Source organism: Atractosteus spatula, chromosome 2 (assembly GCF_055471065.1).
Source record: "Atractosteus spatula isolate fAtrSpa1 chromosome 2, fAtrSpa1.hap1, whole genome shotgun sequence".
Taxonomy (NCBI): Eukaryota; Metazoa; Chordata; class Actinopteri; order Semionotiformes; family Lepisosteidae; genus Atractosteus; species Atractosteus spatula.
This window is the reverse complement of record NC_142707.1, coordinates 7,055,359-7,199,537: the sequence shown is the minus strand read 5'-3', so window position 1 is coordinate 7,199,537 and position 144,179 is coordinate 7,055,359. Positions and strand designations below refer to the sequence as shown.

General features: G+C 37.1%; 3 protein-coding genes across 3 annotated transcripts; 1 reads left to right on the top strand and 2 right to left on the bottom strand.

Annotated features, from left to right (window-relative positions):
• Positions 1 to 78,916: 78,916 nt before the first annotated feature.
• Positions 78,917 to 97,181, top strand: htra4 (HtrA serine peptidase 4). The gene is made up of 9 exons (XM_088908420.1): positions 78,917 to 79,449; positions 84,559 to 84,658; positions 85,669 to 85,873; positions 87,285 to 87,479; positions 88,631 to 88,663; positions 92,941 to 93,055; positions 93,939 to 93,996; positions 94,173 to 94,268; positions 95,972 to 97,181. The coding sequence occupies exons 1-9, from the start codon at positions 79,029 to 79,031 to the stop codon at positions 96,135 to 96,137; spliced, it is 1,389 nt and encodes a 462-aa protein (XP_088764546.1). The 5' UTR covers positions 78,917 to 79,028; the 3' UTR covers positions 96,138 to 97,181.
• Positions 97,182 to 98,908: 1,727 nt separating this feature from the next.
• Positions 98,909 to 103,366, bottom strand: tm2d2 (TM2 domain containing 2). The gene is made up of 4 exons (XM_088908421.1): positions 102,847 to 103,366; positions 102,525 to 102,612; positions 101,723 to 101,838; positions 98,909 to 100,047 (listed from the first exon to the last, which is right to left on the bottom strand). Exons 1-4 carry the CDS (start codon positions 103,056 to 103,058, stop codon positions 99,834 to 99,836), a joined length of 630 nt encoding a protein of 209 aa, XP_088764547.1. The 5' UTR covers positions 103,059 to 103,366; the 3' UTR covers positions 98,909 to 99,833.
• A 565-nt stretch (positions 103,367 to 103,931) lies between these two features.
• On the bottom strand, positions 103,932 to 143,835 carry plekha2 (pleckstrin homology domain containing A2). The gene is made up of 12 exons (XM_088935341.1): positions 143,410 to 143,835; positions 132,074 to 132,237; positions 130,635 to 130,691; positions 130,053 to 130,101; positions 129,548 to 129,645; positions 115,994 to 116,125; positions 114,615 to 114,743; positions 113,787 to 113,855; positions 111,410 to 111,480; positions 110,777 to 110,840; positions 107,350 to 107,427; positions 103,932 to 106,739 (listed from the first exon to the last, which is right to left on the bottom strand). The coding sequence occupies exons 2-12, from the start codon at positions 132,212 to 132,214 to the stop codon at positions 106,386 to 106,388; spliced, it is 1,242 nt and encodes a 413-aa protein (XP_088791467.1). The 5' UTR covers positions 132,215 to 132,237; positions 143,410 to 143,835; the 3' UTR covers positions 103,932 to 106,385.
• Between the last annotated feature and the right edge of the window lie 344 nt (positions 143,836 to 144,179).

The following is a 144,179-nucleotide window of genomic DNA, read 5'->3' as shown; positions in this document are numbered from 1 at the left end:
ACCATAATTGTTAAGCAATGTCTTAGGCATTCTTAAAACAGATGATTCTGAAGAGCTTCAAACCCGTGCTAGTTGTCTTTACAGCCTTATTTGCATTTTTCAGTCCTCAAAATTTCAGTTACTGTACAGTATATGAGTTAGACAAACATACTACTGCCTGTTTGGTAGACTATGAAAACGGATGTTACTGTAAGAAGAAACTAAGAATTTTTCTGACAATTTTGAGAAAACCATCTGGACTAAAACTGACAATTAGAGACACTACAGTGTCTCTGGTATTCATTTTAAATTGGTATAAGAAGTCTTTAATTTTTCATTCATGTGCAGTTCTGCCTAACCTCCTACGGTCTTTGAGAAGCTCATTATTTGAGACATATTGTGTCATTTTTTAAAGACAAAAGCATGCGTTACATTTCATACTTTAAAGTTAGAGCTAAAAGTGTTAGCTGATGCATGCATTATACAATTTATCATCTTAGTCATTAATTGCTTTTGTAAAGATGAGTTTCAATTATCTCATTTATTCTATTTGATTTATAATAATTTATAATAATACAGTATGTGTGTTTACATAGACGAAATACATATTGTACTAGAGCACCTAATTGTACTAGAGCACCTAACTAATAAAGTGCTTGGAGTTACAACAGTGTGTAACTTCATGAATTAGTCTAAAAATAAATGTCATTTCATGTACATTTCTTTTTAAGCCTTAGAATTTGACCATTCTTCTCTTCAGCTTCAATTCACTGGTAAAAAGTTTGTTAGTCTTAAAAAATACAGAGGTTGTGATGAATAAGACATGTTCTACAGAATTTTCAGAAAATATTAAAAACACATCAGGTTTGCTATTACATTTCTTTACCCATCTCTGTGCAGCAAGAGGAGAGCATTCATTTAATTAATGTGCTCTGACATTACATGAGACCTTGACAGTATACAACGTGCTGGTCACCATTTGTCCATATTTTTTAGAAAATGACCTTTTTCATTTCTCAAAATGAACCACATTCTATAGATTTTTTGTGTTGTCAGCTAATCTAGGTTCTCAGAATTGTAAGTGGTTACTGCATATTATTGCAAGTTAAAAACCCGACAGAATCAACTGATATTATAATCTGACAGAAACTAAAAAGCTGTATTTTAAAATAATATCTTTCAGTTCTTCACAGGGCATATTTCAGAATAGCATAGAGGGATTTTAAGAGTAATAATTCTTAAAAATCAGATGCTTTTTGTTAGCTTTATACTGTACCATTGTAATTAACCTTGCCTTGGTTGTTCTCCAGAGCAGAAATGGGTCTATTCAAGGTAAAGCTCAATAAGTTTTTTTCATGCTGTGTGTTCACATTACACCACACCCGACCAGCTACATTAAAACAAGCTCATTTCAAATTTAATCTTTTTTGCTGCATTATAAACAGGCATGTATTTTGTCAGACCATTTGATGGAGAAGAACTGAGGAAAGTAATTCAATAACAAATTAGAAAGCACTGTACCATTGCAGTGTTGAGAAGACATGTCTTTTATTCTGAAGCTACAGTACTGGTCTTTCGTGTTAGATATGTTTTAATGCATTTACATTCTAATGAGTTCTCAGAGATCTAATGTGTGCTTACATTTAAATTGTCTTGAAAAAAGGGCTTTTCACTGGTTACATCATGGAAATTGTTGTTTTTTTTTCTTTTTGACTGAATAGGTTTTCATTTATGTAAATTTATCAAAAACTTTTCTGGAAATGTTAATGAAGTACGACATCACACAGAATCCTCCAATGTTTATTATGTTTTGCATCTTTTTAAGGTTTTTCCCAGCTATGGTCATGCACCCTCACAATTAACAAATCATTTGAGCCACAAATCTGGTCATTTACCAGTTGTAGTCTGTTAAGCTCTCTCACTAGAAAAACCTCCTCCACATTCCCCAGCAACTGACAACTGACAGGCATCAGTATCAGTCTTGCTGATGTAAATCACGGCACATGTACTGTACTACATCCTCAGCTCTTCCAGCTGGGGTTTGTTCACAGTGTTTCAGAAGTCTCCCAGGCCAGACGTCATATGCTTATAATAAGTATCAGATCTGCTGAACCAAAAGACCAGTTAGGTGGGCCAGTGGGATCAGACAGCCTTTCCTGCAGCAGAGGTTTACATTACCGTTACAGGCTATTATACTCATAAGCCTTGTTATACATAAATGTCTGTTGTTTTAAATAGGGACCAGGAGTGGGGCAGGGAAAAAACATATGCAACCCAGACAGAGTAAGGAAGCTTAAGGCAAGTCTAATTTTATATTGGATTTAATCCAAAGCAGTTAGCACTCAGCACTCAGCCCTCCTGTTCTTGCAAAAAAAAAAGTATCACAGATTTTTTTTTAATACTGTATAACAAATACTAACAACTCGCAATATATTCTCTCTTTATTACTGAGCACATGACTGTGGTTAGGATTGACCTGCTCACTAGATCAATAATTTGTTCATGAATGGACACACGTGTCTGTGGTAGGGGGTGCATGGCAAAAAGAAATTTTTCTGCAATTGCAGGTTGCTGGCAGAAAAAAAATTCTTAATATGTTGTATTTTAAACCTGAAGCAAAGTGAAAACACCCCTGTCCCTACAGTACATCCCTAAATCCTCCCAGAAGTGAAAAGGCTCTGGTTGATTTCTCAGTGGCAAAACTGTTTTTTTTTTTAACAAATGTCCACTTGTGTTTGGAATGCTGCCAATCCCTGCAGCTCACCCTTAGGGTCTGCCTGAGAAAATGCTGCTTCAAGTCATTGGCATCAGTATTCAGCAATAAAAGTGACCCTGGCTTTGGGAATGTCAGGAAAGGGGACTTGATCAGAGTTATTTTTAGCTCCACAGGACCATTAACAGGCCTCAGATTGCCCTGTGTCTTTGAGTCCGTGCTATTGTACACAGTATACCCCACAGGAGCTAAAACACAGCAGGAGCATCATAAGGGTCCAACAGTGTAATTCAGAATTGCTACAGCCTTTTAACTGATAAACAACAGATTTCTGGTCCATCTTTAGGAGCACGTTCCACATGGCAATATCAATTTATCAAACCAAAAGAACTAGAAGATTGCAGTCTCCATACCTACATAATGCTGCACATGACAAGTGTGACTTCAAACCTCTTCCCAGGCAACAACAATATCCTAAAATTTTAACAGTAACCATTTAAGATTTGATTTTACTTTGTCATACGTGGTTACTACATCGCAACATATCTGTGTTACAACCGACTCCCAACCAGTTTTGGAGCACCCATCCAGCACTCCACTGGTACAGTACAGTATGTACTGTAACTCTGTTGAAATGGTTGGAAGAAATGCAACGTTTAATCTGTGTGGTGTGCAAGATAGCAAAAATATCCTGGTTTCCATCAACAGGGACTGCGTGTATCCAATCTGGATACCCTGGTAGTTAGCGCTAACATTTTGGTTAGAGTATATGCTTCACCCTTATGATCTTTCGACTGACCCTGGGTTTGTTAAGACCTTTGGCCACCAACCTACTGAGAACCATGCCTGCCACTTCTTCTGCCCTATACTGTAATACAATGCCCACAGATTTGTGCTGCTCACCTGTAGCTACTGTCTCTTTGCCCCTCTGTCTCTCATCAAATACTGTACATCCAGTCCTCTGACTTTGACTTTGCACTAACTAGCAAATATGTTTGGTTCCTTTATCCTGATCAACAAAACAGCCCATTCTCTGAGATGCAACTTCACTGTTCTCAGGTACAGTTGTGCCCCCATCATACAGAAAAATTAATCAGACACATTGATGCCTCTTGTCTAATCTGGGTAAACTGTCCACTTTAAGGAAGGTGAATTACAGTTACAGTAAGTAGGCTACTTGTCCAGCATATGACCCCCACTTTCTACAGGGATGTTTAAACCAGTTGGTAAAATGTTGATACCGGTTCTTGTAACAATCCTGTTAGGAGATTTTTGAGAAATAACTGCTGTCTTGTAAACACTTCATAAACTCTATACTGTATATACACAAGGGCAATGACTTAATATATTGTAGAAATAAGACAGACAAAATGCATTCATATACTGAGCTTTTTAACTTTAAGGTTGATACATAAATTATTTATATCAATAAAGTAAAACATTAAAAGAGAGCTGGATCTTTAACTGCATTATACAGGATGTGTTATATTGTATATTAATACTCAAGTAACATATGGTACACAACCCAGGGGATGTCACATGCAGGTTGATGGGCTGCTTCGTTTTTCTTTAAAACAGATTTAGAATAAACCAAGGTTTTGCCCTATTATTCTTCTCTTCAAGGTCAGTTCAATCTCAGAGTTATCTCTGAGCTCTGCTTTATTTATAGATTACAAGGTTTATGTAATCTATTCTTTGTATTTCTTTGGCACAATAAGCATCCTACTTCTAATCTGAAGACCAGCCATTAGGTGTTCCACAACTAGGTTTTATGTGATTGTTTTTCAAGGTAAGCTATAATCTATTAAAAAGAAAGTATGAATTGATATAACCTAGAACTATTTATATACAGTACACTTAGACTGGTATACTGGTAAGTAACAGAAATATATGTAAAGGAATAAATAGAGAATCTGATTTATTAAAAAGTCTGTTGATAAAATAGGACTAGCTGCTTACAAAAAATAGAATATCCAAGTGTTGTTTAGAAAAGTCATTGCATATTACACTATAAACATTTGTAAAATTAATTTCAAGCAACAGAGATCAGAATTGCTTTTAGCCACTGAACAATGACTGCAGTGTTCATTCTATAGCTGAGCAGTGTGGGTAGATGAATGCAATTACCTAAAGTAAACCACTTACCTCCTCTATAATTACTAGTACAAGTAAATAATCACAGCTTACTGGAAATAATTATAGAACTCTTCATTGACCAAACACATGACTAATTCTGGCAGAATTATTTTATTCTCATTCACTTAGATAAATGTTCTTAATATTTTTTTACATAATTACATAAATTTAATTGACTAAAACAGTCGTTATAAATTTATTTCAACTAGTTAGGCTGTAGGGTGAGTAAGAATTTTTTTTTCTTGTACAAAATTCTGTCAATTCTATAATCAATTCCATTAGTGCCCTTCACCTCTGAAGGTCTTGCTTTGAATCAAATATAAACCTCACAGAAAACAAATGAGCACATTTTCTGCATTGTAAAACTGTTTAGAATTGCTGCACCTTGAGATACCTTCACACTAAATGTTGCTTCACAAAAAAAAAAGATGCTTCACAAAGAGAGGTTGTGGATGAAGACCTGAACTGCAGAGAATTTCCATTGTAATGGCAAGAATTACAGCAAGCCTCTGAAAATATCACTGGGGGTCAATCACATTTCTGTCAGCCACCTGGGCATCTTTGAAGTACCATGACATCTGGTGCACAGAGAAGAACAAAACACCAACAGGAGTTTGAGCTAATTCACTGTTGACTAGAGGAGACAAATGTGAAAGTCTTGTGGAATCAACACTGAGAGGCATTCTTTGCCATAAATTGTAATGTATGGATGAGCTTGCAGAAGCTGTGTTCACTGTACCATGTATCGTAATGATCATGGTACAATATCTAAAACGCAAAAACAACAGATACAGCAAAAACAAAAGCGTGTTAGCAGTTTAAGCCATTTTATTGACTTTCCTTATTTCAAGTTAAATATCTGTCTGAAATCTTAAAAATGACATGATTATACACTTTGCTAGTCTTCAGGCCTCATACTAGTACATATGGAAGTCCGTTTCCGGACAGGGAATAAAAAAAACACGCAATGCGCTATGGTATCTCGCAATTGCAACATTGTATCATAGAATTACGAGATATAAAGTTTTAAATACGAGAAATAAAGTTGTTATTCTGAGATTATGAGTCGTAATTCTGAGATTTTATGTCGCAATTGCGAGACATAAAGTTGTAATTATGAGAAATAAAGTCGGAATTCTGAGATTTTAAGTCGCAATTGCGACATTGTATCTCAGAATTACGAGATATAAAGTTTTAAATACGAGAAATAAAGTTGTTATTCTGAGATTATAAATCGTAATTCTGAGATTTTATGTCGCAATTGCGAGACATAAAGTTGTAATTATGAGAAATAAAGTCGGAATTCTGACATTGTATCTCAGAATTACAAGTTTCTATCTCACAGTTGCGAGATACCATAGCGTGTTTTTTTTTACTCCCTGGCAGAAATGGGCTTCCATAAGTACAATGCCATAAAACATGGTAATATCTGATTATACAATTTGTTACATAAACATTGTGCAATTCTGTAACGATTATTTGCAATGTTGAGTTTAACAGCTCAAAAATCAAATGTATTCATTCAACATCATCAACATCTGCTAATGTGAGTGATGTCAGGTGAACAGGAGAACAGTTCAATTGCACTTTTGGAATGAGTTTCAGATTTAATTAACTTTTAACCAGTAAAAGACAAGCCTTTAAATAGAAAACACTCTAAAAAGTGGGGGGGGGAATGGTTTGGAGAAGAAGCTCATCTGCAATATCTCGTTTCAATTAAAATTGTGAAAACTTCAAATGACGTACTGTATGGACAATGGATTTTAAAACCTTAGCTGCTGCTCCTTTAAACAATGTAAGTTTTTGTTAGCAAATTCTGACCTCTTAAGTATTCTGTATTGTTGAAATACAAAGAAAATAATTTTAAAGAAACAAAACATATTTTCAATATTTCAAATATTTGTTTTGTGCTTGAGGAAGGCTGGGAATTCTGAATGTAGCTTATATTAAGCTCTGAACAAACAGGTACCACACTACACAAGTTTGAGATTATGTAATTTTGCAAAAGGTAATCATATTAAGGTCTTCACCTACTGTATGAATCCAGATTCAAACAAATTAAAATACATACAGTATATAAATACTGAGTCTGTAGTTTGGTTGGTTTAGGGAGTTTTGCTCCATATTTCATGAGGTTGAAAGGCAGAATTAAATAAAAATTCTGGTCTGGGGGTAAGGTTAATGCAAAATGTATTACCTGTAGGCTGTTGGCTCATATTGGTCCAATATTTGCTTGCACTGGAGATTGAAATAAAATAGGTTTATGCTGGATCTATTTCTGCACAGTATATTGAACTTCCACTTCGTGAATAAGTCAAGGGATATGATATGTAACCCTTGGCCTAATCAGATTGAATTAAGACAGACTTAAGGAGTTGTGTTATGAAGAGCACCACAGATGCATTGCTTAGATCTTTTCTCATTTCTTTAACAAAGCAGACAACAAGCTCGATGCAGAAGGGAAAAATATTATTTTCATTCCTTTGTGATAGCCTGTTTGCTACAATGGGAAGACCTTTGGATGAATGTTATCATTCAGTTTTAAAAAAATGTGATGGGAGAAATGAAAATTTTATTATTCAGTTGGGTTTTCTGAAATTCAATTCTCAAACAGAAAAACTGTAGTATTGCTGTGCACAAGCACCTCAGAATAACTGGTGAGAAATGTGGAGTCAGGGCTCTCTAAAAGCTGTTCCTGAAGCAGAAGACATCGCTATGAAATGTGAGTTAAAAAACCTTTTTAAAGGTCCAGAAAATGAACCTGCAGGTTTTGTAAGGTGAGGTCTAGTAAAGACAATGTGGCAGATACAAGTTCTAACAAATGTTACAAGATTAAATAAAGAAGTGGCCTTAATATCTTAACTTATTATTAATATAAGTTACAAATATAATAATTTGTTATTAATAAGTTAGAAAACCACAAGGGAATACAATGGAGGTAAGCTGGAAAAACACAAGGAAAAAGACTGTTGGAATGCAAGAAGTGATAAAAGAAATAGGGGATATTTAGAATTACTGGGATTTCGTAAATGTAGGAAACATTATCACTCCTACTTATTTGCATTCTGGAACAATAAATACTTTATTGGAAAGCGACTTATTCCTAATAAGGGTTAATGGTGACCCAGAGCTTATGCCAAAAAAATAGGGTACAAGGTGATACCCTAAATTGAACACCCATCCATTGTACAGTATGTTATACTGTATGTACACATGCACAGGATCCACACAGATACAAATTAACCTACCTAATGTCTGAAAGTGAAATCTGGAGCACCCATAGGCTAAAATAAAACCCAACAGTTGTGAGGGTAAAGTCCTAAATATTTGGCACAAAACACTGAGTTTCCAAAACTTAGAACTGGAATAACTGACTGTCACAAGTTACCGGCTGTGACAAATCACAGGCTGTGCATAAAAACTAAATAAATGTAATTTTGTGATTTAGCTGTAAGCATTTAGTGTTCCTGGTACTTCATCTCTTTTGAAAAGACTTTCCTGGGGGGGGGGGCAAGCTTTGAAGACCCTGAGTCTGTAGAAGGAATGAATGTTATGCTGACCTAAGCAAGGTCATTCAAGAATATATCCATGTCTGCATGAGATGAGATGAGATGATGAGGAATAGAATTATATACAGCCACAGCCAGTGAATTGTAATAAATTAAACAGGATTTATAACAACACACTTTATATTGAGATGTTATCCAAAGGGATCATTGTTTCAGGATATGAAAGGACTGTCCTTGTGAAAGTGGAGAGACCATTCTCTGACTGTGTTTCCTTGAAAAAGCACTCGGCTGTTTCGAGAATTTGAAGGCGGCCTTCACACATCACAGTGGATGTTATGAAAGCAAATGGAGAAAGGGGGGCTGAAAGGTGAACTTCATTAATGCCCAATGCCTTGGTTCACCATGTGAAAATAAAATAAATTTGCATGCACACAATTTACTACTACCCTCTCACACTGCATTTAAACATACAGTATTTCCAAATCAAATCAACCCAAGAGACCACAATTAAAAACAACATGATGTAGGATTTATTTAGCTCGATTTGTACTGTGTAATTTTGGAAACTATAAAAGTGGTCATTAACCAGCAGTATGAAAAGGCTTGGGGTCAGATTTTCTTTCTGGTATTACATTAGGCTTGCTTGTGTCGGTGGTTTATGTAGTGTCACCTTGTGCCTCATGCATTCAGAAACAGATTGTGCTGCATAACACTGAAGAACACAGCAGTTACTGATGTTTTTAGTCATTCTGTTTTTCTACATATTGATGCAGCCGGTTAAATTTCTGTGAGACACATACAAATATCCAGCAAATAAAAATCTGAAATCACAACCTGTTATACAGTAACTAATTTCAAGTGTGACTTAAATTGCTAAAAAAACAATTTTAAGAAAAATAATGTAATCTTTTACAGTATAATTTGAGCATCATATTGCATTTATCCCATTAAACACAACTCACGTTTTGTACAAGACTTATTTTTATAGTTAATATGAACAAAATAATACAGTAAATGAGCATGCTGTTAGAGTTTTTGTGGTGATAATGAATAGAATAGAACTGCTAGAGACACTAAAGACACTAAAAATGCAACAAATGTTATTGGTTCCAATTTTCAATTCTTATGTTTTTCATAAAGCTCAGTATATTAGATCCACTCACAGAGTGTTATACAGGAGCATCCCTATGTACTGTACTTCACTAATTCTATGGCCATCAACAAGATTTCCTTTTTCATCTACAGGAGTTCAGTTTGCAGAGGATCCAGTACCAGATCTAAGAGACAGTTAGAAAGGGTGGGCATCCTACTTGGTTCAAAGCCATTTTATGTCTTTGACTATGCAGGTGGCCAGAAAGTAGACATACTACAACAGAGACTAGGCAAACCTTCAGAATGGAGGAGACTTCCCGTCCCCTCCAAAATGTAGCACAGTTGCAATGGGATATGTGACCCAGTTGTAGTCCTCCACCTGGCACTATGGTTCTTAAAATTGTAATGTAAGGTGCATGTAAATACTATCCCATAGGATGCGTCTAATAACTAGAAGTCATTAGCACAATCACATGTGTCTTGTTGCCAGTATTTGCATGCTTTTTCCTCATTCACCCCCTCTCATCTCAGTAACTCTATCCTTTGTACATTAATGTGTCTTTATCAGATGAGTTAAAAAAGCTACATATTTCAAAAACAGCATACATGAACAGACTCCTGACATCAAGATGAACTTTTAAGACAACAGAAAAACATAAGAAATAAAAACAATTCATACAGAAAATGGAACAGGATCCGGTACAGGGACAGGGAATAAAAACAGGTTAACGAGGCCAGGCGTTCCGAGCCCCAGACTCAGATGGTCAGGATGCCATGATGAAGCCTATGCCGTCGAGTCACTCCAGAATCTGCTGGTAGTCCAGGCATCCATCTCCTAATGCTGAGCCCGGAATAGTGAGAGCACCAGGCTTAAATAAGAAGGGGCAGAACAGGGGGCAGGTGCATATTGTCAGGGAACCAACTGGTAGAATAGGAGGATCCTAATGTATAACCTTGAATCCCTCAGAATGCGGAGTAGCACAGTGACAATCCTAAAGACGAAATCCAGGGGCTAGGTTGATTAGGGAGGCAATGAGTCCAGTAACAAGAGAAATCCAAAAGACAATCCAAAAACGAAATCCAAAAGGCATGGTCAAGGGGCAGGAGCAAAGATTTGGTACCAGGAGATCAGTCAAAAAGGCTCACTCGCGCACACACACATACACACAAGGGATGTGGTTGGATAATTGGTTCGGGAGTGAGAATTTGTGGGATCTGGTGCATGTGGGAATGTGATGGCTTCAATTAGGAATGAGATTGTGAAACAGTGGGTTTGGGAATGCAATGCTGTTTGCGAGGAAGAGTGTGAGGAGTGACACATATAATCAGCTAAAATATGAAAGAGCTGGAGCGCCATTAAGAGGAGGGATTCTGATCATGAATAAAGCATGGGTAAGTTAATCTGATTTTACCTTAATCATTATAATACCCCACAGTTGATAGCTGCACATGAATACAAATGTTTTTTATACACATGCCTTTGACTGAGCCAATGACAAAATACCCTAATGTAGTGCTAATTCAGAACCCTGAAGCAATTAAGAACCATATGGGCTGTCTTTTGCTGTCCATGCCATTGGAAATGGGATAAATGCCAATGTGTTCTTCAGGCCAGCAGTGTCTTAAACCCTGTGGCCTGCCTTTCCTAGACTCTGTATGTTTGTCTCTCATTGCAATGCCTGTTGCACATTGTGTTGGCTTGCAAGCTAAAGAGTCACTTAGGTACAGAAACACCACAGGCAGTGAGTGCTCTACTTGTTCCAGCCAAGAATGGCATCTGTTTCCTGTTAAATTGTGGTTGTTATCATTGGTATGACTATTACATTTGTCCTTCTTGCAGCGCAGATATCCTGCCACACTGTCCATGAATACAACACAGATTAATTTCTACAGTCAAGCTGCACCTCAGCTGTTCCAAGCATAAAATTTCCAGGTAATTTCAATCTTATTTTTCACATTAATTGTTATTTACATTAAAATATGTCAGGCTACTCATTATTCCAGTCAACACTATAAAAAGGGGGATTCACAACAAATTATAAAGATACATTTATATTTATATATACATTTATAATCGTTTTCAACTTAAGAGCTAATAAAAAACTTTCAGATATTTCTAAAGAGATAAAAAAAACTATTTTGAGGTAAAAGTGGCACATTAAAAATAACAGCCTTTATAAAAAACAAATTCATACAGTAGATAGTAAAAGCCTTTTTCATACTACAAAGAAGAATTTCACTATAAAAAGTTAAATGATATTTGATTATAGTACAATTCTAATTTTCACATGATGCAGGATAGCAGATATTAAAAGTGTCATTAGGACATCAGTTGTATGAACCATGAACAGGCCATGAATACAAAATCCCACAAAAGTTATTTGGAATCTCAATAAAATAACTCCCATACCTAACACATTTTCTATTGCGTTAAATCCTTAACTTTAAAGAAGCATTTCTCTTATGGCCTTGATTGTTTGTTTAAAAAGATCTGGAGCTGACATGTGCTTTTAATTTATCTTTTTGTTGGAGGGATATTTTTTGATTATTATCTTTGTATTACCACAATGACTTTTTTACATACAGTATACAGTACCAGTCATCTATTTATCCACTGCCCTACAATAACAAAATCTGTTTTGTAATTTAAGAATAGCTATAACAGCAGAGTCCTATGCATTCAACCTTGTCCGGATCTGCTAGTTGTTTTTTTTATGCTGATCCTTTTGTCTGTGAATCCTCAATGACAGTTGCTCCTTGCAACGTTTCCACTTCAAAAGACAAAGAACTGCAGGGACTAGCCATATGGCTCAGCAGAAACTACAGGTGTTCTGAGAGGACATAATCAGGGTACTGTGATTTCCAAAGGTAACAAAAAAAGTATATTTAGTTTATGCTTGTGCATAATTCTAAATATTCTACTTGTTTGATTTTCAGCTCACTATTTATTATACACTCATACATGCATGACAAAATATTTGCAAATGAGACTAATCATAAAAAACTTAAATGAACAAGAACTTAAAATTCAAAGCAGAGCTCACCAAAGCACTGTGATAAGCAGAAGGCATTTATACACAAAAAAAAAGATGTACTAAGGGCAATAACATTACAAGACAACTACTGCTAGATTTTCAGAAAACCAGTCATGATTTTTATAAAATGTCTATTTTGTTTGGTTTCAGATGCAAAAATAAGAGAGTTTAGCATATAGAAAGCTTTCAAACATCTGATTTTTGACCATACAGGATTTTAGAAAATAGACACATCTGGGCCAACAACGCACCAAAAAACAGCTATAAGGTTTCAAAACAAGTGCAGTTTACTTGTAGTGCACAGAAAACAAATTCCCAGAACCAAGCCAATACAACAAAAGTCTAGGCTTCCCTTGAGACTCCTGCCTAAACGTCTTGCAGGTACTAACTATATTGTCGTGGCAGCCAGACTCAAAACAAACCATTATGTTCTATCCCAAAACAGTCTCTCAGACTCTTCTCTAATTTTCAAACTACTACAAAGACTATTCATAAAAACTTCAAAACTCATACAGTATGTTTCTTGATTCGTACTCAGTCCTTCTCCAATGACTAGTGGTGCAAACATAGGTTCTACTTCCAGTTCCTCTCCAGCAGAAGGCATCTACTCCCCCAGACTGGTAACACAAAGATGTTTTCAAGCTTTTTTGAAAAGATGCTACAGCTTGGAATTAAGTTGTGAGTGTACAATAATTACACCAATTAAAACTTTAGAGAACTGTTTACCAATACATTTTTTCAAACTTTAATCACCAGAACTCCTTATATAAAATCAAATGAGAGAAAAATAGACATTCTCAGGATGATGCAGCATTTATCCCTGTTCCACCTTCATGAAACAATACCCTCTCCCTTTCACATAGCTCATTGAAAAATCTAAGTAACTCTCCAGGTGGAGATCAAAATGCTGCTTACAGCATCTTAAGAGTGAAGTCATTCAGACTCCTGGAGATGTACAATTCTTAAAGGGGAACTGGAGTCCCAGTCCCAGTACCTGTTATTAAATCTCATGAGCAAAATACATTCCTTTGATGTTATAGAAAAACGTTACAAATTTTGAATGAAACACAAAATTGTGAACTTTGTGAAAGTACTGTAAGTTACAGTTGCCATGTTGTCGCAAACCCCTGATCTTGACATGGTCCAGAGTAAGTTTCCACCAATTGTGACATGATGTGGCGCTTCCTGGTCGCTAGTCATTGTAAGGACTAATGTAGTGCGATGTACACAAGCGAAGAGAAATGTTTCAACGTGATCTGCATGCAGAGTTAACAAGTAAGTAGTATTTCTCGGCAAAACCGTCTCGAGATCGAGAGCAATATTCTATGACATTAAAAATGATGTTTTCACAAGCCTTCTTGTTTACAATGTAAAATGTCACATTATGTTGCCAGAAGTTGTGCTGGGGCTGTGCATAAAGTACCCGGAAATTTGGTCTATTTTGTAATGTAAATTGAAGGTCTTGCAAGTTACTGTTTACATTTTACTTTTATTGTGGTTTGAAATACAATGCTGATTCTTTCTAACCCCGAAATATAAAAATAGCATTACAGTTTAACATCCGGACTCTCGTCTTCAGCCATTTTAATATTTGATCATTTATTTTTTCAAAAAATAAAGCAAAACAATAGCACGGAATTTAATAAAAATGAAGTGAATAGTGTTAATATTTAAACTTTATGATATAGTGCTCTGTAACCCTTTAAAGTAATAAAAAGTAGTTCTTTTGTTTTTTGTAAGTCTAAACCACAGAATGTTTTAATAAATTGGTGTATAGCATTCTGTCAGTACTTTTATGAAAAGTATACATATTGTAACACAACAGGGGTTCAGGTGGGCACCCTTGCCTTCTGCCTTCACAGGTCAGCCCTACACTGTGGGGGGACACGAACCCGGGCCTCCGGCGTCACTCAACAGGGACCCAGCTTGTTGAGCTTAGGAGAGATCTCTCTACAGCCTGGTGGCTGTAATCCTGCTATTACTGGGAAGGGCGTTGACATCACCACTCTGGTAAGCCAGCTCTTACACACCACTGACAGCCATAAGCGTTACATTCTCCCCTGCTTAACTCGCCGTCCTCAGCAAAGGGCTATCCCACCCCGCTCCTGACACCAATGTACTGTAACACAACAGGGGCTCAGGTGGGCACCCTTGCCTTCTGACTTCACAGGTCAGCCCCACACCATGGGGGACACGAACCCAGGCCTCCAGCATCACTCAACAGGGACCCAGCTTGTTGAGCTAAGGAGAGATCTCTCCACAACCCACTGGCTGTAGTCCTGCTATTGCAGGGAAGGGTGGTGACGTCACCGCTCTGGTAAGCCGGCTCTTACACACCACTGACGGCCATAAGTGTTACAATATTTTCTGCATTATAATTGTTAATCTTCACAAGCTCCATAGCATCTGTCTTTTACAACCTAAAATAAGCCTGGAAGTAGATTGCAGTACAGTCAGTTGTACTTACAATGGAATCTGGTTTAGGGAAAATATTAAGGTAGTATTATTTTTAAGCATCATGTACAGTATTTGCATTAGCAAGCAGCATGGTGGCACATTGGTTAGCTTTCTAATCTCATGGTGCTGGGGCCCTGGGTTTAATTCCAGACCTGGGGTGCTGTCTTTGTGGAGGTTGAATGTTCTCTGCATAATCGAGTGCTCCGGTTCTATCCGACAGGCCAAAAACATATTGGCAGGTTAATTGTCTAGGGAATTATCAAGGGAAAATGGGCCCTAGGTGTGATTGAGTTTGTCTGCCCTGCAATGGACTGACATGCCTGTGGACTCCAGCTCGATTGTGAGCCTGAAATAAAAGAAGTGATGAGAAAATGGACGGATGTATTTGCATTAAATGCATAAATACATATGATTTTATTGTAGTTACTTTAAAATATAAGTTATTATCAATATAAAGTTATTGAACTGTAAAATATTTGTGTATTTGTTTTAGAACATTTTCACTGGTCTAGAAAATATACAGGTATTTGCTGTAACATATCATAATAATGTGCTCAATTAAAATATCCATTTTAGGAATATGGAGGGAAATTAGCTGCTACTAAATGCATACATCTACTGTACATAATTGATAAAAACATCAGTAAGGCAATATTTCCAATTTAGGTAAGCAATTTTAATTTACAGTGTGCAATTATCATTGATCTCTGAAGAAAATCAAAAATTAATCTTTTGATTGTCAGTAGTTTCTCTTCAAAACAGAAGTATCTAGAAAATTAATTCCACATTCAAAGCAATTTTAATGTAATAATTATAGAGGTCATTTAATTAACCACAATCACATTCCTTTTCAGATTAAATTATTAACCTCTAATCTCTGTTTCAGTATGTGATTAATTTCTTTTAAGAGACTGTCAAATTAGGTTCATCATTAACTCAATCAAGGTCTGAAAGCTACTCATCACAAAAATCAGACACATTTGAATACTTTCCAATTTTTGACAGAATTAATGACACCTGATTGTTCACCATTAGTTTTTGTCCCACATGATGTCAAAGAAAAGGAATCACTGCAACAGTAATGGAAACATATATAATGAAACTGTAAACACCTTTGGCAGGTAATAACAAAAATATTTACAGTAAACATGTCTGGCCTGACAGATAGTTACAGACATCCTAAAGGAAACAGGATAAAACTTTTCACTCTGTCTATTGTCTGCAAATGCAAATGCCTTTTGAAATACATGTTCATTGTTTTCCTAATTGTTAACTTATAGATAAGTTATTTAATATTAGGGGTATGCATGTTGTTCTCATCTAGATTTTTATATGTCATGACATACTTCGATATTTATTTCACTGAACAACAATTCTAGAAATACTTGCAAGCACAAACATCTCAAGAGACTTCTAGTTCTACTTTTATATTAAGGAAGCATCTATAGACCCTTCACCCTGCATTCTTATTAGGCTCATCAGATCCCAATACCAGACCTGGGCTTCTTCATGTAGGTCCTTATGGCTTCTATATCTGCCAGTTTTTGTTTAAATTGAGACCCTGATGATTTAACAAATTTTAATAATAAATTACTATATAATTGTTTTGATCTTTGCAAGTACAAATGATTTTGCATTACCTGTTTGCAGTGACATGAAAACTGCAGCACATTATGAATTCACAGCAGAGGTCCCCAATCAACATAGCCAAGGTGGAAAATGAGGCAACAGGTTTCCAACCAGCTAGTTTCTTAATGACTTGGATCTTAAAAATCTTGACTTGGATACTTAAAAATAAACAGAGTTTAACGACAGGAAATTGATTCCAGTTGTCAGATCACGTATACGCATACCTTAGCTTTGTGCAACAACCTGAAACTTTCAGGTACCATAAATAATATTATTGCTAAACATATGCCATTAATTGGACAATTTGGACAGTTTTGTTAGACCAGGATTTGAGACCTAAAGGTTGAATGATCAAACTAAACTTTCAATTAAACAACCAAGAGTCCGGCTGAAAAGACCAACAGCAAACATCTGGGACAGAAGGACTGTGAAACATACTGTACCAGAACTGGAAGTCCCTGCTTCAGATATTTTGACTTTCTGGCATTGTGAAAAGGTCAAAGATAAGTAACATTACCCATGATTTACAGCTACTCCTGCTAGCTCTTAAACATCATAACCCTGAAAGATGTTCATTGGAATTATATATGAGAATATAAGTGTTTTATACAGAGTACTTCCACCCATTTTCTAACCTGTACAGGGTTGGGGAGATGGCAAAGCCTAACCAGGCAAGCAATGGGCATAAGGCAGGACACACCTGGACAAGACACCAGTGCATCACAGAGCACATACAGACTCACACTCATACTCACAGCAGAGTCAGTTTTCCCCACAAGCCAATTCACCTATGGGTACACTGTACTTTTGGACTGTGGGAGGAAGCCCACTTGAACATGTGGAGAACATACAAACTTCACACAGATACCTGTAGCAGCCCCAGAATTGAACTCAGGGACCCAGCCCTTAGAGGTAGCAGAGCTAACCACTGCTCCACCATAGAGCCCTATATATACAGTAGTTAGAAAGTATATATTAATTAGTAACAGATATAGAATGGTTACTTTAATTTGTTAGTGTATGAAACTTTTAAATATCTTGCAATTTACTATTGGCTGGATTGGGTGAATCTATTTTCGTTAACTGGTGCTTTGGTGACTAACACCTACAGTAATTGTAGATATTAAAATAAAGCATGACTTTTTTGCATCTGAACCAGATTCCCTCTCAGTTGGCACTTAGACTGACAAAGTCTTTGTTACAGATACAGGTACCTTCCTTAAATAGGATACCGCTTTTAAGGATGCATTCTGTGTTTCTGCAGGAGTGAGTCAGGTTTGATCCCTGAGCCCCCTAGTGCTTACTCCAGATCTCTCTTCACCAAACTGTGAAGCTTAGATTATTTTAGCTGAGAATGAGCTGCTGAGCCCATCCCACCCATGACTTCAGGTGACAAAGAGTGCTGGAATCACATGCTGAGGGATAGATGTTATAATCACTGCACACTGACAATTGTTTTACAACAGAATGTGAACACAGACTGGTAACTGCTGAGCACAGAGTACACCCCATTTTTAGATATGATTAAGTAAAGCAGCCTGAAAAACATACAGTATTATAGAAATATCCTGGAGCTGCTTAACTGTCACACTTGTAGGAGGTTTTGATATAGGATGTTCTTTATCTTCATGTATAACACAGAACTTACAGCCCGTAGGAAGAAAAGCAATGTAAGTGCAAGTAATTACAGGACGGAGGACACCTAATGTTTTGTAAGAACAGTGTCCTCATTTCGGAAAACAGTGAGGAAATTAAAATAGGCACCATGAAGAAAAACCTGAATAATGTTGGATTTTAAAAAAAGTCAAAAGAAATAGAATGTATTCTGAGGTGCTTTTGCTGTAATGGATTTATTTACAAAATATTTACAAGTATTAAGAAATGATTTTAAAACTCAGCAGTTGCTTATTGATGTTGGGGAGATTATTAAGGGGACTTGTGGTTACTGTCTCTAATGCATGTTGTATTATTTTATTGCTCTCTGTTTCCCCAGTAGGTGACGATTCATACATCCCTCTCAGTCTTTCACATGACTGATCTTAGTACAGTATAATGAAAGCAGACATACAGATTCTAACAAACTCCTACAGGAATTTGTTCAAGACTGAAATGGATATCACCTTTATATTTTATCTCACTAACATACATCAGAGCTGTGAAAGTCATTATTCCGCTGTCACATTTGCAGTAATTAAAGCCGTTTTCAATGCACTCTTTATTAAGGTTTTATTTTTAGCATTTAATAACCTAAAGAACTGACTTATAAAATGGCTTATGAGTTAAAATTATATTAGCTCCCTCCCAACAATAATGAAGCTTTTAAATGATTCTTGATCATTTCCTTAATAGCTGGTGTTTTACTTAATATATGGGAAAAAATAATGCATGTTTCAGCATAATTGCTTTTTTATACAAATTTACATTGTGACAGATTATTCCCAAATGGCACTTTGGGGAAATAAAGAAAAAGTTTTTGCATTGTTAACAAAACCATGCTTTTATGACTTGTGAAGTCATTAAACTCTGTAGCACTAATTAGCTTGCTATAATAAATCTCACTCCCTGTCTGATTTCTAATTAGTTCAGAAGTTGTATTTAAAATATTGTTTGACAATTTGAATCTGCGACTCAATACTCTGATTGACTTAATTTACTCAGATTAAGTAACTAATCAAATAACATTACTACACCCCTTTTAACCAGTTTGAGTAACAAGATTTTGCAGCTTGGATGTTCTTTTGTCTTTAAAAACCATTAGACTACAAGTGGCATTGATGTTTTAAGAGAGTATGCATTGAATGCTTTTTAAAAATGCAATTTTAAATGATATGAAGTAATAACTGATCTGTGCTCCTTATGTTTCACAGTTTTTTTTATTAGTCATAGATAGGCCAAATATGACAGCTGTGAAACCTACTCAGTTTCTGTGCTTTTTTTGTTTCATTATGAATTGTTAGAATCAACACTGAAAATAATAATAGTAATACAGTACATACTATTTTCCAATTTAAAACTAATAATTTCAAAGCACTTAAAATCAGCATTATTTCTTAGATCAAGGCCTTTGCTATAACTGCATATCTCCAAACACTAGGAACCAAACAGAGAAACAAACGTCTCACACTGCAAACAGATGAATCATGTAATGTTTTGTGAGTTTCAAGGCTCTCAGAAAAGTACAGTACCTAACAAAAATGTTTTTATGAAGCTGTTTCTATAACTGACAAGCCTGTGCGCTATGGTTTCATGATACAGAAGTTACAACAAATTAGTTTTCTCGAATCAGGCATTTCTTCAACAGGTATTCCTTAAGTAAAGTGAAATTCACAGCATAAAATACATTAATGTGAAACTGCAAATAAAAAATAGCATCCAGCAGTATATTCATGTTAGCAATAATCTGATTTCTAAAGGTGCCTTAGAAACTCTATCAATCCAAAACAACAATCCAAAAAAGTCATGAACAGTGATCACCAAAATATTTTTTCAGACCCAATAAACATACTGTACTGTATATCTGAACCTCTCTGAGCATCGGATTTTGACATGATTCCCAAACCAAAAAGTATGAGTGTGAAAAAATCTCAATCATTAATCAAAGCTCTTGCAAGTGAAAGAGATTAAAAAATGCTTGTTTACAACGGTTGATCAGACCGACTCAGTTTTGGGATACAATTACCACACAGTGCACCGTGCTATCCAGAGCCCAGAGAGTTTCCCAAAAAAACAAATTCAGATACTGTAAAAGCAAGAAATCACTTGTCCTAAGCTTGACCTGGGCCCCACAATCCAGTGCTGACCTTAAAAATTGTCTTAGTAGTGTGTGAATGCTAACCCTAACCCTACCTGGGCAGTCAACTGACCCTTTCCACGATCTACAAATGAACCTGTCTGGGCATCATACTTGGACATGTTCCCCAAATCTATAAATATGAGTGGGAAACAATCAAAACCATTCATCAAAGCTCTTGCGAATGTATTAGATTCTATAAAGTATGGTTACAACTTTTGATCCGACCAACTCAGTTTTCGATACATTTACCACGCAGTGCATGGCGCCATGCAGGCCCCAGAGAGTTTACGAAAATAAAAATTTCAGATAGGAGCGAAAACTCGTCCTAAACTTGACTTGGGCCACAAAATCCAGCGCCAACCTTTAAAATTGTCTTAGTAGTGTGTGAATGCTAACCCTAACCCTACCTGGGGTATCAACTGAGCATTTCCGTGATCTACAGTAGGTTTTTGATTCATTAACCTTTTACTTTACAGTGCTTGCTTTTCAGCTGAAAAAGTAATCAAAGCTGTAAAAAAAACTCCATTTTGAAATAGCAGTATTGATTTGAGGAAAAGTTGCTAGAGTATGGCCTTGAAAATATCATGATATGCTGTTGCATGTGTGTGGGACTGGCCTGCATTCCCAAAGAAGGTACCCATTCTTTTAGCAGTGATTCTGTAAGTGAGTGTATATGTACTGCAGATGATTTATAAGAAAACTCAATTCCTCATTGCTATTTTAGAACAAAGTAAAAATAATCACATATTTGACTGTTTGGACAGACTAATTGGATGCAGAATACTGTCTTAGGCTAACTCATGCAGTTCAACCTTAGATTTTATCCAATGTCACATACAGTATGTATGTAGCAGATAAGGTCATTCTGCTAAAACTTCAAATTACCTGTGTACCAGGTCGGAACACTCTTAGAAGCCCTGTGGATTGATGTCAATCATAATGACATCATGACATCACAATGATGTCATCTTACACGATGATTACCTGTTACACAAGACCATAGTCACAACATAGGTTGTTCAGTTTTAATTGGCAACAGCTTCAAAGTCAAGCAATTTCATGCTGCATGTGAAATTCAAAAAATGAATACACATCTTGCATAACTTCATGCATTTTATTATTATGCAATATGAATACACAAACCTATCCATACAGTTCTCTAATGTGTTAAAAGATTCTCGATCGAGAAAAAAAAGAGAAAGACAAATTTGATCATTCTACTCTCTCCTTGTGCTTTGGACAAACATACAGTAGGTTTCAAGTGGAATCTGTTCAGTTCTATAAAAAAAACAACCACTGAGAAAAACATTATTACAAATTTCTCTGTTTTGCTCTCTAGAGACTTAATCTACCTTGAACATTTGGTGGAATTTGTTCTGAGAAGAATAAGAATAACTAATGAAAAGTGTGAGGGCTTTCTGTACAATCCAGTAGACATCATCAAAATACAGACATTAGGGTATGTAATTTAAATAACATGCTTTAATAATTAAATCTTTCTTCTTTTCTCTTTTTATTTTCCGCGACCAGCAGAGTAGAGACCAGCCAGGGCATAGCTAATTTATGACTCTGGCTCATGTAAATGCATGTGAGGAGAGCAGGAGACTTTTTTCATGCATTTTTCTCTCTTTATAAAAACCAGTACGAACAAAAAAAGGGTCGACCCCTTTGAATTCATTTCTAGCCACAGAGTAATAGCCTGAGAATTATCAACCAACATGACACTTGGTCTAGATGTTTAATTTACAGGGAGAAAATCAAACATATTCCATAGATATTGGGCTTTTGGAAGCTTCAAAAATATTCTCTTTTCAGTCACATGCTAAAATTATTATTTTTATTTCTTTGGTTATTGTTTGTTCAATTGATTTTTGTTGAGTCTATTTACAATCACCAGGGTTGGCATAGTATGTAGGACCTTACTCAAACGCCTTTTGTAATCTATTATTGCCTTTATTTTTGTTTTATCATTTACACAGTGAAGAACAGATGGCATGAGATGCCTTGGTTTTCAGTCTACGTCTATAACATACCTGAAAAGCTAAAAAAAACTATCAGATACTTTGTGGTGATTTCATAAAGTGGTGCAAGTATGCCAATGGACCAAATATTTAATAAAAACTAACCTGTGAACAAAAATGATGGTACCACAGTCACAAAGGGATACATTTTTGAACACACCCCTAATTTAGCATTGATTCCAACAAAACCATAATTTTCTACACAAGATCTAGAAGCAAGTTCATGATTAGTACTTACAGTATCTGTTTCCCCATTTGTAAAAACACAGCTAATGACAAATACAAAGTACAAAGTAAATTTTATTCCGTTATAAGTGTCTGGCAATAAATTTTTAGATCAATATAAAGATTTTTTCAAAGTTTTAAATGTCATTACAAATACTGCAATACAGCAGTATGTTATTAGGGGTCATTTAGCTAGCATACAAATGTCAACCAAATAAATTCACAATATTAATAACGTGCTGCTGAAATGGGAGAGCTCCAAGCAACAGTCATATTACACAACCCTTATTAAGTTGATTTTCTACACTCTCCCACAGATAAAGCTGAGCACCCTAGTTAAAAAGTTTTTAAAAATTGTGATACTGCAGAATACTATCACATTTTTTTTTATTTAATTTGTTTTTGCCATGCTCAGTATTCATCATAAATGCTCTCACATGAGAACATGTATCTGGACCTCAGCTTTGCACTCTGAGGTCAAGTGTTACACATTACTGTTGTCTCCAGTTGTCTTATCACCCCTTGAGGGCACTGCTACTAGCACGTCTCCCCTCAGAGGGGCACTCCTGATAGATCTTTCCAAATGAATTAATCATGAGAAACACTGACAGTAAACACAAGATGTAGATCTCACTCTTTGTTTATTCATTTATGTAAAGTGGAGGTGTTGCTGTTCCTATAAGCAGCAGTAACATAATTCTTTGAAAGGGATTTATAGTACTCTGACCTGCTGTCTTTTAAATTATAACAGCTACTAAGAAATGTTTTTATGGATTATGTCAATCTAATCCAACATCAACAAACCCTAAAAATAATCTGTGATTTATAAGCCTTTTATATTGTATCTTTACAAGGATCTCACTGTTAAATAGCAATGAATGCACATGAACCACATCAACTTCTTTTTTAGGCTCCAGAGCACTAGCTTAGCTCAGTCATCAAGATGTGAGCTGTTGTCTATCTATTGTCACTTCAATAGATGATTATTTCCAAATTGAGATAGATTCATTTTAAAACTGTGATTTCTACAACTTCCTGGAATTCCTGGAAGTGCTACAAATGACTTAAAAAATAATAATAATATTGTAACGCTTACGGCCGACAGGTACTGTGTAAGAGCCGGCGTACCAGAGCAGGTGACGTCACCGCCCTTCCCTGTGATAGCAGGACCACAGCTACTGGGCTGTAGAGAGATCTCTCTTTGGCTCACCAGGCTGGGTCCCTGCAGAGTGACGCGGGAGTCCTGGGTTCGAGCCCCCGACAGTGGGGTCCGACCTGATGCGGCAAGGGCGCCCTCCAGAGCCCCTGTTGTGTTACAATATCATTACACTTACAGTATATAGTGCTTTTCTGGACACTCCACTCAAAGCACTTTACAGGTAATGGGGACTCTCCTCTACCACCACCAATGTCTATCCCCACGTGGATGATGTGACAGCAGCCATAGTGTGCCAGTACAGAGTGATGAAGCCAATTCACAGATGGAGATTATTAGGAGGTCATGATTGGAAACGTTCCAGGGAGAAATTTGGCCAGGAAACTGGAGTAATACCCCCACTCTTTTTGGAATGACTACGGAGAATCAGGACCTCGGTTTTATATCTCATCCAAAGGATGGTGCCATTTTACAGTATAGTGTCTCTGTCACTATACTGGGGCATGAGGACCCACACAGACTACAGGGTGAGCGTGACGTGTTTGTAATGTGTAACAAAACATTATTTTTAAGAGGTAGAAAACTTCTAGAAAAATGCCAAAAATACCTACAGTAAGTTATATCTTTTACTGTATGCTCTGTGTCTCCAGCCTTTGAAATGAATATTCTGGCTATTTCGCATTGGCTTGACAGACAATACACAGTCTCTTCTTTTCATTCTTAATATTTAAGTATTACCAATGCCAACAGTAAGGTGAGATAGTTAAATTATCTCATTAAATTAGCTTTGGGGACTTCAGTTGAAATAATCCACATTTTGTTAGTTTGTTTCCCATAACTTTCTGCTCCCTGGAAATTCTTAGTGGCATCAATGAACCACCAATGTGTCTGATTATTAAGAGAGCTGTTTGGTAGCCTACAAAAGTCACTGTGTGGATTTTGCAGTTTCTTTAACACTGTGTTAATTCATAAAATACCTGTAATATTTTCTCTAACAAAAACAGTAATATGAAGTCTCAACATTTTTTAAATTATATTCTGTTCTGCCCAAAAATGACTCTTCGTATGGCACCAAAACAACATCATAAGTGTCGAATCTGACTAAAAGTGCATGTCTTTGTTACAATTTCCACTGGTTATAAGGAGAAGAAATTGTCAATGACATTGAACAGATACATAATTATAGACCTGTTTCTAACAGTGGGATACCAAGATTCATTTCAGAAAACAAAAGTCAGGAAAAAAGACTTGTGAACACTGAACAGATTATGTGGCAATCTTCTGCAAAAGCTCCTAAAGTCTTTGCACACGCTTATTAATTTTAAATAGATCTAGTCACAGATAAAAACATTAACCCTCTTCTTTTAAACTTAATTTTGTATAATAAATATGATTTATTAAACTACTGAACACTGAATTGTCTTCCTGGCAAATTAATTTAATTCAAGGGGGATAGTTATCTCTGTGGCTATGCACACATGAAAATGTATATATTGTATATATAGAAATGTAGATTGTATTGTAACATACAGTATAGTGTATAAATACTTTATACAGTATACGGTATGTTTATCCTTTCAGATTTCACAATTCGATGTCAATCTATTGATATTGTAGATGTTTTTGGTAATTGTTAATCCTGATTTTTTTTCTTTTAGCTTTATTGATTTACCTGTATAGTGAGGGTGGGGGGGGGTTAATGATGAGAAACACCTTACTTGTCCCAGTTTGGAAATTAAGATCACTTTATTAGCCATATACAATTTTTTGCATTATGAATTTGTCTTTTCGCATACCCCAGCTTGCTCTCCATGAGACACACAGATGGGGAGAGAGAAGGGCCTTGTTTAGGGGCCCAACAGAGTAGGATTCCTCTGCTGGCTGCGGGATTTGAAAAACAGGTGCAGATCCTTAGCCACAGTGCAACCGCTCTGCCCAAACTAATGACAATAGCTAGGTTTGAACCCCCAACTTCCAGCACACAAAGCACATGCCTAACCCATTATGCCACAGACGTAATCACACATTATGCTACAGATGTAAAATGTGCTTTACAGGCAGTTAAAATGGATACTTATAACACAATACCCAACACATTTAACATAGCATGAACACATTAACAAATAAGAAAAATACATGCAGGATGAGAAAAATAAAAATATATACAGTATATACATAATGTAAAATATACAATCAGTTGTCCAAATTAAGCTGGTAAATAGCCATGGGAAAAAAAGGATAAATTAGCTCTTGAATTAGCACTTGAAGAGACACTCAAATTTAACCTAAAAACTAATCCACTGAAACACAAGTCTTTCCCAATAACGCTGTGACACCAGCTAAACTTTCTTCCAAATTCTCCTTCTTCCACTTGTAGCGGCGAGGCTTAATAATAAGGCAGAATTAAGTGTTTCTGAGCTTCCCAAATGAGGCCCCATTTCTCTGTTCATCTCTGTGGTGCAGCCACAGAGAGACCATTAGTGCAGGGTGATTTAAGGTCCTAGGACAGCTCCCAAAGGGGGATGCACTTAGCTAAGTCTGGCTATCATGATCAATGGTCATCCATTGGCGCCTATCTGTCTAGGGAGTGCCAGATGGACATCTGGACTGCATTCCTAAGTGTCAGGAGTAAGTGACTCATATCTCACCGTGATCAACCAATCAGGGACTGGTAGGGCCGAGTAACCCACGTGGGACTCTGATGCCCGTGGAACTTTCAGCCAATCAGCGAGCTGAAGTTCCTCCAGGTAAAAACAGGCAACACAGAGGGCCTGGAGATTCAGGGGAGATTCAGTAAGATTCTGGAGAGGATTCTGTGGACTGTTCTAAAGGGAATTCAAAGGAGAATTCCAGGGCAGGACGGCCCAGGAGCAGAAGGCTCCCAAGGGCAGGACATTCTCGCAGCGCGCCTCCTGACCATCCTGAGACTCAGCCCGGACAACCACGGAACGGCCAGTGTGTCCAAGTGCCAGAACTTTCCTTTGTTCTAAGAGTCTAGAGTGGAGGTTGCCAGAGAGTAACCAGCAGCAGGCCTCGTGAACAGGTCAGAACTGTGGACAGCTGAATCACTATTCAGAACTAGCTCTTCATCAGGAACGAACCGGTCCTCTTCCTGACTTGCTGGGACCCACAGTCATCTTTTCTCCTGTGCACAAACTTTGCTAGTTAAAACCAACACTAACTAGCCGGTCAGTGAGCATCAGCAGCGCACCGTCGCAAGCCGCACAGCACAGCCTGGCATGGAGCCAGAGAGCGCGGATTGGACAGCAACAGCCTGCAACTGTTTCTTTGTGCCCGCAGGAGATCTGAATCCCCAAAGATTGGATGAGTATTCAACTTCAATGCATTACAGCTCGAGAATTCAATTGTTATCCCAACCAGTTGATATCAATTTAATTCCTAAGAGTTATGTACTTGTTTTGAGTATCTAATGTAGAAGTTATAACCAAATTCATTTATGAAACGGTCTAAATGAATGATATACTGAACGTATGTCCTCTTGATATGTGTAACACTTCGTAACTGATTGAATATATATCTTTTGTATTCTGATAACCCTCTCGATAAGATCTGTTAGGTTTAAGGCATATTCTATGTATTAATAAATGTATCCTCGTGTATTAGTACCTGTGTGTGTGCGTTGTTTGAGTTATGTCGCATGGTTGGATTCTAAAGCCATCAAAAGAATCAACTTTGTGATTTACTGCTACAATTAATAATTGTCACAGTAAATGCCCAAACCCTACAGAACTGGTGCCTTCAGAGAGCCACTACATTACATTTTGGCTATGAAACACTACACACTCATCTCAACCCTAGGCATAGGTGGTGGGACCGATTGCTCATTTCCCCCCCACCCCCAGGAAATACTTTGAATTTCTGAACGTACCCATCACTCTGTCTATAAGACTTTACTAGACATTGTTTTCTACTGCCCTCCAGGGAGCTTCTTGGATGAACTAGATATCTTATTAAGCACCTCTTCAGAAGATAGCACAGCACTGATTCTAAATGGGAGTATCAACATTCATCTTGACAGTCCATTGGTAAATGTGGGTGTTAGATAACCTACTGTACTACAATACTTCCCATTGCCCACTCATTTATGGTTGACCTTGAATTATTGTGATAAAGTTTTTGAAGATTCGGATCAAAATGAATTGATTAATTAATAGTGCCAAGTGACACCCTGGTTCCTTGTCACCCTAACATAGCTTTAGTAATAACATATAAAACTGAGGAAAAACTAGTGGAGGTCTGAGCAAAAGGTTGTGCCCCACAACACAGCCAGTCAAATGGTCACACTATTCTTGTGCTTCACCAGGTTACCTTAACCAAGGAACCTCATTTATCTAGCAGGGTCCTCGATGGTGACAGCTAGTACAGAGAGATTTATGGCCCTCAGCTTAAAATGGGCCTTTGAGCTGCAAAGTGCAAAACCTTTCCGGAGCAAAGAGTCTGTGGTTTTCACACAATTACCACCCCCATCAGAATCCCTCCTGGACCTACACATCTAGAAGAATGTATCAGATAACCATGCAGACACTCTGGTTTATCTACATTTAACAACCCCCAACACCTATGGAAAAAGGAGAATGGCCAAACAATAAACTTGCTATTTGGAAAGCAATTATGCCTGCCTGGATGGATGTCCTGCAAGATAGCAACATGATAGAAACTAAAATAGGCTGCTTTTTTATTTTATCCCATATGACCCTTTACTCTAGGCTTGTGATGTCCCATTACTTCTCAGGTCCTGTGTCATTTTCAGATGTTTTTTTTTTAGAATTGCACCATTTACATTACAGTCTAATCATCCATAAAAAGACTACTCAGAGACAATCATCCAAAAATGAGAGAGATAGACTGAAGCCTTTCTACTTAAAAGAAGGTTGTTAGGATGCAAACACTGCAGAGGGAAAGTGCAGTAGCAATTCGTGAATAGAAACATTTAGGGAAGTCCAATGCTTCATCTTTCAGAATGTTGTTAAACTATTCTTTCAGAAAGTTATACAGCAGGATCCAATTATAAGCAAAGGTAGAGTAACTAATTTTATGCTTTTAATGTATTCTTTTTCTTTTCAGAAGACAGACAAATAATTTTCAGAATAACGGGGAACTGTATAGTATGTGCTCTCTGTGTTTACATGAGTGCTTGTGTTTCCTCCTACCTTCCAAATACTAGCTAGCTACTGTAGGTTAATCACCATCTCTAAGTTGTCCCTATGTGCATGTGTGTTGTGTGCCCTGTGATTGACTGCCATCTGATTCTGAGTGTAGTCCCGTCCTTCGATATGTGCTTCCTGGATAGGAGCTGTGAGTCTGCAACTCATGCCAGGCATAAGGAACCTTCAGATAAAAATCACAGCACAGCACTTCTTGGATAAAGTCTGAGCATCTAAGCATGTAATTTGCTCATATACAGTACACTGTAGGAAAACAGACACAATCCAACAGTCAAATCCCAAATACTATGCAGAGACAAAGAACCAAAGGATTTATTTTCTTACTTAAATGCATATTATACTTAAAGTTGAGAAGGGAGTCAGTGCTGCTTATTTATAATATGTATCCTACTCATCTGCTATTAGTGGAGCTCCTAGAATAGATCATTAGAATGCCACTGAATACACTGCAAAGAGAAAAAAACACTTCTCAGGACCTATTAGTTAACGTCTGTCTCATTCTTCTAACCTTTCCATTGAAAGTAGTGAATGTCGACTCTGTTACAAACCTGGTTGCTGTGAGACCAGGTTGCTGTTACAAGAAGCCTTTCAGAGTCAGAATAGCTGCTAATGAAAATCATGGAGAGTCATGAGCTGCACTTAGAGTAGCAGTCCTCTTCATGTAGATAAATCTGAAGTGAAATCCATACTCCATAAAACTCTTTACTGAAAAGACCACAGATCCTCCATTAATGTTTACAGAAGAAAGGTGCATTCAGTTGTTGAAAAAAATAAAAGCATTTACTAACCAAGAATAAACAGCATGGAAACCTAATGAAATCCTTTCATATAGTAAGACAGGTGCAGTCATTCAAATCTCATTCACATATTTTTATGAGAACATTATACTGTGACAAACTAGTTTCACATGTATTGTTTAACTGTTTCTACTTTGAAATTAATAATTATAAAGTGTCTTATATTAGTTTTCACCTGGAAAAAACACATTTTCTATATTAAAAACTATGTAGATGGGAAAATTATGAGCTGTGAGATATGATTTTTTACATACCATGCAAACAAATGTGATTTTTGATCATTTAAATAAAGATTCATATGTCCACAGAATAATTCTGAAATTACTTATTTTCTAGCAGAACTGAACTACAATGTAAATGTATCCAGCAGAACACAGAATAGATACTTAAAATGTTAACAGAAATATCCATTACAGATTTTTTTTTTTGCTTCCAAAGCAGATCTCAGTTATCATTTTCATTGAAAAGTCACAGATGCAATAAAATTAAACTGCAAATTTTTGAAGAAATAGAAAATTAAATTTGTGTCTCACGGAACATATACTGTATGCCTAAAAACATATGGAACCTCATTTTACACTTGCCCGCAATGTAGCAAAATTAAACATCTGTACATCTTGAAGAAGACAGCAAATCTCAGCCCAAAAAGCATAGAATATAGGGAAGGGAGTGAACCATTTCAGCACTATAAAATCTGCATATGGTGTGCAGATGCTCGAAAAAAGAGTTAAATTGTCTAGTGCAATGGTTTTCTAAACCAAATCATTTAAATCAACACACGTCTCATAATGGATGTTAATGGCATCACATTCAACATTTTTATGAAAAACCTTGATAAAGATTGCTGATCTCATTTGCATAAAAATTTTAAAACAGTTATTTTATAGTTCTTTGTGCACAATTTATACTTCTCTGTAGCTCAGTGCATGCCAGGCTACTGAAATAAATGTGGCTTTTGGATAGGGCAATTAAATATTTTCAGTTGAGACAGAGCTTGTCCTTTGAAACAGATGAGTGTGGCTGGGAGCTACACATTATTAGTGTGGGAGAACTGATCAGGGTTCCCTGATATTTATTAGCTGAAGGTTTGGCAGCTGTGTATAATTTATTACAGAGCATTCATGGTGATGATTGTGTAGCCTTGTAATAAAACGAATTGAGCATTGGCATTCTAATAAACTGAAAAAATATTGGGGGTGATAAATTATGGAAGAAATTGTAAATAATGGATTATACTGACTCCTCACAGGTCAATAAAATCATAAAGATTTTATACTGACTGGGGTGTTTCTGATTCCCTTTTTGTGCTTAGTCCATCTGAAGAGAAAATGGTGTTGTGGTACAGTTTTGTCTTCAAAACACCGCTGCATGTATGAGCTGTCAAATTACGGAACATTACAAAATTGCATTTTTGGCACTCATCTGGCTTAAATTAAAAGAAAAAAATAGATTGTACACATCACAATGAGTTCAAAAGATTTAATTATTTTCACATAAAACTGACAATTCACTTTTACAAGACAACACCCAAGCACAGTCTGTTTGAAATGAGAATTCACTACCTCTTCCTTTCCATACTTTTCTCTATTTGTCTTCTCACTCTTGTACAAAGGCTACTGTTGTTCTTTCTTTGTCTATCTCTAAGTGTGTTCCAGTAAAAACACCAATCAATAAATTGCTTCTGGAAAAGTCTTTCTTCCAAAGAAAGCCAGTGAAGTGAGCAAGTGTGTCCGTGTTGTGTCAGCCCTTGAGAACAAAGTTAAAACATCTGACCACTCATCTTTACAGGAGAGTTTTGAGAAATCTTTGAAGATGCTGTTCAAACAATTTTAGGTACAACAGAGAGAGAACAAATAGGACTGAAAAAATAGATTCATCGGTTTATTTCATTAAGCACATTTATTTGTCTTACATCTTTTTAAATGGGATATTTAATGTTCTTCATCATGCTTTAAATTGGCAAAAGTGCTACAAAGCGTGTGAAGAAATTTGCTTTTTCTGATTAGTCTCTATTCCTAGTTTTCTGAGTAGAAGCAAGTCTCACAAAAAAGCCATAATAAAGCGGATGCTCTCCACCCGGAGATATAACCTGAAAAAAAAAACAGAAATGAAAAAAGGGGGTTATTAAAAACTCCCCAAAGATATGTCATTGAACCCTAATCAGCTCTTTTTCATGAGGCTTTCTTTACCCTCCCCAAAGCTTAAAGTGATTGTTTTCTCTAAGGGCTGTGCACTGTTCTAAAATCATAATTCCCTCCCTCTGTCCTTACAGTATATTGTCTAATGGGCTATTATACATAGTAAGTGATGATTTACCAATTGCGCTTTATGCTACAATGCTACTTTATGGTATTGAATTGCAACAAACAATGGTTGCTTTAATTAAACTGTTTGTTTTTTTTTGTGTGTGTAAAGCACATTTGTGGAATGAAGCAATAAAGAGCAGGTCCGTGGTGCTCTTTAACTGTTATCTATTAAAATGTCTCCTGCAAAATAGAACATCCATTTTTGTCAGGCAAAAAACTCTTTGTATTTATTATGATCTATATAAATATGAAGCTGTTGAATTATGTTCTTTACAGCACACTCAATTGTTTATTGTGAACTTTGGTTAATTCTATTTATTAGGATACCTTTAAAGTTGTTTAGAATACCATGAGTGAAATTTCATACTGATTTTCTAACTGCATTAACTGCTTGTCACCAACTGTCTTGTAGGTGACCAGTTTTCACAAGTTCACATGAAATTCTAAAAAAGGATGATTCTGAAGTAGCTAGGGTTTTCTACATTTATTTCAGGTGTAAGAATCCCTCCAGTGGCATTTTCTGTGTAAATGCAAAGTAAAGGACATCCATAATTTGAGTGAGCATGTTGCTTGGCAATAGGATTCCATTTATTAAACAATTTCTTGTGATAGATTGAGCCTTTGCTATGTTTTTCTTTAACATAACTTAGCTGTTGAGAACATGTTCTCCCATTGGAGTCCTGACTTGTTGATGTTCTTTAACAGGAGGATTTATTACCTGCCTCAGTGAAATAGTACCTGGAGGGCAGAATCTCTCACCAAGCAAGCTGTCTCCCTGCATTAAAAAGTCTCAGAAATTGCCATTTAGAATACATAACATAAGACTTATGGCTATCACTGTTCCTGTGAGAAGATTTGGCTTTTTGTGAACTTCTGCTACCAAGAGTCTTGAAATATCATACATTTAACAAAGCACAGCAGTTTTCAGATATTGCATGAAAAATGACCTTGCATGAATTGAAAGCTTTGAATATTTTTTATATAGCCAGAATAGGCAAGTAACTTTAATTTACATTTAGTAGTCTATTTGATTTGAAATGCCCAATTCAAAAGATTTAAAAGGCAAAGTAACAAGAGTGTAACAGGTATTGAACATGAAATAGAGCTGTCATGCTAGTTTTTGTATATGTTACTGTATATGTTAAGATAATGTAGCTATTCAGGGGTCATATTTTTCATTACCTTAGGATTCTTATATTTTGTCATGTCCAGTAGGTCATTCACAAAACAAATTTAAAGTCAGTAGTGTATAACTCCACCACACTGATTTGAATTATATTAAAAAGGTTTTTTTGTGGTTTAACCTTGATTCTTCTGTGTCCTGGTGTCTAAAGAAAATAGTCTGCCTTACAGTATAAACTGTGGTATAGTGGCTAGCATTGTTGCCTCACAGTGTTGGGGAGGAACTGTGTGGAGTTTGCATGTTTGCATTTCTTCCCACATTCAAAACACATACTGGTAGGTTAATTGACTTCTGGGAAAATGAATTAATTTCGTTAAATTAAAAATGTGTGTGTGTGTGTGCATGTCATTGTGTGTTGGCAATTGGCTGCCATCCTGTCCAGGCTGTATCCTGCCTTGCACCTGCCACTTGCTGAGATCTGACTCCCCCATGACTCTGAATTTGATGAAGCAGTTAGAAAATGGATGGATATACCTCTCAGACAGCTTGCACTTTAGCCCTATAATTACACAATTAATTCAGATCTAGTCTTTGACAGAGAGATTCATGAACTCACAGCATAACATGCCCATTCTCCCATTTAGCATAACCATAAACTGCTTACAGATAATCTTCCCTTTTCAAATTTATAATGGAGAAAAAAATTCAAATTCCACACATGATGGTGTTAGTTACCTCCATAGCTTGTAAACACAGTACAAGCTTCCTGGTTCTTCTTTTTACTCATGTCTGTGTGCAGTGCATGTCTCTGGAGTCCCTTAAGGAGCTGGGCTGTCTATGCACCTAATGAATAATCTGTTTGACCTCAGGGGCAAAACAAAAGGGACTGACTTCTTCTATTTATGTATTAATATGGTACAGTATCGCAGTGGTTACTATCTGGGACCTGGATGTCATGGATGAAACCATTTCCTGGGCACAATATGTGAGAAAATACCATTTCCGACTCAAAAATTCTAACCATTTAATGATCCACTTACTGTACATTTCCTTCACAGAGAGTAGCTGACTTCTCATAGACGGTATCATACAAAGCTAGTTCCTAATCTTTGTGTATGCTCTGTCCAGGGAATTTTTTTCGAAAGTGCCTGGTCTCTTCTTGTTTCTTTATTGTCCTAAATAGGTGCACTTCCTGTTCACAGTTGATTCTTTTGCTAGGTGAGGAATCTTATCTAGGCTTCCAGCAGTAGCAGATGCTGTAGCTGATGTAGCATTGATGTAGTTGACTAATCAGAAAGCATCAAAAAGGAACTTGTGCTGTGTGGAAACAACCATACTACCTAAGAAACCAAGTATCAAAAGTTTATTACAATAGGGCTGTTCTGTAACAGATTTACCTTAAATGACAAAAAAAATTACACTTAACATAGACAGCATCAAAGGTTAATGCATCAGTTGTGGGGCTCAGTACATACAGTATATAGGATTTGCTAATGTTTGATAGACAAAAGTATAATTATATGACAGTATAGTTAAGGAACAATATTTAATTATTACATAACAAAAAACAAAAGACAAGGAGTTTTAATTACATCTCACTGACACATAAAATGTTTCAAAGTCTCTGAAACGTGTAATAAAAGTCATTAATTGTGACCCCACCTGCTTTTGCTGGCAGTCCATGACTGTAGGATGCAACCTGAATTTTTCAGCCCACAACAATCAAGTTATTGCTGAGATAACCTTGTTCAGAGCTCTGAACTCCCTATCATTCAATCTGTATTTGACATGTTTTCCCAACTTTTCAATGTCTGATTTTAGAAGACAGGTGCAGAACCATTTGTCTGAGGTTTCAGAGGACATTCAATACAAAGTTATAGGCACTGCTTGATCAAAAAATATTGGGATGCCATCCACCTTGTTCATCTTTAATAGGACAGAGATAATGTTAGACACATGCTGAAAACATTTGTAGTCGAGTTCAAAGCACACTAAACTCTAGGAGCATTGTATTTTGACAGCTCCAGCAAAGCAAAGATGAAACATTAGACACATGGTTTCTATTTCAATAAAATTCAATTCAGGCTTTATTATCCCCTGGAGGAAATTTGTTTTAAGACCAACACAACAACACACAAAACAAACAAACATCACCAACAAAGAGTTCAGGATAACAATATTTCAGGAGATAAAAAAAATATTTTACATTAAGATTGAGATTGTAGAGGGGAGGCACAATTTCCTACAGTAAGTCCTCGGATGGGAAAAGTGTAAATTCAAATGGAGGGGGTGTGCCACACACTCACTTCTTGTTTGCTTTTTCAGAATTGTTTGTTGACTGTAGAGCAGATTTAGGTTGAGTCCAATGATTTGTTTGCTCATGCTCACTATTCATTCCAATTTATTATAATGTTACCAAGCCAACATGCAAGACCATATGTTAAGACACTTTCAATACATACTTTGTAGAAAAGTTCTAAAAGTTTCTAGAGCTGATCTTCCTCAGAAAAAAAGTGTCTCTTCTTTTTTTTATAAATGATGTCACAACACTAGATTTCTAACCCACCTTAGATTTGTATCTATAAAAACAATTGTCAGTGCAAAAAACATTAAGAGGTATGAATGGGTTAATATGCATTGATTTTTTTTTTCATTGAATCATGAGAATTTCAATTATCACTCTGACTGTGCTGACAAGTGTTAAGATTTTTTATTAAAAGGTGTTTTGTACAGTATGTTGGGCAGACAGAAGTATTGACAAAGCATGTCAGAAGTACTGTAAAAACTCCTGAAATGACATGTAGCACCTTGGAATTTAAAGAAACCATCAACAGACCTGGCAGTCACAAGTCATAAGCTTAATCTGCATTTTTCTATGGGTAAATCAGACAGAGGCAAGCAGGTGTGTACAATGGTGAGAAGTGCACAATCTATCACATTCCTAATAGCTTACCATGTGATACTTCTTTAATTTTTTATTTTAATCTCTCAGCCAGGCTGCAGTATGGCCAGGTGGTGCTGCAGTTACTGCTGCCTTATACAGTAGCTCTAGAGTCCTAAGTTTAGTTCCAGACTGGAATGCCTGTCAATGTGGAGTCTGCATCTTCTCTCCATGTTTGAATTTGCTTTCTCCAAATGCAACAGTTTCCTTCTACATTCCAAAGACATGCAGGTTAGGTTATATTTTGTACTCTAAATCATCCCACTTGTGTATTCTCCCTGGTCTCCATTAGCCACTCAAATACAGCTTTAAAATGCTGTATTCCAGACACATATGATCAGCATACAATATGTACTCCACCACAGATCTAATCCAGCAAAACATAATATGGGTTCTCTCTAGAAAACAGGTCGTCGCTGTTCAGAATGCCCAATTTCAATGCCTTCCTCTAAACGCCTTTTGTTAATTGTGAATTATAATGTCTGAATTAAAAAGAAGCTTTCTCTGTGGACCCCACAACCTACAGTAATTTTGCTTTACTACTGTTGCTAATGAAACAAAGGTGCCATACAAAATATTGTGAATGGCACATCTCTATGAATAAAACAAAAGGAAAAAATGAACACTGCAGTGGAATTCAAAAGCCTCACGGAAATAAATTAAACATCCACTGTCAAGCCAATGAATACTGCCTTATGAAATGTTCATTTTCTCTCTCCTTTCTCTTAAATGGGGCTCCATCCCAGTAATTCAAGTTAAAGCAGCAAAAATGAGATTAGATACAAATTCTCCAGGGAACTGCAAGGTAGGCAATAGAGCATCAGAGATTTGTCTTAACCATTTTTACGGTACATATTTACAGTATGCTTTGTTTACCTTTTTTCTTCCATTGTTTGCACACCCTGCAGTCCCGCAAACCCCTGCAAAATTTACCAAAAAACACAATTTTGAAATAAATACTGAAGGAAACTTGCATGCAAGAAAACATACCCTTTCACTGTTTCTGTGAGTGGCTGTGGATTTGCCTGCTGTGCTTCTCCTCAAGTCTGCTTTTAAGATACAGTACAGTCTACTGCAATGCGTGAGCAAATGACAGAATGTTCTCTATCACATTAGTTGCTACTGAGGAGAAAGATGGTACTGTATATTGAACTTTCTGTCACCTCCACTACAGGAATAATGTTTACCCTCTAACAGAATGCTATTTCCAAAGCGTTGTGACACTGCAGTATCACAGTAACTGTGAACTGGAATAATGGTTCAAAGTGATGCTTTCAAATTCATGGCACCAGTGCAAACTCTATTCATACTACTGACCTTTCTATGGTTTCATATTTTTAGGGTTTCTTTGACCATTTTTTTCTTTACATTTCTGCTTCTTCATCAGAAATGGTGACAATATTTCTGAGGGCTAATGGTCAAACCTTCCCCTGAGTATAAAGGTTTTCCAAAGCTACAGTACAGTGAAGGACAGAAGAGCAGAGTGTTTTTTTCTCAAATTCCAGCATGACAGATGGGCTAGGACTTTAATGGAGACAACAGTTTAAATGTAAAATCTTGAGCACAAAAAGGCAACACAGCACATTTAGCCATTCAGCCATATTATTAATTCCTGTCCTTTGTGGTACTCTTGGTTTAGCAGCAATATGGAGTGGTGGATAGGGGATCTAGACTTGTACCAAGGAAGGTTATGACTTCAAATATTGGGCAGAGTGCTGCCTCTGAGCAAGACACAGTACTCCAACTGCTCAAGTAAACTGGCCAACTGTATAGACAGACACTCTCCAGCCTGCCAATGACATATCAGACTTAGCTAGTTAAAAGTTTTAAATGAAATATCCCAGACTTTTCAGTGAAAATGAAAACTTTTTAATGGGGCTGAAAACACTAAACAAAAATCTGTTACTTTATATAATTTACTGCTTACCAATAACAGCAACAGGTCTCTAGATCTGAGGTTGGAAAGAAGTTGAACACTATTGAACACATTCTACTTGGGTTCATTTAGAATACATGAACTTCAACGGAGCAGGATCAGTACATCTACAGTATATTGCCAAAATTTTAATGAGTGCAATGAGGGTTCTTTCAGTGCCTTGGGGGAATGGTACAGAGCATAGCTTGTGTTTAATTAGTGTGCACAGACGCTTCCATCTCATCTACACCACATCATTGCTATCACAATCACCTTTGTCTAAAAACAGATATGTGACAAGCTTTCCAATGACTGCTGTCTCTCTAAAAGTCAATTGATCTTGAAGCACAACAGGAAAAGCAGTATTTTAGACCAATCTGAATACCAATTCAGATTTTCAATAGACCCACAAGCTGTAACCTGCTCTCCATAAACTGTATCAGAATCAATTGAGGTTATTTCTGCAGGCTGTGCCTTGAGCATTCTTTCCACTAGCACTGATTGTCAAACATAATTGCAGAAATTGAACACCACCATCTGCATGGGTATCTGCGGCTGCCATCACTGCCACACGTAACTCCTTTTTAACCTCCCTTTCCACGCTGTTGTACCACTGAGAAAGAGAGAGACCCATGTAAAAATCTGGAAACTTCAATTATTCATTTTTACACAAACTATCCAGTTCACTTTTAATTGGTGGCTTTTAACTAATGTCTTCTGACATCTGGACAGGTCCCTATTGTGTGTGTCTATTGAGATTGAATAGTTTTATGAGTCTGTGTTTTACTTCCTTTATCTGCCAGCAACAGAACAAACAGACTTCAATGCTTAGGAGAGATTAACATTACCTCACTAGGGACAACAACGTCCAAAAATGAGCTGATTTGTGATTTGTTTTATTATTTGGCGGGATAGGTTTGGCTTAACCCACTTGGTTACTGGGCAGCCTTCTGGCCACAGGACAAGAAGGCTTGAAACTGCACTCAAAGAGGAGTTAATCAAGGGGTAGCCGCAAGGTGGAGATGGGATGGAGGAGAGATGCTGGAGACGAATGTGAAGAGAGGTGTTTGTGTTCGATATACAGGCTGCATAGCTAATTTCCATAATGACTGTGATTAGGAACAGCTGTGTGAGATTGACTTGCCATTGTTATCCCTCCCAAACTTCAGTTAATAACTTCCATATACTGCACTTACTCCTAGCATTAAGAGAGTCAAAATAAAACTGAGATTGTTATTTTTTTACATGGCAAGTAAAGTGGGTAATAATTTCTTAGAAGTTAGAAGAAAAAAAAGCTTTAATGTCTTAGAAAAACACCTTAAGAGAAATGTGTCAAAAAACATTGCAAATAAAAGCCTTTTTAATGGCAGAGCGTAGGAGTTATCTACTGCATTTTTACAGCTGATATCAGCTCCAAAGAATACAGATGTGACTGAAAACACTTTTAATACATAACCTAAGTTTATGTATTCCTGCATCGTAGATAATAATCCAGCAAAGAAATAATGAGCTGACTCTTTAAGAGTCAATTGGATATCATTGTAGTGCACCATTATTGTTAGTGGAACAACGGTGCCGGAATGGAACATTTTATTCCTTTTTTGTCTTCCATTACAAATTTCAAAGTAACTTAAGAATGGGTTACGGCAACCAACTATTTGTGTTCTGACAAAGTTGCCTGGGCTTGCAGTTGTAAATGAAGAAAAAAAAACACAGAAAAAAACAGTGTTGAAGTAAAAAAACAGAATATAAGTTCTGCCAATCTAAAGGTTGGCCTTCCCTAAGGTGAGATGGCAACTGATATATGTTCACATTCCTAGGTTTAAGGGCTGCAATGCATTTTAAGCAGGCAAGGCAATGAAATTCATTATATTCAGGCATCACCTATCTTAATATCTGAAGCACTACAAACTCTAGGAAGCTGATGAATACTCCCTTCAAAACTGCCCAGTTATTGCTTTTTCTTATTGAAAAAGAAAGATGAACATTTCATATGCTTTATCTCATTCAGGATATCATGGAAGGATCTGTCTTTAACAGAACTATTAGGGTGGCCATCTTTTCCACAGTTAGCTCTGTGTGTCTGAGGTGTAGTGGTTTCTCCTTGGGTATTTTACACACTGGTGGTATAGCCATTTCACATGTCTTTTGATGTTTCTCTAGCCATTTCACATCACCAAGAATAAGGGTACTGTTTCAGACATTGCCAAAGTTTCACCTGGACATTTAGGTGAAAACCAGACTGGTAGCAGCCCAAAAAAACTATTCTTCAAGGAATCGAAAAATTGATGCTGATGCATCTCTTTGAAGAGTGAAATTCCAAACATGTTCATTCAGCTGGGAGTACGAATTTCTGTCCATGAAGAAAACCTTGTTAAAGGTTATTAAATTAATGGCAACCAAACAGGAAATGTACAGTATGTTTCCATGAGCCATGCAAATACTGAAGACTGAGATCTTTCTTTTACAATACATATATAGAATATTTTGTAGTTTTAGAAATTATTTAGGTTATTATGGTTCAAAAAGTCCTTTTTGAAAGACCCTGTATTATGTGAAAAGAAACTCTGGTCTAAGAAAATGAAACCAGTTTAATTGAATTAATATATACAGTAGTAAGAGTCTTGTGTGAAGATGTGCAGAGCTATTTTGATCAGGAGCTCCTAGCATATGCAATGTAACTATTGGGTTTACTGCTTCCATATGATACAATCGTCAACCCAGGAAACTCAAAACTCTGCTGTGAATTTCCATTTCTCAAAGAATTAAAATAAGCCCATAGAATACCAAGGACACTCCTCACAATATGAATACAGGACCAATTCAAATGTTAGAGTGCAGATGATTCAAACTATTACAGTACATTCAAAGATGGAATCAGTTGGAATCACTATGAAGACAAAAGCCAAGGTTTTCTTTATAGGTTGTTTAAATATTTTAACATTTCAGAAATGACCAAAGGAAAATGACCGATCAGGGTTTAAAGTCATCTTGTAACTAAATTAATCTCAAATGAATTTAAAAGTCTCTATTTGTGATGATTACTTGAAACTGACCAAAGCATAACAACATCGTAATCATATTTTTCTTATTTCTCTATGAGCTTGCATTCTTAAGTCTCTGAATGATTTGTGCATTGAAAATGAATTTGGGATTAAATAATCGATCAGAATATATAATCAATTCAAAAGTAATAAGTAAAAAGTAATAATACAGAGATGACTCATCAGGTACCGTGTGAGCAAAGAGTAGTGCTCACTCTGTAAAATGCAGGCAGTTGGTGCACTTTAAGAATAAATTGCTCACCTACTTGACAGAAAGCAAGTTCTACAAATTAATAACTTGAACTGTGTCCAGAAGAATATATGAGTTTAGGATCGTGTTGATAAGAGTGAAGGGAATATACAGCTCAGGGAGATTTAAAAGGGACGAGACAGGTACCTTCAAGATATTTACTGCATGACCTGAAGAGGAAAAAAAAGTCCAGTTCAAGCAAAGGAGACAAGAAACCTCTCCATCTCTCACAAGACAAAAATGAGACCTGTCATTTTTCAGTGATGGAAAATAAATCCTCAGGTATGACGTGATCTTTTTGTTATGAATCTAATCTTCTTCAGACCAGGGCTGTGACTAATCTCCTTTACTCGAAACATCTTTTTTTTTTTGCTTGAAATGATGGTATTTTAAATCAACCTGTGGAGCATGAAGTGGAAAATTCATTTGGTTTGGAGTCACCCCGACAGTCCACTAGTGCTTGATTGGTGAATTTGCTCTGGACCGGGCTGACTCAACAGCTCTGGATTAAGTAGTCAGCTCACATCTCGCGCAACAGGACCAAGAAGACCTAATGCTCTTAGGTACGAAAAGAGCTCATAAAAAACAAAAGATGAATTCCTGTGAGAACTTAGCGTGAATAACCAAACCAAGTGAGACTTCTATTCTTTCTGAATGGACCCTTCACAAAAACTCATATGACAAATTGTTCGGGAAAAGACAATCAGAAGCGTTTGCAAGTTTGTTTTTGCTGTGGTTAGGATACTGAATAGTGTATGAAAGACATTGCCATAAATATGCTTCACAGTGAAAAACGACAGTACATCCAAGAATCAAATGGTTTGTGGATATTTGAATATGCACTTTCGGTTTTGGTTAAGAACTAGCCTGGCCATGGGATGAGGAGGCTGGGACCCCCCATTCAGAGAAAGGACTTAACCAAGTAGTAGCTGCAAAGGCGGAGTTGGGTTGGAAGCAGGATGAATGTGAAGAAATGTGAGAAGGCTGTGTGTAGGAGTTATATATAGTGGGGTTATTTTACTGGTTATACTGGGTGAAATTGGCTTGTCTGTTGTTATCTCTCCCAATTTAGCTGAGAACTGCCGTATAATGTGATAAAATCAACATTGATAAAAAAAAGAACCACTTAATAATTTATATTTCCAAGCAGGAAACATTGACTGAAAAACTCTGCTTTATACCTTACTGTATGTCATATTTGTAATAGAAAAAAGAATTGATACACTACTGTTTCCACTGATCTTAGACAAAAAAAAACTGGTGCAGGTGTTTAGTCTGTACAGTATATACATAAAATGTATCTTCAGTTAGGACATAAACTATAAAATAAAAAGCAGTTGATCCAAAACCGGTCCAAGTGTTTGAACTGGATAACTCAGGATAATACCCAGTTCCCCTCTGGCCACCTAAAAGTTGCTTGGTTTAAAGGGAGCTAGGAAATTAACCTGATTAAGTGCCCCCATTAACCAAACTACAACAGATTATTTAAACTCTGGGCAACAAAGCAGTGTGGAGTAATGATTGGGGAATCTCAGAACTAGACAGTTTCACATTCCAACTGTGGCCCTGCTGTTTTTTTGTTGCAAAAGTCAGGTAATGCAGTAACTACTGGGAGGCAAGAAAAATATATAAGATAGAGCATCTACTGTATACTGTATCTACATGATATAACACACCAGGGAACAACAGAAGAGGAGAAAGAACAGTGAAAAATAACACAGTAAAAAAGCCAAGGCATGCACAACACAACAGTCATGCAACAACAAAAATCTGCATCAGATAAAAAATAACCTAAATTAGTCGTGTACAACTCAGCTTATATAATATTAACTAAGAAGTACTTAAAATAGCACAATAACTAAGGTCACTAGCTAAAGTAAGTGGTCATTGGATTGGATTGTACCCAGTTCTCCAAAAGTTGTGTCAAGTCTTCCTATGAATCTTATAAGAATTCCAAGCAGTCTCTCTTTTGTAGTCTCTCTTGGTGTGCTGGACAGAATCTGGGTTGGCATGACTTTTACCAGTAATAAGCAACTTTCTTTAAATGGATCAATGAGATTTTTAGGAATGAAAAGTAAATGTATCTTTTGTCAGTACTGTAAATGCAGCCTTCATGTGATATCAGCAGCCCCTTATCCATGATCTGATGGCATTTTCATATGAAGAGTATCCCCTTCTTAAAAATCAAAATCATTCCTGCAACTTACAGTATATCTTTCAGTATAAACTCCACAGAGGAAGGCTTACATTCCACATCTGAGAACTTTAGGGGTTTTAAGTATTCTAAAAACTAATCCTTAATGAACTGTATGGTATTTAAGCAGACTAGGCCAGAGTTGGATCTGTGGAATCCCATTAGATTTACTTTAATATCCTAGATGGTGGCTCTTTAAAGATGCGTATGTTTGTTTTGAAATCCCTTGAGACTCCAAATAGAATATCCATTAAATACTTTCTTTTTTCTGTACAGACTGCTCTCTTAACATCTATTTCCTAATCCTTATTGTAAATAAATCAAAGTTAAAACTGTGTGGAACTGGGTCATGAAACCAACTCTTCCTTCCACATAAAAATATACACTACAATATCTTTGATGTGGCTGTGGCTTTCCTTTTGTCACAAGCTGTGCATCTCAAATAAACATTTATTTTATCAAGCCCATTACCTCTGTTACCAGATTTACTATAAAGCCTGGTAGCATTCAAATGGCTCCATTAACTTCGGGCGAGCTTTCTGCTGTTGCAATGTGACCAAGGTATTCACACATTTCAATTTCAAGAGAAGCAATAGGCACATCTGTGGATTTGAAATAATGACAGTTTAACAACTCAAAATGATAATGTTGTAAACAAGGCACTTTTGTGAAAGGCCCTTTACAGATAAACAATAAAGTTTCAAAGACATGTCTGTACTGCTGACTTTTTTCAGTTACCTTATAAATAGGGACATCATTTACTTTTGAAATTTTACTGTTTATTCTCATATATTTTTCATGTCACAACACAGTGCAATACATTTAATAATGTAAGGAACATTTCCCATATTTCAGCATGGTAAATAATTTTTAGATTTAATAATAATATGCTGCAATATTTACACCTATTTCAAATACTTAAATACTTGAATATATTATAGTGAAATTAGTATATTGATACACAGTTTTGCATTACATACAGTAGACTATAATAGTTTTACCTTTCCTTTTGGACTTAACATTTTGCTTTGCTGACTTTTAAATAATAATCCATAACATGACTTTTAAAATTAATATCAAACAATGTATTGAGCATCAAAAGAAGTAGAACACTTTTTACACTGTGGTTAGTTGAAACAGACAGCCATGGTTACCGACAGGCAGGAATGCATTTGCAGGGGCTATTCCGACAGGTTGCAGAGGAAGATGATGGTACTCAGAACTCGTTGGAATCAGCCAAAAATGAGCGGGGTTGTAGTTGGGTCATGGTGGACAGAGGGAAGGAATTAGAAGGAGAGGGAAGGACAGAGGGAAGGAGGGAAGGAATCTGTAGACTGGCAGGTGGTTGCATGAAAGACGCCAGTCTTTCACAGACGTAGTTGTCAGGAATTCAGGCGGGTTTCGGGTTTCAGGTACCAAGTTCAGGTTTCAGGTCTCAGAATCTTTTGGGTTTTCCGGTCTTCAGACTGATGCATCTCACAGAGCAGAATGGAGTGCAGTACTTTCTGCGAAAGCTCAATGACAGAGCACAGATCAAGTGGTGTTTTCGATATTTGGGAAAATTACATTGGATGAGAATTAAGTGGATAGATTGGAAGATCAAGGGGTGAACTGGCAAAGGGCCCGAACATGTTCTGATGCGATTGCTCATGGGAATGCTACCGTGTCCCAGGATAAACCTGGACTGCATGCTGCTGCTAACTGGGGCATGACAAATCTGCAATAGATGCACACATCCTGAATCAGGAAAATACGTGTTTTGTTCTAATCTATTGAAATGTTATTGAATGGACATGCCATACTGTAAGTAGTAATCATACTGATAAATAATTGTCGACAAGGGTGATTCATTTTATCCACTGACCCGAGCTCTTCACAGTGCACTTCCAGCTGTACTTCACATACTGTATGTTGCACACCAAACTATATTTTTTTATCTGTGAACTTTGGAATCATTTCTCATTTTGGGTGACATTTCAAAGCCAATTTCTCTTAAGTCCAGAGATCAAGCATCAACCACAATGTTGATAGAGAGAAATGATTAAATTAGTTAAAAATGTCAGCTGACTGCTGACAAGTGACTGCATGCAGCCTGTCTCAACTGTATTTATAACATAAACTTCTATTCAAATGCTGTTGCCATCAAACACAACACAGATTCACTGTAAATCATCTTCCTTCAAAGAATACCACAAGAAACCAATATTTGTAGCGTCTGATTGAACATTAAATGTCTAGAATCTCATGAACATACAATGATTTTGTTCCTGGGCCACAAAAACAGGAAGCCTGTATCTTCAAAAATATTTTAAAACCTTTTGTTAACCCCAAATATTCAACATACAGGGTAAGAATGCTTTAGAAAATGTATAACAGTTCCTGTCACCAGCTGACTAAATCTATAAGTTTTTCATTCTAAAATGGGAATGGTTTCAAAGCTCCTGAAGGTTTAAAAACTCATAATGTCTAGCTCCCGGCTAATGGACTGTCTACCCTACATTGTCACTTGATGTACCTTAGTACAGGATATTACCATATTATCCCAGCACTAAAGGGAGCAATCAGATATGTACAGAGTTGACAGGGAGATCCTTCTACAGTTAAATGTTAAAATATTATTCCTTTGTTCTGTCTATGCTTATTTCCAAAAATCTCTTCACTAAAGTGATCAGTAGCTCTTACTGTATGTCACATCTATATTTTAAACTTTTTTTATTCTTTTCTTAGAATCATCACCCATTACTGAGGTAGCTGCAGGCACAATCAAATCTCAACAGCATCTTAAAGAGCAGCCCCATATTAGAACATCCCTGCAAATTCTTTTTTATCTTTTGACTTGTGCACCCTGTCGTGGAATAAAGAGGTTTTTGGCTCCAGGTTATTTAAGAAGCCAAAACCCCCACACATTGCCCAGACAAAAACAGCAGTGAGATTAACACAATTCACATGGCCGGTGCCTTCGAAGTCAACAGACAGCTCTTTTTTTCCCAGGAGGTGGAGAGGAGTTATTAATATTAACCACAGATTTTAAGACATTCTTAAGTTATTCAGTACAGTCTCCTATAAAATCATCTCCATGCTGGTCAGTAGTGTTAAACGAACACTAGGAACACAGGGAACATTAATAGCCAGGCATGTTTTCAACAATACATACATCATTTTGAGTTTGCAATTCAACTCTACAATGGTAACCAGGAGGTAATTATTAAGTTTTATTACCTCAGACTGCAGAATATTGCAAAACTGCACTGGAGGGCCTAAAGCCATAATGCCATAGATAGTGTTTCCTCACATCAATATTACATCGATATTCCATTGATAAAGTGTTTCCTCACAATAACAAATATTTTTCTGAAATTAATATTGATATGACTAATATAACATTTGTTAACAAAATTGTAGTGTCCATTAATTATGATTTAAGCAACTATAATCAGCTAGTCTGTACTGTATGTTGGTTTATTTGATATTTAGCTATATTCAACTGAATATTTATTTAAATGTAATGTACTGGACATTTTGTAGGTTTGATTAAACTAAAGTTCACCCCTGACCTATTCTGAGCTAAGAACATCGGACATTCTGTACATTTAATGTTTTTTGGGAATGCAAAAAAATGGAAAACTGGAAAAGCAATTCAGTTATTCAAAACGTCTTAGCTGAGAAGAGGAAACGTTTTATGTATACTTGAGTGCAGTGGTACTTGATTTGACCTTTTGATTTAATGAGAATTTTGTGGTCTGCTCTAAAGTTTTATAATCTTATACATCATAACCGACAAGCATAAAAATATCATATTTTATTCAGTAATGAATGGTGGAGGGTGTGAATGTTTGCATCTTTATCGCAAAATGACAGTCCCTAAGATCATAAGCTGCACAGTTTCATTTTCCTAAGCTGCTCTGATTCTCTGGTATGTACTGCGTAGTATGTATTGCTATACTTTTATCTATTCACTTTCCTTATAATAACTTTTGAGAGCACAGGCTTCAGTGGAGGCAGAGCTTCATACATTTCAGTAATTCCCTTTGAATACCTAAAAGGTTCTTAAGAAGAATAGTCTCCCTTTAATAAAAACTAAATGCCTTATTCCATGACCTGGGTTAATGTTACCTTGTTGCTGAATAATAGAAAGATTGTGACATAGCAATGGGGTACCTCTTCTGCACTTCGATAAGCAAGCCCAAAGGTACAGTATGCGCTATATCTTTAGTTGTGTTGTAAAGCAAAGGTTCTGCTTTTTTTCTCTGGGAGAACATTGTCATGACCATGCTTTCCATTTCCTTTCACAGAATTCATCCTACTGAATGTAGCTTGCTCTTGCAGTTTATACACACAATATAAAAACAGACCACAGAAGGATACCTTTGCTGGATGCTAAGTCAGCTCACATATAAGATGCTAACAATGCAACATTGGCACTGTATTCACATGGGCCCATAAGTAGCCTATGGCAAAAATTAAATGTACTGTGGACAGTTTTAAGTGAATCTGTGGTGATGATAAGAGGACCTATAAATAAATAACAAATCACACTGCTAAAAAGGAAACATAAGCTATGAGCTTTTTAGTAAAATGGATATTAATTACTGTGTATGTGTAGTGTATATGTGCGGCCCATATGCAAGTCTTAAGCAATAATCAGATGTTTTTTATTTTAAAATCAAAGGCACTAATGTTCTCCAGATTTCATAAAATTAATTTTAGAACTTATAAGAACAAAATAATATAAAAAAAAGATTACAAATGAGAAGAGACCATTTAGTCCTTTTTGTCTTTTTGGTAGTTATTACCTAAATAATGCAAGGATTTCATGTGGCAACAGCACTTCTTAAAAGAAGCCAGAGTATCAGCTTCAACACCATGGCTTAGTAGTTTGTTTTACTCCTACAACATTTTGGATAAAGAACTGCCAATTGTTCTCAGTTATAAATGCACTTCCCCTTATCAAAGAGAATTATCCCCTTATCTCATATCAAAGAGAATGGATTCTGAGCTCCAATACAGGTGAACCATTTTATTTTTACAAATATCTCTTGTGTTTCTTGAAAGTGATCATATTCATTCACATTTTGGTGACCAAAGGTGCCAGGTAACAGACAGGACAGCTGAGAATTGACTAGCCTGTAATCTATGCAGCCCTCCCCATAGAGTCTGTGGGACAGTAACTGGAATTACAGCACAGCATTTCTTCTTTGTTGTGAAGTTCTGATTCTTTTAAATATTTAGTTAAATTTGTTTCTCTGTATGCTTGTGACTCCATTGTGAGTGTGACTTACAGCCCCCTCCCCCCCCACCAAGTAGATCTGGACTCTGGAATTTGGGTAGGGCTGGCAAGCAAGTGGACATTTTAATGTAATGTAATTTAGTGTGTGCAACTGTACAACTGCAGGGACTCCTGTTTGCTCCTGTTAATGGTATTGCCAAAATTTGCAATAAACAGGGCATTGCGCCCCCTTGTGGGAACTGCAACGCACTTCAATAAAGCCATTTTCCGTCATCCTGAAGAAACCACACTTGTAAGTACTACAGTATTTTAGGCCTATTCATTAAAAATGACTATGAGCAAAACACAAAACACAACAATACAGTTATTCTTGCTACTTTAAACCAAATGAATTTGTGAAATTTCACTGAGTAAAACATGTAATCTCACAGTGTTATGCTAACACTTCACTCACTAGTTAAGAAAAGTATTAGGCCAGAGCACTCCACAAAAGCACCTGACACAAAATAGAAACACACAACAAGTAAACGTGAAACAAGCAGAACTGCTTACAAGCAGAGGTCATAATTGTTATTCACCATTTCTGAGACATGGAAAGAGATTTAAGAATGACTGTATACTCAGTTAAAATCCTTGTGAACACCACAATTGACCTCTCTGAGGCAGAACTGTACAGTAGCTTAAAAATACTTACTAAAGAAAAAAGAAGACACTTTGAAAAAAACTGAATGATTACTGATACAGAGTAAAAGTGGACGATGCCATTTACTCCCTCATTGGCAAGTATAAGAGGGCATTTAAGGACAAAATATATTAAAACAAAAATCTATGAAGTGAATGAAGAAAAGAACTTCCATGTATTCATGTTTTACAATCAGAGCATGTTGTAACTGCCAAGTAAACTGTGTATACATTGAAATTAATTATGCAACAGAGAAATAATGGGATACCAATGGAAGGCAACTCCATGTGACAGATTGCAGCCTGTCTCCATGTTTTAGCAAGACTGGTAGGTTTTTGCTATTGATTTACAGAATGAGCACTACTATTACTTCCAAAACAGAAAGATATGCATTAGAGATCTCAATGGATGTATGTGTACAGTAGGTCCCCAAACCGTTTTGCTGTAGAGAGATTAAAACAAATTAAATCAGCACCAAAATAAATTAAATGTATCAATTGAGAACACTTTGGATGGGGATTCTATCACATTTATCAGTGTATTTTTCTTCCAATTCTTCTGTTTCCATAGTTAATGTCAGTACTGTATACACATATTGTACATATACACAGTACATATTTCCAGTCTGAATGCTGTGTCAAATTTAAGCCTGAAATGAATTGCATCCTGCCAATCTGAGAACAGCCATTACTCTATCCAGCTATGCACCAGATATGCTATTAGTACAGCAAAGATATAGAAAGACTGACCTTCTCACCCTGGTCTACCTTGCATAACTTCAGAATACCAGCAATCAGCAAATGACATAAATTGAGCCTGGCTAAAAAGAAACATTCTCAACATTTAAGTCATCAGCATTCCGTCAGTCTTTAAATGGACGTTTTTTTAAAAAGCTCTTTTCGATTTGCTCATTACAGTGTTCTTCTTTTTGAAAATGACAGAATTGTTATTTTGTGAGAATGGAGACTGGAATTCATTAGGTTAGGAAGAGAGAATCTTGCTCATTTGTGATGGCGGTGTCTGATCCAGGCCTGTTGCTCAAGGGCACACAGATCTGTGATTACAGCAAACAAATATGTATTAGGTCATGTTTTTTTTTTCAGATTAATGAAACTAAAATACCTAAATTTCTTCACTCTCAAAATGAAAGTAAAGTGCTAAATTAGTCCAGCATGCTTTTGACCATTTTGAAAACCAAACACAGGAGTATGCTTCTTCTCTTATACAGTATGTTGCGCACAATACATCGCTTAAAGTGTGTGAAAATGATTTAGATGGGGTTTAATTGTGTAAATCCATATTCATAAATTATTTTAAAAGCAAAGAGTGATTTATTTGAAATTCAGGAGGTGATAGTCATCTATCAAGGGAAAAAAAACCTCAGCTTTTCAAGGAATGGTTGGAGGAGGGAGTTCACTCCCTTGTCCTTGTCATGGAACTTGGGCAATGAATAATGTAAAAGTCAGTATCAACACGGTGACGTACAGAGCAAATCCTTCAGATCTGGAATAAGTTTGGGTACAGTGAGGACCAGATACTCAGCAGAACAAGCTAAAGAAGTACCAACTGGAATATTTCAATGGCTGTCCTGGTGGATCAAGACTTTGGAAAAAGAGCCTGCACATAATCTTGGTATCTTTGGGTGAAACATTCTAAATGTTTTTGCTTTTAGACATACAGTAACATGGTTAATATATGCATAATAGAATGTCACTAAAATCTCTTCTGTGTAGTTGTGTAGTTGTTGTTGTTGGATTAGAACCTACCTACAGTACCTGCATTTTCATACAAGGAGTACTAAAAGCCCAAATGGTAGTGTCTGAGAATCTTAGCCTGGTAACAAGAGCAATTCTACTGTTGAAAGGGTATTTTATATCTAACATGGCTTTCTAAACAAGAAATTAATCATCATGGTTTAATTGGTCAGTTTAAAACATCAACATCACATCATTTATCTTTAAACACTTTGAACACATTTTAAACAAACAACTTTTAATATTAATTAATATGTATCACTTTAGAGTGAAACTTAAGGCACATCAAAACTTCAAATGCTAAACCACAATGGCCAAACAGAATTTTGCACTGGGTTCAACACCCTATTACGCTAGTGTTTATTCAGATGTAACTTCAGGTGTGTGGCAAGAACAGAAAGGGGAATGCATTTCTCATTAAGTGATACTACAAAGAACCGAAAAAACACAGGTTTTTGTTTGTTGTAGAAAATCACAATCATTACCTCAAGGTGTTCAGCAAACCTTTATTTCAGTTTGTAAAGTAGTAGTTGCTTGAGTGCGAGTTTTCAACAGAAGGAGTCTAATTTTTTTTTAACATAAAATATATCACAGAAGCCCTTAAGAGTTTGTGCCGCTTGTTCTCTTGTACACCAATGACTATATAACCTTTCATCGCTGAAGCAAATCAGAACAGAGCTGCATGGCGATGATGGGGTGTTCCTTGCTTTGATATGGTGCTCACAAGACCCCGCCAATTTGAACTTGGTGCACAGTCAATCAATAGAAAGAGGGACAGAGAGGGGGTCCAGTTATATTAAACATTTATTCAATCAACTTTCGTCAGGCTCCAGGGTCATATTACAGAAATCTATTTTTATTTTGCCACCCATGTCACAATAAGCCTACTAATTTGACAATTTATATCTGACTAAACAAAGAGTAAATGGGGAATACACAAGCAGGTGAGCTCCCCAAACTGAAAGCAATATAAAAACATAACCATTTGCTGACAGCTGCACGTTTGCAATCAGAGCCCATCAAGTGGAGAAAGCACCGTTGGAGGTGATGCATAGTCAAAGAATAAAATGATCTAATTCCCCCAACAGGATTTCAATCCAATCTGGTCTTTTAAAGGAAGATTTTTTTGTTTTTTTCACTGTCAAATGCCAACATTTCCAAATCTAAATATTGATTAATGCCTCAGGTGAACAGGTTAATTAAATGTGAATTGTAAGCCAGGAACAAAATATTGAATAACAGGACAGGAGAGACGAGTCAGTCTTTTAGATGTTTAAAACACCAATCAATATGGCATAACTGGGGAATATCTGTCAACATGGTTTGAACTGATGAGATTCTGAGTAATCTACAGAAGGATTAAGTATCTCGCCTCAGACACCCTTGGTCAATTGGAATTTGTTTGGCATTTGTAATGAGACAAAAAAATGCCATATGAACTTGGGAATTTTGTCTTTAAAAGACTTTGTATTCTGGATATATTGTGTCATCTACAACATACAACACTTCCAAGATATATCTAGCCAAAGGGGTTAATGGTTTATTTGATCTTTTCTGTTGTTTTTACCTATCTGACCTCTCTCTCATGACTCCCAGTAGTTCCAAATGGAGGAAACTATAGAATTTAATGAGATTCCTGCTAATTGCAACTACTAAAAATTCCATGAAACTGCAGGATGCTGTCTTTTATTGGACCAATTTACATGGCAAGTCAAGAACGCACACTAGGCAGCTGATGCCCCAACCTTACAACAGTAAGGTTGAAAAACATAGAAAAAATACTGAAGTGTTTTTGCAGAGAAAAGTTCATACTTGCTTCTTATAAGGGGTTTATAAGAATACGGGAGTTTTTAAACCAAAAGTTTCACAGGCAAACCCTCCCAAATAAGAAGTGTCAGAACAACATTAGATTTGACATTAAGTAGCCTGAAAAGCTGGAAAAAAACAATATTTCACAATTTAAAAGGGATGCGTGGAAACGTCTCTTTGATACTGGAAGTGTCTGGTCGGTTGGCAAAACCTAACTACATAAAGATAAGTAAAACTGTTTTTAAAAAATGTGCAACAGCAGTCAGGAGCAATTACTGTAAATTTGCTGAAACTAAAACCCCTGACAGCTCATTCAGAACAAAACAGAGTAAGTACGCAATTAAAGCACAGAAAACAAACAGCAGGACATTTATTATTGTTCTAGGGAAGTACAAGTAAGGAACCCATTGAACCAAATTATTATGGATTCCTATGGGGCTGTTTTTCATCACACACTATCGAATAAATAGATCTCTTTCTGTCACCTTGACTTAAAAATACATTCACATTCATGGGGATTGGCATGAAACATTTGCAAATCTCTTTAAAGCCGCTTGCTTTTCATCTCAATGGGTGTTTTTGCTTTTTTTGTATCCCTACACAATGCAAAGAAATGCATAAACGAAACTGTTCTTCAGGGTTACTCAAATAGTAACATAGATGTGAAGTACCAGCTCCTGACCTGTAGGCAGGGAGAAGGCTTCTGCATGCATGGCTGAGAACTGTGCCTCACATGACCATGTAATTCATCATCAGTAAATGCACCACATTGAGTGGTAATGCTTCCTGAAGTGATACTGATTCACCTTAAAAGATTCACTGGCAGTTGTATTGATCTATTGATGAGTCCTGTGCCTAAGAACATTACTTCTATTATATGCCACAAGAGAGGACTGGGGTTTTGTTATCAAATGGAGTACTTCCATTTGGAGTAACAGACATGCTGTGAAAACTGATGATGGAAAGGGGAAAAAACATTTTGCAAATGCAAAAGCTTCTTTTTCAGCTAACATTGCATAAAAATATAGCTTTATCAATTATAATTATAATATGTTGTTGTTGGACATACTGCTAAAAGAGGCTAGTTCTGAATCATTATTCACATCTTCAGTTGTCAAATTAGAGAACAAAATGGCAATCAGGCATTTTGCTTTCAATTGGGAATTGAAGGCCTACAGTACAATAAGACTACAATGTTTGACCAAAGCCAGGTTGATATTTAGAAAGTAACAAAAATAAGATGGGAAAAAGGGAAAAGCCTTTCAGTCATTAGAGCTTCCCTAATGAAAACTAGATCTCTTAACTTGCAGTGATACAGTATGTCATTTGTCCTCCTAAAGTGAAAGCAATGCTACTTAGAAAGGAGACTTCTTTTATCTATCACCGACGTACAGTGCACTATCACCATTAAATTCTCCCTGGTGCTCAGGTTTCCATTTGATAATTAACAGTTCCTGGAGAAAAGTCCTTCTGAAGAGATTGCCTGTACCTGAATAGGAGGAAGTCAGGATAAAGTTCATAATGCATCACTTACTGTATGCTCAAACGGCAGTTTTTGCTCCCAATGCTTTTTTCATTTTACAACGGACTGCTGTGCATAGAAGGGCAAGCAATGGGATCTTAGGAGCAGAAAAATCAGAAGGAAGTCCCACTGATCACAAACAGCAGCACATAACAGAAGAAGTGAGATCAACAATAACATGAGCACACAGTTTGTCACGGCTGCCCTGTCCTACTAGTGGAAAAGGTGCAGTTTAATTTTGAAAGCTCTAAAAGGCAGAAGTATAACAACACAAGAATTCTATTTAAATAATACAACAGAAACTTTTTTGGGAATAAAACGGCACCTGTGGCACAGTGCTTTAATTATTGAGCATAGCTACAAGACAGACCTTTGAATTCCAGGAGAGACGAAAGGATTAATTAGCTTTCTAATTATACCTGGAAAGATATTAATAATTTATGGGTATGCTTTTCAAAGGAGACACTATGATGAATTAAATATAGGACATAACCAACACTGGAAATTTTTCTCTGATGATGATGATCATCCTGACTTGTCCACAGATTATCAGAAAGCTGTTTATTCATGGTAATTAATCACAGAAACCCAGAGCCTATCACAACTATAGGGAGCAAGGCATCACAAGATTCTGGACAGTCCATAGTAGTCCATTGCAGAGCTCTCATTCCCAGCAGGTCCTTTGAAGATGAAAGAAAACCAAAGCATCTCAAGAAAACCCACATGAACCAGAGAACAACATGCAAACTTATAGAAGGTGTCCCAGCCTTGAATCAAACTTAGGACCAAAGAGCTGCGAGGAAGCAGTGCTACTCCAGCGTACCTAATAATAACAATAAAACCAATTCTACCAATCGTTCTGCAAACATAATGGCAGCTTTGTCAGTGAGATAAGCAGGTTTTAAATGTTGTTTTAAATTTTTTCTACAAATGAGACAGGAGTTAAATTTACTCTGTTAATCAAATGTCTAATCAGGTTACAATATCTGATTAGAGCACAACAAAAAACAAAAGGGCCTATAGCTCCAGGAGAGCAGTCTGTACATTACATAAAGCAAAGAGAATCTTCAAACAGCAACATTTCAAGAGAACACAAAAACAAACGTTTGCCATATTGAGTGACTATGACTATGGAAGCCTATTAGTGCCATGTAGAAAAAAAGTTTATTGAGTTTAAACAAGATAATATTGCATTTAAATTAGATAACACTGCGTTTAAACAAGACAATATTGCGTTATGATGAATATACTGCTGCTAACACATCCCCAGCAAGAGGACTCTTTTCATACTGTAAATGCTTGACTCTGTTGGCTATGGCAGCAGCTTGTGTGCCATCGTGAAATCTTTTTGGTTTCGTTTTGCATTCTTGTATTTCATTAATTCTTGTCTGTGCAAACCAACACAGAAATACTGTTTTTCCCCCTTCACATGACATGTTTCCTGCCCTTTGCTGTTTAATTCCAAATTCAAACACATTTGATGTATACATAGGCAGAAAGCTTTTGGGGGTTTTTGATGCTTAAATATTCAACGATCAACCAACAGTAACACTAAACCATAAACAGTAGGTATAAGTCTTACTGTTAAGTCATTGTAAATGGATTCTGTTCAGTGTTCAAAGATAAGACAAAAAACTATCTAACGTGATTTTACAGTTTCACATGGAGAATAAAATACATTTCTAAAGGTGTGACATTTCTGCTTTTAACAGAAATTGTGAAAATGACATACATTTAACCCAAGAATGCTCAGAGCTTATTCTACTTCATGTGTGGAAAAGACATTACACATGCTGCTTTAGACCAATTCATTTGCAAAAAGAGTAGTGTGATTACATGCTTTTGTTGTTAATGACAGTGGTACTTTGCATGGGACAATATTATTGCAATATATTAATATATTAGACAATATTGTTGACAAAGTAATTATCACATTTAAACACAATGTTTTCTCATTTAAAGGCACTTTCATATAGTATAACGCAATCATTTTTTATACCGTGTTAGGTTTGCTCCAATCGTTGGCGTTTAAACCAAAAGTTCCAATTTGCTCTCATCTGACAACAGCACCTTTTTACCCCATTTTTGCAGGATCTCTCAATTGCCAAAAGGAATATGAGAGAGATTTCACATACATACCAGACTGTGTGTAGTGACAGGGATGTTGTGGACTGGTGCAAATTTTCTCCCATTTGAACTCTGTAGCTTTCTCAAAGTTGGCACTGGCCACACCAGTTATTTCCTCACCTGGCATCTCAGTTTGGAGGAACGGCCTGATTTATGGGGTGTTTGTGTGGTACGATGCACCTTCCATGCCTTAAAGATTGAGTAGACTTTCCTCACAGGTGTTTTCAGAGACTTCAGTATATTTTTGGTACTCACCGCCTAATCTATAATTTTCACTTTATCCCTGATTTGCTTTTAAAGCTTTTTAGACTTCATGGTTGAGTTCACTATTCACTACCTGACCTCAGAGAGACAGGCATTTGTATGTTAAAATCATGAGAGCTACTGTACTATTATTGCATAGAGACAGAGGAATCTCAACTGTGTGACTTGTTGGGTAATTTTATGCAATCTTGTTTTTCCCATTTTTCTTTCATATTGATTATCAGTTATACAGTATTTACTTATATATCTACAATATTATATTTACATTTCTACTATATTCATTTTTTGTTTTATGTGTTGAATGTGTTGAAACATTGTGCTTATAACAAATATTGTTATTTCAAAGTGTCATGACAACAAGCTTTAAAGAAACAAAATGTGAAAACTGCGCGAGGGTCTGAATACATTAGCAAGGCATTGTAAAACAGACCTTCATTAATAAAAACATCCTTACTGCATCATTACTGTGACACTTTGTCATGTAGCAGAAGCATATTATTTGCAAAGTACAAGATTTACAAGGAAGAAATAATGCTTATGGTTATGCTTAATAATGTTTGTGGATGCAAGGTGTGTTATTAACAATGGATTAAAGTATGAATGTAAACTTATATATTATGCCCATTAGAACAGTAAAAAAATGCTGGGATTAATGAGTATTTATAAAACTTCCATTTTACACACAGACATATACAGTTCAATTACACATTTAAATTACTGTGCAATAAGCTTAAGAATTCCCATCACAATGACAGAACTAATGGGTAGAAATTTCCATATGAAGAAAGCAGATGGGAAATGAAGGTGTTTTTGTAGCCTGATTGCTGTGAGTGATCTGACATTCATTTCATACATCCTAAAAAACTAATAGATAACACCTTTTCAGTGAAGTATAAAGTGAGAGATGTTTGCATTTTTCAGAATATCCTGCAGCTTCCTCAGAAGTGTACTTCTGTGTTATTCCTACAATGACTTGGACACACGCAGCTCTAGACCCTCAAGTTCAATGTGCATTAACATTACTCAAGAAGAAAATAATCGTGTCAATCCAAGCCATAGCCTGCAGTCATAAAGAAAAACTTGCCCTCTGAGCAGCACAATAGGCAATAATGCCTTAATCACTAAAAGACTACAGCCAATCTGAAAGCTGTGTTTTTGTTTTTCTCTATACAGGAAACAAAAACTGCACATGGGTTTTTTGACAACTCAGTTCACATACTACTGTACCTGAAGAGCTGACAGATTCACAGGATATCAAGATCTTTCTTCCACTTGCTCCTGTGGCACTATGCTAGAAACTCAGCTGTTCAGATTTTAACATACAATTCAATACAGACCAAGACTGACCTCCAAACCAATGATGATCTGCACTGAGAAGCAAAACATGGACTTACAGAGACTACTCAACAGACAGACCACGATTTCATTATCATTTTTTATTTTTAGCATTATCACATAATACATCATAACAATATTACACCTTTAAAAATGCATTTTGCAGCACAATCACCAATTTTATCATTTTTAGCAAAATAGTTAGGAATCCCTGAGCGAATTACAACAAATGAAAAAGACAAAGCTACAGTACAGTAGATATGAGCACTTAGGGAATATTCATGTTACCTGTAAAATAAAACCAGCCACTTTCCACTACTGAATAATGCAGTGTTTTAAACAAATATTTCATGTGTGATGTGCTATTATGCAGGGAAAAGAAGTGAATAAATATTATATAATGCAGAGATACTTGACACATATGGTGTTAAGGTATTAGCACAAGCCAATAGAAAACAATGAAAGATTTGGATTCCGCAGTTTCTCACGCAATAGAAAATCCATTAGGAACGTACAGTAGGATGAGCCCTACAGTCCAGGAACTGCCAATCCAAATATGGGCTGCTGTGGATGTACGCCAAGCAGTGGCATACAATTGGTGAAGTTTGCAACAATAAAACCAGGGCCAGGAACTAGCTAAATGCCTATGAGCTTGCAGTGTCATCAGAGATAGATATATAACTGCTCCAATCAATACCAACTCTCCTGTTGGCCCTATGGAACCCACAGCGTGCAAAATACTGAGAATGTCTCAATGGAATCTTGACAGAGGCATGTTTACAATTCTAGTTTTCCCAATGTTGATTGCAGAGACTGCAGCAGTGAGTCTAACCAATTATTGACCCCAAATGAAATAAATCAATGAAAGAGAAATTATTCAAAGGTATGGGTTACCAGAAAGGTTTTCGTCATTTCAGTGAACATAAACCAATGAGAAACTTTTGCCACAGAATAGCTTTATAGGCCACGGGCATTTTCAGCACAGTAATTTGGTTGGATGCGTCCAAATTAATTTTTCTTTTCTTTGACTCAGACTAGAGGATTGTATGCAGCCAATCACAAAACAATTTTTAACATGGAAAGAGAATTGCACAAGAATTGCACAAGAGATGTTCAGGAAATCTGCTGGGGATTTTAGTTCTGGTTCCAGTAAAATGAGGATCCTAAACATACAATATATCAACATCTGAAATTCTGTTGGAAAATACTTTGAAAACTCCTAGCATGAAATCCTAAAATATCTAAGAATGAAATGTTTAAAAATGCCTTAATATATGCCATGTTATAAATGAATAAGCAACATTTCAAGTATTTGTATTTGATTTAAAATATTACAGGAATATAAGAAAATACAAAACCCCTGACTAATTACACTTGCAAGTTAATAAATTCGAATTGGTTGAGTCTGTCAAAAATTATGGCTTCGTAGTTTCTGAAATTTAGATTTGATAAGGGATTATGCCAAATGTAACACATTTCACTCTGTTAATCCAATTAACCTATCTAAAAAGAGGACACATTTCATAATACCTTCCATCTGTTAAGACTATCTCATTGCCATTACTTATACTCCCCCAATTTTGGCAGAGCCACTACCTTTTCACATGAATCACGCAGTGGGTTGGTCTCTGTCCCTCTTCCAGGTGAAAAGGCTTGGGTTAAATGCTTGTAATAAATGTTTGTGTTATTATCATTGCAAACAATTTTACCAAATAAATTAATACCAAACGTTTATTTGTCAGCCACCAAACTGTATAATAACTATATAATCTCAAAAGAGTTCCTTGAAATTGCAATTATCATGATTTTGGCTATCATCAACACTATTAACATTTTTGTCTTTATTCCTGCTTTCCTTCTTCTCATTTTTTGAAGGAAAGTAGTAATGCTGGCCTAATCCTTTGACACGTGTTAAAAGAAACAGCATACTGTACATTTTGGGAGATGTACAGTATGCTGGAGCACTCAGAGCTGGACTTAAATAATGAAAATAATTAAATTTAGTACTACAGTAATGAGGAAATGAGGAATGTAGATCAGGGCAGCTATTATAAGAAAAGAGAATTATTCATTGTTTTAGGAGCACAAGAAATGATTGAATGACCCTGCAACTGACATGCATACTGCACCGATAACTAATGAGCATGAGCCAATCACCTCTGGGACCACCTGGGAAAGAGTACCAGGAAATGACAGTGTTTTTCAGAGGTGCTAATTACTGTGGTAATTGGAGGGAGGTACAAGAACTGTAGTCCTAACCCTGAAGCAGGGGCTGTATTTTTAGCTCAGATGCAGATAAAACATCACTTCAGAAATGGCGCAGAAAAGACTCAAACAGAAAACAAGGCCTCTGCAATACTTTTTTAATGTGCATGATAATATGAATCCTTTGCATTTACATAGCATTTTCTATCCCCAAAATTTCCAATGCAATTCACAAGCACGAGAGGGCTTACTGTACAGGTATGTCTTCCACCTTGCACATTGTCTTTCACTATGAAATGAGAGGATGTCCCACCTGGAACTACAGAACAGCAAGGAGCTGCATTCACATCTTCTAATGCATTCAGTACTGCTACAGGTATATGCAAGTACTGTACATACCATCTGGCCTCTACCTTTTTAAAAAGAGGATGTGTATATACGTAGAGTGTTGGAGTGGTTTTCACACATTAACAAGGGCTGAGAAGATGTCAGCTTCAGTGCTGTCTTTCTGCAAGCACTCATGGCTCAGAACGCTCATGAAATGTGTAGCGATAACCAGGGAGAAACTACTTTTTTTCCCCCAAGACAAAAATGAACTGCAACACAAAACAAAACATTCACCCTCTCATGCCATTCAGCCATATTAAACAACATTTTGTCGAGCACAAAGAATCAGAAGGGCATTTTTCTTTAATGGTAGAATTTTAGCATCGAGCGTCTTGTGCCTTGTATAATCCACCCAGCAGGAGATGTTTTTTCTTACCCTTGATGTATTTTCCTACCTGACAGGTTGTGCTTTTTTTTGCAGTCTGAAGCCCGGGGTGGCCCTCGTACTTCTTATGGTTTTTGTTTTTTAGCTCAAGGAAAACGACACAGAGGAGCCAGGGACAAAGTTCAGATACCTGCCACAGCACTGTCAGCTTTTGCAAAATATGCAATATTCATTAATCGCATGCATAATTCTGTGTGGATTTTCTGCCACTTTTCCAAAACTCCCTCTTGCTTTTTAGGGCTCTGCTACACTCTAGAGCAAGTACTGCATCACAAGAAGCCCCAGAGAGATCTCCTAAAACAAACACAAAAGCCTAGTAATCTGTCATTTATCCATCGCAAACTGTGCAGAGCTTCATTCAGTGGTTGACAGCCAGTTTTTTGTTTTTTTCTTTTGCTTTGGAATTCATCCACTACTTCTCCCCGTATTTAATAATATGTGACATTAAATATGGCCAGTTGTAATTGCACCAGAGTGTAGCTAATAACCAGATTGCAGCATTTGTGTTCTAGCTTTGTGAGTCACAGTGAAATAGCAACAATATCTCCCAGATAAATACTAAATCTAAGTAGTGATGTATTTTATCTCACCAGTCTGTCTGTTATGTAGATTACATATGCTGAAAATGTGTTATTTTGGTAAGTACTACATGGAAGCTTACTAATGATGCCTGTGTTATGACTATCGGTGGAAATCTGTCATGGGCATGATGGGAGAATACTGTTTGTGCCATGTTAATGTAAAATGAATGTTATAATTGCAATTGTCTCTGTGAAGTAAAAATAGAATTAAATGACCTGTATACCATTAGGGGCATGCTTATTCAATTATGTTAGAAGCCTTTATACCTAATTAAAACTTATTTAGGGTGACAAGACTGCAAAGCTATACAGTATTGAAGACAACCTATGCATAACCAAACACCAGTTCATGGAAAGCAGCTCACTGCTGTAAATGCTGCAGTGGCACAATGATGATTCACTGACTCTGCCACTGAGCAAGAAGATGCAGTTGTCCTACTCTACCTTTGAATTTATTCACTTATCTTACAATTATCTTATCCAGCTGCTTTATCTTGTTTATCCCATTAAGCAATGGGCACAAGGCAGGATACACCCTGGACTGGATGCCAGTCCACCACAGGGCACACGCAGATATTTACACTACGCTTACAGCAGGGCCAATTTCCCCCGACGCCAATTAACCTATCAATGTGTCTTTGAGCTGTGGGAGAAAACCGGGGCACCCAGAGGAAACCCACGCCAACACAAGGAGAACATACAAACTCCACACAGACAGCAGCTGGGGAACTGAACCCACGGCACCAGTACAGCAAGACAGCCATGCTAATGACAGCACCACCGTGCCACCCCCTCTTACAATTCAGCTCACTAGCAATTCGACATTACGGCAAGATCCAAGAAGGGAAGGTTTCCTATGGATGCTTTTAAATTTAAAACCAGAAGTGGGAACTCAAAATCCAATAATCCACCAATAAAGCACCTTGACACCAAGTATTTTTTTCACCCTCCACACACACACAAACACACACACATATTTTAAGGAAATGTTTTATTGATTCTGACAGACTCTGCGGGAGATCAGTTCAACCCCTGGCTCAGGCTGGTAGAGTAGAGTGTGCGTCTCCTGTGCCCCTGCATTGCCCCAGGAGATGCAGTAATAAGCAACAGCTCCCAAACTCAATAACCCCCCCACGTCCTTCACCAGGCTCTAGGCCAGTTCATTTTACTCAGCAGATGTGATCATAAAAGAGTAACGTCCACACCTTGCATATTGTTACAGAGCTTCATTCAGAAACTGAAATGCCTGTCCATCTGTCTCAGCTGAAGGTGCTATAACAATAATAATAATAATTGCTTTCACTTATATAGTGCTTTCATGGACACTCCACTCAAAGCGTTTTACAGGTAATGGGGACTCTCCTCCACCACCACCAATGTGTAGCCCCCAACTCGATGATGTGACAGCAGCCATAGTGCACCAGTACACGCACACCAGCTATCAGTGGGGAGGAGAACAGAGTGATGAAGCCAATTCATAGATGGGGATTATTTGGAGGCCATGAATGGTAAAGGCCAATGGGAAATCTGGCCAGGACGTCAGGGTGACACCCCTACTCTTTTCGAGAAACGCCCTGGGATTTTTAATGACCACAGAGAGTCAGGACCTCGGTTTTACGTCTCATCCGAAGGACAGCGCCCTTTTACAGTGTAGTGTCCCCATCACTATACTGGGGCATTAGGACCCACACAGACCAGAGGGTGAGTGCCCCCTGCTGGCCCCACTAACACTTCTTCCAGCAGCAACCTTAGCTTTCCCAGGAGTCTCCCATTCAGGTACTGACCAGGCACACATCTGCTTAACTTGAGTGGGCTGACAGTTGTGAATTGCAGGGTGATATGGCTGCTGTACACATGTTTTACTTTCTTTTAGAAGTGGTTACTCTGTCTTCCAAAAAGAAAATGAGCAATTGAAGAAAACCACAAGTCACTTCTTCCTTGTCTGTTTTTTTTTCTGTTATTTTCATAGCTGAAATTGTAACATCATTCGTTGAACACGAGATGCTGACAGAACCAATATTTTGGTCCAGCTACTCAAAACATACATTTTTTCAGTGGTGGCGTGCCAAGGCATAATGTTTTTAAAAACAAGCATACTGAAAAGAAAAAGAAGAAACATATTAAATAATCTCACATAGCAGAACTGTTGGATGAAAACTGTACAACCAATAAACACAACTGAGTATTGCCATCTAATATAAAGGTTCTTTTTAACAAGATTTATTTCAATATGAGAAGCACAAATGGATTAGTTCACAAGCCTATACTATTGCCTTTGTAAAAAGGCATACCCACAGATGGCTTGCCATAAAATACAGGACTGTGCCTCACCACCTGCGAGACACAGGAGCAACGGCACAGCGTTATCAAAACTGGGCAGACATCTCCCTCTACTGCCACCACATTGCAATGACCAAAGAGGGAAAGACGGGGTTTTAAAAAATAACCAGAAAGAAACGAAAGTCTAAAAAAGCAAACCTGCGGACTGTTGTAAATCAGAACTGGCATTCCAAATATTAGTTACATTTAAAGGGGGGATGAAAAGAAATAATCTGTCCATTGGAGGCTACAGTAGTATAGTAGTTATAAGAGGACAGTTTATGAGCAAAAAAGTCTACAGTGCACACTGTCTTATGCAGAAGCTTATATATTAGAGTGACACTACACATTGGGGTTACAGATGGCATTTTATAAAGGAAAAATGTCTATAGCATTAATAGAGTAAAAAAAATCTGATGATAATAACCCACCTCGCACTAAGTTAAATGGCTACTAAATCTTAACTCTGACCATAAACTGAACCATACTTCTAGCCTAACTCTAAATCTAGGTTAGGTGCACTGTACCCACAAATCTTCTGAAACCCTTTCTAAACCCATTAATAACGTTAGTAGATTGTAGACAATTATAATAGAGAACTAAATTAAAGTATGACTGAAAGTCAACAGAATTGATTTAAACTATAGTTTAAACAAAAAATTAAAAGAGCAACTGTGAACTATTCTTATGTGAACTATTTCACTATGTGAAAAAACACACTGCCACAAGAAGATTAAGGATGAACAAGAGCAGATCATGGCTGCACTAATTCTCAACCTTTGTAATGAGCTTATAAATTGCAATTATTTCAAAGGAAATAAAATAGAATTGCGAGGTGAATGAGATGACAGTGACTATTTAAAAGTGAGTTATGCCGTTATATTTTCTAATTATACTCATGTCATGCCATATAATCTTTCTTCAGAGAACTACGGCAAAACAAATTCACAGTACATCTGGACAAGCAATGGAATTACGATATCTCAGTTGTCACGGATCAAGAATGCAAATTAACTTTACAGCTATAGACATTGTAGTACAGTTCTGTGTCCTTGTCATGCCTCTCTGACCTGAGATAAAACGCCTTGAAGATTATGAAAGCATTTCCTGTTCAAATGCAATGTAATTAAGCATTAGCTGAATTTGAATCACAAGGTGATTTAAAAACAAAACTTCTCCAGATTTCTAAAGTAGATTGCTTTGAGGTCCCTACTGCAATTCATGACTCAAAAAATAAGTTAATGTATAAATGTCACCTCCTTTTAAGACAGCAAAAGCTTAGATCTTTTGTTCTTATTGCTTTTCTTTCCCTTCTTTCAGAAGTCTTTTAGATGGAAGAGTAAAAGACAACAAACTGTCAAAGAAACAGGCTTTGTCAAGTTCTTTGATATTACTGCAGTGTTCTCTACTTTTGACACTTCAAGCAACTTTACTACACACAACATCATCCGCATTTGGCACCTCAAAGCACCTTTTTTGTATTGTTTCAAACAATTCAAACAACAAAACAGTAAAAGAGAAATACTGATAATAATTCCTTGTGTTTTCTGTCCATGTGGATCCCAAAGTTGCACAGCAGATATACAATACACTGCAGTGGAAAAAGTAGTCAGGAATTCTAATCAATGTTTCATTCAAAAGATGGACTATTCTACACCAATCGGTCCCGTCACCACACTGTAGCTCTGGTATAGAAATTTTGTGTCACCTCTGAGTGCACAAGCACCACTTCCAGCAGCAGCAACCTGATTTTTTTAGACATCTAAGCATCCAAGTATCGAACAACCCTGTCATGGTTAGTTTCTGACAAGGCTTCAGTGTGGTATAGCTCCTGACAAAGCTCCTGGGTGCCCTTTGACTTTAAAGCTATGAAATTCTACACACATAACAACCTGTCACTGCTGTGCCTCAGTGACATCTGAAATGAAAATTAGATTTGAACCAAAAACCATGAAAAAGCAACTTTGTGAATATATTGTTTGTTACAGCGTACCTTGGGGAGAGGAGAGGCTGGCACAGCACAGCACCAGCCTAAAGCAAAAAGTCTGCCAACCAAAGGCTAGGAGCAAGGGCCACCAGCATGCCACTCCCTTCAGTCTCGGAACGGATTCCTGGGGCCAGGCTCCAGCTCCTGGGTCGAGATGGTGGCACAGTAGGGGATGATAGCCCACTAGAATCACCCGAGGTGTAGGCAGGCGGACTGGCAGGCTGAAACACAGGGAGGGGTAGTGCAGGGAAAGCTGAGGATGGGGATGAGCCACCAAAGTCCAGGGCTGTGCTTTGTCCAGAACTCATCACGGAGTGGAGGGGTCAGAACCGAAAACTCAGAACCGAGCCAGTCTGACCGGAGGGCACCAGGAGACAGGGGGCTGATTCAAGATTCAAGACACATGCCCTTGGCGGGGGGGAGGGGGTCTCCTCCAAAGACCAGGCCAGGCGTGCGCTGTCAACACGGTCTCCTGGAAGGCAGTCCTTTGGGGTGGTGTCTGAAAGAGGATGGAACCGGACTCCCAGGTGCCGTCTGAACTGGACAGATAGAATCATCCGCTGAGGTCAGGTATCCACTTCAGAACTGACCTCTAGTCCCCTCTTGACCACTGGAACCCTCAAGACAGCACAGCCCCGGGCAGAGGGAACTAGAACCAGGGCTAGAACAAGAAGGGCTCTGCTGGGACGCTGGATGGTGGCTCAGAACTAAAGAGATGTTACCAATGTCAGATTTCCAAGGAGAGACTGAGCAGGGTATATATACCCTCAGGGCACCTGCTAACGTAAGAGCTCATACTAACCCCAGGTGCTCTGCATCAGCCGTTTCCACGGCGAACAGGGCAGAGTTAAGGCATGGCCACCAGCCACTGAAAATAAGACATGCCCTGCTGGAGAATAGCAAGGGCAAGCATAACAAAATGAAGTTCTGAGCAGTCTATACACACCCCTGAACAGTGTATAACATTACAACTACTGTACTTCCCTTGTGCAGATGGTTTTTCTTTAATTTCAAGCAGGGATAATGCATGTGCATGAGCACCACACAAACCTGTCTTGCATACTAAAGCTTAGTAATTCAAAGATGCTGATGCGCAAAGGCAGTGTATTTCTCTTTTCTGCTACACTGTAATATGCAATTCAAAATGCACAGAGCAATATCTCCTATTTTGCTCTGTACAACAACCAGACAGATGTAGAGATCTTAGAAAGGATGTGACTAATATGGAATTGATTCATTGAAAACCACATAAGCAAACAATACTTAATAAATGACTGCTCTCAACTACTGATGTGGGGCTTTAATATTAGGCTTTCTTCTGGTTGTCCCCCAAAGCACAATATAATAGTCTTAGTGTATGATAGTTCTGACTGCATTTTAGCTAAGTGTTTCTGAATGCATTTTAGCTAAATCAAAAGCTCTCATTGTTTTTACACTAAGACTATAGATTGAACATTCATGAAAACATCGAAGATGAACTGGAAAAAATTATTTAAGAGAAAAGAATGATCACTAGTTTCAATAGTTTGCCGATGTGCCTAAATCATAAAAACCGATGCTTTTTTGGGGAAAGGCATAACTTGAAAAAAGGACACTGTAAAAATGGCTTAGGCACAGATCAAATGAACACACTGACACTCAGTAAGATGGGAGATGGTTTGGTTTTCAATTCCACAGTAATGTTTACAGTACCTCTGTAGCTTTCATCTGAAAAACAATTGCTGAAAGCATCTAATGATGCTTTATTTGCATTTAGCTCCTTTTAAGAAAATGCCAAAGAAAACATAACAAGGTTTTCTGGTTTTCTTTTTAGGAGAGAGTGGTAGATGATCAAGCAAATCACATGGCACCAGGGTTTAGAGTTCTACAGTATATGAAAAAGTCACAGTCCTCTTTTTATCTTCAATGCTATGATTTACAGTATATTGAGTCAAAAACAGAAAAGGTATTTGATGTTATGAGTTTACTATTCAATACAAGACACGAAAAAACTGATAAGAGTAGATTTTTAATCGGATTTTCTTGAAAATACAAAACCTGTATGTTTTGCCATAGGCAACAGTCCTTATTTTACTATATTTATAACATAAATTCTGTACATACTGTACATAATGTACCTGAAAGAAAGGTTTCAAACTGTTTGAGGCAAGCCTACTTAATATTAATTTCTTCAAAAATGCATGATTTAATTAATGCATTGAGGTAGCACATTAAAAGATCAACAATGACTAAACTAATAAATTAGGGCTTTCATGTTAATCAGACTGAGTTAAAAGTCACCTTGATTTCATTAGGGCTGTAATTTATTTATCAGAGACTCCAAAATCTTATTAGCTTTATCTAGTTTGTCCTTGTCTTGTTGTGCAAAGAGTTCAAAGCCAAAGCTTCAAATTATATTAGAGAGTGAAGTATTAAAGCAGCACTGACATCTAAGCAGGCCACATCTTACTGGATTTGCACAGCCATTCAGTCTACACTGCCCAGTGTTTTGGAACATCTCAATGTGGAAATATGAAGAAAAACATTAAGGCAGTAAGATACTATTACTCTATGAATCAAATGTACTTAGATCACAAGGTAATGCAAATGCAAATGTTTGCAAATGTACAAAGTGTTTTGTCATACAGTATGTTTTCTGTTTTCACATTCTGAATTTCCAACCTTTTAAGAACATAAGAATAGTTAGAAACAAGAAATAGCCCTTCAGCCCTTTAGCCTGTTTGGTGGTTACAGTAGTAGCTAATTGATCTGAGGATCTCATTCAGCTGTTTTTGAAAGATGCAAGGGTATCAGCTTCAAAAACTTGGCTGGGAAGCTGTGACCTGTGGTTCATGCTTCACTGTTCTTGCTGAAGAAGTCCATTTTGTTGACTTTTTCAAAGCCCTTGAGTATCAGTTCCCCTCACAATCGCCTCTGTTTCAAATGAAAAAGGTTCATTTCCTGCAGCCTGTCACGACATTCCCTTAAGGCCCAGAATGCATCTGGGACTCAATCCAGAGCAGCAATGTCTTTTCTATCACATGATGACCACTATTCTTCATGCAGAGAAAAATCTCTTTCACAAAATTCATTATTTCTTATTAAACAGGATTTCAAATAAAAAAGCATAAATTCAATGTATATCATACAATCACCCTGCAGTTATTAGAAATGTGTTTTCAGTTAAACTATACGAAGCAAAATGAAGTAAGCAGTATATAGAGCACACAGTATACATCGGAATAATAAAACGTACAGTACGTGAAAGTCATAGGCTTTCCTGGTTTGTCACTGCACTTAAAGGTTTAAAACTATTCTGAAAAAAACATAGCTGCAAACTGAATTTGAAGGACATTATGACAGTTTCCTATTAAAGTTGCTTGATCTTTTCTTTAGCAACAATGAAGCCTTTTGAAGTTTCAGGCTTTTCATGTCTCCCTTTTCAACAGCCAACAGAGTTTCATCAAAAATCTTCAGATCACATTGGGTTCCTTTAGTATTGTTTCATATAAGCATAAGAATTTGTCATTTTGCATTAGGTATTTTGTATCTTCAATAAACACATCAAATGCACAGCATACGTGATCTTATTTTTGTCCAACTTGACTATATTGCAGACAGAACTGAGCATTCCACTTAAAGCTATGGCTGTCTAAAGGTCGAATTCATGGGGCACACACAATATCACACTTAAAACTGAGACATCTGAAGAACAGAATCAAAAGGGGACCTGCTACTGTGGTATTTTAAGCAAAGTAAAACACATTGATCCCACAGTGCTGTTTCAAAAGGTAATGGTATAGATCGTAAGGAATCCATGGAATTCTTTAAGCTCCAATTAAAAACAAACTCCCTGAAACACTTTAAACCGCATAAAAATTCACCTTCAGAGAAAAACACAGCATTGAATTCCTTAATAAGCTGCCTTGAGATTGAAACCTAAAGTTGTGAGATTGTTGGCTGTTCAGTGCAAACTGCTTTAGTTTATATAGATACTGCTAACAATTAATAAATGCATTATATAAGCATAGATACAACAAGGCAGAGTTTTACTTGAAGTGAGTCATTGTGATAAGCTTAATAAACCCATTATAATATGGGTTTTGAGAAGTAGCAATAGAAATCATAAAGCAATCTAAATAAAAACTAGGCCTGACTACCACTGGAAAATGTAATGACCGTTATCTATGTTGAGACGTCTATGTTTCCACCTTCGTTTCCCTTGGTACTTTCTACCCTAGAAAGGGTATTAGGGAGAAAAGGAGTTCTTTCTTCATAATGAGGATGTGTTCTGATATTAAGCTGAAGCTTAGACAAATAAAAATATTGTACTCGTTAAAGCATGTTAAATGAGATAGATAAGACAATTGTATTGGATACAGTACATGCTTTAAGTGAATAAATGTAAGGAGAACGACATACTGTTAGATATTTTCAATAGAAATGTGAGTCATATATATGTAGTGTGTTTTATATCCATGATGTAGGCTGAGAAATGAAGACCCCAGTTTCAATGCTCAAGGTTATCTGTTCCAGGAGGAGGTCATGGGTGGTTTGAATCTTCAAGAATAGAAACAATGTTTGATCATTAATAATATTTAGTCTTTTTCTTAAGGTTATTTCTTAAGACAGACATCCACCAAGGTCCTGTTCATTGCTTAGTCTTTATATTAGCATCCTGCCAAATGTACTGTATGTCAAGTGGCTAGCCTCCAGATGCATACAGAGTCAATAAAGCTACAGATCAGTTCATGAAACTGGATAAAACTTTCTTAATTACTAATCAATTTGGTGGTTGTTTTATCCAAAGTCTCTTTCATGTGCACACATTTATACAGCTCATTATTTCATTGGAACAATTTGGATGAAGAGCATTGCACAAAGGTACAACAGCAGTATCTGACATGGGCTTCTATCCCACCAATTACCAGCCACATGTCCAGACCCCTAAACATTACTTCACTCTACTGATCTTCTAACAAACTACTGCTCTTCTTATATCAATCTCCACATATCTCCTTTCCAGATAACCTCCCAGCCGCTGCTGGAAATGTCAGCGTCAACCTTTGCCACTCTTTCTCCAACTCTCAACACATCTCCTCTCTGGCATGCTGTTGCTGCTTTTTGTCGCTTTGCAGCGACATTCAGCTGAACATCTACAGTATTTTTCAAAGCTGCTTTTTGAGTCCTAACCCTAACCCTTGTTCCCTGGACTAGTATACCTCTTTTTTAGCCAGCCTCCCTACTTCTGCTACTCAACTACTCCAGCTCACCCAAAACTCTGGAGGTTGCCTTTGTCTTCTTGTTGTCACGGTCGTCCAAAGGGACTAACCGTGGAGAGCAGGAGAGCGGAAAAAGACCCATATGCGTAGCGGCGAGATGGGAAAAAGGCCCGGGCTCGTTCGTGCAAAGAGTTCAGGAGGGCCGTATAGAATCCTATGCCCTCAGGTAGCGGACGTGGGGCGACCTGGTGCTAGGCGGGTCTCAGGACATCCGAACGTCAATGCTGAACCAGGGCAGAGTGCAAGACCCGGAAATATATAGCCCAAGGGAAAGAGAGGGACCAGAAGGACAGCAGGCAGGAAACTAGGGACAGGACAGAGAAGGCGCGCCCTCTGGCTGCAGAGGGCGTGACACTTGTTTCCCCATTTCTCTCATGTGAGCACACTACACTGCTATCTTCGCTGGCTACCTATTGCAACGTGCATATAATTCAAAACTCTTATCCTTGCCGTTCACTCTCTCTATGGCTCTGTTTTTTCCTACCTCCAATCCCTCCTTTTTTTCCCTGTGCACCCACCTACTTCCTATGTTCCTCCCATGCTGGATGTACACACCTCTTTTTTTCCTCCTCTTCTAAAGTCTCTGCCTTCCCTTACCCTGCTCCACTCTGGTGGAATGACTTGCCTACGGAGTTCAGAACTGTGGAGACCCTGACCGCCTCCAGGTCCTTCTCAAAACTCACTTGTTCTGACAAGCTCCTGACATCGTTTGGTGATTATTTATTAAAAAAAAAGACCTGTAACCTAGCATCTCGGCCGTATTCTGGAAAAGAGTAACTTCCCAAGTTTAGAAAATTGTATTTTCTCATACAGTATTTGGAAGATTTTTAAGTGTCCGTGTGGTTTTGTAAACGCACAGCTAATTGAACATGTGCAAAGATTTTCAGATGTAACTTCATCTTCAAAAGAACAGGTAGTGTGGGGTTCCTAATGACAATTGTAATTGTAACAACTTTCAAACTAATTAAGGATGCACTGTCAAGGCACTCATTAGCAAGTCATGAAATGATTCTGATGATTTTTCTAGCAATAGTAAAAACTGCTTAAAACAACATAAAAATGCCATGTATATGCTTTACTTGTAAGAAATGTAACTTAATTATTTACTTATAAGTATAAATAATTTTTACAACATTTAATAATATTTTTATTTCTTCTTGATTTGTCCCTCAGGGTACTACTGTTGGCTATTAGACTCTGGCTAAAAGTGTGGCTACATTATCTTACAATGCATGTGATGCTTTGTTTTTCACACTGTATATTAAGTCAAATTAATAAGAATACCTGTCTTGCTTTTTATCACAAGATGTAAGAGAAACAAACTCACCATAATAAACAAAGGACTGACAAACATGACTGAACAGACAAATCATATCCATTTTATATCAGGAATAACAAGGAAGTATAACAATTTTTATACAAGTGGCCTGATTATTATCAATCTTTCTATTTGTATGTGAACCTTTTTTGTGCATAAGAAGATTATTCGATAAATGTTTCTTTCCAGTATGACTGTATTTGCCTTCCAGGCCTGTATGTCGTTTGCACATATTGTAATTTGCAGTGAAGTGGAGGTCTTGAAAGTTCTGACGGCAGTCAAACATGGCAGATACAGTATGAAATAAAAGGTTCACATTCTTATTTGGTCAGAGCAAGCAGTTAATAGTTTTAGAAAAGTGCTTCATGGCCATCCCATTTATATAAGACATTAAGCTACCTTTACTCATTAATCCACTCAGTATGTACATTCTACAAATACAACAACGTTTTTTTTCATGGTTACAATACTAGTAAAATTACAATGTAGTATATTATAGAGGCAGATTTCAAGTTGTCCTAACAGCCCAAAAAAATTGACCTTCATAATTGATTGGATATTATTCATCTTAAACACACAAGGCATGTTTAATATTTAATATTCTTTTAGTGTTTTTTTCAGATGACTGTAGTTGCTTCACTTTAAATAACACCAAATGTAATTCATGGAATCACACAAACAAATTTCAGAAGATGCTTCTTTTTGCTCATTAAAGAAAATCAGGCAGACGGCGTTGATCTCTGCACACATTAACATCGGTATGACCTGCATATCTTTTCTAAGAGCATGATCAATTCATGATAAAAAACAAGTGATGACACCTGGCCAAAAAGATAACTACAGTCATGCTGACTGTAACTTTTATTTCTTTTTTTATTTCCTCCACTGGCAAAGACGTTAATATAACTTCAAACACAATATTGCAGTTTGTAGAAAACAAAATGGAAGGAGTATATTACAGAACTGCACCAGATCTCACAGGAAAGGAGGCTTGAATCAAGGATAAAAAACTGTATTGGCAAAGTCAATCCCATAAACATCTTCAGGATCAAGAGTGAAATACAACTAAGAGGTCACAACTGGAAACAAAAGTACACTTAAGACCAAGATCATTAAAGGATGTTGGAGTTTGGAACAAGCTATACAGCCATGTTCTTGAAACAAATACAGTATCTTGAGTTCATTAAAGAAATACAGTACCTGGAAGAAGGCTGCAGAAATCACCTACTAGCAACCAATCTATATATATAAATTGGTTTGTCTCATTGGTGATCTTTCTTATGGTAACTTAAATATATCATGCATTAAATTCACTTCATATAATGTTCTTATACTGCTGTGTCCTTTATTTTTTGTTTTCTATTGTATTATACAGTGTTTATAATGCTCTACCAGACCATATGTTCAGTATCTTTATATTTCATGTCTCTAACACTGCACTAATGTATAACTTTCATTTGTATCTACTAGCCTGGGATCAATTGAAATGCACACAATCATAATACCAGCACACTATAAGCAGATCTATACATCCAAAAAAGCCATATCTATTATCCTGTTCTCTGGCAAATATTGTTGCTTTAAACTGTCATTTTATTTAGTGACAAAATACAGGCCAATTTGTCTAAATTATTTTTGGTGTTAGATTTTTTTTTGTTTGCTTTTATACTGTATCTTTGATCCATGATAAATATAATATATTACGATTGATTCGCACATGAGACAACATACTAGGTCTCTTCTAATATTAATCAAAAAAACCTGTAACAAAATTCCGTACAGAGTGGTTCCTGAGCTTGAGAACAGAAAGAAATAAGAACATAAGGACAGTTACAAACAAGAGCAGTCCATTCAGTCCAACTAGCCTATTTGGCAGTTCATAGCTACAGTAATTGATTCAAGCATCTCATTAAAAATGTTGCATGAAAAAAAATAATGTATCGGCTTTAACAACAGGCCTGGACAGTTTGTTCCACACTCCCACAACTCTGTGGGTAAAGAATACCTCCTCTTCTCAGTTTTAAATGCACTTCCACATAGCTTCCACTTTTATCCCGTGGTTTGTGTTTCACTGGTCATTCCGAAAAATGAATGTAGCAGCTTTTTGTCATTAATTATTACACACAGCTAACAGGATACTGCTTATATGCATCACATTAGGTGTGTTTAGAGATTTGTAAATGCTACCCATGTAAGAATAAGCAACAAAGCAGGAAACACCAGACAATAACTGTATCTATGTAATTATGCTTGTGCCTCGTCAGCAGTTGTGAAAAATACACGAGAAAAATCGGCAATCCTTACATAACGGCTCCATAACCCTAATATAACTGCTACACAAGATGTTATAATCACACACATAATGCTTTACAGGGATATGTGATGTGCAAATAACATAACGTATGTAAGAGGTATTGGCATTTGTTTTAGCATTGCATTCTACCAAACTCTATAAATAATGTATTGTAAAACTAACTCAGAGTTTGCATCCTTTCTTTTAGCACCAATGCCTTGACACATTACATCTAGATTTTTTAGACTGTCTAAATAATTTGAAGGTCTTGATTGCTTTTGAACTTTTTAAAGTTCTACAGTATTTGAAAATACGGGCCTAGTTCATAGGCACAAAGAAACAGGTAAAGGTTTATTCCACGCTGAAAAGAAAAGAGACATAACGTTTTGGCTGCGGAGCCTTCTTCAGCTGTCATTTAAAAATGTTTCAGTATCTTTTTCTTTTCAGCATGGAATAAAACTTAACCCATTCCTTTGCAGCCTTCGCATCCTGACACAGCTACCTACTTGAACCAGTTCATAGGTACTGTATAAGACTTGAGAAAACCTCCTGTCCAGAGTTTTCTGAATGATAACCAATGTGCAAAAGGACCAGGCACAGCTGCTGTAGAGGAATTGCTATACCTAATGTCCTTATTAATATCAGAGGGTTAAAGAAAACATATTCATGGTTTTATTATATTCAATAGCCCTTCACAATTTGTCTCAATTACATCACATTTGTCTTCATATCATCTCATGCCAATACCACTAACAATATGCACTGGTGAAACACCTGTATATTTCAGAAATAAATCAAATCCTCTTCATAAAAATATGATTTATATTAAACATGTTACACCAAATGGAAACAGTGTCCTGTATATGAATGACTGTGTTAGCTTTCCAATAAAGACAAGATTGGAGAGACCTGGTTGTGAAAAGACTTCTTGACTTGGGAACATCTCAATATCTAACAGCTCAAAGGAATCATGTTTTCAATGTCTGTGACACGTTCGCTGTATCCAATAATCTAGGAACTCCAGTACAAAGAGTACTGCACCAGAGTTATATACACAACAAATGTGTCAAATGAGATTTTCAGCAGCACATTGCATTGCAGAGACCGGGTGTAAAGAAGTTTCTTTGTAAAAAGTTAGATACAGTGCTCCCGGATCCACAAAAAAAAGTTGGCCAAACTGTACACTACTAAAATGTAAAGAGATGCCACACATGAGAGTTAACATGCCCATCACACAAGGAGTTTGCTTGAAACTGAAACTTTAATTTATCTTATATTTATCAAATTTATTTTGCAGCTCTTATGCAATATTCATTGTCTCAGCTACAGAAGAACAATCAAACTACGTTGAAATCGTTGGTTCAATATCACACGATGAGGCAGTATAGCAGTGTGGAAGTCTGTTCCACTGCCTCACAGCTCTACGGTCATGATTGATTCTGGCCTTGAGCTTCAGTGTATATTTCTGTATTGGAAGGCAAAACCACGATCCATTCTTGTATGTCTTCTTAAAAGATAAAACGAGGCAATTAGGTTTGACAGTAGTACTGTAAGTAAACAAGGTACTGTACGTGCGGTACATGCAGAGGAATGAAAGGGTCATCATGGGTTGTGAAATATTCATGGAATGAAAAATATGAAGATATTGCAGTATCTATATACTGTAGCACTTCTCCCCATTTAAAGAAAAGATTAAGATTTTTGGCAATTGGTTGGATAATGTCAGATATACTGTAAAAGCTATTAAACAAATTAAGTTATTTATATATGAACATTGCATTAGTTCTTTGTTAAAAATAGACAATGAAATCCCAGCTTCAGCAAGAAATACGTAAAGTGACCAGATACCTAGAGATTTAGTACATAAGAAGACATTTTCACAATGGCCTAGTATTTTGTCTACAGATATAGCCCAACAAGGAGTCCGCTTTTATTTCCCCCTTTTCGTTTTCATTCAGGACGAAAATCCAGCAGTTTTTCTGTCTCTGTATATAAACAGATAGACATTTGAAGAAAATGGTTATATTAATCTAATTAAGCAACTCAGTTACGCCTTAATCCCTCACATTCAGGACCCTGTCTCAGTGGGTTAATCATGTTGAAATTCTTGAATATGACAGATTTGCAGAGTATTTTACCTTCAGCAATGTATTTGGCAATATACTGTATAAGTGCTTCACTGCTTCAGAGAAAAGGGTAGCTTTGACCTGGCATGTGTGCACATGTTTAAAAAAAAGATCAAATTCATTTTTTTTCTTCATCTAAGCCTAAATGTTGACTTTTTCCACAATCAACAGTAAAAACTTTCTCATTCATTGGATTCTTCAGCTCTTACATTGTGCAAATTCTGTTTGCAGCTCTTTATGTCTTATTATTTTTACACTGGGCTGAATCAGAAGTGACTCAGAGATATACAGATTCACAACCACTTTGTCAATGTTAAAAAGCACAGCACAGCTAAACTACAGTCTGTTACCAGGCAAGGAGGATGAGAACTCATTGTTTAAGGAGATCAAGGCTTGAAGGGAGCTCCTTCAACAAGGAGGAGAAAACAGAGGTGTCAGATAAAATCATATACAAATTAAGAATAGTTTGTTAAATACAAAAAGTACCTGAGAAGTGTACACTGTTTAAGAAAACTGCTAAAGTTACAACTTAAAACAATAGAACATATTTAATAAACCCTCAATTTAAACTTGTGTTAGAAATTTAAAACACAGACCGAAAGGTATTTGTATTGTGCTCACATTATCCCAGTGGTTCTATTACATTTATTCCCTTAATTACAGTACAGTATATCCTAGTTATCTAAAATGATTTAGTCAATATCTTCTCTAGCTGGTACATTTAACAACCTTAGTACAGAATCAACCATTAAACACAACGGTTTCAGCTTCAGCAACCCTCATTACAATGTCAGAACCTGAATCTATCAATATCAATACCTGGATATCTGATATCAGAATATTATTATTACTGTACATACTTTCCTGGTCACATCATAAAGTAATATAGTTGTGCCTATTTGTACATTAGGCAGTCGATATTACATTGTCAAGGCCTTAGCATTACTTTTCAAGTTTAACCCATAGACATACTAAACTGCCTGTACCCTCCTATTTAAATTCTGCACTCTGTAAGTTAGGTATCCTGCCTGTCTTTGCAAAAAGGTGTGCCCATTAATTTTATATTTGACCCTGTCATCTCCCCAACCATCAATAATTCCTATAATTTCATACTTTCCTGATAACAGTTGCCTAGACTTCCATTTTTTCTCTCCTTTCGCTTCTAGCATTTAGATACTGTACATGCATCTAAAAATGGATGTGTTATGTGTTGCTCTTATATGGTATATCTTCCCACTGTCGTTAATGTACAGTACATTCTTTTGGAAACAAAAACGTCTGTAGTACTATTTTAGTTGGGGTTTTTTTAATGACCACGAGTCAGTAAATTTCTTAGAAATTACGTACTTTAATTTTAAAGCGTTCTGTTATTAACGATATGTAAATGTACCAGCTCCAAACTGAGGGTGCAGTTAACAATGAAGCGTTATCTCCCCTATTCGTGGACAGGTCGTAATACGGTTTCTAGACATCCTCCCACACACTAACACACATACGTAAAGAACTTGGAAAGCAAGTTTAATTCCTGCATTCCGAGAGACCTTGCTGAGGTCGTTTTAAGGGCTTTGAAGAGTCTCAAAGTCAAAGCAGAAGAAAACTGAATTCAGAACATGTTAGAAAAACTGATTATGGTACTCCACATCGCAAACTAATCATTAGGTTTGTCGGCTTGAAGTGAAACTTTTTTTTTATTGTTTTATCCAAATAACCCTTTTTCCACTTTATTTTAGACTTGTAACCTTTTAACTGGAAAGGTTTGTGCCGCTGTAAAATATATTCTGTTTAATTTGCTGCTCAGAATGGATTACATAAATTTAAGTCTAAGAACTGAGGACTCGTTCCACCCAAAACAATAAGTCAGTCGATATTTTATTTTGATTACATATATTCAAACGACGTTACTTCTTGCGATTCGAACAAAAACTGTTCTCAGACACCTCTCAACATGACGATCAAGCTGTTGGCCCTTATCCTTTTAACATCTGTGGTTCATGCACGTTTATTAAAGAAGAGGCAAACGCTTTGCCCGGAGATATGTGATATTTCCCGCTGCCCCCCAGTCCCGGATTCCTGCTTCTACGGGGAGGTGAAAGACGACTGCGGGTGCTGCGACATCTGCGCAGCGGGAGAAGGAGACCTCTGTGGCGGACGTGGTTTGGGGACCTGCGGCGAGGGGATGGTGTGCGTCTACCCACCAGGAAAGCGCAGGCATCGAGGTACATGCGTCTGCGCTGCCACCGAACCGGTCTGCGGCAGCGATGGAAGGACATATCCCAGCATCTGCCGATTGAGAGCCGAGAACAGAAGAGCTGAGCTGAACCAAACCCCACCGGTAATCCTCATTCAGAAGAGTCCCTGTGATTCTGGTAAGTGAACCAGGACGTTTCAACTAGGTCTTGCTAATGACGGTGTCCACCGTACTTAGAATCTCGAATTTGATAACATAGAATATAATTTAATTGGCGATAAATAGGAAAATAGAAATAGAAGTTTCACGTCACTTTTATGCATTAATTGATTCTAATGTGTAGATTTTTTTTATAAAGAAGCTTCACATTTCTATATATTTTTAAACTTTAAAAAAAGAATGCTTGGTCTGTTTACTGAAGTTTCTGGCACTGCTATTTCGACAACGTGTTGTTAGTTACTTATTTAAAATGGAACTTCAAATATACAGTACATACAGAATAAAAATAAATCCTGTATTATACAGTAGTTGTACTTGTTCAGCATTCTTATCATCAAACTTTCAGCCACAGGAAAATTCAAAATTTTATATACTTCCCCTTAAAAGATAAACATTACATTTCTGCATTAACCTGCGTTCAGTCCAAGCCACTGCACTTCACATTTGAAGGACTGAATTTTATTTGTAATCAGAATACTTCAGAGCATTCAGGATCCCTTACAATTTGATTGTAGAAAATGAGGCAAAGATAATCTAGTCACTCACTATGCCAAAAAGCAATAATTTATCCGATTTTTACTGTGTGAAAAATTCTAGCAGAGCCTGATACCTGCCTCAGATACTCAGAAGTATCCAAACTAGGATTTATCTAAACTATGAAAGTACATCTATGCACTGCAACCTGGAACAACAGCTAGATAAAGATTTAAACACTTAATTTGTCTTTCTCCTTGGCAGTGGCTTTGCAAAATGTTGAATTTTTTATTTATTGCACTGTACTGTGTTTAAACTTAACCCCGTTTTCTTTTTTAAGCGAAAAAAATGCACAGTTGAAAGATTTGTATTATCTTTCCTTGTTTGGGGGTGTGAATAAATTCAGCTCTCTTCAAAACTAGACCAGGTGACAGAGAAGATGTCATAGGTGAAAATGCCCAAACTCCTAATGCATAACAGTTAGATTCTTTCAGATTTTACAAATTGAGGTTTGCTACAGAAGACAGCAACAGGTGTTGCTGAAGTCTTGTTCTGTCATTACATTTCAATTAATTTTAAAAGACAAACATGAGGTTTAAATATTAGATATAGTCCTTTATGTTTCATTAATATAATCTGTACAAATGCCTGAGACTCAAAAAGCTGAAATGGACCAGACTGCTGTGGAAAGGGAGTCTTCATTTTCTTCAGGATGAAGATGCATGATTATGACTTTAAATAGCATGAGAACATTAAAAGTGAAATAAAATGAATTGGGATATTAATCTGTTAATACTGAATTAATTCTTGTCAAGAGTAGGGCATTTCAAGTGTAAAAATACTATAAGCAAAGCCCTCAAACTTTCAGTCATACAGTCATACAGTATTTTCACTTACTTCCATACCATATACCATATATACAGTATATAACACCATATAAAAGGATATGTATATTCCTTTTATATGGTGTTATATATATATGGTGTTATAACTTTGTATTAGAAGACCAGAACACTGTAAGAAACATTACAACAAAGGAAGCAGCTCTCAGACAACTATGAGTGGTTACATTGTTAAAAACCTATAGTATTTCCTGATAACTTTAGTACAGTTTTAAGGCAAATCACTCTGTATCGCGATACACCTTTACCACAAAACAGACATACAGTAAACAGAAGTGCTACGCAAAAAAAAACATTGATTCCTATGTAAACATCTACAGCTGGAGCATATTCTGTCACACAGGTAAGAGATATACAACACCTGGCAGTGAGAGGTACAGATTACAGGATTCCTTTGTGCTTTTAATGGCACCAGCAATGCATGTAGAATACATCCACTACAATATAACGTCAATTTTTTTATACCTCTCGTCATGCAATATTACATCTTAATAAAACGTGTGCTGCTGACAGCTCCATCCAGGAGCCGAGTTCTCCTTGATGTTGACTAGCAACAAAGCCGCATTTGGTAACTTTGTGTTCTGTAAGCCGATCATGAGTGTAACCAAGCCTCTGTACCCTGAAGGGACAATGAGGGAGTTTACTCATTTCTTTGCATTTTACTCTTTAACCAACGCACCGAGGGGTGTCAAACTGTGCTTACATTACTTGCTTCTCATTACTTAGATTTCGAAAGATGAAAAAGTATTTGGCATGCTGGAAGACAAGTCGTGAGATATGGCATGATGGCCATTTCCATTTCCAGGTGATCCCATTGGACGTGTTGACATCACAGTCAATGGGACATGAAGTGCAGAGATGGGTGATGCTGGTGGTACTGTAGGCCATTAATATGTCTCTCTATTTAAAAGTAGTTAAAAGTTACTAGAGGGAAAACGCAAAAAAATGTTATTTATGTCACTAAATGTCAGTTAATGTCAATTGAATCTTTCCTTAAGGAATGGCATGTCAAATATTCTCAATTTCCATGTAGATTCTTATTAAATCTGAGAAACACTTTACTTCATTAAGCAGTCTCTTTGAAAACAGTGCTTAATTATAATAGGCCATTTTTTATCTAGAGTCTTATTTTGTATTCCTTTCCCTTCTTCCCTTATTATTAAGAACCCTTTGAAGTTCAAGTGTAAAACAGCTTTCTGGTATAGTATAGACAATATTATTGGGTTTGCAACCCGGTTTTAATAAAATAAACATTTTAGTAAAAATAACATGGAACAGCAATGCTGTTGATTATGATAGTCCTGATGCCCTCTTTGCATGTACTGCAATACTTAAAGTAAAATCTGTATGCTGCAATCTTTAACTCTCCTTATCAGAACCCCAAGTACTCAGGCAGTCTTGCCAAAGGTTCTGCAGCAGTCTGACTCAAGAGCCTGGAGGGACAGAATGCATGGAGCAAGGAGATAGAGTTTGCATATCTCCCTCCCTGACATCAAACTCATCTGCCGAAACAAGACTCGGCTTGATTTTACACACTGGAATGCAGTGTGCATATCTATCAAGAACAGAATTGGTTTCTACTAAAACTGAATGTGTATACATATATATGTATACTGATTATGTATTTATTTTTATTTTATTTTTGCAGATAAGTCAATAGAAAACAAATTCTCTTTTACAGTGGTCTGGAAAGGCATTTTCACAGCAGGGCAAAACAGCTGTATTTTGCCAAGCACCCAAGTGTCAATATACAGTATAAACAGATTGAAGACATAAACTTAAATCATTCCAAATAAAAGAAATGATGGATTTTGAAATATGTTTACCAAAAGTAAATTTAACCTTACAGAGTTCATGAATTCTTCACCCATAACTTATGTTTCTTGTTGTCTTACATACTGTATGCTAGAGATCAAAATAAGAAGAAGGAAGCCAAGATTTTTGTCTCCATAAACTACAGAACTCATATGTTTTGGAACAGCATGTAATATCATATTTTTGTTTATCGGAAACAGACTTACAATGAGAGAGACCTTCCTAATTCATGTGAAAACACATGTAAACCGGAAAGTTTAGACAATTTAAGTCAGTTCTCCTTCTGCAAAAGTTTTATTCATCATAACTGTTTCTTATGCTCTCTGGGTCGAATTTGTGTTTGAAAGAGTCACCCCTAACTTTAATCTGTTACAGTACATTTACTGTACTGTATGTCAATTAAACTGGTGTTTTTATCAATTTTCTGGGACAGTACCATCACATTTTGACAACCTATAACAGTCTATCGCTTATAATTGGGCTTTCATTACCTAACAATGATGACTATTTCCAAAATATTACTCAAACTGATCAGCATTACAGAATGCTGGAGAATCACACTACATTGTGCTTGCATTGGCAGCTGTGTCTGCTGATGTTTAAGTCATACTGTAAATATCCAAATAGGAAATACTGTAGATCAAATTTGAATTCCCTTTTCTACTAAGCAATCCTTATTAAATGACTTAAAATCCTTTGCATATACAGTAAATATCAAAAAGCAGTTAACATAAAAGATAACAATTCTAAAATCTAACACTTAAAGGCTGTGTTAAAAACAAAAAATGTATGTTTGGACAATTATTGCACTCTGTGTCTAAACACACCTTATTTCTTCAGTGTGTGAATTTCCAGTGAAACCCCACAGGGCCAGAATGAAAGATCTATTGAGTTTATTAATTGAAGCACAAAATTAAAAGACACTGTGTCACTCTGAATGCTTTCAATTTTCCATTGACAGCTCCATGAAAGAGTTCTACCTCAGATTTTAATCTCTTGCAATGAATTTGGTTTTACAAGATATGTTTGATCACATTGAAAAAAAGCCCAAATTCTCTTTGTTAAAAGAATAAGTAATCATGAGATTCACTCCCTTTAATAGGCACCTCTGTAAAAAAGCCTCTGTTTTTGCTTTTTTTTCTTCCCTTGCCATAATGTTGGGATTTCTTGGCCAAGCTGATTTGCATATTGAAAGCAACACGTCATGCCAAAACAGTCTGCTCTGCTGCAACACTTCAAACTGTACAGTATGTTTTGAATTCTATTTAGTCTGGCAAAACTTTACGCACTTGTGATTTGGAAACTGCAGACCTCTCTCAAACAAGCTTCTGGAGCATCTGAAATAATTACCATACTGTACATTTCCAACAAATATCTTCACAATAAAAAACTCTTCACTGGTACAATCAGAGCATTATTTTCTTCTCTAAGATGAAAACATGGATATATAACACATACTGTAAATTACCAAACTAGAAATATGAGAATCTCTGTTACTCATCTCAAGTGTAATGTTTCTTACAGTGTTCTGGTCTAATAAAGTGAAACATATTTTCTAAATTTTCTGTCTAATATGAAGTTCCCCAGCAGGGCATGTTAAGGTGTCCTAAATACCACATATATTAACAGCAACAAAATGCTTGTGTTATATAACTCTTTAAAACTCACCTACATTTTATTTACCTTATGAGACAATGGGCTTAAAAAATAAAACAAACATTTCTAGACACTACAAGAAAGAATAAATTACCCTGTCTCCCAGGATTCTAAATGGAGATAGGAAATGTTCCTATTTTTAATCCATTCTTGTAGTGGTCCCACACCTTTTCATTCAGCATGTACTGTAATTAAAATCTGCACATGATTCTCATGCCCAGGTCCCCAGAATCCTGATAGTCTCCGGTACAAGTTCAACTTCATCGCTGACGTGGTGGATAAGATTGCCCCAGCTGTAGTACATCTGGAACTGTTCCGTCGGTAAGCTGTGGCTCTGGGGTAAAGAACTGATATAACAAATAAATATCCTAATAATTTAATGCCAGTCAATTTAAAATAGACCCGGACAAGCCATTTTGAAGTTTACAGTGCTTTAATAAAGCAATCCCCGTGTGTAGCTCAAGAGACTGCCATGACTCATATCATTAACTCTTTGGTTATTCCAGCTGCTTATTCAATAAAATGGATCCCATAAATTAGCTGACTGACCACAGTGTACAGGGTTTATCACATTAAGTATCATCAAACTTTAACATTAACTCAAACTTTCTTCAAGGATCTGAAACAATACGGTTCATGTACAGTAAATGGAATGAAATCAAGTTCTTAATATTTTAGCTCATTCAATCCCCCAAAAATCAACACCAGACCTCAAAGTAACTTTATAGGCAATACTGCTATGCCACTTCCTAACTTTCACAAAAACTGTGGACAAAAAAGGACATTTAAAAATGAAGATAACTTCTGAAATATATCGTTTTAAATAATATCTGAGACTGGTCTGCATAGCCTTTGGTATCACTGGCCGTTTCCAAGCTTCAATGACTGGGACAGATTTTATGGCATAACAAATCAAAGAAACTCAAACCTAAAACAAAACTAATTTCCATGCTTAAATACAGTCTTCCATTTCTATGATTATTACGTCAACCTCTATAAACTAGCATTTCTAGAATGACTAGTGATATGCATACATACTGGCCCCTGTTTAGGCCTTCAGAGTCAGTGTTTCAGTCTGCTTGTCTTGCTAAGGTTCATGGCTAACTTTAAACAATGTTATTCAATAATTCAAAAATTGAAATGAATACAGTATACAGTATAGTATACTAAGTACATGTTGTTTATAACATGGTATTTGTTAAACTACTGTATACTGTATCTCTGTGTGTGTTTGCACACAAGCATAATTTTGCCTGCAGTAAAGTACACTTTGTACATAAAGCAGTACAATACTTTATTGGTATCAATCTTTAAAATACATTTCTTTTTAGACTGCACTTCACCAACCAGGAGATTCCTGTGTCAAGTGGCTCAGGGTTCATTGTGTCCGAGGATGGATGGATTGTCACCAATGCTCATGTTCTGACCAATAAACAGCGCATCAAAGTAGAGCTGAAGAGTGGCGCCCAGTATGATGCCAAGGTCAAGGATGTGGACCAAAAACTGGACATCGCACTCATTAAAATTGAACCGGACGTAAGTCACATAGTCACGTAAAGTCATGTCAGTCAGTCAAGGGCCAGTCAGACTGAAAGCAGTCTATTAAATCAGTTCTTTGAAGAAGAAATCAGTCCTTTGAAGATTTTGCACACTGTTTTTGTTCAGTATGTTACTGTTCTTTGTTTTGTTCCATTCGGAAGTCCTGAAAGTACTTTTACTAGTGGTATGAAACACTGCTATTTCAAAGTTGTTGATACACTACAGTTTGACCATCTCTGCAATTTAGCAAATTATTTTTGTTACATTATTGAATAAATTGGTCTTTCTTTTAATTTCCCCCAAAATATTTTTAACTCTCTTAAAATAGTAAGAATGTCAGAAATAAGTATGCCACCTTATAGATCTTAATTTCTATGCACAATAAAACCCCATCAATACTCTAATATTACAATGACTTTGGGGAAGAGGAGAAAAACTCCCAACGACTGTAATGATGAGGAAATCTTTCAATCTGTGACAATTAAACTGCCACGAGTTCCTAGCAGGGGATCAAACTGTTAGCTGTGATTGAGTGGGATTTCAGGCCCTCGGGCGTGATAAACCACAAGCATGAGACTCAGGCAGTAAAATCACATTTTCCTCTAATAGGAGCAGACAGGCATTGACAAGCCAAGCAGGTGAAGGTGTTTCTTTAGAGACTTGTGAGACATTTTGTTAAAATTAAAACAAGCTTTTGAGCCTTCTTATTTTACATATAGCTTTTATACAGTTATGCTACTGATAAGATGCAGTCTCCAGCTGGCAGTCGTTTGCTGTGATTAACCAGATATCAGACATCAGTGTCAGCACAGTAGCTGGTGCAGTAGCATGGCAGCTCACTGCACATCTTTGTGTACTGTATATGATCCCCAGAATGCTTTAAAAAAAAACTGTAAAAATCCCACCCTACCACCAAAAATCAACACCAGACCCTTCTTATTGTTTTTCCAACGCTGCTGAAAATTGACTAATCTAATGGACAACACACAATCTTACAGCCTGCCCACCTGAGACAAATATCAATGTCAAAATAAGTCTGTGCCAATATTTTCAAATAGTATTGCACGGAGAGTCACAGGTCTTTTCATATCAAAAATGGGTAGTTGGCTAGGACATGTTCTATAAATAAGCAGTTGATGAATTAAAGGTTATATGAAATGTAGGTTTCTGACTTAATTCTTCATATATCTGTTAAAACCAGCTAGAAAATAACATAAAGTGTTGCCTTGTAACAGATCCTTTATTAATAAAGATACTGTACTGTACATCCCTGTTTTTATTTGCAATATACAAGGTAACCCTGACAATATTATTAATAAAACACAGTTCCCCCTAATTTTGCTATGCCAAGATTGTCCATTTACAACAGTGGAAAATCAGAATTTATACAGAGCCTTGTGTGATTTAGAGCCACCTGCCAGTGCTCCTGCTGGGACGTTCTTCTGACCTGCGGCCAGGGGAGTTTGTGGTGGCAGTGGGAAGCCCCTTCTCTCTCCAGAACACAGTGACGACTGGCATTGTCAGCACCACCCAGAGAGGGGGGCGAGAGCTGGGGCTGAAGGACTCTGACATGGAGTACATCCAGACTGATGCCATCATCAATGTGAGTTTTCAAGGGGGTGGTGCAGACTGCCACGGCTTGGGGAATTTCAGCTTGAACCTGCAAGACCATCCAGTTCACAAACTCCTCAATGCTTTCTTTTTGGATGATTTCCCCAAAATATTTTTTTTTATATATATTGCATTACCCATCTGGTACTGGAGATCCTGGATCATGCAGGTCTTAAAGTAGGGCTCTTCAACTTGTGGCCTTTACATTCAGTTCCATATCGGCCATATTGATCCTGCTGATTATCAATTCAAATAATTGAATTGGTTATAGCTGGTTATAGCAAAATGGTGGAATGAAGCAGAGTGGCCGCAGGTTGAATAGCAGTGTTTTAGAGATTTCTTTAATCTATATCCTTCTAAGGACTTTAGAAAGATGACAATAGCAAAGGTGCAGTTAAAGAGGAACACGTTTTACACATTAGGTGTAAATATTTTGTATATAATTTTTATATTTTGGGGTTTGAAAGAATCAGCATTGATGAGTGTAATTCAAACCACAATGAAAGTAAAATGTACACAGTAACATGCAAAACCTCCAATTTATGTAATGAAGTAGACTATATTCTATTGCCAGATTCTGCAATTCAGAACAAGGCAGCAAAACATCCAGTGAGATGAAGCGGCCCTTTCACATAGTAAACAAGCAGGCTTGTGAATACATCTCTTTTAATCCAGTAGAAATATTGCTCTCGACTTTGACACGGTTTTGCCAAAAAAATACATGTTAACTCTACATGCAGATCGCGTTTCACTTCTGCTGCACAACCTGTACTTATCCTCTCGTACAGTACGTTATAGTGAGTAGTGAGCAGGGAGAGCCAATTCACGTTGCAATCTTTGCAAACTCCGGACAGAATAGCGATTATACAGTATAGTACTTTCACAAGTAAGTTCACAATTTAGTGCTTAATTTGGAATTTGTAAAATTTTGCAATGTTGTCATTTCATTTATTTTGTTTCCAAGATGTAATAACCTGTCTGAGAAATTGAGACTGCAGTTCCCCTTGAAGGAGATTAGAATGAAACAAAAAACAGAAACATTGTGCCCTTGGGGGTAAAACTTTGAGGGCCCCCATACAATGTTTCTATGTGAGTATATCAAATATCATGCCTCTGTTACGTTGTTTTTATACTCTCTTCCAGTATGGGAACTCAGGAGGACCGCTGGTTAACTTGGTAAGAAATGGAAAAAAAATGTCATATCTGAATTCTAAACATACACCATATATTCAGAAACACTGGGTTGAACTTTGCATACCTTCGACAACTTTTCAAACTTTGTGGAATTATTATGTGGAATTATTGCAAGAAAAATTTCATTACAACATACCAGTAAACCACGACTTATTGAAACTGACTGTAAATCACACTTAATTGTGGAATTTAGTTTTACCAGCTGCTGTAACATTGGCAACTGCTTCTAGACAACAGGAAAGATTTGTGAATATGCAGGTTAAGCACTCTTACAAAGGTCATGCTGAAGTGATATTGATGTAGTCTTGGCAAGCAGTCACCTTTCCTGATTAATCAGAAAAAAATGTCATTAGACGTTTCTTCACATTCAGCAAAATAAAAAAATGTATAAAGCAATTGAATATAAATAGCTTCTGAGTTATATAGACAAATTTAACAGGGAATTATTTTTCTGACATATTTTCTCCTAACTGATTTTTGTGACAGAAGGGAATATGTTGGTTTAGCAGACCAGAGTTAATAGAAAACTGAATAAATAGAGAAGGTGGGTAATGGAGGTTATCAACTTAGAAATTACCCAGGGACTCTTTCAGGATTCAAGGATTTAAATCATTAGGAGAGGACAAGACACTGATGCCCCTTTTCAAGTTTCTGAACATCACGCCAACAGTTCAGGAGTTCAGAAGCAGTGACAGATGGTGCAGTCAAAACCGATGTCACAGCAGCACAATCCTTTCTGCTAAATCATGCTGGCAACCCACACTTCATTGTAAATTAAGGTGGAAAGAAGCACACTGTGCTGGGAATGTTTCTCCTAGCTGTTGTTTTAAGACTGTCTTGGATTAAAAACACCTTGCTTTTTGGGCACAAGCTGCCTTTATGGGCAGTGCAGCTGCAAACATGTGGAGTGTGAGAAGGCCTGCTCAGTTAACTGTCTTTTCTGTGAGCTGGGGTTTTAATTTTCTGCCATTACTTAAACCTGGGAGCTATTTGGATCATCTTTTTTCAGGACAGAATGGTTATTAGCATGTCTAGTCCTATGATAACTGGACAAAAGATTAGAACACTAAATTATTTAACATTCCAAATTGGAGCAAACGTTTCTTGTATGATTGTGTTTTTAAGTGTGTGAGAAGCATTGTGTCCCCATGCTTTTACTTTCATCTTTCATTTTGGAATATTCAGAACTAAAAGAGAAGCATAAACACCTACCGTGTAAAACATAGAAATGATTACTTTTATTTTTATGAACATCTCAATATTATTTAACCATTTCTGTCCACAACGAGAGGTCTTCAACTGAGATGTGATTGAAGTAATCCTTCAACATGACTGGAGATTACAATAGAATGTTTTGATAAACAATATGAAAAACTTCAATTTCATATTACTCTTTCAGAAAGAACATAACACTAAATGAGCTTTAAAACCCTAAAACCCTATATCTTCATTGTAATCTTAAACATTACAATCTTAAACAGCTTGTGTGACCTTCAGATTTTGTTTGTAAAATATATTTGTTGTATTTAGAGTTTTTCTCACAAATACGGACAAAAGCAAATTTACAAAGAGTCTTCTGCTAATATATGATCCTTTCTTTTGAAGACAGCTCAAAGGATTAGAGCCTAATTCTACTTCTTACTGAGTCTGTGTCAATGTGAACATTATTAGAAGCTTAGTGCTCTCCTAGTTATATATGAAGAAATTAACTGACACTACACATGCTTTTTAACAGATGGCAACTATAATCATCAAAGATGGCAAAGAAGGGATATTATTGAAAAATAAGTAAGATTTTGGAAGTCCCATTACATTTAAAATATCTGCAGTGAGTCATTTCTTTCTAGTGTCTGACAGTAAATCCTTCAAGGACAGTATTTTTTTCTACCTTGCAGGCATTGACAGTAAAGAACATTTACAAAAAAAAAACAGTACAACATCTGTGATTTCTGTGAGTTGAACATGAATCATTCTGTGCATTTTTCTGTTTCAAAAGTTAAACTGTTCTAAATCTTAAAAAATGCAGAGAAAATCACCTGCATGATAAGAGTATGCCCATCCCTGTACTTAGCACTTAGCGCTTTTGGCAGATTTCACTTTCATCCTTGAAATGGGAGAGGGAGAGCAAAGCATGAAATTGATTTATGGTGCCACAGCTCATGTTTAGTACTTAATAACAACAAGGGAATCTATATGTTGACTAAAAGTTAAATTCAATTTTTATTTTTGTAGAAAAACTGTGGATCTTTTTTTCACTCCACATCAATTACTTAATAATTACTAGATTGGTCACAACTATGATCTTTCAACTTCTTTAGCATGATTTTGATAACCAATGCATTTGTTCAATGTATATACAGTATAAGGCTCTTGCAATAACAGCAGATTTAAAGCAGAAAACATCTGTTATTCTGCTTAAAAGGTCTTAAGACACAAGATACCCAAAGTGATTACATAGCAGGACAGAGTCTTGTGTAGATTTGCGGCAGGGTTTCTGGTTCTCAAATCAAAAATGAATTTCTTTTGGAAGACTAATCTACCATTTTGTATCATCTCCTTGAATAAGTTATCGTTCCTCTTGTTTTGGTTGGGAATATCTCTTGGGTGACGCTGCATAATACCAAACAGGTGTTAAAATTGCTTGTTATACAGACCCGGTGGGATCTTTAAAGGCTTCTAATTAAAAATATTATAGTGTGAAAATCAGTCAAAATGGTATTTAACATATTAAATGTCTTGTAATGGGAAGGCCTTAAAACTTTACTGAAGCTACATGCTAATCAATCTTCTTACATTTGATATAAATATACTCCTTATATACTTATATACTTATGTACATACGTACAATACAATAACAAACCTGACAGTGGAATACAGGTTGTTATAAAGCACCGTCGTGGTGGAAACATATACTACTGTATATACTAAAATATCTAAGGAACAAGTAACAGGTTTATTCCATGCTGAAAAGAGAAGAAAGAAAACACAACGTTTCGGCTGTGGAGCTCCCCACCTGAACTACTAAAAATATTTACTTAGTAAAAGTATATTTTAACAGGAGAGTATAAGAATTAAAATGAATAATATATACTTCCCATGAACAGCTGTGGAACCGAACAGCTGGAGTAAGGCATTTATTTTCATTGCCTCTGAGTACACATTTTCAGTTTTCACTGATTTTCCTATGAAGATTTATAAGTGCTAATCAGGTGCAGAATGATAGCTACAGTACTGTATATTCCAAATTGCAGCAATTCAGTAGACACCCAGTTGTGTTTTTTATATTATTCAGTTCAGTTAAAAGCGAGATGTAAGTGCTAAAGAATTCACTTACATCTAAAGAATAGAATAGATTCAGAATCCATCACATCAACAGCAGGAGTCAGTCATGTTTTCTGTTAACTACTCTTTTGCGCTCAAGGCTATGGCAGATGTACAGTACAGGTAATAGTTCTTAGAGACGACCCTAATAAACTCCTAGTGAGATATACAACTTGAAGCATACCTTTCCCTTAAGCTGCTTCAATCTCTCACTCTTTTAACATTTGTTTTGAAATCAGCAATGTACAAGCTGGAAGAACATAAGAGCCAACACTCATTCTACATTGTACATTCTCTAAAACACAAAATGCCAAATTCTTATTAGATGGCAACTTCAGAACAGAGTCTGTCTTGAAGACTAGGACACCAGCAAGTGGCACACCCAGCCACAGTTCTCCACTGGCACAGTCTAGATTGAACCATTCAAATCTAGGTAGTAGGCAGCAGGACTGATCCAGGCAGAAGACAAAATGAGAAAGAAACATAGAGGCTTTGGTCCTTATTTTCCCTGTGGTTAAATGATGATCAGATTAGATTATACTAGATTTAAGATTTCAGTTTTCTCAAACCAGGCTTCTTAAAAGATTTCTGTTTACAACCAAGTGAAGTTAAAACATTGGTTCATTCAGAACAATGATAAATAAAAACCTAAGGAACCAATTTTCAGAAAATGTACAGCTGATGATGTGCTAGAATAGCAAGATCTGTCTCACTATTAAGGAACTAATTGGTCCCCTCAATTAACATCAGAACAATGTGTGTTTTACAGGTAAAATATTCTAGAATTAACATTTTTCTGAAGCTTTCTTAGCTTTTCTTCTGTTTTGTGAGTTTATCCTAATCAACCTGTTTTCCTCATATCTTAGTGCAGTATGTTTTATCAGCTAACAAGGACTGCATCCATTTTGGTAAAAGTATGTTTTCTTTTTTATTTGAAGGACGGTGAAGTCATCGGAATAAATACTTTGAAGGTAACAGCTGGCATATCCTTTGCAATCCCTTCAGATAGAATACGACAGTTCCTCGCAGAATCCTATGATCGACAGATAAAGGGTAAGAGGGACTGTAGCACTCTCAAAGCTGAAGCATTTTTAGCTTTTGAAAAAAATCAGTCCACAGATAAAACCACAACTAACCCTGTAAACTCCAAGTAAGTGCTAAAATTTGTTAAATGGTTTACAAAATAAGTGCTCTAATAAAGCAACTAAATGTGTGATACATATTTGTAGTGTATGATTAATGAAGCGCTTTCTCTGGTATTTTCAAAATTAGAGGTTTTGAACTTTAAGGCCATGATAAGAATCTCTCCACCTTATATTTCTGACCTAATAAATTACACCCCTAGCCTCATCTCAGGTCATGACTTTGTCCCCTCAACAAGATTGACTGTAGGTGAAAGTCTTCTGCTGCTGTTCACCTAGGTTGCAGAATACAGTTCTTTGAGATCAGGAATTCAGAGCTCCTGTTTCCAACCTTTAACTTAAAGCATGTTTAAAGTTAAATTTCTATAGATTTTAAGATTAATTATTTTCGAATGAAGTAATGTCTCATTCTTTGATTTCTGTTTTGTTTTCCTCATTTTCATTGTACTGTACATGACATTGAGATTTGTTATGAGAAGCACTCTGTAATGTAAAGTTCATTACTATTATTCTTCCAAATCTGTATTGGTGAGCTAGACCACCAGTAGTCAGACAGGTATAACAATGTAATGTAGAAATACAGTATGAGATCCACAAAAAGTGATTTAAGTATATACTGAGAGGCATTAAAAATAAAACGAATGCCATTGGTTCCAATGTTAATTGGATTTTTTGAAGCATCTCAGTATAGTTAAGAATAACCAAAAAATACAGTACATAAATTTATAATGCCAACAGAAAAAACATCCTCTTTCCTCTGCTTTTGGTGCAGTTGATTTTTGTTTAAATTCCAGGGAAGACGCTACCCAAAAAGAAGTACATGGGAGTCAGAATGCTGCAGCTTTCTCCAAAGTAAGGCAGAAGACTAGAAGTGCATTTTGACTTGTTCTTGCATATAATGCGATAGCTTCCATTATGACAGCAGTGGTACTACTGGTACTGTATTATGTGCATATGGCTGGTACAGATTCTACAACTCATAACAAAAACACAGAGATTGAGTGATTTGCATTTTCTGCATTCCTCAGTTTAATTAGAGAGCTGAAGGACCGGGACAAGGATTTTCCAGATGTAAGCATGGGAGTCTATGTGTTTGAGGTGATTCCAGGGACAGCCGCAGCGGGGTAAGGAATAGTCCCAGAACTCAAATATCGTTTTTATTCAACATACTGTAGAAAATCAAGAAAATGCTTCTCAACTCGCCTAGTTATTGATTAGAATATGATCTGTTCTCTCTGGGTACAGAGATAAGCTAAGGTTTTAGGTTTTCAATTTTTTACTCAGCTGTAGACTTTAAAAAAAATGAGTGTGTACAACTGTAACAATAGCCAATACATGCTTTAAATCTCACACACTGACAAATGTTGTGAAACAACAGACACAGAGCAGAATGCTGAGGAGAATGTATGAATGATATACGAATGTACTCAACCTATTCACTAGTTTTTTGAGGCAACTGGATAACCTTAAAAAAACAAAAGAGATTTGCAACATTCTGCTACTGTAGGTTGAGCAGCTGTCTTGGACCCCCACTGAAGAGAATATTAGGCCAAGGACACCCATCCAGCTTCCTTTGAATAATTCGTACTTCAATCAAATCAGCAGTTGGCAGCTTTGCTGGATATTGTCTAGTGGCCCTAAACAGCATCCAGAGTAATCCCAAGCCTACAAAAGGTTTGGAAGCACATCTGTATGACTCAGAGATGTTTTTTCCAATATTTAACAGATCTTACCAACTGGAGATTGATTTAAGGTGCTTCTTTGTTCATTCACAAAAGGCCCAACATTATCTCTAACTGAAGTTTCTGGTGGTGGGCTAGTTACGTTTTAATTGTATTTGTGCGTTGGATCACAACAGTCCTTCTCTGCTTCATATAGATAATTTGAATTTCTGCCAGGAGTGTCGAAAAAACAGCCTGGTATTATATTTGTTAAAGCTTAGAGGAAAATAGCGTAAAAGTCATAGTCTAAATAAAAAGCTATAGAAAATAATTATGATAATATCACTTGACCAAGCAAAGTAGCTCAGGGGAACTGGTTTAAACTTTTAGTGAGCTTTCTCGTTTTTTTCTTCCATTCAATTACGAAGTGCTACATTCGGGGAAAGAAAAGATTACTTTTATAAGCAGTTGGCTTTGGCAGCCCATTTCACTTTTAGAAAACATGAGAAAATATCTACCAAAAGACACCTTTCAGTACTCCAATTTAAAAGGTTTCCGTTTTTTAATCCTCTGACTCCCAGAAAAAAAGCAGATGCTGCTACTGCTCCAGCAGCTGCTGCTGTGACAACATACCCTTTCATTAAACTTGCTGGCAATTGGGTAAACGTATGTAAACAAACGCTGATAGGCAGAACTGAGAAATGAGTCAGTCCAAGCACAGTGGTATCAAGGAGAAGGATGGAAGGCACAGATATAAAGAACGTGAATGAGCATGCCATGTTCCTGAATCCAGATTTCCTAGGCTGTCTGAAACTGAACTTGGGCCACGTACACTTGGCCCAAACACAGTCTTTACAGCAGTTGATCAGGTGTAACCAAGAAACAGAAAGCTCAGTTTTAAGTGTCTTCTAAACATTTTCATTCAGCTGCTGAAACAAAAAACAAAAGGCAGAAAGGATATGGTAATTCATGGCTGTTGGAGCTCAGGGGAAGCTCAGGGTGGCTTTGAGCCCACTCAGTGACAGTGCCTCCACAATGTCATGTTGAGATCAGGGTTTGTGTGCTCAGTGCAGCCAGCACAGCCCTCAGGCCACCACTAAGACTGGTCTATCAACCAGGACCCCTAGTACACACAGTCATCTTTCTGTTGTCGTTTCTTCCTCTAGCTCTGGCATGAAGGACCACGATGTGATTATCAGCATCAACAACCAATCTGTGAAAACCACAGAGGATGTGAGCGAAGCGGTCAAGTCCAGCAGCACGCTCTCTGTGGTGGTGCGCCGAGGAAATGAGGACATTATGCTCACTGTCGTTCCAGAAGAAATAGACTGATCGAAATGGACAAAAACTGGGTCTCAACAAAGACCTGCTGCCTTTTTCTAATGTATCCACAGAAAACAATGTTCTTTAGCAGGTTTTCTGACTCCTCTGCCATACTGATTTTTAACCTTACTTGTTGTTTATTGCAAACAGACATTTCTCAAATACTTTTCTGAAATAATCCATGTGTTTAGTTACGTTTCCCTATAGATGTGCTTTCGGATATTTTATGTAGACATCAATGGTTTGATTGGGGAAACTGGGTAAGGTTATTAAGGGTTGGTTTTTAGATTATCTCGTGATAAAGATAGATAGCACATCTTAAAAATGACAAATAAAAAAAAATATAAAAGAGGATAAACACTGAAAAAAAACATTGCTGATTTCTACAACTTTTCAAGAATTATAATTGCAGTATTAAATAAGTTCAGCAAAGAGCAAAGATGTTTTCAGTTGGACAAAATTAGCACAATATCAAGATTCACACACAGCATATACTGTGTATAACAGACAAGAATAACTGAATACTGTCAAACTATGCAAAATATCATGCAATAAAGTTTAACATTAAAATGTAGGATTTAATAAGTTTTATATATGTCATTATTAGACTGTTCTAAAACAGAAGTTTGATTCTGACCTCTATTTCTTACTCTCCAATTTTGCAGTAGGAAGCTAACTTTTGTCTTTGACAACAGACTAATTTCCAGTTACCCAATTCAGGACAAAGCATAAAAAATGAATTAAACAAAAAGCACTTAAACTGCCAAATACTCAACAGCAGTGATATGTAAGGACCTACATTCTATGAGTACAATGTTTCTTGCGATTGTGTGTAATGTTAAGGGTAATATACAAAGCACAGAGGCCTAAATGGACATTTACACACAATTAAAAAATCAGTCACAACAAATTTTCCATATGTATTATACAGGAATTTTCATTTTACGATTACTTTACCTTAATAATTCTATGTAATTATGAAGAACTATAACCAACTGTGACGATACTACCTTTAAACTGAAAATCACAATAAAACCTTTAAGAAAAAAGAAACTACTGCCCTTTTTTACTACATAAAATTGCAAGTAGCAAGAGAAAGCCATTTCATCAATTATACACAAGTATCTAAATGGTGTATATGAGGACACAGCACAATCTGATCCACTCCAGTGGCTTGTAAACCTTTTGTAAGTTATTTTTTTCTTAGTGTATCTGTAGTCAATAATTGATTTAAAAATACATAAGACAACTATTTTTTAAAATAGGTTTTGGTTGTATTTAATAACAAAATTAAGCATAGCAGTGCTGCACAGCACATTACTGTCTAGGGGAAGACTTGAGGCCTAAACATTACTTACAAACCACAAAAAAAAGTTTAATGATGACAAGGGTTTCAAGGCCCCGAGCCCCTTTAAGAGTTGCAGTAACAGGAAAAAAAATGTTCAAGCTTTCGTGCCAAGGAGTTGCATGAGTCTGTTAGCTCATGCTATGCAGCTTTTGAGTTTCTATACAGCGAAGAGAAATGCTGGAATTATCCTGTAATCAGTACTATACTTTATCACAGCACCATAGAGATAGTGTTCACATGACAGAATGACACTGTACACAGAAACACAGCAGTTATGATGCCTTGCCAAATAAAAACCCCAAGCATTGAGCAGACCCATATAAAAGCATCTCCACCTTTATAGCTTTGTGTTACAAGACTAGACAATCCCCCCGCCACCAGCCTCTTGAAGAATCACGGCATTTTTAGGCTGACTTCTTCTTTTTAACAACTCCAAAAAAAGTGCAATTTGATCAGTTCTGTTATAAAATCAAGCAGCCCTGTGGTTTCACAGCAAAAAGGAAAATATGAAACATTTTCAACACAAAGCACAACCTTCAAATTAGACAGCTTATACAGTAGAATATAAAACTTTATAAATAATACACATAAACACCTGCAGTGTCTGCACACACACCTCTGCATTCAAACTTCCCTTTTTAATATTAAATATTATTAGTAGTATTTTAGAATTTAATTCGGCATGTACACTTAAATTGCTTTTATGTTTTAGTAATTTAGTATGTATTTGGCAGGGCATACAGTAACAGAGGCAGAAATCAGACATCCACAAATGTTGTTTATATACCCTCATGTGATAACTTACCTGTACACTATATTGATGCTAATATTGTTAATAAGCAGTAAGAATTTACCTGGATTTCTGTTGCTTACTATCTCTTTGAGAAGCCACAATATTACACAACTTTGTACTGCAGTTATGCCTGAAAGACCAATAGATGAAGACTCTAAACACTGTCAGAGGTCCAGTGAGGAAGAATAGCATGCTTGAGGCAATATTCTATAGGTCATTATTAATATTGTTTTGCCACCCACAACCATGTTTCTGCAGATTTCTAAAAGGATGAGTGTCCATGCATTACTTCTTAACCAAACAGCACAACTCTACATCACAGCTTCCTTAATGTCAACTAGCTCCCATCATGACACTGTTCTGAAGCCAGAATATAAAGATTACTATTAGCTCCTAAACAACTGACATGTGGTCAATCTACCACAATACAAATGTATTATATCCATAAAAGAAAATCGAATGCTCTCCTAGAAATGCTCAAATGTTGTTATTAGTTGAAAAGCAATGACCTTCTGGATGCAATACCTATTCAAATAAATACTACTACAGAAACACATTATTACCTGGCATCTGGTTCCCAGATACAGCACTTCAGAAAAGGGTCTCAAGTATACAAATAAGCAGAAGAAGAATATATTTAAAAAAACTACTTTATTAGCATGTCTACCTTCAAATGGAATACCTCTGGATTTATCTCATTTTTCTTACGGAATTTTGTTCTTGTTCAGTTGGGCTCCAATCCAAATCATTGGAACAGCTATTAAAGGACATTTTGGAACTTACACTCTTACCATCACAAAATATAATACTTATGGAAGAAAGTAATAAAAACTGGGTTTTGGATCATTTACAAGTAGTGGCTTGACTTTTAAACCTGCAGCAAACAAAAAACATTCAATTCAAAGAGAAAGAAATGGACCTTGTTGGAATTAAGATCCTCCATTACTAAAACTGTCAACGTAAAGGAGCAAGTGTAAATAAACTTATATTACACAGACCAAAGCTTTTCACAAAATTACCAGTTTAGACACTCCAGAACCCTATTAATTTGTCAGTTTATTTGCGTGCCTCCAGTTAAAGCACCTAGACATGCAGTTTTAAAATTAAGACTCAATTCCAACCAGCTTTTGTTTCTTTAAATCTATCGAACTGATCACACTCCTTGCGTTAAGTCTCTACTGGGAAGGACACCAAATCTTTCTTTCTGTGAGATAATCAGCTAATCAATCTTGCTTTTCTAAGAGGGATCCTTGGAACAAGTCAGCGGTCCTAAACTTCAGTGTGTTCCAGAGGCTGTCGTTGATCCAGAAGAAAAACAGCACATGACAAAGTGTGTGTGGGTGGTGTAAAGCATATTACAGGAGATTTCACACATCTTCAGCGTGTCAAACAGAAGAAGTCGCAAGATATTACAGTGTTACTTTTCCTTTTGCACACTCATTCCATATCTGAGAACTATCATTGCAACACACACCGGTAATTAAGAGACCACTGAAGTTAGTCACAAAAGCCTCTGCTTCGAAGTTCAGAATATCAAAGCGACTCCTGTCCTCTCCTGCTGTCTTTAATAAAAAGTACACCAGTTGCTGCCATCGCTTGGCATCAGTCCTCCAGTGATAAGAAGGATGAGGTCCACAAACCACCAGATGCCCAGTCCTCCCAAGGTCAGCAGCTTGCCCACAGCTGTGCCCGTGTGGCCCAGACAGAACCGATCCACCCCAAAACAGCCCAGGAAAAAGGAATACAGCAGTGTGGTAATGAAGTAGTGTCCCGTGTACCTGAAACATTAAACAAGTCAGCTCAGTTACAAACACACTCCAAGGTGAAGAATGTGCAGCTGAGCTACTGCACAAGGCTTTCTGTAAAAGAGAGACTTAATGTGATTTAACTACAAGATGCTCATTCTGTCTGAAAACAATATTGATAGCAGAAGGGTTCAAGTGGCATAGGAAAGGGAGGAGATATGTAGTTCAGTTTGGAAACACTCTTCTCTTTAACTGGAGAAGGCAGCTATAAGTAGTATTACGGATGCATGACTGTTAAATTTTCGAAATGCACACGATGGAACAGTAATTATGTTTTGATTAAAGCCCAAACCTTGGTAAAAAGGTTTACTTTATACAGGAGGACCTTTCCTAAGAAGCAAATGTAAAGAAAGTGACTACTGACTATATTAAGACACATGATAAGCATCTGTGAATATAAACCACAGTTTTAGATTTGTAACTGTTATAACAAGATGCATATTATAAACATATTGAACTACAGAGGAGACTCTGAAATTACCTGGATATGAATTACTACAAAGGGGAAACACTTTTGTTAGATTCAGTTCTGGTTCAAAATAATTTGATAGTTTTAGAACTATACTATTTTTATAACATACTATTTTAACCTTAAAGCTGCTTCTGAACTAACATTATTGCAAAGCGTATTTAATAAGAAATGTCTCCTCCAAGTGGTCAGAGTAAGAGTTTTTCTTTTTAACCTAGCTATTACTCTTTAATTACCATGGTTACAATCCTGGACTCCAATAATCATTGTTAATGTCTTCATCTATAACTTATCCTCTTAAAAACTAAGAAAAAAATATCAGCTCAGTTACTGGTTATAGTTTTCTTCAAAACTTCTTGTCTACTCATTGAATATTTCACTTGGAGATCTGAAAGTTTAATGTAGGGTTCTCTAATTCTTCAAGTACATTTCGCAAGTCTGCAAGTCTTTCTGATAGATGTTTTTAAAAGAGCCTTAAGAACTAGCAAAAAGCTCTTAAACTGGTCCAGATCTCATTAATATTTACAGGACATGAGCCGTTAAGAGCCAAATGGGACTTGGACTCACAACAACCTCTAGAACAGTGGTAATGATTACTTGATTTGCTTACTTGTTTTGACTTTTGATTAACTTTTTTCTTCGATAACTCGAGTATAAAAATGATCCTACTTATTTCCAACTTCAGCGCACAGAACTTTAGCCTCTCCTCAACTTACGTGCCTTAATGGCTTAAACAGCTCTTAGTAGTTGATCAACTGATGAACTGACACAGGGTTGTTGAAACAACCCTGTAGCAGACACGCCCACAGAGGGCATGACATTGTATTGGTCACTCCCACATTGGAAATGACATTGTATTGGTCACACCCACATTGGGAATTACATTGTATTGGACACGCCCACATTGGGAACGGCATTGTATTGGACACGCCCACAGAGAGTGTTTCTGCCTCCTGCTGAGGTTACATTTCAGGCACCACACCTGAATAACAGCAGCTTTAAAATCAGTAGGGAGTTGATCCCAATTACAAATTCCATCTGACCTTTTAAAAGCTGAAATCAAATTAACAGATACACCCCAAATAGAAAATTAAAATCAAATAGCCTTATTAAGAATGTTAAAGTGAAATGTTTCAGTCTGTGGACAGTTAAATGTAGTGTATTCTATAAAATACTTACTTAATGCAGGGCTCATTCCCCCTCAAAAACTCACGGGGTCCAGCACACTCAATTTTCTCCAGTGCTGTGCACAAAACCTTTGTGTGGTCTACATCTTTGTAAGCTTGCCCACCAAACTGAAAAGAGAAAACAAAATTGAAATGAGTTTCTCTAAAAGAGTATTCTCGTATTTGAATCAGAGAAATCAGATGTTACCTCGAAGTGAAATTTACAAAGGGATCAAAAACAAACCTGTGCCAAATCCAAAATGTGACTAAGTGAAAAAATATATATTTTTTAAATTTCTGTAATGAATGGAATGTATATATTGGCAAATACATAAAAAAGCTTACAATAATCTAACAGTTAACCTTCACTACAGTATTTAAATACAGTTTACAATGTAAGATTTGAAATTGGCTGATTAGACAAAATAATGATTCTCCCATCTTAGTTGCCGTTTTGCTTAATATCAATTTATATTATAAAGTATACAGTACATACTGTGTGTATGCATACTGCAAATCACACTGCATTTGTTTAGCATGCTTTAACTTATCTCTTCAGAAGTCAAGAAATTAAGAGTTGTCCTTAAAGCATATAACATTCTAAAAGGCAGGCACATGTAACTAAGTGAGATACGTAGTAAAACCTAAATTCATTAAGAGTCCAAAGACAATTTCAAGACATTATTTAATATATTATTATTTTTAACAGCAACACTTATCAAATCCTCTTCAACTGTCATGTAGAACTTGAAATGTACCAATAAGGGTCTCTGAGTATTTGGTTAATCTCTAGTATATGTATTAAAAATAAAAACCTTCACACATCCATGACCCATCTCCACAAAAGCTGTATGATTTCCAGCATGATCCACTGGCTCCTGACAGTATATGAACTCTTCTGGCCTTTATGGTGAAAGAGAAAAAAACGTGTTTTTTTTTGGTTCACAGAACTTTGTAAATGTAATACATTTAAGTTTTTTTTAATGCGAAAACATTTGCCACACGTCATTCAAATTCAAAGTATAGCACGGACAAATATTGTTTATGTTATTTCTTTAATTTATAAGATGCGACTGTGGTATAAATAAAGCTTAGTTGTCTTTTTTTTAATTGAAGCGTATCAATGCATCAACTTACAGATATTCACAGAGAACTACCGGTGAAGTTGGGTCTTTGTATTCCAAGTCGTTGAAAGGTTCATCCGTTGTGATACGAGATGTAACGTTATTTCCAGATGTGCTACTCTCTATTTGAGAATTTATTTGACCAAAGCACTGTATTAACAACACCGTCAAAAGCAACAATATCTGCCCGCACAACAAAATATAATTAACCGAAACCTGAGGCATGTTTTTTTTTCCTTTAGTTCACAACCATCATTTAAAGAACAAACAAAGCTATCACTAAAAAACAGCTGATCTTTAAGTCTTTGAGACTAAGCGGAAGTAACGACCGCTGTACAAACTACATTGCGCAAATATTAACATTTACCGGGTATTTTAATTTGTCATGATTGTTTGTAAAAATGATTACAGTCATAAATAAATTACAACATAAAGTCTACATAAGAAATAATCTTTTTTAACCAATATGACGCTTTCAGTCATGTTCATCCTCCATCTTTGGAAGCGAATGGAGGATATGTCGTCATTATATTAGGGCGGAAACAGGAAGACGATGCCTGAGAAGAAGAAAAAATACTGTATATATTTTAGAATTTATGCCAACAGGTTGGATTCTGCTTTGCGCTCGTTGCTTGCCGGTTTAGTCTCCAGCTCCCTCCCGCGACACTGAATTGGAAGAAGCTGTTAGAAAATGAATATGTGTATTTATATACATACCTTCTACAGTACAGTATCCTAATCCTAATATGCAAAACCTTAAAGATGAGCATAATGTTTCACGTGTTTTATAAACTTATAAATGTACTACTTTTTATTCACGAACGTAAATATTTCCTGATTAATCTTCCAAATAAAACGATTCTTAAGTAAAAAAAAGTGTAGGCTTGCATTCTAAAAAAAGATTAGCATGTCAATGCTCAAAATTTCTTAGAATTCTAAATTAAATACAGGTTTATCTTACTATTAATCAAAAATACAGCATGCGTGTAAATATATTTGTGTGTGTATGTTTATTACGTCTTCATGTTCCACTTTTGTGCTACTTTTATTGTGGCTTTACTTTCCTCCTAAACAGCTCATGCAAACGACACACAAAACTTAAAGAACACAGGAAGCTTTAATGTTTTCACATTGTTCAATTTCTGTACATTGTACTGTAGCGAAAGATAAATTTATTAAGATGTATTAGAAACACACAGCAAAGCACAAAACCATATAACATCACACTTCAAGGTTACTGGGGAATTTACTAGATACTGTACATTCAGGAAGGCAAGAATATTGATTTTTTTTCATTATCATACTTGCTTTACAAAAATGCACAAAATGAAGAGCAAATTAAAAATGAAAAGAAATGTAACAATTTACCCCCCATTTTAATGTGTGTGAGCAATGTTTCCTAACAGCTCAAGTTGACAATATTACCTAAATTTTAAAAAGTACAAACATGTTTGCTGCATACAAGGCTAGTAGTTTATTTTTCATAAGTGGAAGGGGAATGCTGTGTAGCTCCATATTATAAACAGAAAAGGAGTGCTAACATTTAGCATAAGTGCTAAAATAAAAAGACCCACTTTATTTAACTGTTTTTTTTATTACAGTAAGCTTGTAAACGATTTCACTTTTGTATACATTGATATTTTGAGTCTACTAGTCTATAAATAAAAACTTCCTTCATTTCATTATCTTATTTCTAATTCTAAGAAGACAATGACATGATGATTATGGTAGACAGGCCCACTTTTTGCTTTCTTGAACACAAAAGAGATTATGGTCCAATGTTATGGTACAATACGCTTCAGACTGATAATAGGAACACTAAGACGTGTTTTCGAGATGCATTAATGTGTATTGAATGAATGAAGAGAGAAAAGGGAATAGACCATCTTTAGTCACACTAACAAAAATCCAACACTGAACTTACAGAACTGGAATACAGTATGTGTAGTCATTGTACCAGACCATATGGAAACCAAAAGGCTGTTTATTCATAGTTGTCAGTTTTCTAAAGTCAAAACCAGAGCTTGATGTACAGTAGCTGATTAATGAAGGTAATACTATGAATGCATGGTTATAGCTGGTATCATTTTCAGAATGACAGAAAACTCAGGTGTGTACTACTGTATGTGCAAAAGCAAGCATCAATACTGTACTCCTTTTGAAAGTTTTTTCAGTACCATTTGGCTCGTTGTTTAATTCAGCATGAGAGGATCTTGTAAAATACCAACCATGTTCAAGCACGATAGCCATCTTTATTGTACCATGGAAATACTAATAAACATGTCCAGCATGTACTGAACATAATTAACATTGCTAATGTGCAGTGGCTACAGGAAACAAGATGCCACATACTAGAAATTCGACTAAAGAAAAAACATGATATGTTTTGTTGACTGAGGTACGCTGAACCTCAGCCTCATGACTGAGATAATTGGCCCAGTTAAATATCCAAAAAATAGGTGTATTGAACTGGAGTGTCTGTCAGAAGTAGATGGTATTTTTCCTGCCTCTGTATTTTATGTACCAATCCATTCTTATAGGATGATTCCAAGGTTTTTAAAAAATGAAATATTAAACAAAAATCAAGGAAATTAAGTTTTGCTGATACTATCTTGATTTTGACATAAGAAAATAGAATTCTGGCATGCCCACATTGGGATTTAAATGAAATCGCAATTGTTATGTGTCATGGAATTAAATTAAACATAGCCATACTTTTTACTTTACTAAAAGTTTTTCCTGTTTATTTTCACACGTACCTTAAAGAGAAAAGTTACAGGTATATGGATAACAGTATTTTCTTCTACATGTATACATGAAAAAGAAGTATATAAAAATAGCTTAGCAGCTCTTAAACTTCCATTTCTCCCAGGTTCATGAATGCCTTCTGTACATTAGGGCACCCTATCTGGCTGCTGGATATGCCTATTTAACTTGAAGTGTCAAGTTCATAAAAGAAAATCTTAAATTTAGTGCTCAAAATGGGAAAAAAGAACAAACCAGTTATGATTAGGTACCAGGAAGCCTCCCTTTTCTGCTGTACCTTAATAAATAAATGAACTGCTCTAGCTCAGCCTTTAAGTCAAGCTCGATGCTGCCACACATGAGTTTGCTGGAGCTATGTACGTCAAATTCTTTAATGCCGTGTTTGTGTCTTTGTCGGGCTGATGTCGCAATCATCTGTTGGAAGCAAAGCCAGAAATCGCATTTACATTAAAAAAAAAAACTTAAGGTCTGTGTAAGAAAAACAAATTTAAGATTTTTAAAAGTACGCTTTCTCAGGTTGCATGATGGGAAAGAACAATTTGCTGTTTTAGCGGCCAAACCAGGTTTTTGTTTTGCATCGTTGCACTGTATCAGTATAGAGGCGATAAAAAAAGAAATAAAAAAAGCTCAGTTCCTGCGTCAGGATTTGCCAGTTGTGAATCAGTCTATTTTGCCACCCTCTTAGCCAAGCGAACTTCTGAGATTTCCTGATGGAGGGTAGGCTCTACCTTCTTTCTGATTCCTCCCTCACAACATTACAGGGGTCAACCCCCTGCGAGCCTCGGGCTACACATCGGTGGTACGAATGCCATCGTCGTCAACGTTGAAGGGGAAGATCTTCTCACTGGGTGGCTGTGGCTGGGAGCGATGCCGCCGGCGTTTGCCCAGAGAGTCCTGGTCCTCGCTCTCTCCCTTGTGCACAGTGGGCAGAGAGCTGAACTGGCCTGTTACTTCCTCCACAGACGTCATCTCTGGGCTGGCTTTGCTGACTGACGATGGGACCGGTGTCCAGGGCTGCCAAGATGGTGCCACCGAGCTTGACTTGACAAGAGGCGCCTTCTTGTCCTCCCGGCCTTGCCAGCCGCGGGCACCGCCACTCTGGTACCTATACAGCGAGGAGGAACGAGTAAAACCTGAATCCTGAGGATAGAAGAACAGGAAAAAAAATGATTAATGGAGCACACAACGGACAAAAACAAGGGCATCAGAATAAATTCCTTAGCTTAGTAAACCCCAGATCACACCTCCCTTGACTCATGAGGGACAAATATCAGATGTTCTAGCTGATGTCTGTTTTCCAAATCCTCTCCTACCCAAATGGAAAGTCACTTTTTAGTCATTGTTATAATTTTGCTATTGACGAGGGATTTCAAGGTTTGATTGCATCCAGGCTTAAAATCAGCACTAGTTTCTGCTTGTTAAAATCTGAGAGAGCCATACTGAAATATTTATTAAAGACTGACTTGTATATTCCACATCGCCATAGGTTTATTTCCAAGTCAGACATATTTACACTATATTTTTGCAACTTCAAATTTAGTGAAGCACATTTTTACATTTAATGTCCATTATAAAAGCATCCCCTTAAAATTAAAACATAAAAAAAGTTCTCTTTAATTTACTGTGTTCTTCAAAGAAGGGTCTGCATCAGTTCTCATTTGAGAAAGTTTTATGTTGAAAAAAATGGAAAGGGTACAGATGGGTACTTTACATATAAATTGCATGGATTTACTATATAATCAACAAGTACCTTTACAGGTCCTCTTAGAGCTTGGATTGCCCCAGAGATAGCCTTAATCCAGCCATGCATGTCCTCTGGAGTGTAGGTCTATAATATAAAAACAACATATACAAGTTGTCACAATCACAAATCACAAAATACGATTGTTAAGTTTCCCATATTCCAATAATAAGAACAAATTAAGAAAACTACTGATATCAGAATAGGAAGAGTCCCAGCTGAAGTTTCAAACACGCTATTTCATTTGAGCTTCCAAAGAAGAGCTCATTTGTTCTTATTGAGAGAAGCTGTTTATCCCCCAGTACAAAAGAAAGGAAGTTACGTTTAAAAAGACAACAAAAACTGGATTATTTTATATTGTTAAATGCACACTAAATATTAGAAAAACACCTTAATGTTAACATTTTGCCAAAACAAACCTTTTCAATGTGAATCATGTAATGATGACCAACAGATCAAGTTCAAGAATTAATCTTAGACTGGTAACTAAACAATTACGTTGTCTCAAAGGTTTTGTGTAAATATGTATCATTTAGGGGGAAAATGAAGAGCAAGGCTCTAAATAAATAGTTCTGTATACAGTAGATATGGTTCCATTGTTGTTTTTTAATATTGGGTTTCTTAGGCTGCAGTAGTAAGACCTCAACACTAGATGGTAGTGTTCGATTAGTCAACATATTCTCCGGTCACCTACACTCAAATAATATGAAATTGAAAGGCAGAAACGTTCAACACATCTTCAAATTTTTAAAGAAATATTGCTAGATTGTAAATAATTAAGCGCCCATAACATTCTTTCTATAGCAGCTGCACTGTGCTATGTCTAAAAGTGAAGACATGTTTAACTCGATTAGTTGCATAGTTTTAAAGAATATTATAAGATAAGATCAGATCAGATAAGATCACTTTATTAGCCATATACAATTTCTTTCATTAGGAATTCATCTTTTCGCATACCCCAGCTTGCTCTCCATGAGACACAGACATACAGACAGGGAGAGAAGCTTGGTGCAGAGTGCAGGGTCAGCCATTGTACAGCACCCCTAGAGCAGTTGGGGTTAAGGGCCTTGCTCAGTGGCCCAACGGAGTAGGATTCCTCTGCCGGCCGCGGGATTTGAACCGGCAACCTTCCAGCCACAGGCACAGATCCTTAGCCACAGAGCCACCATATTATATCATGTTATTACATAGAATGTTCTGACATCAAATTGGAGTTGAACACAAATAGCAATATTTTTGGTAATCTACAGTATGTCACAATGCACCTGTTATGCAAGTTTAATAGATAAATGCTGAGATAACTGACATGCAAACATACAAGATAAAATTTCACTTCCACCCTCACATTACCATTAAAAATTCCAGGTAAAAATGAAGGCACTGGCCTGGAAAATCTTGTGATTAAAAGATATTGGAGATATAAAGAAATAGTTTGTATGAAGGGAATGACAAACTCTTCATAGTGCGTCAAGTCCACCATATACTTCTATGCTGACCTTTACTTTGGCTTGGAAGCAACACACTGCTTTGGACCAAAAACCAAATGTCTTGCAGTATAAACATATTGTCACAGCACCAGCTCTGAAAATGACATAATATTTATCAAAGTCGTTTTTTTTCTTCTTTCTTACAACATCTTGCACTGCAAAGCTGACAAAACAATTTCCGTAGCACATCTCCCGCACAGAGTAACAAAAAAAAAAAGAAATGAAACTTCCTCGTTTAGGTACAGTGTGCTGAGCATGGTTAAATTTAGCCTACAAAGCCTACAGTTACACCAGTATCTGAGTCAGTCAAGCTATCTGAATTAGCCTTCGTCCTCAAGGGACTGTCAGGATGCTGTTTTGTTTCTCTAATGAATAAAAACGACCGTTGCTGGAGACATGGTGTTGTTAACTCCACACATGGGCAACGGAGCATTTAAAAAAAATAATCTGTTTTTCTGTAAACACAGATGGAAGGAAACATGCACCAAGTAAACAGGCCTTGAGCTGTCACCCAGTTTCGGACTGACTGTTGCTGAGGCCTTGAAGATAAACACAGGTGCATGTCTGCAATACAGCCAGACACAGCGACAGAAAAAGTACAGTCAAACCACGTTCAGAAAGAAAGCAGAACTTGGTTACGGGTCTGCCTTAGGATTTCATTTACATGTTTAAGAAAAGGTATTTTTTGCACACCATTTTGTTATTTGTACTGTAAATTACTTTTCTGTGCTTCATTTTCAATCTTAACTGCTAAATATTTATGATGTGCTTTCCACAAACCAAACCGTTCAGCTTTTTGTTCCGTTTTTTCTTCTGCTTAAGCAGAGTTTAAGAGAAACCAGCTTCATCAGAAATACAGCTTCATTAAAATATGGGTGTTTTCCAGAACTAATGTTACGAGAATCCAAAACCAGCTGGGAAATTCACCTGGAGAATGTGGAAATTGTTTATTTGGGGAATGGCAATGTTCAGATAAGTGGGTTCACAAACGCAGTAGTACACTTTTTTAGTTTTCACACAGAACTTCTTTACTTGTCAGACAACATCGTGATCTTCATCAGACCATCATTGCTAGCTAGCCAGACTACCAGACGGAGAGCTTTTCTCAGCTCCATTTGGCGTTTGGCATTTTGTCACTCTTGTATCATAGGGCTACCCAGGATAATACAGTAGAGGGTTATACGTCAAACAGTCTCTTAATCTGCAAGTGTCACATTTTCCAAAATTACGTCAACAAAACATTTTCTACTGATGTGAAGCCACCATACCACAGTATTAGTTCACTTAGCAAATAAAACTCCCTCCCCAGTGCCCACGTTATGATTGAAAAGACAGAAAAAACCTCAGTCTCAAATTATTCTGTTCTAGTAATTTCCTCCAGTGGAAGAACCTGAACATTAAGCTACTGCCCACACCCTGCTGAAGACCCCCTTCACCAGCATTTTTCTGACCAAATTCTCCTCAATAATAAAAAATAAATAAATCTGGTGACCATTATTGCAATAATGTGCATCTTCTACCACGTTTGGCAAAAGAAAGGAATACAGTAAAACAATCCCAATAGTTAAACTTATTCATTTTTTACACGTTTCTATTTGCCTGAGTAAAATAAATCCTTCACACACACAATACAGCAAAAAGCCATACAGAAATGTATTTTTTAGATTTTACAGCACACCCTCTTAGACTTTTTTAAAAAAGTTTAAGCTTGATTCATGTAGAATTTTTGGTGTGATTCACTTGCATTATTCTCAAATTTTTTTTCCTGTAGTTGCCAATATCTTTTTAGATTTTCATATTTCATGGTGTGTTTATTCTTCACAGAGGGTGTTTTATACAAGAAGGGGACTTTTTGAACGTTTTAGGATGTGCCTAAGCATGTGTGTACTAACCATAGACATGAAATTGACATGTTGTTGTGAAAAATGCATCACATTCAGTCCTCTTACCTGGATATAGAACACTCTAGAGCTAGTTATGATTTCAAAAAGGTTGTCCCTCATTAGCAGCTCTCTAAAAACATGACAAGAAAAATTCTAGATCAATACACAGTGTTTAAAATACAACAACACATATACATGCATCTGTAATTATATGGATAGAGCAGACAACCTGTCTTCAATAGGTAATGTACTGTAGCTAAAATCTAATAATTTCTAATGGCAATATGTGTTTTACATTCTCAGATGAAAAAAGACAAAGGTGTAAACATGAACTTGACTGTCACAAATGCAAAGTTTTGGTATTGTCCTTATGCCTGGAATCACAGGGGAAATTTTATTGTGAAGGATTAACCAAAATGTTGTATATCAAGAAAGAGGGTAAAATCAAAGCAATGTAATTTGCCTGAAACGAAGCCCTCAGAGTACCCATCCTGCTTGATTTATCATTAGATTTTCAGACATCAGTGAGTAAAGCCCTGTAAAATATATTTTAACTTACTAATTAAACAAAGCATTTGGCAAATTTGATCACTAAGATTAAATTGGATGCAAAAAGCAATTCGGCTCTTAGAGATGACTAACGCAGGTCAGTAATTCAAGAATTTCATAGCTTAACCTCAGACATGGAACTGTTCTTACCCTGATTTGACAAGGCATTCATGCACTTTCTGAATATCCTTCAAGAGGATTGAGCGAAGGGGATCCTTGTCCTGTAAATAGGTTAGCAATATTAGCACAACCTGGCTACATACTGTAGCTATAAATCTACCAACTGCATCTGTTAAAAGTTTATTTTCATATAAGGTATCATATAAACACTTGCACTCTTAAAGTTTCTGAATTTAAAAGAAAGAGGAGAGGTGCTAATGTTCTTCCAGCCAGCATTTTGTATGGTGCACTTTTGCCCTTATCAGACATGATTTTTATTTAAGGTCCTTAATTTTAGAATTCCAAAGATAAGGTCAATAGAATGTCTCTTTCTTTAAAAATTGGACACAAATATAATATATTTTATCTAGATATCGTAGTGTATAGATAATCAGATTCTACCCTGAGTCTTCAGTTGCAAATTGATATCCAATTGCAATATGCAGCAATACTTGAGGTCCTGCTGTTGTTAAAAATGGCTTGGCTCTAAAAACATTTAAAATCCTTCATCTCCTCCTAAGCTTCTTGCAGTTATTTTCCCAAATCTAAACCATAAATTTAATAAAACTGTTATAAATCAGTGTACAGTAGATATGCGTGACAGCATGTTAAAATATCACTGCAGTGCAGTGGCCATGATCCTTATGAATGACTTTCATAAATCTTACTAATTTTCTGTATTTGGGATATAGAGATATAGGGATGTCCCACCTGGAATTTGAACCCACAACCTTCTTATTATGAGGCCAGAACCCTGACCACTGGCTCACAAAATCAAATTTGTGATGGAGAACAAAGCAGTGTTCTCTTATGTATGTTAATCACAATTAAGCAAATTTAGGACAACTGAAGTTACAATCCTTTGTGGAGCAAATGCTTGGAATGAAAAGGTGGGTAACGTCTCCCAGAATTAGAGCTATACCGCAAGTTTATTTTTCCACCCTTCCTGTATGTAATATTACTATTACATGGGATCTGTTCTTTAAACAATTCCTTAATGCTGCTTATGTAATGACCTTCAAAATAGCATTGCCAGTGATGCTTCTGGTTAAAAAGCCTCTTACAACAGTCCAATTTTCTATACCAAAGTAGCACATTTCATTCTAATTAAGAGAAAAGCAAAGCATATGTGATCTTTAAATGCATAAATATTGCGCTAAATTCAAATGTTTTGTACCCCAATCTCAGCACTTTGTTTTTTGATTAAATACAGACTGCAACATGCTCTGGGCCTGTGTTTCTGTGGCACATCTCTGATACAGTACACATGAAGGCAGTCAAACTCACTTCCAGGATGGATGCTCATTCTGCTGTATTGAGTTCTACTGCAAGATCTAGTTATCGTCTCAACTGGACATTTTAACAATCTTTCTTAAGTTGATAGTTGAAAGATCCCCTTGAATTGTGCTACAGTATAAAACAATTAAGTAACTGAAGTCTTTTATGCAGTCCTCCAGATACTAACTCTGACATCCCTGTCAGAGGTGAATTTAAACGTAGTGCAGAAAACAGTAAAGAGTTAATAAGATCTTGAATGATATCGCCGACTGTGATTCATGCATCAGATAATAGAGAACATTTCTGATAATTCATTTGCGTATGCTTCATAGATAGAAAGAGTTAAACTGCTGATGTGGCTGCCCAATCATAGCTACACATGGGCTTGTATGTCTCTCTCCTTTGTTCAATGTAGTTACTGGAAAGGCTCCATCCTATACACTGCACATGGTCAAGTACTTTCAGGAGAGGCAAGCCTGACATGTTTGTGCATTGTATGCTGTCACTGCTGTACCCTGTATATACTATCTGAATAAAACATTTGTCATGAAAAGCACAAAAAATATACAATGACTTTGACCAAAAACTTATCTGGTAGATATTTAACCATTCATTCCATAAACACATGTTCAATCTCCATAACCAACAGCACTGGTCTTATGCTATAAAGCTGTCTGAGAAATGTCTTGTTGCAATAAATTTGATGCACCATAACAAACCAAAAGCTTAACTAGGGATCTAATGCTTAACTGGAGCCTAATGCATCATAGTTATGACATTAGGAGAAATGAGCAAATAGAGGTGTTACTGAAATGCTGAAGCAGCAGGAAATAATTCTGTCAATAAGAAAGCGTTCAATGATCTTGTATAAAAAATGTCAAAAACAAAATTTGTATAACTCAGTAGATTTATATATATAATTATATGTAAAACACAATTACAGTGTACTGGAGTAGAGATGACAGCACAGGAAGGATTTTCTGAAATATTATAAATAGCTACATATCTAAGACATGCTTTTTTTCCCCCCCATCTTCTGTGGTTAATACCCAAAGTAAGTTATGCAGACTGGTGGTATCTGATTACTCACCGTTTCACATTTAAAATAACTGACAGAACTGTTATCCAGAGTAAAGAACCTCCTTTTCCAGCTTTTCCTCTGCAAAAGAAACAGATCATTTTAATGGCTCCATACATCTTTTAAAATGCCCATGCATTATCTAAATTGCTTAACGGAGCAGAATGATTGTGTGGAAGCATCAGTTGGCTGACTGGCAGTTAGATCAAGAGATGAATATATAAACAAAGGCACGAGCAGAGACTGGCATGAACTCATTGGGGTGGATTTAAAAACAACTGGTCTCAACAACAAATTAACTCACTATATACTGTATTGTCACTTTATTGAGGTTTCTCTAAAAATTCCTAAGGGACTAGGGACTTAATTTTGACTCATCCACATCAGGGGATTATACAGTCTAAAATAGAGCTCTTACTTACAGTACATAACACAAACTTACCATTAATCAGTTAATTTAAAAATATATAAAACAACTAGATTGTTGTCCTCCAGGATCAGAAATGCACTAATAACAGGAAACAACAACAACAATACCATTGTTGATAACATCACCATTCAATGTATACTGTACCTACAGAGTCCTGCTATAATTTTTAGACAGAAATGCTCAAAATGCACATCTATGCCAGTCAGCCTGAATGAGCGGATACAAAGCTGCACAATTCGTGCTCAGGTTTTTTTTTTACCTGATCAACCCTCACAGACAAGAGAGTCGCTAATCATAATGAGGCCTTTATCATGAGAATGCTAGACGTTGGCTATCACCTGAATAATCTGACTGTCCCTGATGTGAACCTAGGAGATTTGCATTATGCTGTGGTACAGATAGGGACTCACCACATTTCCTTGTTTGACGCAGTAACCAGACTTGACAACTCCTGGTCTGACTCCAGCGGAGGAGGGAGCTGGTCTCCTCATACTGCCATGGGGAACAGCCTCCCCCAAATCCATCTCCTCTCCTTCATTCTACAGGCCAGCAAACACAGCCCATGTCAGAGGTAAAAACACACAGTACAGAGCAGCTGGGGGACTTTCAGTGGTTGGGCGATAGCTGGTCCAGATACTGAAAAAATCCTGGTCTAGGAGTTACCTTTAGCAGGTTACTAGATATCTGCATGCTGGACCCTTTGGATAGCAGCTGCAGCAGTTGACAAAACTGTCTCCATAGTGACTAACTCCTATGGTTTAAATTAGAATGGGTTATCTCTGAAAATACAAAAGCAATAATCGGTAGATCCTGAAGGTCAAGGAAAAAATGGGAGTTTCTTAATACCTAACACAAACCTAGAAGGAAAGGGACAACTGTACTGCAGCAAGAGGGAATCACTAAGAGACAACCTGTTGTTTTGAAGTCATCTGTAGTAAACAGAAAGACGACGGCGCTTTTTTTAACCCATGGCACGTTATTCTCTGTTCACCTTTTAAATCTAATTGTTAGAAAAATTGAAAATAATTACATGTACAATATCCTGGAATGAAAAGACAAAATAAGTGCTCTCACAAAATCAATGTATAAATTTAGCCTTGCTAGGTGTTGCAGTACTAACCACTGCTCTCAGGCAGTCAGGAAGTGGTACAGGAGCTTATGAATGCAGAACAGAGAAGCTGAGAAAACAAGCACTGTCAGGCCCTAGCCGGCAAAGATTCTGTGGGCTAACTGCACAGAAGAGCAAAGCCAGATAAGCATCTAAAAACCTCAGCACATTCGAATGGTTTTGTCCTTGACGCCACTGAGCCAGGCCCATCCCTCACCCTTCAGTGTCTTTCTCTCTCTTTCTCATCTACGTTGGTGGCTCAAAAGTCCTGTAGACTCATTTTTTGGACACCTTCCCAACACAGATAACCAGAGACCCACAAAGAAGTTTCACACCGTACACCCAAGTGTAAAAATATCTGTGGGCAACTCTTCAATTGACCATTGTGTGTTTCAGACTGAAAAGCGTACCATTTTTCTACAGCTCTCTCCAGACAACAGATGAACTCTGTATACAGTCTGCAGAAACTGATTATATACTCTGCAAAAAATTTAAAACAACCTACATGCAAGTTAGATTTTAAGGCTGAAAATATGCTTCCTTTAAACAAAGGACCCAACCATTAAAGTAAATGGCCAGGGAGGACAAAATGCTGTATGGCCCTTATGTTGAGAGGAAAATAAAAAGCCTGAAATCAGAGAGAGAAAAACATTGTTCACTGAGAACACGCAGGAAATGTACCTGGATGATAGGGGTGTGTACCACCACTCCTCCAATTATCTCTGTCTTGTAGGCCTGCTGTTTCTTTGACTGGGGTTCTGTTGCCACTCTTGTAATTTCTGCAGTTTGTTGAATGCTCCCAGGTTTTGGTACCTGGAAAACAAAATCGCCAAATCCCCGTATATTTAACAATCTTAAGTGGGGGTTCCTAACATGATCCTGCAGGACCACACACCTGCCCTGCTGGTTTGTGTTTCAGCCAAAGTCTCAGCTACGCAGCTGAACCCTTAAGTGACTGAGCTCTTTGACTGATTTCAGCTTTTAAACCTGTTGGAGATCCTATTTCAGTAACATAAAACTTTTGAGCAGTACTTGCAAATGTCCCAATCAAGCAACTCGTATGTTCAATTAAGAATTTAATGAAGAAATTAAGCTTAGCTAGAATGAAAAACGACCAGGTTTGTGAGCCTCCAGGTCTAAAGCACTTAACAGCCAAGGCAGGCCTGGTGAGTCCCAGTCCAGCAAATACAGTATAATGCATCACATTACATTACACAGAGATTGCAAAAACATGTTGGTTCTTGTATCATTAGCAACACGATGTGGTAATCAATTCTGTACATCGAGAGAGCCCAGCTCTGGTTCTGAGGATTTACTGTGTTTGGTGTGCTGGATTTCCTTCCAAATTACCTCAAAATGGCTGAAATCACAGACCTAACTGGTCAAAATTAAATTTACTAAACTTATAAACCAATTATTTTCTCAGTATAATCTAATATATAATATGAATTTTATAACAGTACTTTGTCATTGTTTAAACTGCCAATTAAATTCTTCATTCTAGATTTGTCCAATTTTGCATTGAAGGATAAAAAACCTGTACTGCGCTGGGGGAGCTGTGCAGTGCAGTACCGGTACGGAATGTTTAGTGTGATTTTTGTATCTTTTGTTGCTTCACTGCAGACAAACAAGCATCACTGATAAAGACAGGCTTCCCAGATGCAAGTTGAGGCCAGCTAAAAGTCTTTTCTGTGCACCGCTGACAACTGAGGAAGCGCAAGAGAGAGCGAAGATCATCACTTCCCCTCGCTCAAACAGCCGAGCAGCTGGTGCGAGGAGCCCGTCAACGGAGGTGACAGGATTAGCCCTCAGAGCCAGCAAAGGTGCAGAAACAAACAAATCTCAGACATCTGATGCATCTGTCTTCCCACACCCTACCCTGACCACCTTTTCAAATACACTGAATCTCAGAAGAATGGCGTCTGTGGCCTTAAAATGCTAAGAAAACCTTCAGAACAACACAATACAGTACTGGCCTCTCCAGTCTTATCAGTCCACGACACCTCTAAGTGTTTCTCAATAAGAACATAATTGCATCCTTTATTAGAAGAGCATTGGGATTTAAAGGCTTCTAAAAACTGCAAAGCCTCCAGCCTGATCTTTTTTTTAAAGAAAACCCAGGAGCATTAGCTTTCCAACACACAGAAGGCATCATGTTTCCATACAACAGGTTCAGCACGACTGAAAGACAGCATTAGGGTAGTCTGACAAATATTCCTACATTTACAAAGGCACGGGCAAGCCCAACATGGACAACTAAACTTTCAATAAACAAAGCAAAATCCTATGGTATATAGTGAAGCTTAAATGGAATATGGCTGGATTATCAGTAAAATCCCAGTTTATCGAGCTCCACCCAAGTGCTTGTGAATAGAGTCAATTCATATTTTAAAACATGCATACAGAAAAGCTTTGTTTCAAAACTATACATTTACAGGCATGCACTTAACCAGTTATTAGATCCTTGTGATCACTGCAAGTAAATAAGAAACTTCCTTTCATGTTGTTAGATAGGAAAACATTTTTTCCTTAGCATGCTTTCTTGTCTGCTGTATAGTGAGAAATAAGCAATTTACTTTGCCTTAAATCCCTTGCTCTGATAACCCTCTGTCACAGAAGCCTGGAAGTGACTTTTTAGGCAAGAAATCGTGTTCCTGCTAGACATACCATCCATAAACAAGGCATTTCAAGGCCAATTCTTAAGTTTAGATTTTTGTGTCTGACAGGTTATTTATAAGGAATAACTTGAATTTGTACGGATATATCTGCAAACGTAATATATTGAAGAAAGAATGCTAGCTATCTCTCCTTTGAAGTTGTCAGATATATTAACAACTTACAGTAATAGAATAAACCAGGCTTGGGTTTTTTTAAAGCAGGTCACGTATATACTGTAATATACTCTTACTGTACATTACATATTAAGTTAATCATTATGATTACTTTGCCACGCACATTAGTAAGTCTTTGATGTCCCACAGACGCATTCCTGGTCATTTTGCTCTTGCGGGTGGCAGCGCTGACTGTGTGAATCACCGCTGGTTTCAAAACACAAACCATTAATCTTGCCAGTGACCATTTTCAACAAACGTCAAGACATTCAAGTGACGCCTTTTAGCTCATTTCCACTGACGACACCAGCGCTGAGGCAGCTCATTCAGAGCCCAGGGCAGATTCCTATGGCTGGTCTGTGTGTCTGACAGGATGATCGGTCTGCACGTCATCCTCGATCTATAGTAGACTGCAGTGTGCAGGGGTTCTCAGAGGGTTTTCGTCATTTGAGGTTAACACCTCAGAATAGTAGCCATGAGAAACCTTCTATTCAACAATCCATTCACTCTTAACACACAGTCTCTTAGATTAATGAATGACAAGCTGTCCTCATTAGCAACAGCGAAGAGCATTAAAATTACAAAAGAAATAAATTAAAATTAATTCAATTTCTACATGTAAGTGGAAAACAGTGAAGTTCTTTTTACAAAACCACTATGGTTAGGTCCATTACAGAATTGCACCCGCTAAGGCCATAGCAACTCTCTTAACACCACTTATTATTTCTAAATCTCTCACCCTAGATAACCTTCTGAACCCTTTTTTATGGGTTCATGGCAGTACAATACATTTTCAGGTAGTGTTTCATTTTGAGTCAGTTCCAAACTTGTGTTTCTTCATGACTGGCTCCACATATTGGATTTGGCCTAGATAACCAACACAGCAGGTATTGTGGGACTAACTTTGAAGATTACCATGTGATTCAGTCTTCAAGGAACACCTTGAAAGCCAAAAGAATTGGATTGGCAGTGCTATGCAAAATGCTCAGACATGTCACATTATTCTATGTACTCAGTGTTTACCCTTCTTTATGCAGAAGCAATTCTTTGGCAACCTACTGAAATTTTAGACGGCTAATCCCGATCTGTATTTTGTAGCACAGATACAGACATAAAAAATATATTTTCCTCAATTGTATATGAATGAAAGCCCAGACAAAGAGTCAATCAGATCTGATTCATAAATACACTTGCAGCTATAGTATAGTTTGCCTTGGGTTACTGTGATCATGTTTTTGAAAAATCCAAATTATCATTTATTTTAGATCAATGTGTATCACTGTAATCATATAAAACTGAATAAATTGTTCTTGTCCATAATATAAGCATGTTTTAAAAATTTGTCCATTAGGATCTGGTGGGTAGCTGCACGTTTTGAGTTAATTGTTGCCCGTGTGTTTTTATTCCTTGCAGACTATAAAATCAGTCTTTAAACAACCCACCCAAAGCAATCAGATTTTAGCTCACATATTCATAAGTTTAAAGCAATGCACCAGCACTCGACTGTCAAAAACACAGAAGTACAGTATAAACATTCATCACCAAAAATGGTTTACAAGGCACTAACTCTATCTGTAGCAGTGAAAATGATTTACTTTGGGGGAAAAAAAAAAGTCTCGTTGTTAATAAGAAACTTTCTGATTTTACACAGTGCATTTAAAAGCAATCATTTCAAATGGCTTTATGGTACATAAAAACTAAATTTCACAAAATAAAAGTAAAGAACATTACAAAAATAACAAAACAAAGCCAATACATAAGATAAAATAATCATGAAAAAGCTTTTTCTAGTAAGCTTTTAAACTAGGATTCAGCCACATCAGGTGCTTAGATTCTCCAATTTCTTTAGGGATGGGACAAAAAAAAAGATACTTTCACACAGACTACCAGACTAACTAAACATATATAATACATAGCCGGTGCTTTGAATACCATCATGACTTTAAAATCAACTCAAAATCTGACAGGAAGCCAGTGCAAGGACTCTAAGCCATGAGTGATATTATCACCTATGCCTGGCCTAAACCGGATTCTTGCAGGACTCCAGCAATCTGGGCATTACTGCAAACAATCTGAAAAAGCAAACTCCTGGATCGATTTTAAAACTACTGACAAAAACAGAAACCCTAAAAGAATTAAAAGGTACAATGGCCCTGAATCAGCAGATAATCAAACACAAAGGTGAAACGTCATAGAAATGTAAGACGTTGGAATACGAAGTTTCCCTAAACTAAAATCAACATTCATCACCTTAGCTGCACAGCTCTGTGAATTCAGACCTTGCCTTCTGCCTGCAGGAGAAGAAATGCAGTATGCAGACAGAAGAGTTAACAAAGCTTGTACAGCTGGCCGGGGCAAATCTAAATCACCCCAACAGGCAGACTGCTCTTTCAATATAGCAAAGCGAAAGCTAAACAATTTGCCTTATGCCTCACATTTTTCTCCTGCTTAGCTCTCTGTGTCAGGATTCCTCACACCTCATCCAATAGCCATTTGATTTGATTAGCTTTTTCATACCATGTTTTTTTTTCCCCTATTTTCTTATAGGGTATCACCCGTTATTTTCGTTGCAGCTCCCTGATTTGGAAAAGCCGATTGCGTTTTAAATATATCCCAGTTTACAGCTGCAAACCCCATGACAATGTCAAGTGGGTAACGAGGAAGTACAGGCAGACTGCTCAGACTTTCAACGACTCGCCTTTCAACACGTCACAGGCAGCACAGCCTCTTAAAGGAGGTCCAGTGCCAATAGGAAGCGAGGTGTGTCCTTCACTGACAGCATCACAAGGCTGCAAGTACGCAGCAGGCTGCTGGGATAGCCGCGTCACTGAGTGCCAGGGGGAATGACACTCAGTACTCCGTCAATTGTGTGCCACTGCTTGGGGAATCCAGGTTACTGCAAAATGGCCCCAGGCTTGAACCTGTGATCATGGAGCTCAGCCTGTGCTTGGGAAAAAGCCTTTAATGGTGGAGCCACTTGGGTGAAACCACTGATTGAGCCACTTTCTAATGGCATACCAATACCATTACCTTTTCCTCCTGAGCTTGTGCAAACCCTATTCTTTAACCACGGCAGCTTTTATTTAGGTTCAGTAAAAATGAAGGACACATGAAAAATCCATCGGGACACGCAATTAAACTCCTTAGATTCCTACAGGAATCCTCCATTCTTTCCTGTGAGATAATGCCTCCATATGACTGGACTTATTTGCAGGTTGCAAGCAACAATACACTTAGCATTTTAAGGAAATCACGACAAAACATTGAAGACTAACACAATACAAAGTACGGTAAACCCCAGGTTTTGGATTTAAAGGACAAAATCTGCTAAAGAGGAATTTTGTCTGTAAAATCAGAAATATTGCGGGGGGAAATTCCATAACGACAAAATGCACAAATAATAACACAAAAATAAATACTACAAATTCAGGAATACCGATGGTGCCCTGAAGTGGCAACGCAATTGGTGACAACGGATGTCAGTGGACATCAATGGACACTTTTTGTATGCTCTAGTGAATTTTATACAGTATATTAACGATTTAATGAAGAAAGAGCTTGTATATTTAGTATGAGAAAAGGGACAGGAACATTTGGCATTGATTGCAATTGTTTAAAAATATACCTTCACTGCATCATAAGATGTAGTAAACATGTATACTGTATATATATATATTTCTATTAGTATTTTTTTTTTCCCCAAATAGTGGGGTGTTTCTGTGCTGAAAAAACAAATCATGATTTGACAGAAATCTGGCAATAACGGACATTCCTTTTTCCCCATTAAACTGAGGGCTTACTGTAGCTCCAAGCATAAATATTGTGTTTTGATATTGGTTCCAGGTCGTTGCTCTCCCTGCCCATGACAAAATGAAGGTTTTTAACAATGTCTTGTGGGTCCTCCCAAGAAAGCCTGGGTTAGCACGGCACACTGCTCATGTGACTCCGTGCTTGTCTGTCTTCATTCAGGCTGCATGGATTCGTACTTTGCTGTGATACAAAGACTGCTGTGTGCAGGGAGCTGTCCTCAGTCACAGGGCATTTTGTTATGCTTTGAAAGGAAAAAACAGAAGTAAAGGAAGAAGTGAAACCCGAAAGCAGGCCGCACTGTGGACACTTACACGGTACTAGTATTCCCAGAAAGCTGGAATACTGTTCAGGAGAAAGAAGAACCAGGCAAAAAAACTTAATTGAAATGTTATTAATTTTTCTGTTTCTTTTCATGTATTTAAAATTCCCATCACTACCCCTGGAGTTCCTAAAAATATTCTACAGAATGTAACAATGAGTCAAAGGTATGGGAAACTCCAGAGTCAAGAGGTCCTTACATGTGGATCTGCAATTCTAGGAAACTGTCCTGAAACAAACCCCCATGTCTGCTTCTCCTTTTAATCATTCTCGTGTCATCTGAGCTGTAGAGGAGGCTGAGAAAGGTGCGGTGAAGACTGGCCCCAGATTATGTGGTAGGACTGGCAGCTATCACATCTGTTTATTTATAAGTGCTTATTAATGTTTGTGATACCCTCCAGATTTGTAATAGCCAATTGTGCGTTTTTTACATCTTGGTTTGCAGCTACACACGTCATCACCTCACAAAGGACAGAATGAGGAAGTGGAGGTAAAACCCTCAGACGCGGACACCTCAGAGAAACCCCGTCTTTTAGCACATAGCAGGTTATCTCGCCCCATTCCAAAGGTTCAGCACCGAATGGAGGAGAGGTGTCTTTTACCGACAGAACCACATGCCTGCAACCACCCAGGTGGCCACAGGGGTCACTGTTTCGCTTTTAGCCGAGAAAGCCAAATCCCCCTACCCCCACCTGCTCGGCTTAGCCCAGTTGTGCTTCCACTTAGGGAAGGGCATGACTCGAGCTCAGACCCATGATCACAGGGTCTTAACCTGTGCGCCTTTTGAGCTTTGTGAAAGGTCATACAGCTGTTTTAAATGAACTTTGTTTTGCTTCCTTCTGACAAACATAAGTACATCTTAGTAACAATAAACAGACAAAACATACAGTAGATCCCCTACCTAGCAGCAGAAAAAGGATTACATTAGTCCAATTAAAGATTAACTTAACCAATCCTTTGCACGGGTTAAAGTCAGTTAATGATTTAAAGAACCTTAGAAAACCTGAAATACAGGAACCTTCAAGCACCACAATTGAGGATGCAAATATAAAGTGACACTTCATTAAACACATGGGAAGTGTTCCATACAAATTTAGAAATTCAGCAAGTTAAAGTACTACCTACTGTGTTGCAGAACTCATCTAGTTATATTGTGCTTTCCATTAATAAAAAGTGGTTTCTGTGATAGGGGTGGTACAATGACACAATACAGTAGGTAGCATAGCTACCTTACAGTGCTGGGGCCCCAGGTTCAATTTCTGGGCTGCTGTTTGTTTAGAGTCTGCATGTTCTCCTTGTGTTTTCATGGGTTTTCTCACACAGATCAAGGACATGCAGGTATGTTAACTGGCTTCTGTAAAATTTTAGCCGTGGTATGAGTGTGTGTGTCTTTATGTCTACAGTATGTGTGCCCTGCGATGGAGTGGTGTCCTGTCCAGGGTGTGTCCTGCCTTGCACCCAATGCTTTCTGGGATAGGCTGTAGGGCCTCCGTGACTGTGAATTGGATAAGCAGTTATTGAAAGTGATGTGATGCGATTAGATGGTTCTATGAGTCCAATAGGACTCGGAGGACAAATCAGCTGGGCCTTGTACTTGTTAAAGTAGAATAGCAAGCCTGAAAAAAGTGGGTTAACCAATAAATCAGATTAGGTTCAAAGGGAATATGGCTGAAGAACATGAGGAGTTGCTAATCCTCTGAATTCAATGGGTTGAAATAATGGTCTTAAGAAGGAATTCTAAATGGGGTGATGAGTCAAAACTGAGCTAGGAGGCAAAAGCTATTTTCACAATGTTTTACTCTAAAAACATTACTGTCTCATAATTTTCTAGAAAATAAAAGCTAACAAAAAACTGTCAAAGGTCCAGCAAATTCATTAAAAAAATAACCTAAAAACTGCAGCACAGAACAAATGAATTAATGATACTGTTATTTTCCTTCATGGTCAATCCCCTTAATTTACTACTGTACAGCATTCAGATGAAGGGCACAACTGGTGTGTCTTTTACAAGTGGCGGCCAGCATTCACTGACATCAATACTCCCCGACACCAACTTGTAGCTCAGCTTCACAAAACGCCACTCAGATCAAACTGTGCACTCAGAGCTGCCTTTATCAGCAACCGCAGCATTCCTGAACAAGAAGAGATCAGGTTTCCTGTGATGTCATCTGCCTGGCCTCACCCGGTGAGTGGGTAATGGCATGTGCAGCTTGTGACCTGTGGCAGAAAAAGAGGCTTGCAAAAATGTGTTAATGTATCGTGCACTGCAGTATTCAAGTGGTCTACTGCTCATAAACATAACACCCCGAAAGAATTAAGAGAGAAGGGAATGCAAAGCACTACTATGAGAGGAGTAGCAGCTTGACTGAATTTCACTACTGTGGTTGACAAATTCTGGTCCCAACTGTTCGTAATGCGGAACTTGTGAAACACCATACTCTGGTTTAGGCTACTTAGTACTTAAAATGTGTGGCGCCTAGTACAATTTTGTAGAGTTCCTGATGAAAAGAGAACACGGGAGTTTTCAGCATTCAGTTTCCAGGTTCATAGCAATGTTCATCAAGGTCCACGCCATTTTAAAAGTTCCGTGTACTATTAGCACTTTATGTTACAGATGCATGCCATTTCAAAACCGTACAAAGCTATTTTCCCCAAACGGTTCTGATTTGCATGAGGTTAAGGGCTAACGAAGGATTTCCTAATGATAAGGCAAGGCTGCCCATGAGTAGAGTTTAAAGGGAGAGAAGAAATTTGAGTACAGCCTTTAATTTGCAATGATGAAAATCCCATTGGCTGCATCTGCCAAGTTCTTTTCTTCAACAGTTAAGTAATCTTTCTCAATTTCAGGCTATACCTTTCAGGATGGTTGTATAGTTGAACTGCCATCTCGGGCATATCTTCATGTGCACAAGCCACAAAGGTTCAGTGAGCATTACTAAATGAGCTACCTATGCCTGCAGAAGAGTTTCTGGAGTGGGACATTTGAACATTCAGACAAACACACAAAACCTAGGGTCAATATAAAAGGCTTGTTGTTCCTATTCTTACAAACACTCATTACCCACCCTGCTGTGTTTCCATACTTTTAGAGGTGTTGATGGATTGAGTTTATTATTGTTGGAGTTTAAATATACTCTTACAAAGGTTATTGAATCTGAAACAAGCGTTGCAGTTGTTGCACTAGGCTTGCAGCTGCTCCATCAAAAACAGAAAATATTCAGTTGTACATTTCCATCAGGCAATGGGAATGCTTTACACACCAAGATATGACCAAAGACAAATAACGGCTCTTTGGAAACCATTATTCTTACCACCATCCTATCAAACTCAAATTTGCAGAATTAATGATAACGTCCAAAGGATAAAGCATAATGATTGTTTTTTTGTACTATTTTTAAAAGGTTTCTTCAAAGTGTCTCAGCTAAAAGAATGCAACAGATTCATCCCAAGCGAGAACTTAATAGCTGGATTAAATACTCAGATCGATTACCTACTGTACTAAAATCAAACAAGGCTGTTGGGCCAAATGGTCATTTCATTTGAGACACTATGTTATTATGAATTCTGATATTTATCAAATAGTAAACCAACCATAAATGAAAAGCAATTTAAAAAATCATAATGATCTGTGGTGTTTAAGCATCAGAATGGGTCATTTTAAAGAAACTCTTTAGCTGGAACAGAATAGTCTGAATGAAGAAGCCAGAGTAAACCAATAGTACTATTAAAACCTTTGGTGCTTACTTAGAGCATGTTATTTAAATGTTTCCTATTTTCTCTATATTTTATCAATTCATTAACACCTATTTTAAACACACTTAAAAGAAATTCAATCTTAAAACAGCCTATGCGAAAATAGTTTTATGGGGTCATAACCACATTCCCGTCCTAAATGTGTCATGTTGGTTATTACTCAGAGCAGTGAAAATAACCTAATTGCATAGCAAAGTTTCTAATGAACGAGAAGGAAAGAATGTTAAAAAAAAGCTTGAGCATTCGAGCAGAGGAAAAGTTGTTTAAGGTGAAATAAAGAAATATGGCGGTAATATATGGGTAACCCCAGTGGTAAGCTCCTGAATTGCACGGATTGTTCATTCACGTTATTCAACGCTGCACCTACTGTACTGTACTTAATCATGCAGGCAATTTCGCCAAGTTTCCCCGGCTCCTCCAACCTCACCTGCCTCCAGAATCAGGCTCCTCCAACCTCACCTCCCTCCAGAATCAAGCCTTTCATTTATACCTACAATTAACACAACCAGCCTGGCCCAAGTTGGAGGAGATGGTTTTCGTGCTTTTGTTCTGTTAACCAGACGTTTTGTGCTTCAGCACTTCAGTGCTTTCACTGGTTGTTTGCCAGAATAAACAGATGGGTTTGGTTACTTTCGCCTTTGTTTTTCACGCACCACTGAATGAGACTCTTTTCCGCGCCGAGTCATCATTGTAAAGTCCCAGCCGCAAACTCAACAGCGACAAGGTTTGCAAAAAAAATGTTGCTAGACGTAAAAACTGTCATAGATCTCCATTTCATTTATTCTCAGTCACAATTGCAGCTTTGCGTTTGCTTCTAGCATTTTAGGACTGTTCTGGATTACTTCCATAGACACAAGAGACGTGTACTGTATGTGGAGGAATAGAAATTGAACTTTTGATGATGATTTTATGTATCACTTTTTCTTTCACCTGGGCAACAAGGTACCGTATCAGGGGGATGAAATAAGTTCTGGTAAAATAGCTAGACACAAGGGATATCTACAGCACAGGCAAATAATTCAACAAATCATCAAATGAAAATGGCATACTTTGAGTCAAAATACTTTTACATTATAATATTACAATGTAAATACAGATTTTACACTTATTTAACTGCACTTGAAACAAACATTCAACATTAATGTTGATTGTAAAATTTCTATAGTAATAGCAACTCTCACTATCAGAGAGGAGGAGGCCTGTCTTTCTGCTTTCGATCCAATCAAATGCCTGTGTTCCACTTACACCCAGCCACTCTCATTGTAACTCTCCAATAGCATCTGGGCACAATTAATCCTTCAATACTGTGGTAAGTTATAAAGTTTAAAAGATACAGATCTTCAGAGAAAAAGCAGAAAGCCATCATAATCACAGACAAATGGAATACCAAGATCCGGATATATTTAATGCTAATTGTCTTAATTTCTCTTTGTTGGCCATATCCAAATGATAGAAGAGAGACTAATGTTATTAAATATAGTAGTCATCAATAACGGCAGAGAGACAATCGAGCAGTATAGAGAAGACAGAATGACAGAGAGAGAGACCATCACGTACTAAAGGAAAAGAACATGTTGTTCAATATCAACCAGGCAGATTCAGCATAGCTTTGACATCATCACCCAGCATACTGTCCTCTACATCATTGTATAAAGCAACACTTCATTTTGCTTTACATGCGACAATAACGTGCGTTTTTTAAGCTTGTCAAAGGCCCTATTTTTTTTAGCTAAAGCCTGTCATGTCACAGCCTTTTTTCCCCATCTCTCTAACCCCTTTTCCCAACCATGTGATGCTTGTCTTCCCGCTGCCTTGGAAATCACCAGCCACCACTGAGAGACACTCTTTTGAATGAAACAAGACTACATGAAACAAACAGTGATATAAGTAGTTTATCTCATCCAAGTCTTCCTGTTATTTAACTTCCTGCTTGATTTGTGTTGCTCATTGTGGCCTGCATGATGTTATGCTGTGCATGTTTAGTTGATTGCCTGCCTTGAAAATAAACCTGTCCAGTAAAGGCAGCTGTTGAAAAAGGGTGCAGGGAAAGACAATCAATGACACAGCAAGGGCTGATGTGCTCATTGTTTCAGAATTATGATGCAACACTATAATACTTCTACATCTAAATGTCAGTTGCAAGAATGAAAGAAGTTCCTGCTGGAAACAGTAAGGCAGTGTAACAAGAAATTTTAAATAACAAAAACAGAACCTTACCAAACTCAAATCAACACCCACCTTTAAGACAAAAAATGGAACATTCTGTTTTTCCAATTATAAATATCAGCCTTATGCAAGACTGTCTCCATCAGTCCAACCCAGGAAAATCTGGTATGTTTTTCTCTTCTCCATTCTGCCATTCTCTCCATTCAAGTGTCACGGTGGCTCTGTGGCTAAGGATCTGTGCTTGTGGCTGGAAGGTTGCCGGTTCCCGGCCAGCAGAGGAATCCTACTCCGTTGGGCCTCTAAGCAAAGCCCTTAACCCCAACTGCTCCAGGGGTGCCGTATAAATGGCTGACCCTGCGTTCTGACCCCAAGTTTCTCTCCCTGTCTGTGTGTCTCATGGAGAACAAGTTGGGGTATGCGAAAAGAAATTGTACATGGCCAATAAAGTGATCTTATCTTACACCACCGCTTTCTGTCATAGCTGTTTATTTTAATAAGACAGGGCTCTTTAGAGCAGGATACACAGCATCTGTATTACCTTTACCTATGCACTGGATATATCCACAATATCAACTAATCTTTAAAAGAACTGCATACTACTTTAAACTTTAAACACTAAACCACTATCTGTGATACAGAAGGGCTATCACCACAGCCTGCTTGCTCCATCCCAGTTTCTGTATCTGCAGTTACTAGCAAGGCCACTCTGGCTATCGCAGACCAGGACCAAAGCACCTGCATTTATCTTGGTTGTTCCCAGATTCAGCACCAGGACCAGGCTCACTGCTACCTCTCTCCCTGCAGAGCCTCCCATCAGCACATTAAAATGTCACAAATGAAGCACAGACAAAGGCATCGAGCCATCATCTGTAGGGGGAAAAACTTCAAGTCAAACTTGGATTTGACTAACTGCTCTGCATTCTTGCCCTCAGATGTAAAGAACCTATGGTTCTCTCCTTAGGTGTGCCTTCTGATTTCTGTCCATTCATGAATTCCTCATCCAAGCACATTCATTACTCAAATTCCTACAGCCTGTAATTTGTGAATTGTTTCTCACCTCTCAAAATGGTCTGTTTGTATCCATTACCGCTATTGTACAACTCTCCTCTTCTAAATGCATGTTGAGCATCTCTTACATTATTGCCATACATTTTAGTTCTAATTAACTACTCTATACTCAATATGAGCACCTTCTGGTTCCCACCTTAAAAATCAAGAAGAACTGTGTAAGGTTAATAAAAATCACAAAAGATCCAATAGTTTATTTTCAAAGTTAAACAAAAAAGAAAACTAATGTATGTCATTAGTTGAAGAGGCTGTACGTCAGAAAAGCCAGTGAAATATGTGGCAAACTTACTGTAATCTTTGTAGCTTTATTCAAAGCCTCCACCCAATTCCTCAAATCATCAGGATCGTTGGCTTGAAGGAAATAGCGTCTAGATAAGGCATTGATCACTGCAAGACAAGAAGACTGTGCTGGTCACAGGCACAACATTCCAGTTCTAGAAAAGAAAGAACTAAATAAAAAGTTATCCTATTTTTTTTCAGTTAATTAGTAATCATGAGTCATGAATTTTTGCCATGATGCAGTAAACATGAGGGTTTATGAAAATTTCTTACATCCTAGTTCATTTTACAAATGATACTGTATTAATACTGCAACTACTGTATACTACCTTCAGTATTGCTACAACATTCACCCACAGTCTCTGTTCACACTCTCAGAGTATTCCAGCAGATGTTACCATACATAGACAAAGCAGGGTAGTTTTGGAGACGTTGTCTGGGTGTCATGGCTGCCATCCTCAAAAAACTCAAGGTAAAGTAACACTGCTCCTCTCCAGTTGAGCTTCTGTACTCACCAAAGCAGAATTCAGCCTTCGGTTTCTGTTTTACTGTGGCTTCGCTGACCTTTATCACATAAGGAAGAAGAGGTAAAGACAAAGGGTTCACATGTATACAGCACAGTACTGTCAGTACTGCTGAGGCAATTACTGCTACAACTATAATTCATACACCACTACTACTGTATGTGTAATGATAGTAATATACATCTGATTGTTTTACAAGATACCCATCAAATAACTAACTCTTGTTCATTCCTCTCATTAAAATTATAATCAGCACTTCTGTAAGGCCATCATATTTAAAGTAAATGAAGACTTACTTTTTTTTTCCTTCAGGACATTACAGCGCCGTATTGTATCAATATCAGTCCTTTGTAAATTAGGAGGAGCAACATTGGCCCTGCACACTACATGGAATAAACAATGGATACTCCTGTGTTTGAGCCTGCTCTGTTCTGTGCTTGGTGGTGTTCCACATACGCATTATCTATGATTTAAGGATATTTATTGCAACAAGAAAAGCTTCGTACATTCTCAAAGGTTTCAACGAGTTTTTGGTTCAACCACATTGAAAGGAAACAGGTTTTACTTCTATACCTTGGAGATGTATTGCAACTGAAGATTCCCCACTGGCTCTGTTCCACAGGGCAAATTCTGCAATTAGATTTTTAAAACAGATTGTGACAATGATATTTCTTTTGACTTAAATCCACATCTTAAATCTGCAAGTAGATCAAATGTTTAAAAGTAAAACTTTAATTTTCTGGGTACCATTTCAGAAATTCTTGCTTTTCTAGGAAATAAAAACCTGGCAGTGAACTGCATTTTTAGACCTGTTACCCTATGATAGCCTCATCTGAATACCTGAGAACTTTAAGTGGAACCTCAAGAGATAAACAGCTGTGTTTTTTTTTTAATTTTCACCAAATAATTAACCAAATTCACCAAAAAATTAACACCAAATAATCAGTTTCCTAAAAGGGCAAAGCTCAGTGTTTGCCCTATCACTTTGACAGACCACTGTGGAAAGACTGGATAGTACTGTGCCCTTCATGGCACAATTACGCAATAAGCTCCATTGACAGTTTGTGGTCCAGACAAAAAAAAAAGGCAATACTGTCTGAACTTTTATTAGGCTATTTTTGTCACACTTCCTTTTCTGAAGTATTTTGGTACCTCAGTCTCTTTTAAATGCATTTACTACTTCTCCCGTCTTGTGTAATTCAGAATGGATCTCATACTTATTACTTATACGAATGACAATCTTTCGAAGTTATTTCCTCAAGCAGGTCAGGCCAAACTGAAATCTAAGCGTACCATGTAAAGTGAACTTTGCACCAGGAAAAAAGAAACGCACATTGACCTTTTATCATTTCCTTCAGAGCAACAAGAACAAAGAACATGAATTTATCTCTAGATTTTTGTTGCTGTTGTGTGATTAAATATTTTGAAATAAGAATTTGTGTCATTTAAGCTAAAAGAGTATCAAAACCCATTTGGTGGCAAGCCTATCACATGATTGACTTGTACAATGCAAATATGTTGTACTGTATAATAAGTTCTTCCACACAACCGAAACATGAATCAAATGGAAGCTGGCCAAGCAGGGTGCAGTGTGTCGACTGCCGTTTATTTCCACCACAGTGCAAAGTTCTAAAGATGTTTTTGCCTCACACAGTAGAGGTGCCTTATGCTGAAATGCTGAAAGGGAAAGACTTCATCACGCCAATTTGCCATTTCAGCCCACTGTCACGCCTCTGTTTTAAGTGGGTGCTATAAGCTTTACAGTACATACTGCCAGCTTAGTCAAGATGAGACTGAAGCGGGGTTCTGAGAAGCAATCCTTTTAGATCATTTCTAAATGACATGTACTGAAAACATTACAATGGGCAGAGCCTCAGAAGAGGCCTTTTTGATGTGGTGAAATCAAATAACCAGAAGGAGCAAGAATAAAGTAAATAAAAAAAGAGCACACAGACACTCGGAAAGAAAGAAACCAAAATCAAGTAGTCTTTTCAGAGACTGAGGCACAGTACCTGTGGGTTGTCCATGTACCAAAGCAGAGAGTTGACCTGTGTGTCCAGTATGAAGTACCTCCTCTGGAACTTGTTGCTGTTCTCATTTTCTTCAATATCCAAAAAGCCGCAGACACGCTTCTGTCGATCCACATAAGGCATTCCTGGCTCTCTCTCTCATTACCCTTTGTGTGGAGGAAAAGAGAGCATTGTATCAGGTCTTCACTTTAAAAAGGTGCATTAATAAACTATGTGATAAATACCAGCCAGACACATTGGACATTGGAGGTTGGAGATCACTTATATAACAACAATGGATGTACAGCTACAGCCCACCTTCCTTCTGTATTTCACATGCTACCAGAAAAGAACAAGAGAGAAAAAGAAGAGAGATTTAACACTATCAAGGCCTAGGCACCTCATCTGCCACTGTATGCATGCCGTGAAACCTGCACCTACACTGTGGCAAAAAAAGAAAGAAGAAAACATTTGAAAAACTCATTTTCCCAGGGATCCCAACATTACCAAGCCATCAGTTCTCCCACCAAGCTGCTGTTCCCTCTGATTTGCAGTAATGGATCAGAAGAACTACTGTAGGTAGGACAGTACAAGCTAGAGCCACATAGCTGCAATTATTGCATCATGCATTAAAAACCAAAATTATAGCATGTGCAATTTTCCCACCGTGCAGCACTGCGGTTTCAAAACTGACCCTCACATTATTACTGTATATTGACACAATGGAAAAAGAACATTCCTTTTAAGTCTGCTTTCAACCTGATGCATTTAACCACCACACATGACCAAACAGCACCTCAGGTTGATAAACCGCAAAACAGCATGCCAGTTTTGCTCTCGGAAGCCAGGTATCATTTAAATATGCTGCTTACGCAAATGAATCCATTAACACCTTGTGGCAGAGGAGCATGCCAGTCTCGACAGTGTTGATAGTCAGGTCATGTACTGCAGACTTGACTAACCCATTTCTTTAGTGCAAAAATAAAACACTTATCTTCCTTCTAAGATTCAGTATAGATATATTGTTCAAAAGAAAAGCCCTCAGCTTAACACTACATTAATGCATCTGTACCATTTTCATAAAGTGTAATAAACAGACCAATTTCAATTTGCAATCTTTTCTTCTTCATGAAATCTAACACCTCATTGGCAAGTGTGACTATACTTCTTAAGATCTGCAACGGTCACTGGTCATTTTGCAGGAGTAACAATTATTATTTCAACGCAAAATACAACAAGCAATATTAATTACTGCACTGTTTTCAGCATTTGCCAGTCAGCACATCGACTGTATACTAAGCGTCTATTTAGGATGAGGTCATGTTACTTTAATAATGAGTCCGAGAGGAACTGATAGTTAACTGACGTGACACCGGCCCATCGCTTTAATTTGTTTGAGTGGCTCGCCCTAATTTGAATCATCCCTTACAACTTAACTGGAAGAGAGAAAAGGCTGTCTTGCGTTTCCATTTTTCTGTAATACTTCAAGCAGCTGACAAAACGTTTCAGTCCAAATTACAGTACGCTGCCGCCATGTTCAATGATTTTTAAGGCACCACTGCTGTCAACTCCATTGGCCTTGTTTAACGAAGAACGAGTCCGCCATTTTATATTTTTCCCATGTATTGTATTCGCAGTTTGTAGCATAATTCACTTGTGGTACATATTCATTGAAAAGTGCACAAATTTAGCCTTTTACTCACCCAACGGACTGTTCACATTACCACATTGTATTTGCACTCAATTATTAGCACACTCACACTTCATTCAATTGTTTCTGCACCGCACTCACATCGCACTTTCTCCCCTGGAATTATTGCACTTGCCGTTGCTGTAATTGTCAAGTACGTGCGGTGACTTGAAATCATATTTGTTGTTTCCTTTTATATTTGCATTAACACCACCTCACACGCGGTACTCCACCCTGGATAATATTGTCGGATGAGCTACTGCTCGTCATAATAACTGCTAATGATGAGAACATTAGGTTACCAGGTCTTGCAACAGGTATACTCTGCTCCACTACCAAGCCCTTTAAAGAATATTCCTCCAATTTCACAACTTACCTCATCAACATATCAAAATAACTTCAGGATATCCATTTCAGGTTGTCAGCAAACCACATAAGAAAGCCTCATCTTAAGAAATATTTTCCATTTTCAAAAGATAGATCTAGAAAAACCTAACTTGTCATAAACTTTTCTCTGAGGACAAGTAGCAGGCAGGATCTACATTACCAGGTGATTAAACTGTCTCAGCATTCATCAGAAACTATGCGTAAAAGATCAAACTTGTAATTCAGCCCACGTTTCCGAGGCATATAAGCAAGACCGACTGCTTTTGTAAGGTATAGTCACATCTACAGCTGTGGGCTGCAGTCATTTTCTACCATGCTTGTTTTCTCCGAGTGACCCCAATGCACTGGAGAAAGTTACCATCTCTGCAGAAATCTGAAATACCAAAAAAATGGAGACAAGACCCAAACCGAAATGGGTAGTTGTGAAATGAACTGATGACAACAGCGATAGCAAAATGATACTGTGTGAGAAAACAATGTCATAGTCTGTCTTTATTTCATAGTGGAACAGGAAGCCTGATACACTCAACTATCAAAATAACTTACGCAGATCAATGTATTAACAGATACTTACTCCCTGCTGAAAACCTTCCTGCAGGACTGAAAGTCACTCAAACCCATTATAAATTCTTTAATAGTTAACTATGTTGGAGGGGGAAGTGCTGATTCCCTATCTGAGCTTCTGGATAGAAACCAGCTTGCTCCAACACGTACTGTACTTTTCAAACCTTGAACACGTTTTGTAAAATACAGAATCTATTGTTTAGGTGATCCGTTTTAACTTTAGCTAATAATCCCACTTTGCATTGTCTTCATTAATGAAACTACTGCTGGTTGTCTCAGACTCCTTTGATACATGTAATTGTGCTCAGAATTCCAGGGAGCTTGCAGCAGGCTAGCAGAGTTGCACTCAATTCAAGTGTAGGCAGCTAACCACAATTTCTGTTTGAATGACATGAACAGAATATCAGTAAAGACTGTAATTTAGTTTAATACAGCAGACAGCACTCCTGACCTATATCCATGCTAGTTTTACATTTAAGTAGAATGCCATATTTCCTCATAATAATTTAAGATTTAGTTTAGGGGTAAGGGGTAAGTTTCAAATTAAAATAAGATTTAAATAATTTAAATAAGATTTAGTTCAGTTTAGCAATCATGATGTTTGCCTTCTACCAAACACAATCACCATCTCAAAGCATGTTACAACCAGGAGTATGAAATGTATCATCAAGGACGACGTTTGGAACAGATGATTATATGATCAATTACTTTGCAAATCAAATACTGAAAGCTTATGAACCTACTGGATGTCTGATCCAAGAAAAACCTCCATTAAAGGCTTCTTCTAAATCAAGATGATACAGTACATTTTCCAGAAAGTTTTAAGCCAAGAAGATGCTAAAAAATCTCTGTATGGGTTCCCTAGTAGTGAAATCGGTACTTACCCGACAGAGACAGTGAAGGCAATTTAAAGGTTTTAATGCATTGGGAACTAGTGAACATGCAATGCGTTCCATCTGCATATAAAATGCAGGGCATGGTAAAATAAAGACCCAAAGCACTGAATGCTAGCAATGTTGGATGGGTAATATTTTTAAACATCTTAAACCACATCTTAAAGCTTGTTAACATTCCCAGAAAGAGGTTTCCCTTTCAAAGGAGCTTGTCATGACCTTAATATGCCTGATAAGTACATAACACGTCTTCTTGTTAATCTCAGCACTCATGTCTTGGTAAATCTCCTCCAACTTCATGATCTACAGTATCCAGATGTACATTAAGTGCAAGTGAGGGAGGGATGAGGCACATACAGGTAGGAGACCCTCGAAAACATCATCTCAGTGCAGTCTCCCTGGAAAGCTTTAATAAAAATAGTAAACTATTTTATATTGCACCTTTAAAAGAGGCTTCTCAAAGTGCTTTACAGTAAGAAAAAAAAAACAAAATGAGAGGAGACAGAAGAATTACACAATTACAGTGAGAGTCTGGAATACTGTAGGAAAGCAAAGGAGCAGACATAGAACCAATTAAATAAATGCCCTTCTAAAGAAGAAGGTTTTGAGTCCCGAGCTGAAATTGCTCAGGAAAGGTGACTCTCCAATATCTTTAGGGATATAATTCCAGTTTTGGGGCATAGCAGGAAAAGGCCCTGTCACCTACAGTATAGAGTGCACACAGACTTGGAGACAGACAGGAGACCAGAATTAGACAAGTGAAGGTTGCTACAGTAGGTGGGGAGTAGAATAATGGTACACCAGACAGGTACTGAGGTGCCAAACCATGTGGAGCTGTATAGATGAGCATGGAGATTTTGAGGTTGACACACAACCTGATAGGAAGCCAGTGCAAGATTTCCAGAATAGGAGTTGTGATCACTTGCACGTGACCTAGTCAGGATTCTGGCTGCCAATTCTGAGATCCTAAAGCTTGTTCAGTGTGGATTAAGATACCCAAACTAGAAAGAGCATTACAGTAATCAATTCGAGAAAAGAAGGTATTAACTTGCTTTTCAGCTGCTATAAGAGACAACATAGAATGTAGTCTAGCAGTATTTCTGAGCTGGAATATTGTGGGTCAAATGTCAAGCCTGGATCAAATGGATCAGGGCTATCCACCAACAGGGTTACTGCATTGGTTTTACATACTGTAGTTGACAGGAGGTGCTGAGAAGCATGACTTCAGTCTTCCTGAGTCATCCTGTTTTTTTCCTCAGAGATGCAATTAGTACAGAAACAGACACACCAGTGTCAGGTTTAGTATGGACAAAGATTTGAGCATCATCAAGCATAGAAATGATCATTTACACCATGTAATCTTAATAGCTGACCAAGTGGGAACATGTAAGTGCTGAAGAGTAGGGGGCCTAGTATCGAGCCCTGAGGAACACCAAACTTCAGAACTGAAACCCAGTGTCAGCAACCAGTAAGGTAAGACTTGAACCATTCAAGAGCAATGTCAGAAACTCCAAACACAATCTCAAGATGAGAAAGTAAGATATTGTGGTTAATAGTGTCAAAACTGGCAGTCAAGTCGAGCAGAATAAGGATAGAAAGAGAACCAGAAGCAGAAGACATAAGAAGATCGTTAGTGACTTTAACCAGGAACGTTTCTGTGCCGTGTAATTATCTGAAACCAGACTGAAAGGGTTCAGTTAAATAACCATCGCATTTATAATTTTAGAACAGCACATTCTAAAATTTTTGCAAGAAAGGGTCGGTTGAATATGTAGGGCGAAAATTGTTTAGGTTGTCCAGAGCCATACATTATCTGGTTTTCATGGCACAGGGGTAACTGCAGCTGTTTCAAAGGCTATTGGTACCACACCAGTGCTCAAGGTCTCATTCATTATCATCTGTTTATTTTGTACTGTTTTGTAATGTACCGTCTACAATTTGTGGTGTTGTCTGATGTACTGTGTATGGCCTGAGAGATTGGCGCAAATAAGAATTTCAATGTACATGTACATATGGCAATAAACCCCTCTACTCTGCTCTGCTCTCTACTTGCAGCCCTGATCTGCTAACATGAGAGCTGCTGCAAGTATCAGCCACACACTATAGCAGTGTTACACTTGACACCTGGATAGCTGGGAACAAAGCTGGCAAAGATCCTTCTCTGTCAAGGTAAAGGCACCCTGCAGGCCTGCAACATTCCCATGCCAGGCAGACAGCCATTGCTATAATCTACTTCAAGGTAGCTGACAGGGTAAAAACAAAACCACTGTAGAAGCCTATATATACCAATGATCCAGTGAGTGAAAGTCATGTGCTGATAGGAATCCCAGAACACAGGCCTAATTTATAAAGTTCCCCCCTCCACAGACAAGGTGCTTTCCCCCCCACCCATAATGCAACAGAAAACAGGAACACATCATTCATTTGCCTTATCAGGCCAGCTAAGCCAGGCAGCTCCAAGTTGTGTAAACAGGGCTCTCCAATACAGCTCTCTGTGTGGACAGGCAATGTAAACTGAGCAACAATATTGCTTCCTGGAAAGGAAAATACACATAAAACTTGGGATTATCCAAACGAACAGCCCTCTACAAGCTTATGCTTAACTCTTAGCTGCAGACTGGTATAGTAAATACCATGCCAGAGATACATCGCTTGCCGTCGCAGGCTTTCTGGAGGGCCATGGTTTCAAGCTGATTTCTTCATCAAACAAATGGCTTAGAGGTCATTTAGAATGAAAATATGTGCACCCAAAAGGGCAGCAGCACAGCAAGAGTACCTTAGGTCAGTCATGATTTCACTGAAATAACTTCACGAAAATGAGTTTTTGCAAAAGGTTACATTTCGTACTTACCTTCATAAATTGATTTGATGATGGACAATAAAGTCTGCTGGACTGGGGCTCTTCAGAAGGTAGGTTAGGCCCGCTATGCTCAAGTTAACTCGAGCAGTAAATATTTCCATTTAAAAAAATTATCGGAACTCACATGCACACAAAACTGCACATTCATGATTTAAGCAAGTTTTTCCAGGTGTTCTGGAGAAGGTTTTGCAAACCAAACCAGAGATGGCTTCACCTGAAGTTATGAATGGTGCTACTCAAGGGCAAAAAACTCCAGGGTATGACAGTGAAATCGTGTGCCAAAATGTTTCTATAATGCCACACCACCAATTAAAAAGCACGAGTCTCTTAATGTAGCCTCCTGGGACACAACGTGTGCCCTCTAGTACAAGTGGGAGAGTTATTAGTACTAAAATGAGATACCCATGGTTAATGGACACTAAACTTTACCACAAAACCCCAACATTGGGCAGGAAAAGCCACCAGCAGGTGGCAGCACTCCACATTAATAGCCTGAATCTCTATAACCATGATAAAATATTATATAAGCTATGGAAATACCTTGATTGTGGTCAGAAATCCCTAAAGGTTTTACATAAACTAATGGTTTCTTATACCATTACATTTAACTATAAAGATTAATCCAATTTTCACCCGTAGAAAGGAATCTTATCGATGATCTTATCAGTCTATTGTGAAACAACAACTTGAAAAAGCACACTGTCACGAGGTAGCATTACTGTGTATCTACTGTAAAAGCAGCGTAGATCTAAATATTCAGAGGTAAACTTCACACACATCCATTCTTCAAAGGCAGAATGCAACAAAGCAGCATTATTTTATTATCTGCCATCGATCTTTCCTCAGATGCAAAAATATTTGGATTATTGCACATGGAAAGTTTGACATCTCAGATGCAAAATGAAAAGGCAAAGATGCTGCAACTAGTGAATCAAGTGAATCTCAAACTCAAAATTCAAAACGGTTGCCTGTGTTTCACTGGCAAAAAAAAAAAATGAATTTCTAGGATATGTAAACAAGAGGAGAGAGAAACGGAACACACCTTTCTCACTGCAGTGGTATAAAACTAAAATTACTTTCAACCCTGGTCTCAGGCAGGTTAATCCTTCTATAATACATGCATTCTTACATGAAAATCACTCAGGCTAATATATAAACCATTTATGGGCTGTCTTTGTGTGCTATATGCACATTACATGAGGCTAATGACTGAATTCAACTTCAGAAAAATGACTGCAGAACGAAACTCCCCATGTAGCATGGTAACAGTAAGAAATAAAAGTGGGGAAAAAAGTACACAGTAGATATAAGCAGCTTATCACCAATCACCAAATCTGGATTTTTGTTAAGATTTTAAAGTCTCAATTCTGTTCAAAAAGCAGGGGATGTCCAATGGAATCCTTCTAAATATTTCAACCACCCAACACCTTTTCCTTAGAAACTACCATACTGGACTCCAAAATCCCCAAATACAAACTGATGAGCTGTTCTGTTGTTTAGCTGACTGTAAGTTGGTACCAGTTTTTAATCAGAATCCTGCTAAAAAACACTGATCGCCTTTGTGACCAAACAAAGCATAAAACATGAATTGGCCATGGGATTTACCCATCAGATATACACAGCAAAAAGCACTAGGATCCGCCGTCTCACATTAGTTGAACTGGTCATTGTCTAGATGTTATGATGTTTGTAAAATATTTTTCTTCCCTTTGCCAGTATTTCTGCATGCTGGAGCTGCAGACCCTTCTCAGCAAGTGATATTTCATTTCTTGCCATACTTTAAGAGCATACTGTATTCCAGTTACACCACCATGGGACTGGAACACCCCACATTAGAGATGCCTAGATTATATCATAGTTTGGGCACATCTTGCCAATGTCAAATTCCAAACCTGATAGTTAATTCTCTCTAGGCAAACAAAAAAATAGGCCAAAGTCTGATGGGGACAGACTGAAAAATACAATTACCATTAATTTGAATGTGGAAATCCCAGCTACAGTATAAACGCATATAATCTGAAGCCTAAAGCTATATTACACTGGAGTGCACTTAGTTTTAAGAAACTGGGCCACAAAACAACGTGGGTGTAGAAATGTACTGTACAAATGTCAATAAAACTTGCAAAATGGTCAACATCATTCATGAATGATCTATATTTCTAATCATCTCATTTTTACCTGCAGCACATGCCTTTATACGCAGCTTCTATCACCCTTCTTTTCTGCTAAGGTGGCTAAAATAAGTAAAATTTAACCTCATAAAAATATCTGCTGCACCAGCTAAACACCATAAGGCTTCACATAATGACCCGTCAGAATGTATTTCCTTTTGCAAAACCATTAAACTGCTGAAACATATTCATGACACAGAGCATGACTAAAAGTACATGCTAGCCCATGACTACATATACTACTGATCAAAATGTTATTGTGTTTACTGCTTGTCTGAATATACAAAAATACATACATTGCATACTATAAACATGAATAGCATCTCTGTGTATTAATTACATGTTGAAAATCAGAAAAGAAAGTAAAAATCAAACTACGGTGGATTCTTTAGGTGTGAGCAAAGAAAGCTCCACCACCAAAATCTCATGTTTTGTCCTTCCTTTACTCTTTCCTGCTTGGAAATAACCTCTGCTCGGTCCTGCACAGCTCGCATGCTGACACAGCTCCCCACTCGAACCTCAATAACATACCTGGGCTGATCTCCAAGGGTCATTTTATTCATATACAGGGTAAACTGTTCATTCTAATCAATCTTTTTCGAAAGGACCAGGCAGCATGCAGGTATCTACTGTATCAGACGGACACATAACTCATCTTCTTTTCAGACTCAACATTTTTGAAGTGGCTTGACTTCATTTCATGAATAACTACAGCACTGCTTTATCAGAATGCCCTTTGTCAGTCCATGTAAAATTTGAAATGAACTCACACTTAGGGTGAGCATGTCTGTTGCAAATGATGGCACTTGTCACCATCAGCCACAGAACGGGTCAGGTCAAAACCATTCACAAGTAGCAGAGGACGCCTAATTATGAAAAAGGTCTCATAGTATTTTCGGATCATTCATGGGCATTGCAGTGTCCTCTCTCACAATGCAGGGCCATTGGTTTTAATCAACTAAATGTTATGCGTTTCCGCATCACAAAACTGCCCTGTTTAAGGAATTAAAACAGTGCTGTCACCAGGCCTATAATTACATGTAAGCATAACTGGTTACTCAACTTCCAAAAATAGTTTTCAGCCTTTACAAGGCCTCGGAGCTGGAGATCACTATTACAGCTCTCTTATCAATATCTATGCAAATAAAATATTTTTAAAAAGTAAATCCTCTTGGCTGTTGCTGCACAACACCAGGAAATTGTACTATTACTAAGACATGCATTGGTAAAAATTAAAACTCACTAGAATGGAGGTATAATTAAACAACCCTTTTTTAACATGAAATATTTATCTTTTTCCGTTTTGCGAGCTAAAGACATTTCAAGGCCTTGACACATCAAGCCAGCTAGAACTTACAACATACAGACAGATGCTGTACTTCTGATCCAGTCCATGGGTGCATTTTAAAAATATACTGATATCCAGGATATGCAGAAACCTTTAAAACAGGGCCATGTGTATACCAGGTCCAAACTAAAAGCCTCTTGGTACAAGAGTGCCACTTACTGAAAACTGCTTAGAACTCACAAAGCCTGATGTCATTTACCCACAGTAAGTACGCAGGACTTCTAAGCATAATTACAGCATATTAAACCACTGACAAAGGTAAAAGATTATATGACGGAAATTTTCCACATATACTGTATACGCCATCAGTATTTTCTCTGGGTTCAGCACGTCGCCTGGATTTGATCGCAGCCTTCAAATACAGTGTTCGCACCCCTAATAACTTCCAACCACTGAAATGTAACAAGTATGCTTTTTAAAAGACATCCTCTTCATTACTGATGCTGCAAGGAAAGCATTTGCGTTCGCAAAATCGTTAAAATTCAAGGACACGTCGTGGCCTTGCTGCAATAATAATTTTAAGTCTCTTGTTAAAAGGGGGAAAATAGTCTGCAAAGTTTCCGATAATTCACGCTGATTTTCATCATTCGTAATTTTGATGCACAGGAAGCGGTGTGTACATTATACGCTTAAATCAAATATTGTCTAATATGTTAAAACAAAACATTATTTAAACATCTGTTCGCAGTAAAAATACTATTACTTCAAAGTGTTCAAATGTAAAACTACAGTATATATACTGTGTATATGCACTTACTTGTGATTTAATTAATGGCATAATTAACATGAACTAGGCTCAGTTTTACAGGGGAAACTAATCCCTGCCAATTGAAATCATCAAAACGCATGGAAAACCATTTTTATTTTGGAACATTAAGTTCATTTAGATAGGCAAAAAATCGTATTATCTTTCGGATAACACTACTAATTGATTCATTTCAGAATGAATGAACAACTAATACAATACGTTCAACTGCCAGTTTTGTGTTCGAATATGCATACAGAAAAACAAACGTTTTGTTTTGTAAACGCTGCAATACTTATCACATACATTTGGAAATGCGAGTAATAATTATTCGTAGTAAAATACTAATCGTTGGGGGGAAAAAATGACGTGCTCTTCCCGGAAATGTATGTAGTATTTGAAAGTTAACGATGTCTCCTTAGCTATACAGAATAGTGCAATTTTATCTGCAGACTTTAGTTGTGCACATTACAACAGCTGACACCGTGAACGCGGACTTTATAATTCGATATCCTAAAAACTTATCGTGGAGAGTTTCAATTTTAGCGGCGAAATTACCATGCCTGCAAATGAACGGACAGGTTGCAGACGGCAAGCAGTCACCTAACTGTACATAAGCACTTTGACCTACCACACCTTTGTCATCAGAAGAGTTGTGTTAAAAGAAACCATACCACTTACCCAACTGCGATATGGGGAAAAGTTTCTGAAGTGCAAAATTCACTTAGTTCCACTGATTATAAAAAAAACTAAACAAGTTAACATTCCGTATTTGTTGACCAAACAAAGCCTTGATGTTTTTATTTCACATTTTGTGAACGTGTATGAGAGGCAAAACGCGCAAGGTCTCGTATTTTCCGGGTAATAGCGATACAGATTAGAATAAACCAACCCCGGATATGATCTAGTCTTTTTTTTAAAAGGGGAACTTTAAAGATTGATCTGCATTCTGTTGTCCGTCTCTGAAAACAACAACAAAAAAATTTCCAAAGAGTGTGCAGACGGACCTAAAACTGAGACCGACAAAAGGCAAGAAGTTAAATGCCTTTGTAAAACTGAGAGAACAGGTTGACAGCAAGTGGTTGGTTGCCTGTCTGTGTTACACTCAGCGGTCCCAGCTGTGCCCAGTTTGGCTAAATAAGAAATCGCTTTTGAAAATACATAGTCCGGTTTCAAACGGTTTCATGATAGCCGTGGATTTGATACGGTATTGTAAATGACATTCAGCGATCACAGTATTATTTTTCTTTTGCAGTCCTTAATGTGCATCTTCCATTTTGTTGTATTTCTTTATAAAATGCGAAAAATGTATAATTATGTCCTCTTTCTTCTCCGATTACTGAATATGCATACATGTACATAGAAATGTATATTACTTCAACTTACACCCCCCCCCCAAAAAAGTTTATCAAAGAAAAAGTGATAAAACAGGAACGTGCTTTTCAAGTATT

Excerpts from the sequence above, each read along its gene's own strand:
- tm2d2 (XM_088908421.1), bottom strand. The coding sequence starts at position 103,058 with ATGCCTCAGGTTTCGGTTAATTATATTTTGTTGTGCGGGCAGATATTG. Across the intron at positions 101,839-102,524 it reads TGGGTCATGGATGTGTGAAG|TTTGGTGGGCAAGCTTACAA; the intron begins GTTTTTATTTTT and ends TTCTCTTTTCAG. Across the intron at positions 100,048-101,722 it reads GGGAATGAGCCCTGCATTAA|GTACACGGGACACTACTTCA; the intron begins GTAAGTATTTTA and ends TTAATGTTTCAG.
- htra4 (XM_088908420.1), top strand. The coding sequence starts at position 79,029 with ATGACGATCAAGCTGTTGGCCCTTATCCTTTTAACATCTGTGGTTCAT. Across the intron at positions 85,874-87,284 it reads TCATTAAAATTGAACCGGAC|AGCCACCTGCCAGTGCTCCT; the intron begins GTAAGTCACATA and ends TGTGTGATTTAG. Across the intron at positions 94,269-95,971 it reads CCAGGGACAGCCGCAGCGGG|CTCTGGCATGAAGGACCACG; the intron begins GTAAGGAATAGT and ends TTCTTCCTCTAG.
- plekha2 (XM_088935341.1), bottom strand. The coding sequence starts at position 132,214 with ATGCCTTATGTGGATCGACAGAAGCGTGTCTGCGGCTTTTTGGATATT. Across the intron at positions 110,841-111,409 it reads GAATGCCTTGTCAAATCAGG|AGAGCTGCTAATGAGGGACA; the intron begins GTAAGAACAGTT and ends TCATGTTTTTAG. Across the intron at positions 106,740-107,349 it reads CTCTAAGAGGACCTGTAAAG|GATTCAGGTTTTACTCGTTC; the intron begins GTACTTGTTGAT and ends TTCTATCCTCAG.